Consider the following 139,957-nt stretch of genomic DNA (forward strand, 5'->3'; position numbering starts at 1 on the left):
ATATATTCACTCTACTTTTGTATATGCTTGACATTGTCCATAACAAAAAGATTTCTAGAAACCCTGCATGATGTCTAGTGTAGGATGACCCCTGTACCAGGCTATATCCTGAAGCACTGTCTGAAATGACCAAAGGTCTAGCCCCTGTAAGTCCACCAGCAGGCGACTAGGTAAATAAATCGCAGTTCAGCCCACCAAAGAGTCCTCTGTAGACATAAAAAAGAAGGAGCGAGTTATCTCGGAACTGACACAGAAGCAGTACCGAGATGTCTTAATAAGTGAAAAGAGCAAGTACATTCATAGCAGATTATTCACAAGAGCCAAAAGGTGGAAACAACACAAATGTGTGTCAGCTGGTGAATGGATACACAAACTATGGTCCATCTATACAATGGAATATTATTCAGCCATAAAAAGGAAGGAAATTCCTATACATGCCACAGCGTGGATGAACCTCGAAATCATTATTAATAGTAAAAAAAGCTAGATTGAAAGGTTACATATTGTGTGCTTCCATTGATATGAAAAGTCCAGAATAGGCAGAGCCATAGAGACAGAAAGTAGATTATTGGTTGCCAGGGGCTGGGGTGAGGGGATAATGGGTACTTGATTTCATTTTGGGGTGATGAAAATATCTTGGAACTAGATAGAGGTGATGGTTGCACAACACTAATTGTGGACTTTGGTTAATTTGATGTTATGTAAATTTGTATCTTAATTTAAAAAACAATAGGAAAGATACATGCACCCCAATATTCATTGCAACACTATTTAAAATAGCCAAGACATAGAAGCAACCTAAATGTCCATCAACAGATGAATGGATAAAGAAGATGTGGTACATATATACAATGGAATACTACTCAGCCATGAAAAAGAGTGAAATAATGCCATTTGCAGCAACATGGATGGACCTAGAGATTATCATACTAAGTGAAGTAAGCCAAAGACAAATATCATGATATCGCTTATATGTGGAATCTAAAAAATGATACAAATGAACTTACAAAACAGAAATAGACTCACAGACATAGAAAACAGATTTATGATTACCAAAAGGGAAGGGGGGGAGGGATAAATTAGGAATGTGGGATTAAAATATACACACTACTATATATAAAATAGATAACCAACAAGGACCTACTGTATACCACAGGGAACTATACTTAATATCTTGTAATAACCTATAATGGAAGAGAATGTAAAAAAAAGAATATGTATATGTATATATATATATATGAATCACTTTAGTGTACACCTGAAATTGTAAATCAACGATATTTCAACAAAAATTTTTTTAAAAAGAATATATATATGTATAACTGAACCACTGTGCTATACACCTGAAACTAAAACTATCATGTAAATCAACTATACTTAAATTAAAAAAAAGAAATTCAAGGTAAGTTAAAAAAATAAAAAATAAATTTTATCCAGGTCCCTAAAATAAATAAATAAATAGATAGGGACTTCCTTGGCGGTCCAGTGGTTGAGACTTCACCTTCCAGTACAGGGGGTGCGGGTTTGATTCCTGGTCGGGGAGCTAAGATCCCACATGCCTCATGGCCAAAACACCAAAAAACATAAAACTGAAGCAATACTGTAACATATTCAATAAAGGCTTTTAAAATGGTCCACATCAAAAAAGATTTAAAAAAATTAAAATATATATACATACATATATAATTTAAAAAACAATAAAAATGATAATCATTAAGAGGCACATATTTGGTTGACAAGTAAAATAAATGTTTACACAAAGAAAAAAAGGAAGGATGGAACAATGCATATGGGGGTTAACATTTGTGTTCATTGTTAAAGAGAAAAGAATATATATGTTTCTGTATCAAAGAGACACAGGATTCTGCTGTCTCCCTCTGCCCAGGAGATTGAGGTTTGGGGCTTTGTGACCTGGATTCAGTTCTGCCTGTGATCTTTACTGGCTCTGGGGACAGGATGAGTGCCTTGGGGCTCTGTGCCTCCGTTTTCCCATCCGTGTAATGGGGATAGCAGAGTCTGCCTTGGGGGTCTATTGTGAGAATGGTTGGGGGGGAGCTGTCATTCCTGGAGAACCAGATGGGGAAGCCCTCGGCGTCCAGCTGCTGTCTCTGCCCCTCCCAGCCTGCTCCTGACCTTCCCGGGAACTCCAGGACCGGCCACCTCCCCAGCCTCATTCCCAGGCATCCGGCCAAAATCCCCGGCCAATGTGCTCCATCCTCCCTGAGCCCAGCTGCTTCCCGTGCTCAGACAAAGAGAACTCTGTCCCCAGACCACCAGGCCTGGGCAGGATCAGTGCACCCCACACAGCACACACTGCACTCCCATCCCCCCCCCCACCGTGTCTCTGTCCCCAGCCCTGGCCCTGTGCCCCTGGACACGCTCTGCCAGCCCTGGCTCTGCCCTTCCCTCAGGCCCACGTTAATGGGGCATTTCGGAATCTTCTGCTCCTGGACGCACACAGTTGAGTTCTGTCTGCAAGAGGCAACTCCAGGACAGCACAGAAAGTTGGAGTGGGGGGATGTGGGGAGAAACAATAGAGCTGGAATGACTTAGACGTCCCATACTGACCCTACAGGATGACAACAGTGTGGAGGTCCTCAGGGTAGCATGAATGGTGTGGCAATGTGACAGGGACAAGTGACGATGAACAAGAACAGGGGGTGATGGAGACAGTGTGACAGCAACAGGTGACAAGGAGGAGACAGCAGGACAGCAACAGGTGACATGGTAATAAGAAAATACCCTAGGGATTGGTGTAATGTTGGTAGGGCAGCCATATGACGGTGACAAGGGACAGTAAGGAGAGCGCTGCAGTGAGAGATGACAATATTAAGACACTGTCATGGTAATGGGTGACAGTAGGGAGATGGTGGGGCAGGAAGAGTGACTGATGACAAGATGGGGACAACACAACATATAGGACCTTTGCCATCTCCTTGGCCATCAGGTGACTCAGATGATCTTTCTCTGGATCTGGAAAGTGCCCCCTTCATGAGGCGGATCCCATGACAAAACAAGACACCATTCTCCCAGTTCCCTTGAAGCAAGATGGGGACATACGCCCCCCACAGTCCTCCAGCCAGGTAACTCTGCCCCAAACTTTGATGGACGCTGGCGTCAGAAGCCGGGCCCCCTGGACTCCGTTTTGCTGAGGGTGGCACTGGTTTCCAGTGTCCAGGATCATTAAGCACCATTTGAGCCCGGGGAGCAGAGAGGGGACGGATGGTGTCTTGGTGGGACCCGATCTGTGGGCGATTTGGTGGTGACTCTGCTGGCTGCAGAACCCCCAGGCTTGGGTCTCCAGCCTCCCAGGGATTCTGCACCTGACCAAGGGTTCTTTCTGCCGTGACCGATTTCTGCTGCTTGCAGTTTAAGAATCCTGACACCCTGGGTGACAGTACAACTGTTAATGGGTGACAATGTCACAGCAATAAGGTAAGGGTATAACAGTGACAGGAGACATCATGAATGTCCCAGGCAGTGGAGCAAACCAGAAAACAGCAAGGTGTCCCATGGATGGGTGACAGTGAGAGGGCGACAGCAGTGGGTGACACTGACAGGTGACCCTGTAATAGGAATTTGGTGGTCATGCAATATTGACAGGGAGACTGTGTGAATGCTCTACCCTTATGACAGTGTTGGGGTGCACGAGGATCCTGGAGGGGGAGTGAGAGCCTAAATGTCTCTTCATGACAGTGTGATGTAACAGAGTCATATCGGTAATGGACACCAGTGTAGCAGACTCAGGCAGTGGAAGGCAAGGTGGTGTGACAGTAGTGAGGAGGGTGCAGTGGCAAAAAACACTCAATCCCTGCTGTCATTAAGAACTTCCACGTGTCACTGAGACTTCCAACAGCTCCACACCGCCTCTGTCTCGCCACACTTGATGGATTCCTTCTACCCTGGCTTCCGGAGAGCGGGTAGGGAGAATTCTAGAAGGAATCACTGCCTGATCTACCAGCCTACCTCTGGGTTTAGCCATCGAAGTATTGGTCATGCCGTGTCCCTGGCGTGGGACTGTACCTCCCCACATTCCACACGTATGCTGAGCTGCTTCTGGGGCAGCCGGAACCTATCCCAGTGCCCGTGTAAGGCACACTTGGCGGCTGAAGAGCAGACCAGGGTGGACCTTGGCAAAGGAGCCTAAGAAGCGGTGACACAGGCGTCCCCGAAAGCTGGCTCATCCACGACAGCCCCCGGGCCTTCCCACGCTGGAATTCCACACCTCTGTCAACTTGATCCTCGGGTTCCTTTCCTAGCTCACTCTCCCCACACCTCACCTCCCCTCCTGACCGTCCTCACTGGCCCCGGAAACCCCTCTCCCTCAGCCAGGATGCCCTGAATCTTGTCCCCAAAGTTTCGCTCTGCCTCATGCCCCCCTAGCCCAGCCCTGGAGCCCTCACTGCTCCCCAGACCCAGTTCTAGACCCCACAGAGCAGCCTTCAGAGTGACTCCTCTTCCTGGAAGCCCACCATGGCTCCCCTCAGAGGTGGGGGGACACTACTGAGGGCTCCTGGCCTCTGCTTACCCCTCCAGCTTCCCTCTTGCCCTCCTTCCCTTTTCTCCCCTCCCCAAAAACTCCAGTTTTGCTCAATTTGCGCATGTTCCATACTCTCCTGTCTCTAGGCATTAGCCTGTCTTTCCCCCAACTTTTCATATTTGCTCTTTTCCACTGAGCCTTCAAGGCTCCCATTCCCAGGCAGAATGCTCCTTTCTGGGCTTCCCTGATGGTGTAGTGGTTAAGAATCGGCCTGCCAAGGCAGGGGAAACGGGTTTGAGCCCTGGTCCGGGAAGATCCCACACGCTGCAGAGCAACTAAGCCCGTGCGCCACAGCTACTGAGCCTGCGCTCTAGAGCCCGCGAGCCACAACTACTGAGCCCGCGTGCCACAGCTACTGAAGCCCGCGTGCCTAGAGCCCATGCTCCACAACAAGAGAAGTCACCACAATGAGAAGCCCATGCACCGCAACAAAGAGTAGCCTCTGCTTGCCGCAGCTAGAGAAAGCCCGCCCGCAGCAACGAAGACCCAACGCCGCCAAAAATAAATGAGTAAAAAAAAAAAAAAAATAGAACGCTCCTTTCTTTCCTCCCTCCTGGGGTCCTTCTCTCTGGCCCAGGAGTGTCATAGAGTCCAGGTCTGTCTCTTGGGACCCATATTGGGAGATTATAAAAGTTATCTCTCTCGTAGAGTTTTTTTGGTGATTAAATGAGATAATGTGTATGAAACTCTTCACACCAAGTCTGGAACATAAGCACCTGCTAAATATTACCTCAAATTGTTATTTGCTATTTATTTATTACATTCCAGAAGTACTTTGATGGAGGCATGATCAGCACAATCAGCTTTGGGAATTCAATAGGGTAAACTAACAATTTCAGTGTGGGGAATGGATTTTTGAACTGGGCTTTGCCAGATGCATAGGAGTTTGCTGAGTGGAATAACAGCCTCAGGTTCAACAAACAGCTTCTGACTAATCTGCAGATTCAGGCTCACTGGTCTGGTGGTGTCTGTTCTCAGAGGTGGGAAAGTAGTGGGGAAAGCTAGAAAGTTTTGTTTGGATATAAGCTCCAGCTAGGGAGCAGAAATTCTGAAATTCAGCCCCTGTGACAGGTGGAGAAACTGAGGCTCAGAAAGTCTAGAACTTCTGGATTCTTAAACTCTTCATTTTGAGAATCCGATGAAAAATGTGGACCTCCTCTCTAGAAAATGCATCTTTGGCCAACGTTTTGCCTACATTTTTAGGGGCTTCCGGATCTCAGTCTAGTTAAGAATCCAGGCCCCAGGCGCCAGGTAAGTTTCCCAAGTCACACTTGGAATTCTCCTTGCCCGAGCGAGGAGGCGGCGGCTCGGGAGGACGTAGGAGTGGGCCTCCAGGTGAGTCCCGGGACCATTCAAGCCTGGTTCTCTTCCAGGCCACCCCAAATCGCAGCCCCATCTGAGGGCACCGCCACTCAATTTCTATCCGAAAACGTGGTCCCCCCAGCCTCCCCACGCCGCGTCTCAGCCCACGCCTACGGCTCTATACCCCCCATCCCATTTCTTCAGCCCCTCGGAGTTTCTCCCGGAGCCCCAGGCCCTCCCCCAGCTCCAGCCCCTCCCTCCGCCCGGCATCGGAGCCCCCGGCCCCCGCCCCGGGAGCTTCAGAGGTGCAAACGCGCCCTCCCCCAACTCCTCCCGCCCCCGACTCCCCCCGTGTGGCAGCTCTGGGCTGGGAACTCGGCGGGGTCGGCCTCTCGGTTTCGCGTTCCCGCCCCGGGCCCCCGGCGCCGCGCCGAACCGGCCCTCCAACGCCGAGCCCCGCGCGTCCGCTCGCCGCGCCTGCCTCCACACGCGCCGGCTGGCAGGTAGGGGAAGCGCGGGACCATCGGCGGGCGGAGGAACCGGAGAGCAGCGGGTGAGGGGCAGGCAGGGGCGAGAGGAGGGGGCCGGGGCGACGGAGGGGGAGGGGATTCCTTTGTTTGCAGCCGGCAGCCCCGGACCCAGCCCCTTCCCCTCCCCGCGCTCCGCTCGGCGCCGGCGTGGGGCGCGGGGACCTGGCGCGGGCGGGAGGGGCTCGGCCCGGGTGCGGGTGCGGGCGCGGGCGGCGGGCACAGCCGGGCTCTGACCCGCAGGTGAGGGCGGAGCCGAGCGTGGTCGCGGCTCCCGGGCCTGCGTACCCGGCCCTGCCCGGTGGAGAACGCGGCTGGCGGACTCTGAGGACGCGTGCCCCCTCCTCGTCGGCGGTGCCCGGGATTCCTCGCTTCCCGCCCCCCGCCCTCCCCCGGTTACCCCGTGCAGTGCGCGCCGTCCCCCCGCTCATTCATTCCACAAACTCCCGGGCGCGGTTCTCAGAGGCAAAGTGGGGGGTGAGGGAGGAGTTGGATCAAGCCAGGCCGGAGATGGAGGCCCCGTGGGCCCTGAGTCTGCCTAGAGAAGGCGTCCTCGGAGTGCAAACCAGCCGGGACAGCCTGGGAGCAAGAAAGGGGTGCCCCTCACCAGCCGGGCCGATTCTTTCTCTCTTCCCCGTCAAAGGTGACAAAGGTCTTTTCTTTCTCCAAGGACCTTGGGACCACCAGGTCAGACTCTCATGTTACCCCAAGGCCCAGAGAGGGGCAACCACTGGCCCAAGGGCACACAGCAGACTCCCCGTCTGTTCTGCACCCAGGCCCAATTCTTCTCCCTGGTGCGGAAAGTGGGACTTGAAAGGGGCCCCCCATGAAGGCCACTTGGTCTGCCTTTTGTTCCCTGAGGGTTCATCTTCCATCCTCCTAACCTTTGCCTGGTTATCTCCTCTGCCAGGATTGGACGTGTCCCCATCGCCTCCCTCCCATCCTTCCAGGTCCTGGAGAGAGCCAGCCACCTCCTCTCCTGGAGGGTAAGGTACCCTTGATCTTCTTTCCCTCCCTCCCCTCTGCCTGGGCTTCAGCTCCCACTCAGCCCCTCGCTAAATGTGTGATGGCCTTTGTTTGCTCCTCTGTGAAGTGGGCACAAAAGCTGTCCCTTCCCTGCTGGGCAGAGGGGTGTTCTGTCCTTTGGGAAGTTCCAGCCTGTGCCCCCTGCTCCTGGAATCCCTTCCTCTCATCTGGATGCCTGCCCCAGCCTCTTCAACTGCGTGCTTCCTCTGGGGCCCCTGCAAGTCCTTCCACACTCCATCAAACACCCATTTCTGCCCTTGTTCCTCCCACTTAGAGCCCTTCAAGGGCTCTCCATTGCCCTTGACGTACAAGTAGAAGCTCCATTACACAGGTATGCACTCCTGAAACACCTTGGCTGCCTGCCACCCCCTCCCCTCCACTCAACGGTCCACGATCTTCTTGACTCTGCTCTCAGTGTGCTGTGTCTGCCCCGACACCCTTCTCTTGGATGACTCCATCTCTGAGACATCACACCTCCTCCGAGAAGCCTCCCCTGACTGTTCACCTGCTTGCGGGTCGGGGTTGGATGCCTCCCTGGGCTCCCACAAGCCCCCAGTTTCTCCATCCCGGCAGCCGTCCCACTGCTTCTGGTTCTCCTGGGTGCCCCGTGGCCAAGGGCTTCTTGCTGAGGTTGACTCTGCTTCCTCTCCGCAGCCTCCAAGGGACACGTCATGGTTCTGGAGGGTCTGTGCTTGACAAGGAGAAGGGCCGGCACCCACACCATGGCCCGGGACCCCTTGGCTCGGCTCCTGCTGGCCTGGACAGCCCTGTCGTGCGTGGCGGGTGTCCAAGGCCGTTGGGATGGGGCCGTGGAGCCTGCAGGTCTCGGACGTGTGCGCAGGCGTGGCAGCCCAGGCTTCTTGCAGGGGTGTGTGGTACCCGGGATGCTGAGAAGCCCCTGGGGTGTGGGCTGGGCTGGGCTGTCCTGCTAGGTGGGGGGGATGAGGCCCAGGGGATGTCCAGCTGGGCAGGGGCTCACCAGCCATGCCTGCTCTCCTGAAGGCCGAATGTGTGTGGCTCCCGATTTCATGCCTACTGCTGCCCCGGCTGGAGGACGCTGCCCGGTGGGAACCAGTGTGTTGTGCGTGAGTGTCGCTCCCTTCCGGAGGTGGGGGGCGCAGGCAGGGGACACTGGGGCAGTTCTCTTACTTACTGCCAGCAAGTCCAGCCTTGTTTAAAAGTGGACTTGGCCTGGGACGTCTGGCTAAGCCACAGGAATGCCCCTTGCTTCTGTCTGCAGGCTCCCAGGGCACCCGCCCGTGTTTCTTTGTCGTACAACTTCCCTTTGTCTGTCTGCTTGTTGGTCCGTCTGTCTGTCTCAGTCTCTGTCTCTTTCTGTCTTGGTCTCTCTCTGAGTCTCTGTCTCTCTGTGTCTGTCTTTTTCTCTGTGTGTGTGTGTCTCTCTCTCAAGCCTCTCTGTTTCCCCACTCCCACCCCATTCTAATGTGTCTAGAATCTGACTCTGCTCCCAGGAGATGCCCCCTCGCCTCCTCCCCAACAGTACAGCCAGTGCCCCAGCACCTCCAGCTTCTGTCCTTACTCCTCAGCGTTTCTGACCCAAAGAGCACCTCTGTCTCCCAATGGATCCAGCAGAGCCTCGGCCCCCGGGGCACCCATGGGGTGGGGATGGCGGAGGATTCGGGTCCTGGCGTTGACCGTAGCCTGCTACCCTCCAGCGGTCTGTAGGCACGCCTGCGGCGAGGGCTTCTGCTCCCGACCCAACCTGTGTGCCTGTGCCGATGGGAAGCTGGCCCCCAGCTGCGGGGTGAGCCGAGGTGAGCAGGAAGTGACCCCCCCAGGACTTCCCTGGAGGTCCAGTGGGTAAGACTCTGCGCTCCCAACACAGGGGACCTGGGTTCGATCCCTGGTCGGGGAAGATCCCGCATGCCGCGTGGCGAGGTCAAAAAAAAAAAGTAAAAAATGAAAAAAAATTATAAGCTTAAAATATAATAAAGAAAGAAAGTGACCCCCCCCCCCAGGGGTGGGAAGAGAAGGTGAGAGGCTTCCCGAAGCTTCTGGGAGCCCAGGCTGGTTTTGCTGAAGGACCAGAGCCAGGCTGGGCGCACCTGGTCCCGGCGCCTTTTACGTGCATCTCGGGGCCTTCCTGTGTGTCCCTCTTCCCCGCCCGCAGGGTCGGGGTGCAGTGTGAGCTGCATGAATGGGGGCAGCTGTCGAGGGGAGTCCTGCCTGTGCCAGAGGGGCTACACGGGCACCGTGTGTGGGCAACGTGAGTACCCACCACGCACACCTGGGCTTGGGACCCCAGAGGTCAGGTCTCTGCCGCCACCTGCCCACCGCCCACGGGTCACTCCTCTGGGACCAGAATTGGAGGGGACACACTCATTGTCACAATCTTATCTCTTGGTCTGGGCCAGATTGTGGGGATTTCTGGGTGAAGGACGGCTCGCCCGGGCCCCAGCTCCCTCTGCTGCGGGGGGACCTCAGGCCACACACATCCCCACTTCCTCCACAGCCGTCTGTGACCACGGCTGCCACAACGGGGGCCGCTGCATCGGGCCGAACCGCTGCGCCTGTGTGTACGGCTTCATGGGGCCTCAGTGTGAGAAAGGTACCAAGCTGAGCACGGGGCAGGGGTTTGGGGGGAGGAGGGCTTCCTGGCAGCCCCTGAGACGTGGCCAGGCCCTGGGAGGGTCCAGCTGACCTCCTTCCTGCTGTCCCTGCTGCTGTGAAGGGCAGAGAAACTGTGCTCCAGGGAAGGGAGTCACGGAGGGCTTCCTGTAGGAGGGATAAGTCGGAGTTCATGAGATGGACACGCCCCCTCATGTTGCATCCTCACTGTTGAAATGATCTCACGGGCTGAGGTGGGTGGAGGTCACCTGTTGGGAGGCTGTTACCAAGACAAACAGAGTGGAAACAACAATGTTTTGGGAGAAGTTGGATGTTGGGGGGTGGGGTGGGCAAGGGGAGGGATGGAAGCAGGGACAAATCCCAGGTCTGCTCTGAAAACTGGAGGGAAGGTGGTGCAGCCGGGGGTAGGGAGGGGGAAGACCCTGAGGCTCAGTGTTGGCCGAGGAGCCTGTGGGTCACCCAGGAGGCAGCTGGACACCCAGGCCTGGGGCTGCCCCATCCACGGGGCTGAAGCCCAGAGGATGGTTGAGGTTCTTGGGGAAGAAAAGGGAGGGCGATTTAAGGGTCCACCAGAGAAATGGAGGCCATGGGCGGCTGAGAATGAGAAAGTGAACAAGAGCAGGTGGCGTTGGGGATGCCCAAGCTGGTGAGCTTTTCAGCTGTAGGAGCCATCAGAGTGCCGTGTGTGTCCAACGAGCCCGGGAAGGCAAAAATGGGCAGAACCCTGGGACTCACCCCAGTGTGAAGGGTGCTGCTGGGGATGGAGGCCCATCTGTGGCCGAAGCCGAGTTGGACAGGGTATAGCCATGAATCAGAAGCTGGAGGGGCTGGGGGTTACCTGGGTTTGAGAGTGAGCATTTGGAAACTGGATTTGGCAAGAAAACAGAGTTGGAATTCAGGCTGACATTGGGAGCAGTCGGGATGGCTGAGGGAAAATGAAGGTTAGTGGAGAGGGTGGGAGAGGAGAGGCCTGGAGTGGGGCGTGGGGGCCCCAGAGAGAGGCAGGGTTGGGCGCCTAGGCAGGAGTGAGTGGGGTTCCAGGGTCCCGGATGACTGAGGTGAGATTCTGGGGGCCGTGTTTTGCTTTAGGAAGTCAGGACTGTCGCGGGTCTCCCCTCCTTCATACAGGCTTGGGGGCTGGCTTTGGCGTCTCCTTCTGGAAGGGGCTTCCCTTGGTCCAGTGCCAGCCCCTTGATTGGAGCCATCTGGAGGATGGAGCCAGGAAGTCACATCTGGGCCCGTGCACGGCGGTGGGCGGACCAATGAGACCACCTTCAGCTGGGTGGGGAGGGGGTGTCAGGGATGCAGAGTTGTGGGTTCAGAGCATTTGGGCGGATGCTGGGTCTGGGAGATTTGGCAGAGCCAGATGTGTGCTCAAGGATGAGAGAGGCTCTCCAGTGGGGCATCCATGGGTCCCTGCCCGGGCTTGAAGGGAGGGTGAGCCTGGGGGAGTGGTGGGGGTCTCCAGACATGCCCTGGGCTTTGTAGGCTTGGAGGTCCTGGCCTCTGTTGGAGGTTGGTTGGAGAATGCTTTGGAGAGAAAGGGTTTTGAAGGGTGAATAGGAGTTCATCAGGTAAGGAAGGGGAGCAGTATGAGTAAAGGCTTGTGGTCAGGAAAAAAACCTGGTGTGTTGGTATAGGGAGGCTGGGAAGGTGGCTACTGCCGTGGCCCAGGCGAGAGAGGTAGAGGCCTGAGTTGGGCTTGCTGGGATGGAAATGCAGAAGACTATGGGGTGGGGGCAGCCTGAGGCCAGCTGCCCACATCCATCTGCCCTGCAGACTACCGGACAGGGCCCTGCTTTGGTCGAGTGGGCCTGGAGGGGTGCCAGCACCAGCTGACAGGCCTCGTCTGCACCAAGGCGCTCTGCTGTGCCACTGTGGGCCGGGCCTGGGGCTTCCCATGTGAGCTCTGCTCCGCTCAGCCACACCCCTGCCGCCGGGGCTTCATCCCCAATATACACACGGGGGCCTGCCAAGGTGAGTGGGGGCCCCGTGTGTGAGGACCGAGGTCCTGGGAGCCAGGGCTGAGTGGGAGCCCTCAGCAGCCTTGGTTTCTCCCTGTGACGTGCCTCTCATTCCCTTGCAGATGTGGATGAGTGCCAGGCTATCCCAGGCCTGTGCCAGGGGGGCAGCTGTGTCAACTCTGTGGGTTCCTTTGAGTGCCGCTGCCCAGCTGGACACCAGCTCAGTGAGAAGAGCGCCAAGTGTGAAGGTGGGCGACGGGGAGAGGTTCAAGCTGGGACCTCCTCTCCGCTCTGGGCGGCTCAGGCTCCCCTGCAAGGAGGAGGAGGTGGAGGTGGGGTAAGGCTGGTGGGGGGGCTGGACCCTAACCGGACATCTATCTACATAGACGTGGACGAGTGTCTCAGCGTGCCAGGCCTCTGCTCCGGGGGCGACTGCACCAACACGGTCGGGAGCTACGTGTGCACCTGTCCCCGTGGTTATGCCAGCAGCCTGGACGGTACCCGTTGCCTGGGTGAGCCAGGGCCCAGGGGGGCTGGAGGGGCAGAGGGCAGGTAGGAGACAGACCCTCTGCTCATCTACCTCTGCAACCCTCTGGCCCTCGGGCTCCTCTAGCTCTTCGATTTCTATGTCCTTCTGTCTTTTTTGGACCCCGGTTTCCATCCCCTCGTTAATTCTGGTTCCCTACCCATTGGCCTTTGTGCTCTCTGGACCCCAGTCTGAGAGGCCCTCTAGCCCCCATCTCTATGCCCTTTAGCTCTCTGGTCCCCTGTCTCGGTGTCTTGGCTTCACGGGCCTCCTGTGCCCCTCTGCCCCTCGGACTCTATGCCCTTCTGGCTCACTGGTTGCCTTTCTTCCCTTTCTGGCTCCCGCCTTTATGCCCCTCTGCCCCTCTAGCCCCCATCTCGATGCCCCTCTAGCCCCCACCTCTATGCCCCTCTGCCCCTCTAGCCCCCATCTCGATGCCCCTCTAGCCCCCACCTCTATGCCCCTCTGCCCCTCTAGCCCCCATCTCGATGCCCCTCTAGCCCCCACCTCCATGCCCCCCTCTGCCCCTCTAGCCCCCATCTCGATGCCCATCTGGTTATCTGGCCTCCGTCTTTACGCTCTTCTGCCCATTAGCCTCTCTGGCCCTGTCTCTGTATCCGTCTTTCCGCTCCCGAAGACTTTTTAAAAGTACCCCATCTTCCCCCACACTGTGTTTGAGGTAAACTGAGGCCCAGAGAGGGGAGGTTTGCTTAAGCCAAATCCGCAAGTCCGGAAGAGAGAGCTACCCACACCCCAACTCCCCAGACCACCCCGCTCCCTACCCCCAGCCAGGGTGGGGTCGTCTGGGCTGTGCCTCCCCCTGGGCTCACCCTCCTGGCTGATGGGGGGGATCCTTGGGCTCTCACTCCCTGTCCTGCTGTCTTGATGAGCTGGTCATTAGACTTCAGAGGTTGCCAGTGGCCAACAGGGCCGGCCAGGAACACTTGTGGTGGGGCATGGGCAGCGTCTTGGTTTGGGGAGGTGGGGTGGGATTGGCACGTCTCCAGCACCACTCGGACCTCTCAGGCTGGGTCTCTACCAGCCAGGACAGGGAATATTGTGTCTGGAGTTCTGCCAGTGTGCCATGGCCAGCGCCAGACCTATTTATTCCTCTACCTCTGGGGGCCATCTTGGCTGGCATGGAGGCTACCTCTGGGCACGTCCCCTGGACTGTGGGGCATTTCCCAACTACTAAATAGCAGAGCCTAGATTTGAACCAAGGTCAGGTGTCCTCTGAACATGGGCTTGGAATTCAGTCCTGGGTTCCAACTGCTACTTAAGCTGCTTGCATACTCTGTGACCTTGGGCGAGTGACTTAACTTCTCTGGGCCTCAGCTGCCTCATCTGTGAAATGGAGATAATGGCAGTACTAAACCACATGGGGAGGATTAAATAACAATTTATGAAGAGATTTGCCCAGGGCTGGATGTAGAGGACACTTAATACACATTCACAAAGACAGGGGAGCAGGGAAGTTGGGGTTGTGACTGCTTAGCAGGTCCTGATCACAGTAGGCGCTTAATAAGCAAAGGCAGCATCATTTTCGTCAAAATTCTTACATTTTGTCTCGTCTTCCCTACTTGAGAAGCAGCTGCTTGGTCAGGTCCCCTGGGGTTCAGGGATTTGGGTTTCCATCCCGCCTCGCTCTCCAGCAGCTGTGTGACCTTGAACAAGTCTGTTGACCTCTTCTCTCCTGGGCAGGCCCAGTCCTGTTCGTGGGCCAGGGGTGGTGCTGGGAGTGCAGAGCCTCGACTCCCACACATGCACCTGGGGACCCCCCCCCCCCCCACCAGGTGCATGGGGTATGGCTGGGGAGGTGGAAACGCTTGCTGTTTTCTCCGCCTCGGGCAGCTCAGGGACAGCTGCAAGGGCCCTCCCGGCTGGTGGGAGGGGTTTTTCCGCTGTGGGCCACTGGCCAACATTTGTGGGTTTTCAAACCTAAAAATATGCTCTTCTGGAGTCGGAGCTTGAGAAATATGATCACCGTGTAACGCTATCAGGCTCGAGGGCACAGTGGAAGCGTCTGTGGTTCTCGTACCTGGGGAGTCTCCGCCTCAGTCTCCCCAAGAGTTGCAGCCATCAGTCCACCAGTCTGCTCCCCCAGCCCCTCCTCAAATTCACAGCCTCTTAGGTTTCCCCAGAATGCCCAGGGCTGGTAGGCGGGGACACACAGATACAGATCCCAGCATCTCTGCTTGGGCACCCAGCATGACTTCTCACCGGGGCAACCCCCTGAACCAGGGGTCTTCCTCAGTGTGCTCGAATACCCACAGTGACAGGGAGCTTCCTAACAATGCCAGCTTTAGATGTTGGGACACTTTTGCTCAGCATGAGCCCAAGTCTCCCTCCCTGGGGTAATTTGGAAATCTTGGTAATAAGATCCTCAGTGAGGATCGGCCACGTGCCAGATACGGTGCACTCTGCAACACTCTACCGAGGTGAGGTGGGTGCTCTGAGCATCTCCTATCCATGGATGGAGAAACTGAGGCGCAGAGAGGCAAGGAGGTCTGTCCTGGAGATGGTGCTGGTAGAGCTGGGATTTGAAGTCTGTAACGGATCCTCCCAACCCCCCACCCCCCTGCAGACCACCGTGCTGGCACTTGCTTCTCGGCGCTGATCGTGGGCCGCTGTGCCGGAGACCTCGCTGGCCACTATACCCATAGGCAGTGCTGCTGTGATACGGGCAGGTGCTGGGCAGTTGGCCCGGCCCCTGAGCTGTGTCCTCCGCGGGGCTCTGGTGAGTGGCCTGGGGCCACCTCCCACCTTCCTCTGCCCCCAGGGCTTGGCCTGCGGGTTGGGATCCCGGGGCACAACCGAAGGCTTGGCTTCCATCCCCGCTTCCTTGCAGATGAGTTCCAGCGACTGTGTGCCCTGGGCCTCCCGCTGCTGCCCTCCTACCCAGGCCCCTTCCCCGGCCTCCCTGGCTTCGGATCCAGTGGCAGTGTGGGTCCTGGCCTGGGGCCGGCCCAGCACAGGCCCCACGGCTCCAGTGGGCGTGGGGTTCCCAGCCTGGGCCTTGGTGACGCCAACATTGGTGAGGACTTGGGATCCAAGGCTCCTCCCTTGGGGGAAGGGGGTCCAGGCCTCAGAGACATAGAGTCAGGGCTTTGGAGTGTGGGTCCTGGCCTGGGCAGTAGGGATGAAAGTACTGACAGTGGTCTGGGGCTGGGGGTGGATTGGGGATCCAGGCCTCCAGCTCAGGGTTTGGGTTTTGGGTGAGGGTCTAGGGCTGGGGTGGGGGGCTGGGGGTCTCAGCCAGGGTGGAGGTGTGAATCTAGGGCAGGACTCTGGGCTGAAGTGGGAGAGCCTGGCCATAGGGGTAGGGTTCCAGCTTCTTGAGTGGGTGTCTGAACCCGGAGGTGAGGTCCAGACCCAGGGGGCCAGCCCATGCTCGGGTGCCCCACGTCGGCCCTACTCACAGGCACAGCCACGCTGAACCAGACCATTGACATCTGCCGACACTTCACCAACCTGTGTCTCAATGGCCGCTGCCTGCCCACGTCTTCCAGCTACCGCTGCGAGTGTAACATGGGCTACACCCAGGACGTTCGGGGGGAGTGCATTGGTGAGCAGCGGCTGGGGCAGGGGTGGGCTGGGGGCAGGGGGAGCGCCCTGGCGGGCTGGGGCTCAGGGTCCTCTGCCTGCAGACGTGGACGAATGTGCCAGCAGCCCCTGCCACCACGGAGACTGCGTCAACACCCCCGGCTCCTACCACTGCCGGTGCTGGGAGGGCTTTCAGGCGACGCTCACCAAGCAGGAGTGCGTGGGTATGGCCGTCCATCGGAGAGTGGGGGGTGACTGGGAGCGTGGCTGATGGAACCTGCATCTGAATTAGAGCCTGGGGGCTAGGAGGATGCCTGCTGACTGCCCGCCTGCCTCCCCACCAGACATGGACGAGTGCATCGCCAGCAGTGGCCTCTGCCACCACGGCCGCTGCGTCAACACAGCAGGCAGCTTCCAGTGTGTCTGCAATGCAGGCTTTGAGCTCGGCCCCGATGGCAAGAACTGTGTGGGTGAGTTGAGGGTGAGCGGGTGGGGAAGCGGCTTCTGGGCCCCAGTAGCTGCCTTTTGCATCTTGCCACTCCTGTTCCATCCCCCACCTCCCTCCTCACGGTGGGTGCTCTCCTCCCCTTTCTGAGCCGAACCAGCCCATCTGAGATCCTCCTTGTGGTCTGTCCACCCCCTACTCACTCCTTCATTCTCTCCTTCCTGAATTCATTCCCTGAATCCCAGGAAGGGGCCTTTGGGGTAAGACCATGCCATCAGCTGCCTGCCCCTGCCCCTGACTCATGGCCCCTCACCTGTCCTCGAGAGAGTCTGGCCTCTGAGAGAGGTGGGTCAGGACCGTGGAGAGCGCCCCGATCTCAGGCTCCCTGCAGGGTATGGGGGTGCCACCCAAGCTCCCCACAGCTTGTAGGGGCCACCAGGGACTCCCTTTATTCTTTTCTGTCATGCTCTCTGAGGAGACCTGCCTCGCAGTCTTCCCTCATCAGGAAGGATTTTCTTCCTTTCATTCTTTTTTTTTTTTTTTTTTTGCAGAACATTTACTTTCTATTGATTTTTAGATACATTTAGAAAGTTGATTATTAAATTAGCTATTTTCTTAGCATTAACTTTAGGTATAGTAATTTATGTCTGTGCATAAATCATTATTATTTTTATTTGCATTGTTTTTTATTAGTTAGATATCACCTACTGAAAGTAATTTTGATTAATTCATTGTTTTATAATTTTACCATCATGTCTTTTTTTTTTTTTTTTTTTTTAATTTTTGGCCACATTGGGTCTTCGTTGCTGCACACGGGCTTCTCATTGGGGTGGCTTCTCTTGTTGCGGAGCACAGGCTCTAGGCGCACAGGTTTCAGTAGCTGTGGCATGTGGGCTCAGTAGTTGTGGCTTGTGGGCTCTAGAGCGCAGGCTCAGTAGTTGTGGTGCATGGGCTTAGTTGCTCTGAGGCACGTGGGAACTTCCCGGACCAGGGCTTGAACCCGTGTCGCCTGCATTGATAGGCGGATTCTTAACCACTGCACCACCAGGGAAGCCCTACCGTCAAGTCTTTAATATTTCCTTCAGATCTCTGCATAGTCTGTAACCAGTAAGAGTTGAAATCCTTAATCAGTGTTTTTCTTGGTACATATAAATTTTATTTTTTTAATTTATTTTTTGTAGTTGAAGTGTAGTTGATTTACAATGTTGTGTTAGTTTCAGGTGTACAGCAAAGTGATTCAGTTATACATATACATGTATCTATTCTTTTTTGGATTCTTTTCCTTTATGGGTTATTACAAAGTACTGAGTATAGTTCTCTGTGCATTCTTTCATTTTTTAAAAACCTTTTTAGCATCTTTATTGATACATCATTCCATACCATAAAAGTGGCCATTTAAAGTGTACACTTCAATGGCTTGTAGTACAAGCATCACCACAATCTAAGTTTAGAACCTCTTTATCACTTCCTGTCCATTAGTAGTCATTCCAAAATCCTCTCTCTTCCCCCCCAGCCCTCGGCACTAGGCTAATTGACTTTCGGTCTCCATGGATTTGCCTGTTCGGGGCATTTCGTATAAATAGAATCACATACTCGTGGCCTTTTGTGACTGGCTTCTTTCACTGAGTATCATGTTTTCAAGGTCCATCCGTGTTGTAGCAGGTGTCAGAACGTCATTCCTCTTTATTGTCAAATGACATTCCATTATATGAGTAGACCACATTTTGTTTATACCGTCATCAGTTAATGGCTATTTGGGTTGTTCCCACTTTTTGCTGTTGTGGCTAATGCTGCTATGAATGTTCACGTACAAGTTTTGGTGTGGACCTTATATTCATTTATTCTTTTCTTTCCTTCCCTCCCTCCCTCCCTTCTTTCCTTCCTTCCTTTTGGTACAATCCTTTATTGTTCAAAACTGATACTTTGGTAAGCAAATCATTTCTGCACCCACCGCCTTCCTTTAAGTTAGACTGTTTTCTTCTCAGCTGACGGTTTTTGCCCTTTTCTTTTTAAATTCAAGTGAGATTCACACAAGATAAATTTAATCATTTAAAAGTGAAAAATTCTGTGGCGTTTATTTAGTAGTTCCCAATGTTGTGCACCCACATTTACTCAATTTTTTTTCTGCAAGAAAGTAAATGTAGCATTTTTAAGTGAACAATTTGGTGGCACTTAGGATATTTCCAAGGTCGTGCAACGACCATCTCATTTATGCAATTCTTTTTTGCATTTTTAAAAATCGTGGCACAATATACATAGTGTACAATTTACCATTTAACCCTTTTTTTTTCTTTTCCATTATAGTTTATTACAAGATATTGAATATATAGTTCCCTGGGCTATACAGTAGGACCTCGTTGTTTATCTATTTTATGTACAGTAGTGTATATCAGCTCCATTCCTACCCTTTTTTAAGGGAACAGTTTGGTGGCATTTAGTACATTACATAAAGTCATGCAAACACTACCTCATTTTTTCCATTTTTTTTTGCATTTTTTATTGTGGTGAAATATACACAACGTATTTACCATTTTAACCATTTTTAAAGGAACAGTTGGTGGCATTTAGTGCAATGTTGTGTAACCACCACACCTCACTTATTCGACTTTGAACAACTATTTATGGAGCATCTACGGTGTGCCAGGATGGAAGATGCAGACTCGAGCTAGTGGCCCCAGTCTTGCCCCAGGGGAGTTCACACTCCATCAGTTCACTATATCCAAGTCGACATAGTCCCCGACAGTCACATTTTGTCCTGTCAGGGTCGAACTGCCCTGGGAAGGGTCCCTGGAAAAGTGAGAGGGCGGGGCTGGTCTACCTGGCAGGGCTGGCCCAAAGAGGGGTGACTGCTGGGACCCTGCTGGGAACCAGCCTCTCCCGGTGTCCCCAGACCACAACGAGTGTGCCACCACCACCATGTGTGCCAACGGAGTGTGCCTGAACGAGGACGGCAGCTTCACGTGCCTCTGCAAACCGGGCTTCCTGCTGGCGCCCGGTGGCCGCCACTGCGTGGGTGAGGCATGAGGCTGGACCACAGGGGAGTGATGGGGATGGGGAGGAAGAGGTGAGGGGAGGCGGCAAGGGCGGGTGGCGGGGGACTGGGACCTGTCGCAGTCGCCCACGGCCCCCCGCAGACATCGACGAGTGCCAGACACCGGGCATCTGTATGAACGGCCATTGTACCAACACCGAGGGCTCCTTCCGCTGCCACTGCCTGGGGGGGCTCGCGGTGGGCGCGGATGGCCGCGTGTGCGTGGACACCCACGTGCGTAGCACGTGCTACGGGACGCTCGACAAGGGCTCCTGTGCCCGCCCTTTCCCTGGTGCCGTCACCAAATCCGAGTGCTGCTGTGCGAGCCCCGACCACGGGTTTGGGGAGCCCTGCCAGCTGTGTCCTGCCAAGAACTCCGGTGAGGGTCGGCTGCCCCACCTCCACCCGCTTTCCTTTAGTTCTTGCTTCTAGTTTATCACCCAGGGGGCAGGAGGGGACAGTGGTGGGGGGCTTGGCTCCTATGGGGTGGGGGGGGGATTTCTCTCCCCAAGAAGACACGGAAGGAAGTTGCTCTTCCCATTGGGGGGGCATCTTAGTCCCAGACCCTCGCTCAGCTCCAAGGGGCCACGTCTTGGGCGTGGTTTGGGTTCGGCAATGGCCAGTGACCCCTCTCGCTCTGCTCCCGCCACCCCAGACGAGTTCCAGGCCCTGTGCAGCAGCGGTCTTGGTATCACCACGGATGGCAGAGGTGAGTGGGGCAGCGCTGGGACAGAGGGGTGGGGTCGTGGTTGGGCACTGTCAGGTCGCTGGGGCTGCAGTAACAAAGTACCACAGGCTGGGAGACTTCAACAACAGACGTTTATTCTCCCACAGCTCTGGAGAGGCTAAAAGTCCGAGATCAGGGTGTGAGCAGGGATGGCTCTTTCCGAGGCTGTGAGGGAGAGTCTGTCCCATGCCTCTCCCGCAGCTTCTGGCACTTCACTGTTAAATCTTCAGCTGGTAGAAGCATCACCCTGATCTCTGCCTTCATCTTTTTTTTTTTTTTTAAGTTTACAATGTTGTGTTAGTTTCAGGTGTACGGCAAAGTGATTCAGTTATACATACATATCTCTTCTTTTTCAGATTCTTTTCCCTTATAGGTTATTAAAAATATTGAGTTCCCTGTGCTATACCGTAGATCCTTGTTGGTTAACTGTTTTATATAGAGTATTGTGTATATGTTATTCCCAAACTCCTAATTCATCCCCAGGCCCTCTGCCTTCATCTTGTTTTTTCACGCCGTGCAGCTTGCAGGATCTTAGTTCCCCGACCAGGGATTGAACCTGTGCCCTCGGCAGTGAACATGCAGAGGCCTAACCACTGGACCACCAGGGAATTCCCCCTCTGCCTTCCTCTTGACATGGGGTTCTCCTTGTGCGTCTGTGCCCAAATTTCCCCCTTTTATAAGGATACAGTCATATTGGAATGGACTGCGGGTCCACCCTAATGACCTCGCTTTAACTGGATCACCTCTGTAAAGTCCTTGTCTCCAAATAGAGTCACATGCTGAGATCCTGGGGGCTAGGACTCCAACCTATGACACCATCCCTTCCTGAAACAGCCTTTCTGCCTGAGCAAGAAATAAACGGACTTAGAAGAGTCAGATTTCCCATCCACTGCTAGGCCATCAGGGCAGGACAGATGTCCACCCCTCCCCCACCGCCCTGTCAGTTAAAGGGACAGATTCTGCAGCCAGATGCGTGGGTTCGAATCCTGGCCCTACTATTTATTGATTGAATAGCCTCAGGCAAGTTACCTACCATCTCTGTGCCTCCTTGTCTGTACAGTGGAGATAACGGTAAGATCCATTTCAGGGATGTTGTGAGGATCAAATGAGTTAATATGCTTGGCACAAAATAGTAAACATCCTATAATGGTAGTGATTATGATTGCACTTTTTTAAAAAAATTATGTTGCTGCCATATAAACATCTGTTCCATGAGTTCCAAACTGGGGACAGTTTTGCCCCCCCTCCCGAGGGGCCATTTGGCAATGTCTGGACAAATATTGGGGAGGGTGCTACTGGCATCTCCTGGGTAAGGCTGGGAATGCTGCTCAACATCCTACAATGCACAGGACGCCCCCCGTCACAGCAAAGGATGATCTGGCCCCAAATATCCACAGTGCTGAGAAACCCTGGTTTCAAGGGGAAGGAGGCAGGGTCTAGGCTGGAGCTCTGGCCCCAAATATCCACAGTGCTGAGAAACCCTGGTTTCAAGGGGAAGGAGGCAGGGTCTAGGCTGCAGCTCTGGCCCCAAATATCCACAGTGCTGAGAAACCCTGGTTTCAAGGGGAAGGAGGCAGGGTCTAGGCTGGAGCTCTGGCCCCAAATATCCACAGTGCTGAGAAACCCTGGTTTCAAGGGGAAGGAGGCAGGGTCTAGGCTGCAGCTCTGGCCCCAAATATCCACAGTGCTGAGAAACCCTGGTTTCAAGGGGAAGGAGGCAGGGTCTAGGCTGGAGCTCTGGCCCCAAATATCCACAGTGCTGAGAAGCCCTGGTTTCAAGGGGAAGGAGGCAGGGTCTAGGCTGCAGCTCTGGCCCCAAATATCCACAGTGCTGAGAAACCCTGGTTTCAAGGGGAAGGAGGCAGGGTCTAGGCTGCAGCTCTGGCCCCAAATATCCACAGTGCTGAGAAACCCTGGTTTCAAGGGGAAGGAGGCAGGGTCTAGGCTGCAGCTCTGGCCCCAAATATCCACAGTGCTGAGAAACCCTGGTTTCAAGGGGAAGGAGGCAGGGTCTAGGCTGCAGCTCTGGCCCCAAATATCCACAGTGCTGAGAAACCCTGGTTTCAAGGGGAAGGAGGCAGGGTCTAGGCTGCAGCTCTGGCCCCAAATATCCACAGTGCTGAGAAACCCTGGTTTCAAGGGGAAGGAGGCAGGGTCTAGGCTGCAGCTCTGGCCCCAAATATCCACAGTGCTGAGAAGCCGTGGTTTCAAGGGGAAGGAGGCAGGGTCTAGGCTGGAGCTCTGGCCCCAAATATCCACAGTGCTGAGAAACCCTGGTTTCAAGGGGAAGGAGGCAGGGTCTAGGCTGGAGCTCTGGCCCCAAATATCCACAGTGCTGAGAAGCCCTGGTTTCAAGGGGAAGGAGGCAGGGTCTAGGCTGCAGCTCTGGCCCCAAATATCCACAGTGCTGAGAAGCCCTGGTTTCAAGGGGAAGGAGGCAGGGTCTAGGCTGGAGCTCTGGCCCCAAATATCCACAGTGCTGAGAAGCCCTGGTTTCAAGGTGAAGGAGGCAGGGTCTAGGCTGGAGCTCTGGCCCCAAATATCCACAGTGCTGAGAAGCCCTGGTTTCAAGGGGAAGGAGGCAGGGTCTAGGCTGCAGCTCTGGCCCCAAATATCCACAGTGCTGAGAAACCCTGGTTTCAAGGGGAAGGAGGCAGGGTCTAGGCTGCAGCTCTGGCCCCAAATATCCACAGTGCTGAGAAACCCTGGTTTCAAGGTGAAGGAGGCAGGGTCTAGGCTGCAGCTCTGGCCCCAAATATCCACAGTGCTGAGAAACCCTGGTTTCAAGGGGAAGGAGGCAGGGTCTAGGCTGGAGCTCTGGCCCCAAATATCCACAGTGCTGAGAAACCCTGGTTTCAAGGGGAAGGAAGCAGGGTCTAGGCTGCAGCTCTGGCCCCAAATATCCACAGTGCTGAGAAACCCTGGTTTCAAGGGGAAGGAGGCAGGGTCTAGGCTGCAGCTCTGGCCCCAATTATCCACAGTGCTGAGAAACCCTGGTTTCAAGGGGAAGGAGGCAGGGTCTAGGCTGCAGCTCTGGCCGCAAATATCCACAGTGCTGAGAAACCCTGGTTTCAAGGGGAAGGAGGCAGGGTCTAGGCTGCAGCTCTGGCCCCAAATATCCACAGTGCTGAGAAGCCCTGGTTTCAAGGGGAAGGAGGCAGGGTCTAGGCTGCAGCTCTGGCCCCAAATATCCACAGTGCTGAGAAGCCCTGGTTTCAAGGGGAAGGAGGCAGGGTCTAGGCTGGAGCTCTGGCCCCAAATATCCACAGTGCTGAGAAACCCTGGTTTCAAGGGGAAGGAGGCAGGGTCTAGGCTGGAGCTCTGGCCCCAAATATCCACAGTGCTGAGAAGCCCTGGTTTCAAGGGGAAGGAGGCAGGGTCTAGGCTGCAGCTCTGGCCCCAAATATCCACAGTGCTGAGAAACCCTGGTTTCAAGGGGAAGGAGGCAGGGTCTAGGCTGCAGCTCTGGCCCCAAATATCCACAGTGCTGAGAAACCCTGGTTTCAAGGGGAAGGAGGCAGGGTCTAGGCTGCAGCTCTGGCCCCAAATATCCACAGTGCTGAGAAACCCTGGTTTCAAGGGGAAGGAGGCAGGGTCTAGGCTGCAGCTCTGGCCCCAAATATCCACAGTGCTGAGAAACCCTGGTTTCAAGGGGAAGGAGGCAGGGTCTAGGCTGCAGCTCTGGCCCCAAATATCCACAGTGCTGAGAAACCCTGGTTTCAAGGGGAAGGAGGCAGGGTCTAGGCTGCAGCTCTGGCCCCAAATATCCACAGTGCTGAGAAACCCTGGTTTCAAGGGGAAGGAGGCAGGGTCTAGGCTGCAGCTCTGGCCCCAAATATCCACAGTGCTGAGAAACCCTGGTTTCAAGGGGAAGGAGGCAGGGTCTAGGCTGCAGCTCTGGCCCCAATTATCCACAGTGCTGAGAAACCCTGGTTTCAAGGGGAAGGAGGCAGGGTCTAGGCTGCAGCTCTGGCCCCAAATATCCACAGTGCTGAGAAGCCCTGGTTTCAAGGGGAAGGAGGCAGGGTCTAGGCTGGAGCTCTGGCCCCAAATATCCACAGTGCTGAGAAACCCTGGTTTCAAGGGGAAGGAGGCAGGGTCTAGGCTGGAGCTCTGGCCCCAAATATCCACAGTGCTGAGAAGCCCTGGTTTCAAGGGGAAGGAGGCAGGGTCTAGGCTGGAGCTCTGGCCCCAAATATCCACAGTGCTGAGAAACCCTGGTTTCAAGGGGAAGGAGGTAGGGTCTAGGCTGGAGCTCTGGCCCCAAATATCCACAGTGCTGAGAAACCCTGGTTTCAAGGGGAAGGAGGCAGGGTCTAGGCTGCAGCTCTGGCCCCAAATATCCACAGTGCTGAGAAACCCTGGTTTCAAGGGGAAGGAGGCAGGGTCTAGGCTGCAGCTCTGGCCCCAATTATCCACAGTGCTGAGAAACCCTGGTTTCAAGGGGAAGGAGGCAGGGTCTAGGCTGCAGCTCTGGCCGCAAATATCCACAGTGCTGAGAAACCCTGGTTTCAAGGGGAAGGAGGCAGGGTCTAGGCTGGAGCTCTGGCCCCAAATATCCACAGTGCTGAGAAGCCCTGGTTTCAAGGGGAAGGAGGCAGGGTCTAGGCTGCAGCTCTGGCCCCAAATATCCACAGTGCTGAGAAGCCCTGGTTTCAAGGGGAAGGAGGCAGGGTCTAGGCTGCAGCTCTGGCCCCAAATATCCACAGTGCTGAGAAGCCCTGGTTTGAAGGGGAAGGAGGCAGGGTCTAGGCTGGAGCTCTGGCCCCAAATATCCACAGTGCTGAGAAGCCCTGGTTTCAAGGGGAAGGAGGCAGGGTCTAGGCTGGAGCTCTGGCCCCAAATATCCACAGTGCTGAGAAACCCTGGTTTCAAGGGGAAGGAGGCAGGGTCTAGGCTGCAGCTCTGGCCCCAAATATCCACAGTGCTGAGAAGCCCTGGTTTCAAGGGGAAGGAGGCAGGGTCTAGGCTGGAGCTCTGGCCGCAAATATCCACAGTGCTGAGAAACCCTGGTTTCAAGGGGAAGGAGGCAGGGTCTAGGCTGGAGCTCTGGCCCCAAATATCCACAGTGCTGAGAAACCCTGGTTTCAAGGGGAAGGAGGCAGGGTCTAGGCTGCAGCTCTGGCCCCAAATATCCACAGTGCTGAGAAACCCTGGTTTCAAGGGGAAGGAGGCAGGGTCTAGGCTGCAGCTCTGGCCCCAATTATCCACAGTGCTGAGAAACCCTGGTTTCAAGGGGAAGGAGGCAGGGTCTAGGCTGCAGCTCTGGCCGCAAATATCCACAGTGCTGAGAAACCCTGGTTTCAAGGGGAAGGAGGCAGGGTCTAGGCTGGAGCTCTGGCCCCAAATATCCACAGTGCTGAGAAACCCTGGTTTCAAGGGGAAGGAGGCAGGGTCTAGGCTGCAGCTCTGGCCCCAAATATCCACAGTGCTGAGAAACCCTGGTTTCAAGGGGAAGGAGGCAGGGTCTAGGCTGGAGCTCTGGCCCCAAATATCCACAGTGCTGAGAAGCCCTGGTTTCAAGGTGAAGGAGGCAGGGTCTAGGCTGCAGCTCTGGCCCCAAATATCCACAGTGCTGAGAAACCCTGGTTTCAAGGGGAAGGAGGCAGGGTCTAGGCTGCAGCTCTGGCCCCAAATATCCACAGTGCTGAGAAACCCTGGTTTCAAGGGGAAGGAGGCAGGGTCTAGGCTGCAGCTCTGGCCCCAAATATCCACAGTGCTGAGAAACCCTGGTTTCAAGGGGAAGGAGGCAGGGTCTAGGCTGCAGCTCTGGCCCCAAATATCCACAGTGCTGAGAAACCCTGGTTTCAAGGGGAAGGAGGCAGGGTCTAGGCTGCAGCTCTGGCCCCAAATATCCACAGTGCTGAGAAGCCGTGGTTTCAAGGGGAAGGAGGCAGGGTCTAGGCTGGAGCTCTGGCCCCAAATATCCACAGTGCTGAGAAACCCTGGTTTCAAGGGGAAGGAGGCAGGGTCTAGGCTGGAGCTCTGGCCCCAAATATCCACAGTGCTGAGAAGCCCTGGTTTCAAGGGGAAGGAGGCAGGGTCTAGGCTGCAGCTCTGGCCCCAAATATCCACAGTGCTGAGAAGCCCTGGTTTCAAGGGGAAGGAGGCAGGGTCTAGGCTGGAGCTCTGGCCCCAAATATCCACAGTGCTGAGAAGCCGTGGTTTCAAGGGGAAGGAGGCAGGGTCTAGGCTGGAGCTCTGGCCCCAAATATCCACAGTGCTGAGAAGCCCTGGTTTCAAGGTGAAGGAGGCAGGGTCTAGGCTGGAGCTCTGGCCCCAAATATCCACAGTGCTGAGAAGCCCTGGTTTCAAGGGGAAGGAGGCAGGGTCTAGGCTGCAGCTCTGGCCCCAAATATCCACAGTGCTGAGAAACCCTGGTTTCAAGGGGAAGGAGGCAGGGTCTAGGCTGCAGCTCTGGCCCCAAATATCCACAGTGCTGAGAAACCCTGGTTTCAAGGGGAAGGAGGCAGGGTCTAGGCTGCAGCTCTGGCCCCAAATATCCACAGTGCTGAGAAACCCTGGTTTCAAGGGGAAGGAGGCAGGGTCTAGGCTGGAGCTCTGGCCCCAAATATCCACAGTGCTGAGAAACCCTGGTTTCAAGGGGAAGGAAGCAGGGTCTAGGCTGCAGCTCTGGCCCCAAATATCCACAGTGCTGAGAAACCCTGGTTTCAAGGGGAAGGAGGCAGGGTCTAGGCTGCAGCTCTGGCCCCAATTATCCACAGTGCTGAGAAACCCTGGTTTCAAGGGGAAGGAGGCAGGGTCTAGGCTGCAGCTCTGGCCGCAAATATCCACAGTGCTGAGAAACCCTGGTTTCAAGGGGAAGGAGGCAGGGTCTAGGCTGCAGCTCTGGCCCCAAATATCCACAGTGCTGAGAAGCCCTGGTTTCAAGGGGAAGGAGGCAGGGTCTAGGCTGCAGCTCTGGCCCCAAATATCCACAGTGCTGAGAAGCCCTGGTTTCAAGGGGAAGGAGGCAGGGTCTAGGCTGGAGCTCTGGCCCCAAATATCCACAGTGCTGAGAAACCCTGGTTTCAAGGGGAAGGAGGCAGGGTCTAGGCTGGAGCTCTGGCCCCAAATATCCACAGTGCTGAGAAGCCCTGGTTTCAAGGGGAAGGAGGCAGGGTCTAGGCTGCAGCTCTGGCCGCAAATATCCACAGTGCTGAGAAACCCTGGTTTCAAGGGGAAGGAGGCAGGGTCTAGGCTGCAGCTCTGGCCCCAAATATCCACAGTGCTGAGAAACCCTGGTTTCAAGGGGAAGGAGGCAGGGTCTAGGCTGCAGCTCTGGCCGCAAATATCCACAGTGCTGAGAAACCCTGGTTTCAAGGGGAAGGAGGCAGGGTCTAGGCTGCAGCTCTGGCCCCAAATATCCACAGTGCTGAGAAGCCCTGGTTTCAAGGGGAAGGAGGCAGGGTCTAGGCTGCAGCTCTGGCCCCAAATATCCACAGTGCTGAGAAGCCCTGGTTTCAAGGGGAAGGAGGCAGGGTCTAGGCTGGAGCTCTGGCCCCAAATATCCACAGTGCTGAGAAACCCTGGTTTCAAGGGGAAGGAGGCAGGGTCTAGGCTGGAGCTCTGGCCCCAAATATCCACAGTGCTGAGAAGCCCTGGTTTCAAGGGGAAGGAGGCAGGGTCTAGGCTGCAGCTCTGGCCGCAAATATCCACAGTGCTGAGAAACCCTGGTTTCAAGGGGAAGGAGGCAGGGTCTAGGCTGCAGCTCTGGCCCCAAATATCCACAGTGCTGAGAAACCCTGGTTTCAAGGGGAAGGAGGCAGGGTCTAGGCTGCAGCTCTGGCCCCAAATATCCACAGTGCTGAGAAACCCTGGTTTCAAGGGGAAGGAGGCAGGGTCTAGGCTGCAGCTCTGGCCCCAAATATCCACAGTGCTGAGAAACCCTGGTTTCAAGGGGAAGGAGGCAGGGTCTAGGCTGCAGCTCTGGCCCCAAATATCCACAGTGCTGAGAAACCCTGGTTTCAAGGGGAAGGAGGCAGGGTCTAGGCTGCAGCTCTGGCCCCAAATATCCACAGTGCTGAGAAGCCGTGGTTTCAAGGGGAAGGAGGCAGGGTCTAGGCTGGAGCTCTGGCCCCAAATATCCACAGTGCTGAGAAACCCTGGTTTCAAGGGGAAGGAGGCAGGGTCTAGGCTGCAGCTCTGGCCCCAAATATCCACAGTGCTGAGAAGCCCTGGTTTGAAGGGGAAGGAGGCAGGGTCTAGGCTGGAGCTCTGGCCCCAAATATCCACAGTGCTGAGAAGCCGTGGTTTCAAGGGGAAGGAGGCAGGGTCTAGGCTGCAGCTCTGGCCCCAAATATCCACAGTGCTGAGAAGCCGTGGTTTCAAGGGGAAGGAGGCAGGGTCTAGGCTGGAGCTCTGGCCCCAAATATCCACAGTGCTGAGAAGCCCTGGTTTCAAGGTGAAGGAGGCAGGGTCTAGGCTGGAGCTCTGGCCCCAAATATCCACAGTGCTGAGAAGCCCTGGTTTCAAGGTGAAGGAGGCAGGGTCTAGGCTGCAGCTCTGGCCCCAAATATCCACAGTGCTGAGAAACCCTGGTTTCAAGGTGAAGGAGGCAGGGTCTAGGCTGCAGCTCTGGCCCCAAATATCCACAGTGCTGAGAAGCCCTGGTTTCAAGGGGAAGGAGGCAGGGTCTAGGCTGGAGCTCTGGCCCCAAATATCCACAGTGCTGAGAAACCCTGGTTTCAAGGGGAAGGAGGCAGGGTCTAGGCTGGAGCTCTGGCCCCAAATATCCACAGTGCTGAGAAGCCCTGGTTTCAAGGGGAAGGAGGCAGGGTCTAGGCTGGAGCTCTGGCCCCAAATATCCACAGTGCTGAGAAACCCTGGTTTCAAGGGGAAGGAGGCAGGGTCTAGGCTGGAGCTCTGGCCCCAAATATCCACAGTGCTGAGAAACCCTGGTTTCAAGGGGAAGGAGGCAGGGTCTAGGCTGCAGCTCTGGCCCCAAATATCCACAGTGCTGAGAAACCCTGGTTTCAAGGGGAAGGAGGCAGGGTCTAGGCTGCAGCTCTGGCCCCAATTATCCACAGTGCTGAGAAACCCTGGTTTCAAGGGGAAGGAGGCAGGGTCTAGGCTGCAGCTCTGGCCGCAAATATCCACAGTGCTGAGAAACCCTGGTTTCAAGGGGAAGGAGGCAGGGTCTAGGCTGGAGCTCTGGCCCCAAATATCCACAGTGCTGAGAAACCCTGGTTTCAAGGGGAAGGAGGCAGGGTCTAGGCTGCAGCTCTGGCCCCAAATATCCACAGTGCTGAGAAACCCTGGTTTCAAGGGGAAGGAGGCAGGGTCTAGGCTGGAGCTCTGGCCCCAAATATCCACAGTGCTGAGAAGCCCTGGTTTCAAGGTGAAGGAGGCAGGGTCTAGGCTGCAGCTCTGGCCCCAAATATCCACAGTGCTGAGAAACCCTGGTTTCAAGGGGAAGGAGGCAGGGTCTAGGCTGCAGCTCTGGCCCCAAATATCCACAGTGCTGAGAAACCCTGGTTTCAAGGGGAAGGAGGCAGGGTCTAGGCTGCAGCTCTGGCCCCAAATATCCACAGTGCTGAGAAACCCTGGTTTCAAGGGGAAGGAGGCAGGGTCTAGGCTGCAGCTCTGGCCCCAAATATCCACAGTGCTGAGAAACCCTGGTTTCAAGGGGAAGGAGGCAGGGTCTAGGCTGCAGCTCTGGCCCCAAATATCCACAGTGCTGAGAAGCCGTGGTTTCAAGGGGAAGGAGGCAGGGTCTAGGCTGGAGCTCTGGCCCCAAATATCCACAGTGCTGAGAAACCCTGGTTTCAAGGGGAAGGAGGCAGGGTCTAGGCTGGAGCTCTGGCCCCAAATATCCACAGTGCTGAGAAGCCCTGGTTTCAAGGGGAAGGAGGCAGGGTCTAGGCTGCAGCTCTGGCCCCAAATATCCACAGTGCTGAGAAGCCCTGGTTTCAAGGGGAAGGAGGCAGGGTCTAGGCTGCAGCTCTGGCCCCAAATATCCACAGTGCTGAGAAGCCGTGGTTTCAAGGGGAAGGAGGCAGGGTCTAGGCTGGAGCTCTGGCCCCAAATATCCACAGTGCTGAGAAGCCCTGGTTTCAAGGTGAAGGAGGCAGGGTCTAGGCTGGAGCTCTGGCCCCAAATATCCACAGTGCTGAGAAGCCCTGGTTTCAAGGGGAAGGAGGCAGGGTCTAGGCTGCAGCTCTGGCCCCAAATATCCACAGTGCTGAGAAACCCTGGTTTCAAGGGGAAGGAGGCAGGGTCTAGGCTGCAGCTCTGGCCCCAAATATCCACAGTGCTGAGAAACCCTGGTTTCAAGGGGAAGGAGGCAGGGTCTAGGCTGCAGCTCTGGCCCCAAATATCCACAGTGCTGAGAAACCCTGGTTTCAAGGGGAAGGAGGCAGGGTCTAGGCTGGAGCTCTGGCCCCAAATATCCACAGTGCTGAGAAACCCTGGTTTCAAGGGGAAGGAAGCAGGGTCTAGGCTGCAGCTCTGGCCCCAAATATCCACAGTGCTGAGAAACCCTGGTTTCAAGGGGAAGGAGGCAGGGTCTAGGCTGCAGCTCTGGCCCCAATTATCCACAGTGCTGAGAAACCCTGGTTTCAAGGGGAAGGAGGCAGGGTCTAGGCTGCAGCTCTGGCCGCAAATATCCACAGTGCTGAGAAACCCTGGTTTCAAGGGGAAGGAGGCAGGGTCTAGGCTGCAGCTCTGGCCCCAAATATCCACAGTGCTGAGAAGCCCTGGTTTCAAGGGGAAGGAGGCAGGGTCTAGGCTGCAGCTCTGGCCCCAAATATCCACAGTGCTGAGAAGCCCTGGTTTCAAGGGGAAGGAGGCAGGGTCTAGGCTGGAGCTCTGGCCCCAAATATCCACAGTGCTGAGAAACCCTGGTTTCAAGGGGAAGGAGGCAGGGTCTAGGCTGGAGCTCTGGCCCCAAATATCCACAGTGCTGAGAAGCCCTGGTTTCAAGGGGAAGGAGGCAGGGTCTAGGCTGCAGCTCTGGCCGCAAATATCCACAGTGCTGAGAAACCCTGGTTTCAAGGGGAAGGAGGCAGGGTCTAGGCTGCAGCTCTGGCCCCAAATATCCACAGTGCTGAGAAACCCTGGTTTCAAGGGGAAGGAGGCAGGGTCTAGGCTGCAGCTCTGGCCCCAAATATCCACAGTGCTGAGAAACCCTGGTTTCAAGGGGAAGGAGGCAGGGTCTAGGCTGCAGCTCTGGCCCCAAATATCCACAGTGCTGAGAAACCCTGGTTTCAAGGGGAAGGAGGCAGGGTCTAGGCTGCAGCTCTGGCCCCAAATATCCACAGTGCTGAGAAACCCTGGTTTCAAGGGGAAGGAGGCAGGGTCTAGGCTGCAGCTCTGGCCCCAAATATCCACAGTGCTGAGAAGCCGTGGTTTCAAGGGGAAGGAGGCAGGGTCTAGGCTGGAGCTCTGGCCACAAATATCCACAGTGCTGAGAAACCCTGGTTTCAAGGGGAAGGAGGCAGGGTCTAGGCTGGAGCTCTGGCCCCAAATATCCACAGTGCTGAGAAGCCCTGGTTTCAAGGGGAAGGAGGCAGGGTCTAGGCTGCAGCTCTGGCCCCAAATATCCACAGTGCTGAGAAGCCCTGGTTTCAAGGGGAAGGAGGCAGGGTCTAGGCTGCAGCTCTGGCCCCAAATATCCACAGTGCTGAGAAGCCCTGGTTTGAAGGGGAAGGAGGCAGGGTCTAGGCTGGAGCTCTGGCCCCAAATATCCACAGTGCTGAGAAGCCGTGGTTTCAAGGGGAAGGAGGCAGGGTCTAGGCTGCAGCTCTGGCCCCAAATATCCACAGTGCTGAGAAGCCGTGGTTTCAAGGGGAAGGAGGCAGGGTCTAGGCTGGAGCTCTGGCCCCAAATATCCACAGTGCTGAGAAGCCCTGGTTTCAAGGGGAAGGAGGCAGGGTCTAGGCTGGAGCTCTGGCCCCAAATATCCACAGTGCTGAGAAGCCCTGGTTTCAAGGGGAAGGAGGCAGGGTCTAGGCTGGAGCTCTGGCCCCAAATATCCACAGTGCTGAGAAGCCCTGGTTTCAAGGTGAAGGAGGCAGGGTCTAGGCTGCAGCTCTGGCCCCAAATATCCACAGTGCTGAGAAACCCTGGTTTCAAGGGGAAGGAGGCAGGGTCTAGGCTGCAGCTCTGGCCCCAAATATCCACAGTGCTGAGAAGCCCTGGTTTCAAGGGGAAGGAGGCAGGGTCTAGGCTGGAGCTCTGGCCCCAAATATCCACAGTGCTGAGAAACCCTGGTTTCAAGGGGAAGGAGGCAGGGTCTAGGCTGGAGCTCTGGCCCCAAATATCCACAGTGCTGAGAAGCCCTGGTTTCAAGGGGAAGGAGGCAGGGTCTAGGCTGGAGCTCTGGCCCCAAATATCCACAGTGCTGAGAAACCCTGGTTTCAAGGGGAAGGAGGCAGGGTCTAGGCTGGAGCTCTGGCCCCAAATATCCACAGTGCTGAGAAACCCTGGTTTCAAGGGGAAGGAGGCAGGGTCTAGGCTGCAGCTCTGGCCCCAAATATCCACAGTGCTGAGAAACCCTGGTTTCAAGGGGAAGGAGGCAGGGTCTAGGCTGCAGCTCTGGCCCCAATTATCCACAGTGCTGAGAAACCCTGGTTTCAAGGGGAAGGAGGCAGGGTCTAGGCTGCAGCTCTGGCCCCAAATATCCACAGTGCTGAGAAGCCCTGGTTTCAAGGGGAAGGAGGCAGGGTCTAGGCTGGAGCTCTGGCCCCAAATATCCACAGTGCTGAGAAACCCTGGTTTCAAGGGGAAGGAGGCAGGGTCTAGGCTGGAGCTCTGGCCCCAAATATCCACAGTGCTGAGAAGCCCTGGTTTCAAGGGGAAGGAGGCAGGGTGTAGGCTGGAGCTCTGGCCCCAAATATCCACAGTGCTGAGAAACCCTGGTTTCAAGGGGAAGGAGGTAGGGTCTAGGCTGGAGCTCTGGCCCCAAATATCCACAGTGCTGAGAAACCCTGGTTTCAAGGGGAAGGAGGCAGGGTCTAGGCTGCAGCTCTGGCCCCAAATATCCACAGTGCTGAGAAACCCTGGTTTCAAGGGGAAGGAGGCAGGGTCTAGGCTGCAGCTCTGGCCCCAATTATCCACAGTGCTGAGAAACCCTGGTTTCAAGGGGAAGGAGGCAGGGTCTAGGCTGCAGCTCTGGCCGCAAATATCCACAGTGCTGAGAAACCCTGGTTTCAAGGGGAAGGAGGCAGGGTCTAGGCTGGAGCTCTGGCCCCAAATATCCACAGTGCTGAGAAACCCTGGTTTCAAGGGGAAGGAGGCAGGGTCTAGGCTGCAGCTCTGGCCCCAAATATCCACAGTGCTGAGAAACCCTGGTTTCAAGGGGAAGGAGGCAGGGTCTAGGCTGGAGCTCTGGCCCCAAATATCCACAGTGCTGAGAAGGCCTGGTTTCAAGGGGAAGGAGGCAGGGTCTAGGCTGCAGCTCTGGCCCCAAATATCCACAGTGCTGAGAAGCCCTGGTTTCAAGGGGAAGGAGGCAGGGTCTAGGCTGCAGCTCTGGCCCCAAATATCCACAGTGCTGAGAAGCCCTGGTTTCAAGGGGAAGGAGGCAGGGTCTAGGCTGCAGCTCTGGCCCCAAATATCCACAGTGCTGAGAAACCCTGGTTTCAAGGGGAAGGAGGCAGGGTCTAGGCTGCAGCTCTGGCCCCAAATATCCACAGTGCTGAGAAACCCTGGTTTCAAGGGGAAGGAGGCAGGGTCTAGGCTGGAGCTCTGGCCCCAAATATCCACAGTGCTGAGAAGCCCTGGTTTCAAGGGGAAGGAGGCAGGGTCTAGGCTGCAGCTCTGGCCCCAAATATCCACAGTGCTGAGAAACCCTGGTTTCAAGGGGAAGGAGGCAGGGTCTAGGCTGCAGCTCTGGCCCCAAATATCCACAGTGCTGAGAAGCCCTGGTTTCAAGGGGAAGGAGGCAGGGTCTAGGCTGCAGCTCTGGCCCCAAATATCCACAGTGCTGAGAAACCCTGGTTTCAAGGGGAAGGAGGCAGGGTCTAGGCTGCAGCTCTGGCCCCAAATATCCACAGTGCTGAGAAACCCTGGTTTCAAGGGGAAGGAGGCAGGGTCTAGGCTGCAGCTCTGGCCCCAAATATCCACAGTGCTGAGAAGCCCTGGTTTCAAGGGGAAGGAGGCAGGGTCTAGGCTGGAGCTCTGGCCCCAAATATCCACAGTGCTGAGAAACCCTGGTTTCAAGGGGAAGGAGGCAGGGTCTAGGCTGGAGCTCTGGCCCCAAATATCCACAGTGCTGAGAAACCCTGGTTTCAAGGGGAAGGAGGCAGGGTCTAGGCTGGAGCTCTGGCCCCAAATATCCACAGTGCTGAGAAACCCTGGTTTCAAGTGGAAGGAAGCAGGGTCTAGGCTGCAGCTCTGGCCCCAAATATCCACAGTGCTGAGAAACCCTGGTTTCAAGGGGAAGGAGGCAGGGTCTAGGCTGCAGCTCTGGCCCCAATTATCCACAGTGCTGAGAAACCCTGGTTTCAAGGGGAAGGAGGCAGGGTCTAGGCTGCAGCTCTGGCCGCAAATATCCACAGTGCTGAGAAACCCTGGTTTCAAGGGGAAGGAGGCAGGGTCTAGGCTGCAGCTCTGGCCCCAAATATCCACAGTGCTGAGAAGCCCTGGTTTCAAGGGGAAGGAGGCAGGGTCTAGGCTGCAGCTCTGGCCCCAAATATCCACAGTGCTGAGAAGCCCTGGTTTCAAGGGGAAGGAGGCAGGGTCTAGGCTGGAGCTCTGGCCCCAAATATCCACAGTGCTGAGAAACCCTGGTTTCAAGGGGAAGGAGGCAGGGTCTAGGCTGGAGCTCTGGCCCCAAATATCCACAGTGCTGAGAAGCCCTGGTTTCAAGGGGAAGGAGGCAGGGTCTAGGCTGCAGCTCTGGCCGCAAATATCCACAGTGCTGAGAAACCCTGGTTTCAAGGGGAAGGAGGCAGGGTCTAGGCTGCAGCTCTGGCCCCAAATATCCACAGTGCTGAGAAACCCTGGTTTCAAGGGGAAGGAGGCAGGGTCTAGGCTGCAGCTCTGGCCCCAAATATCCACAGTGCTGAGAAACCCTGGTTTCAAGGGGAAGGAGGCAGGGTCTAGGCTGCAGCTCTGGCCCCAAATATCCACAGTGCTGAGAAACCCTGGTTTCAAGGGGAAGGAGGCAGGGTCTAGGCTGCAGCTCTGGCCCCAAATATCCACAGTGCTGAGAAACCCTGGTTTCAAGGGGAAGGAGGCAGGGTCTAGGCTGCAGCTCTGGCCCCAAATATCCACAGTGCTGAGAAGCCGTGGTTTCAAGGGGAAGGAGGCAGGGTCTAGGCTGGAGCTCTGGCCCCAAATATCCACAGTGCTGAGAAACCCTGGTTTCAAGGGGAAGGAGGCAGGGTCTAGGCTGGAGCTCTGGCCCCAAATATCCACAGTGCTGAGAAGCCCTGGTTTCAAGGGGAAGGAGGCAGGGTCTAGGCTGCAGCTCTGGCCCCAAATATCCACAGTGCTGAGAAGCCCTGGTTTCAAGGGGAAGGAGGCAGGGTCTAGGCTGCAGCTCTGGCCCCAAATATCCACAGTGCTGAGAAGCCCTGGTTTGAAGGGGAAGGAGGCAGGGTCTAGGCTGGAGCTCTGGCCCCAAATATCCACAGTGCTGAGAAGCCGTGGTTTCAAGGGGAAGGAGGCAGGGTCTAGGCTGCAGCTCTGGCCCCAAATATCCACAGTGCTGAGAAGCCGTGGTTTCAAGGGGAAGGAGGCAGGGTCTAGGCTGGAGCTCTGGCCCCAAATATCCACAGTGCTGAGAAGCCCTGGTTTCAAGGTGAAGGAGGCAGGGTCTAGGCTGGAGCTCTGGCCCCAAATATCCACAGTGCTGAGAAGCCCTGGTTTCAAGGTGAAGGAGGCAGGGTCTAGGCTGCAGCTCTGGCCCCAAATATCCACAGTGCTGAGAAACCCTGGTTTCAAGGGGAAGGAGGCAGGGTCTAGGCTGCAGCTCTGGCCCCAAATATCCACAGTGCTGAGAAGCCCTGGTTTCAAGGGGAAGGAGGCAGGGTCTAGGCTGGAGCTCTGGCCCCAAATATCCACAGTGCTGAGAAACCCTGGTTTCAAGGGGAAGGAGGCAGGGTCTAGGCTGGAGCTCTGGCCCCAAATATCCACAGTGCTGAGAAGCCCTGGTTTCAAGGGGAAGGAGGCAGGGTCTAGGCTGGAGCTCTGGCCCCAAATATCCACAGTGCTGAGAAACCCTGGTTTCAAGGGGAAGGAGGCAGGGTCTAGGCTGGAGCTCTGGCCCCAAATATCCACAGTGCTGAGAAACCCTGGTTTCAAGGGGAAGGAGGCAGGGTCTAGGCTGCAGCTCTGGCCCCAAATATCCACAGTGCTGAGAAACCCTGGTTTCAAGGGGAAGGAGGCAGGGTCTAGGCTGCAGCTCTGGCCCCAATTATCCACAGTGCTGAGAAACCCTGGTTTCAAGGGGAAGGAGGCAGGGTCTAGGCTGCAGCTCTGGCCCCAAATATCCACAGTGCTGAGAAGCCCTGGTTTCAAGGGGAAGGAGGCAGGGTCTAGGCTGGAGCTCTGGCCCCAAATATCCACAGTGCTGAGAAACCCTGGTTTCAAGGGGAAGGAGGCAGGGTCTAGGCTGGAGCTCTGGCCCCAAATATCCACAGTGCTGAGAAGCCCTGGTTTCAAGGGGAAGGAGGCAGGGTCTAGGCTGGAGCTCTGGCCCCAAATATCCACAGTGCTGAGAAACCCTGGTTTCAAGGGGAAGGAGGTAGGGTCTAGGCTGGAGCTCTGGCCCCAAATATCCACAGTGCTGAGAAACCCTGGTTTCAAGGGGAAGGAGGCAGGGTCTAGGCTGCAGCTCTGGCCCCAAATATCCACAGTGCTGAGAAACCCTGGTTTCAAGGGGAAGGAGGCAGGGTCTAGGCTGCAGCTCTGGCCCCAATTATCCACAGTGCTGAGAAACCCTGGTTTCAAGGGGAAGGAGGCAGGGTCTAGGCTGCAGCTCTGGCCGCAAATATCCACAGTGCTGAGAAACCCTGGTTTCAAGGGGAAGGAGGCAGGGTCTAGGCTGGAGCTCTGGCCCCAAATATCCACAGTGCTGAGAAACCCTGGTTTCAAGGGGAAGGAGGCAGGGTCTAGGCTGCAGCTCTGGCCCCAAATATCCACAGTGCTGAGAAACCCTGGTTTCAAGGGGAAGGAGGCAGGGTCTAGGCTGGAGCTCTGGCCCCAAATATCCACAGTGCTGAGAAGCCCTGGTTTCAAGGGGAAGGAGGCAGGGTCTAGGCTGCAGCTCTGGCCCCAAATATCCACAGTGCTGAGAAACCCTGGTTTCAAGGGGAAGGAGGCAGGGTCTAGGCTGCAGCTCTGGCCCCAAATATCCACAGTGCTGAGAAGCCCTGGTTTCAAGGGGAAGGAGGCAGGGTCTAGGCTGCAGCTCTGGCCCCAAATATCCACAGTGCTGAGAAACCCTGGTTTCAAGGTGAAGGAGGCAGGGTCTAGGCTGCAGCTCTGGCCCCAAATATCCACAGTGCTGAGAAGCCCTGGTTTCAAGGGGAAGGAGGCAGGGTCTAGGCTGCAGCTCTGGCCCCAAATATCCACAGTGCTGAGAAGCCCTGGTTTCAAGGGGAAGGAGGCAGGGTCTAGGCTGCAGCTCTGGCCCCAAATATCCACAGTGCTGAGAAACCCTGGTTTCAAGGGGAAGGAGGCAGGGTCTAGGCTGCAGCTCTGGCCCCAAATATCCACAGTGCTGAGAAACCCTGGTTTCAAGGGGAAGGAGGCAGGGTCTAGGCTGGAGCTCTGGCCCCAAATATCCACAGTGCTGAGAAGCCCTGTTTTCAAGGGGAAGGAGGCAGGGTCTAGGCTGCAGCTCTGGCCCCAAATATCCACAGTGCTGAGAAACCCTGGTTTCAAGGGGAAGGAGGCAGGGTCTAGGCTGCAGCTCTGGCCCCAAATATCCACAGTGCTGAGAAACCCTGGTTTCAAGGGGAAGGAGGCAGGGTCTAGGCTGCAGCTCTGGCCCCAAATATCCACAGTGCTGAGAAACCCTGGTTTCAAGGGGAAGGAGGCAGGGTCTAGGCTGCAGCTCTGGCCCCAAATATCCACAGTGCTGAGAAACCCTGGTTTCAAGGGGAAGGAGGCAGGGTCTAGGCTGCAGCTCTGGCCCCAAATATCCACAGTGCTGAGAAGCCCTGGTTTCAAGGGGAAGGAGGCAGGGTCTAGGCTGGAGCTCTGGCCCCAAATATCCACAGTGCTGAGAAACCCTGGTTTCAAGGGGAAGGAGGCAGGGTCTAGGCTGGAGCTCTGGCCCCAAATATCCACAGTGCTGAGAAGCCCTGGTTTCAAGGGGAAGGAGGCAGGGTCTAGGCTGGAGCTCTGGCCCCAAATATCCACAGTGCTGAGAAACCCTGGTTTCAAGGGGAAGGAGGCAGGGTCTAGGCTGGAGCTCTGGCCCCAAATATCCACAGTGCTGAGAAACCCTGGTTTCAAGGGGAAGGAGGCAGGGTCTAGGCTGCAGCTCTGGCCCCAAATATCCACAGTGCTGAGAAACCCTGGTTTCAAGGGGAAGGAGGCAGGGTCTAGGCTGCAGCTCTGGCCCCAATTATCCACAGTGCTGAGAAACCCTGGTTTCAAGGGGAAGGAGGCAGGGTCTAGGCTGCAGCTCTGGCCCCAAATATCCACAGTGCTGAGAAGCCCTGGTTTCAAGGGGAAGGAGGCAGGGTCTAGGCTGGAGCTCTGGCCCCAAATATCCACAGTGCTGAGAAACCCTGGTTTCAAGGGGAAGGAGGCAGGGTCTAGGCTGGAGCTCTGGCCCCAAATATCCACAGTGCTGAGAAGCCCTGGTTTCAAGGGGAAGGAGGCAGGGTCTAGGCTGGAGCTCTGGCCCCAAATATCCACAGTGCTGAGAAACCCTGGTTTCAAGGGGAAGGAGGCAGGGTCTAGGCTGGAGCTCTGGCCCCAAATATCCACAGTGCTGAGAAACCCTGGTTTCAAGGGGAAGGAGGCAGGGTCTAGGCTGCAGCTCTGGCCCCAAATATCCACAGTGCTGAGAAACCCTGGTTTCAAGGGGAAGGAGGCAGGGTCTAGGCTGCAGCTCTGGCCCCAATTATCCACAGTGCTGAGAAACCCTGGTTTCAAGGGGAAGGAGGCAGGGTCTAGGCTGCAGCTCTGGCCGCAAATATCCACAGTGCTGAGAAACCCTGGTTTCAAGGGGAAGGAGGCAGGGTCTAGGCTGGAGCTCTGGCCCCAAATATCCACAGTGCTGAGAAACCCTGGTTTCAAGGGGAAGGAGGCAGGGTCTAGGCTGCAGCTCTGGCCCCAAATATCCACAGTGCTGAGAAACCCTGGTTTCAAGGGGAAGGAGGCAGGGTCTAGGCTGGAGCTCTGGCCCCAAATATCCACAGTGCTGAGAAGCCCTGGTTTCAAGGGGAAGGAGGCAGGGTCTAGGCTGCAGCTCTGGCCCCAAATATCCACAGTGCTGAGAAACCCTGGTTTCAAGGGGAAGGAGGCAGGGTCTAGGCTGCAGCTCTGGCCCCAAATATCCACAGTGCTGAGAAGCCCTGGTTTCAAGGGGAAGGAGGCAGGGTCTAGGCTGCAGCTCTGGCCCCAAATATCCACAGTGCTGAGAAACCCTGGTTTCAAGGTGAAGGAGGCAGGGTCTAGGCTGCAGCTCTGGCCCCAAATATCCACAGTGCTGAGAAGCCCTGGTTTCAAGGGGAAGGAGGCAGGGTCTAGGCTGCAGCTCTGGCCCCAAATATCCACAGTGCTGAGAAGCCATGGTTTCAAGGGGAAGGAGGCAGGGTCTAGGCTGCAGCTCTGGCCCCAAATATCCACAGTGCTGAGAAACCCTGGTTTCAAGGGGAAGGAGGCAGGGTCTAGGCTGCAGCTCTGGCCCCAAATATCCACAGTGCTGAGAAACCCTGGTTTCAAGGGGAAGGAGGCAGGGTCTAGGCTGGAGCTCTGGCCCCAAATATCCACAGTGCTGAGAAGCCCTGGTTTCAAGGGGAAGGAGGCAGGGTCTAGGCTGCAGCTCTGGCCCCAAATATCCACAGTGCTGAGAAACCCTGGTTTCAAGGGGAAGGAGGCAGGGTCTAGGCTGCAGCTCTGGCCCCAAATATCCACAGTGCTGAGAAGCCCTGGTTTCAAGGGGAAGGAGGCAGGGTCTAGGCTGCAGCTCTGGCCCCAAATATCCACAGTGCTGAGAAACCCTGGTTTCAAGGGGAAGGAGGCAGGGTCTAGGCTGGAGCTCTGGCCCCAAATATCCACAGTGCTGAGAAGCCCTGGTTTCAAGGGGAAGGAGGCAGGGTCTAGGCTGCAGCTCTGGCCCCAAATATCCACAGTGCTGAGAAGCCCTGGTTTCAAGGGGAAGGAGGCAGGGTCTAGGCTGCAGCTCTGGCCCCAAATATCCACAGTGCTGAGAAACCCTGGTTTCAAGGGGAAGGAGGCAGGGTCTAGGCTGCAGCTCTGGCCCCAAATATCCACAGTGCTGAGAAACCCTGGTTTCAAGGGGAAGGAGGCAGGGTCTAGGCTGGAGCTCTGGCCCCAAATATCCACAGTGCTGAGAAGCCCTGGTTTCAAGGGGAAGGAGGCAGGGTCTAGGCTGCAGCTCTGGCCCCAAATATCCACAGTGCTGAGAAACCCTGGTTTCAAGGGGAAGGAGGCAGGGTCTAGGCTGCAGCTCTGGCCCCCGGGGGACATGGCTTCTGGAGCCTCCAGGGAGCCAGGGCAGCTGCTGACGCCCTCCTCCTGGTGCAGACATCAACGAGTGTGCCCTCGACCCTGATGTCTGTGCCAACGGTATGTGTGAGAACCTGCGGGGCAGCTACCGCTGCATCTGCAACCTGGGCTACGAGGCAGGCGCGGCCGGCAAGGAGTGCATGGGTGAGTGTGCCCGGCAAGTGGAAGGGCAGGTGGGTGGGCCGCCCCCACTGCACACCCCTCACCCCGCTCTCCCCCCCTCACCCTGCAGATGTGGATGAGTGTGCACTCAACAGCCTCCTGTGTGACAACGGGCGGTGCCGGAACAGCCCTGGCAGCTACAGCTGCTCCTGCCCCCACGGCTTCAGCTTCCGGCAAGACACGGAGACCTGCGAAGGTACAGGGTCCCGGGGCACACAGCCACGCACACATCCATGCAGATACTTATGCACGCTGTGGGTACACACATGCTCAAAGACACATGTATCCCTGCATTCACACACACAGACACGCTCAAAGGCATACATGTATTCACTCAGTCTCACAGTTACACACACTTGTAGGTACACACACAATACCCACATCCACACACTTATTCTCACACTTTACATACATGCTCACAGCCACAGTTACACCCTCAAAGGCACACCCTTATGCACTCAGACCCTCTGACATTCACACATGTGTGCATATGATCACTCAGTTACATACACCGGTACTCACACAAAACACACTCACATACCTATATTCACACTCACAGACATTCCCAGTCACACACCCTCACGTGCACACTCTCAAAGACATGTGTGTGCCCACATTCTTTCACTCACCCTTCCACACACTTAGGCTCACAGCCACACACACTTATGTATGCAGTCACACACACCCTCACATACCTGCACACTTGTGCACTCACATGCTCGTACACACACGCTTATACACAGGAATACGTGCCCATCCTCCCTCTCACACACGTGCACTCACTGACACATACACATGTTCAAGTGTGCATGCTCGCCATTGCCCACACACACTTTGTTGTGATGACCTTGCCCATCGCATAGATCCCTTGGCACTCACAGACACCTGCACGCGCGCGCGCGCACACACACACACACACACACACACACAGTCACGCACAAGCTTTCCGTCTGGCCCCACCCCTCCCCTGGTCCTTTGTCTTCTTTCCAGCTGACACCCCTCCCCCACCCTGGCCACACCCAGGCCTCCATCCCCTCTGGGTTTTCCTCCTGCCTCTCACCTGTCGTGTGCCATGACCGACCCTTTGAGGGCCACGGTTCCCACCGTGCCTATCCCTCTGCACTTTTACGTGTGTGCGCTCCCAGGACCCTGCACGTCAGTGTGCTTGTGCAGGTGCACAAGACGATTCAGTGCAAACTCACGTGCGTCTGAGCCTGCGCAGTCCGTTCCCTTGTATTCTGACCGCTTGCGCCCCCTGCCTCTGGACTTTGGCAGCCGTGGGGAGGAGGGGCCCCTGGTCAGGTGGGGTTCCCCCTCCCGCAGCTCAGGACTCGCTGGGGGGTGGGGCGGCTGGGGGCCGCTGTCCCTGCAGACATCGACGAGTGCCTGTCCAATCCGTGTGTGAACGGCGTGTGCCGCAACCTGGCCGGCTCCTACGCCTGCGAGTGCGCCCCCGGCAGCCGCCTGGGACCCTCCGGCACCGTGTGCTTAGGTGAGAGGCCCTACGGAGCAGCGGGGACCCCGACACCCCTGAGTAGGCTGGGTCTCTGCGGGTCGGCGTGCAGGTGTGGGCCCGCCAGGTGAGACAGCAAGCCCCTCCCCGCAGACAGCACCAAAGGCACCTGCTGGCTAAAGGTCCAGGATGGCCGCTGCGAGGCGAACCTGCACGGAGCCACCCTGCGGTCCGAGTGCTGCGCCACGCTCGGGGCTGCCTGGGGGAGCCCCTGCGAACGCTGTGACATGGGTAATGCCGTGGGGGGGGGGCTCCGGGGGCTCCCACGCCATCGGGACAACTGGGGTGGGACAGATCCCCTGTGTTTGAGTGGAGGGAGTGACTCCTCTCCCCAACCACAGACCCCGCCTGTGCCCGTGGCTTCGCCCGCGTGAAGGGGCTCAGCTGCGAAGGTAACCCCCATCCCCAACCTCTGCGGTTCGCCCTCCAAGCCACACGTGGGCGAGTGTCATGGGGGCTGCCTGGGGCCCCTCCCTGAAGCCATTTGAGATCGAGACATTCTCCCTCCTTGGTACCTGGGTCTTCCCCGCGATCCGCCAGCCCCTGAGGCTGGCACTGCCCCTTCCTCCTCCCCAAGGACCACGTGGTGTCCTGAGGCCCCAGGGGAACAGCTCCTGGGAGCCCCCAGCCCTTGCCTCTCCTCCTTGCCTGCCGCTGCCCAGATGTGAACGAGTGTGAGGTCTTCCCGGGGGTCTGTCCCAATGGGCGCTGCCTCAACACCGCTGGCTCCTTCCACTGCGAGTGTCTTGAGGGTCTGACGCTGGATGCCACGGGCCGGCTGTGCGTGGGTGAGTGCGGGCTGGGTCCCCATGCAGGGCCCCCTGCCCTTCATTGCCTCCACTCCCAGCGGCTGGAGACCCCCCCTAGGGACAAGCGGGATCTCGGGGGTCCTCCAGGACCCTCTGCTCACTGCCCACCTCTTGCCCACGTGTCTCCAAAGACATTTGTTTTGGTGGATGCATCTTCTTAACTGCCCTTCTAAGGAAGGTCACTGCAGATGGCAAAATCTCGTGGAATAATACTTGCAACCTTTGTTTATTCTTTCTTGTTACTGAGTAAGGTTTACACGGGGGGATTTGAGCAGGAGGCACCTCTAGCATGAGTGCTAAGTGATGCTGGTGAACCTTCCTCAGCATCCAGGGCTCAAACCCTCACCCTGAATGGCTTACCCTCAGTCTCAGAGGCTCTGAGATATTTTCCCCCTCGATGAGGGCTTCTTGCTTTGTCCCTATCAGCATCTTGAACAGGACATTTCTTGGCCAAAAGCATGTACCGGCCAGCAGGTAGCGCTCTGAGTTCTATCAGCTTTTCCTCCTGTAGTCCCATCAATCCATTGGTGGCCTCCTCGGGGTCACCTTGGAGCCTGGTCAACATAAGGCAGGTGGGCCCTGATGACCCTTCTCAACTTTGATTTCCTTCTAAACTGAGCTTCAGGTGTGCACCGGGTCTTCTTGCTGATTCCAAAAGGTGAGCAAGGAAAGAAAGTAACTGAGTAAAGAGAAAAAAGCCATTGCTGAATTCACGGCCAGGTGAAATGGCTCAGTCTGGTCAGCCCTGGACCAAGGCACTGGGTACACGGGAACTTAAGACAGATCCCTGTGTGTCGTGGCACTTCTGCTTATCTTTATTTTTTCCTAAAGATTCTGTAACGGGGTCTTGTCCTCAAATAGACCCACTTAAACGTATGTTCCTTTTGTAAAGAGTGAGAAGTTGTCTTAGACCAGGGATTAGCCAACTGTTTCTGCAAAGGGCCAGAGAGTAAATATTTTCAGCTTTTGGGGCCTCACAGTCTGTTGCAGCTACTCAGCTCTGCTGTGTAGTGTAAGAACAGCCACAGACAGTACAGAAACAAATGGATGTGTCTGTGTGTCAATAAAACTTTATTTACAAAAACAGGAGGCTGGCACCCAGGCCGTAGTTAACCAGCCTCATTCTTAGACCCTCATGTCTGGTTCTGAGGAAGGCTTATCCACTCCCAGATTATTCTAAGGGAGTTTTACAGGTTAAACACACACACTCTGGAGCCAGATGGCCTCGTTTGAACCCCACTCTACCTCTTACTAACTGTTTGGCCTCAGGTCAGCTACCTAAACCTTCTCTGCCTCAGTTTTCTTGCCTGTAAAATGGGCATGATGATAATATTTTCCTCTTGGTGTTATTTTGAGGATTCAATGGACTGATGAGCTTAGAACAGTGCCCACCACATAGCGAGCACCTAGCAGTGCAAGTTATTATTATAGTGTAACTTTTGGATTATACCATTATTCAAATGTAACTGTTGGATTATATCATTTTTAAAACGTAACTGTTGGGAATTCCCTGGTGGTCCAGTGGTTAGGACTCGGTGCTCTCACTGCTGGGGGCCCCAGGTTCGATCCCTGGTCAGGGAACTAAGATCCCACCAGCCACGCAGCGCTGCCAAAAAAAAAAAAAAACAAAAGGAAGTATTGGATGATATCGAATCTCAGCATGAGGAAGTCACTCTTCCCGTTGGGGAGGAAGTTTCACAAGAAGCTGCTGAAGGAGACTCTAATGCCTGTCCTGGCAGGCACAGTGTGGCAGGGGCAGGACTGGTGACGGCCCCTCCTTGCAGATGTGCGCCTGGAGCTTTGTTTCCTGCATTGGGATGAGGATGAATGTGGGGCTGCCCTGCCCGGCAAGTACCGGATGGACGTCTGCTGCTGCTCCTTGGGGGCCGCGTGGGGGGCCGCGTGCGAGGCGTGCCCTGAGCCTGAGTCCCCAGTGTTTGCCAGCCTGTGTCCCCGGGGGCTGGGCTTTGCCAGCCGGGACTTCCTATCAGGCCAGCCCTTCTATAAAGGTGTGTTTGGGCTCAGGGAGCCTGGTGGATGGGGAGAGGACACAGCGTGGGCAGAGGCCTGGAGATGGGAAGTGTGTTTGGGAGAGAGCAAACATCTGTGGCCAGAGGGGTGAACGCTCAGGAGGTGGGGACCCAGAGACATCGGGGCAGCGTGACGTTTTGTGCTCCCATGCTGCAGATGTGAACGAGTGCAAAGCCTTCCCCGGGCTGTGTGCGCACGGCACCTGCCGCAACACCGTGGGCAGCTTTCGTTGCTCCTGTGCTGGGGGCTTTGCCCTGGACGCCCAGGAAAGGAACTGCACAGGTACGTACCTGCATCTGCTTCCTGGGTGGTGGGGGGCGCCTACAGGGATGGGGGCCACGAACTAGAGACACCTAAAAGACAAGAACCGGCCTTTTCCTGCCTGTCTACCTGCCTGCTCTGTGACCGAGGACAGCTCAACACCCTCTCTGAGCCTTCAGGATCCCAGCTATAAAAGGAGGGGCTGGCAGAGGTGGCCTCCAGGGGTCTCCAGGCTGAAAGGAAATTCCCTACCCTCGTCTGGGGTGCAGTCACGGCACCTCTGTTAACCTGGCTCAGTTCAGCGGCTTGGGGCTCCCATGCACCCCTGGGTGTTGGCAGATGTGGAGGCCCAGCCCGTGCCCACTCTCTCCACAGACATTGACGAGTGCCGCATCTCCCCTGACCTCTGTGGCCAGGGTACCTGCGTCAACACCCCGGGCAGCTTCGAGTGTGAGTGTTTCCATGGCTACGAGAGTGGCTTCATGATGATGAAGAACTGCATGGGTAGGCAGCCACCCCGGGAAGGGTGGTGCTCGGGGGTCTGGGGGCCGAGCCAAGGGATGGGGGTGACGTTGCTGTGATGGATGTAGGTGGAGGGGGCCGGAGTGGGGAGAAGCCATGATCCAGCTGGGACACGGCAAGTGTGGGCGTCATCCCTGTAGGCTGCTGGACATTGGGTGTGCCATTCAGATGAGAAGCCTGGGAACCAAGATTCGGGCAGGTCTCCCAGGGGGTCGTAGCATGAGAAGAGGAGGGGGCCCGGGACAGAGGAGCCTCTTCCCCTTTCATTCACTTTTTCATTCAGTGAACATTTCATGTGCATCTACTTAGGGGAACCACAGAGAGCTCGGCAGCAGAGGGCCATTTTCTCGGAGCTCATGACCTAATGGGGAGACAGATGTTTAATAAAATAAATCCCCAGACAAATGCAAAATAAATAGCCACTGTCATAAGCACTTGAAAGGGCCATATGGTGCAGTGGGAGCATAGACCCCTAGGATGTATCCCATTCTGTGGGGCTGAGAGAGTGGGAGTAATTGGGGTGAAGAGGGACTGAAGAGTGGCTTGAAGAAAGAACAGTGTGTGCAAAGGCCCCGGGGTGGACGTGAAGGATAGAAGGAGCTGCTGTGTGGAGGGCCGGGTGGGAGGGGGAACAGCACCTGAGGGGTGGAAGGAGGCCCATGAGGCTGGAGTGGGAGGAGAGTGGGGGTGGGTGGTGAGGTCCCCCACTCCATGTTCTGATGCCTGGAGGGACTGGGCCTTGCCTTCCCTCTGTGTCCTCCGGAGGGGGGCGGTGCTTCTCAGGGCCTCCTTCAGCTCCAGGAGTGTCAGCCTGTGTCCCTGATAATTCTGAGAATTCCAGCTTCCCTCCCAGTCTGACTCCCATGGGTCACCCAAGTCCCAAAACTCCAGGCACTTTCAGCTTCAGCCAGGGTGACAGGGTTGGGGGAGAGGGGCACAGGGAGAAGCTTCCACAAGCCACATCACACCCTGCCAGGTCAGCGTCCTCACGCCTCCTCTCTCTCTCTCCACATGCCCAGACGTGGATGAGTGTGCCCGGGACCCACTGCTGTGCCGGGGAGGCACCTGTACCAACACGGATGGGAGCTATGAGTGCCAGTGCCCTGCTGGACATGCGCTGGTGTCCAAGGGCACTGCTTGTGAGGGTGAGTGTGGGTTGCATGAGGGAGATGATGGGAGTGTGTGTTTGTGCATCTCCCTGAGTACATACTTATGTATATGTGTGCACACGTGTGTCAGTCTCTATGCATGTGAGTGGTCGCATGCATGAGGTAGCATGGGTGCAGGTCATTGTGCGTCCGTGTGATATGACTGTGCGTGGGTGTGAGGCAGGGGGAGTGTGTATTTGTGTGTCTGAGCATGCAGGTGTGTATCTGGGAAGGTGTCTGTACAGGAGTGTGTGCATGGGTGTTTATGTGTGAGTCTGTGAGTGTGTAAGTGTCTACACAAGGATGCGTGTTCTTATGTGAGGGGATGTGGTGTTTGTGCATCTACATGAGCTTGTGAGAGAATGTGTGTCTAGGTGTGGATGTGTGTTTGCACACGGGTGGGTGTGTTTGTGGCTGGGGATGTGTGCATGTGGGTGTGGGTGTGTGTGTCTGTCGAGGGTGAGTGTGTTTGCATATGAGTAGGTGTGAGGTGTATTTGTGAGTCTTATGAGTGTGCATGTGGCTGTGAAGGTGTGTCTACTGAGGGTGATTGTGTTTGCATGTGAGTGGGTGTGAGGGTGTGTTTGTGTGTGAGCTGTGTGCACGTAGGTGCATGGATCAGGGTGTGGGTGTTATCTGTTGAGCGTGAGCGTGTATTCAAGAGTGTGTTTTGGGTGAGTCTTGTGGGTGTGCACGTGTGTGGGCACGTGGTCTTGTGGGTGTGCACGTGGGTGGACACGTGGATCTGGGTGTGGGTGCGTGTTTGTACAAGGGTGAGGTGTGGACTCACACCTGTGGTGGCGCGTGGATGCCAGGAGCGTGAATGCATCGGAGTGCACACGTGTCCCAGTGCCTCGGGGTCCTGCAGATGGCGGCTGAACACAGGCCGGGCCTTCCCTGGGGCCCCTCCCCTACCTGCTGTCCCCACCAGCCATGTGCTCCCCCTGCAGACGTTGATGAGTGCTCCCTGAGTGACGGCCTGTGTCCCCACGGCCAGTGCGTCAACGTCATCGGTGCCTTTCAGTGCTCCTGCCACGCCGGCTTCCAGAGCACACCTGACCGCCAGGGCTGCGTGGGTGAGACCGCGCCCGCCCCCAGCCCCAGCCGAGGCCCCCACTACCGCAGCAGTCTCTCCAAGTCCCTGCCTCTGCTGGCCCCTACCCCTAGTCAGACCCCTGCTTGACCCGCCCCCGGCCCCCCATCTCGCTCCCACCTCCCCCTGCCTCCCGTCCCACCACGCCCCCACCTCGCTCCCGCCACGCCCCACCTCGCCCAGCCTCCCGCCCTGCCACGCCCACCCACCTCACTCCCGCCACGCCCCCACCTCGCCCTGCCTCCCGCCACCCCACGCTCACCCACCTCGCTCCCACCACACCCCCACCTCGCCCAGCCTCCCGCCCTGCCACGCCCACCCACCTCACTCCCGCTACGCCCCCACCTCGCCCTGCCTCCCGCCACCCCACGCCCACCCACCTCACTCCCGCCACGCCCCCACCTCGCCCTGCCTCCCGCCACCCCACGCCCACCCACCTCACTCCCGCCACGCCCCCACCTCGCCCTGCCTCCCGCCACCCCACGCTCACCCACCTCGCTCCCACCACACCCCCACCTCGCCCTGCCTCCCACCCCGCCACGACCCCCACCTCACTCCCGCTACGCCCCCTACCTCGCTCTGCCTCCCGCAGACGTGGACGAATGCCGCTCTGGGAACGGTGGGTGCCACGTGCACTGCGTTAACACCGAGGGCAGCTACCGGTGTGGCTGCAGACACGGCTACTCGCTGATGCCCGATGGGAGGGCGTGTGCAGGTGGGTGGGCGCGGCCCCCTCCCTCCGCCTGGGATGGGGAACACACCTTTCCTGACCCAGACGCAGCCAGCCAGACCCGGGACAGGCCGCTGACCCTGCAGCAGGGTCCCTGGGGCTCCCCCTCCATCCCTGCCTGCCTGCAGCCCAGCCCCCCACCCTGCTCCCCCAGACGTGGACGAGTGTGAGGAGAACCCGGACATCTGTGACGGGGGCCAGTGCATCAACGTGCCGGGGGGCCACCGCTGCCTCTGCTACGACGGCTTTGTGGCCACGCTGGACATGAGGACGTGTGTAGGTGAGGAGCTGGGACTACATACAGGTGGAGGAGGCAGCTTCACAATTCACCCACCAGACCTTCCACAAGGAGGCCACGTGGGCAAGACAGACGCCAGTCCCGTCCCCATCACACGCGGGCAGGGGAGATGAGGCTTTGCACTTGGCGGTCTGCTCCTGGCCACCTGTGCCTAAAGCCCCTGCACCAAGACCCGTGGGATCTCATTCACAGCAGCAGAGGCCCTTGAACCTTGTTATTTTATGAACAGTTATTGAACACTTACCGTGTACCCAGTGCATACAGAGGCGCGTGCCCTGTTCTGAAAGCAATGTATAAGATCACTGCAGACCAAGGGGTTTTCTGCAGAGGAAGGTGAGCTAGATGGAAAGACACTGTATTCTCTGAGCTCTGCTTGGGGACCCAGGCTGTTTGGGCCGTGATCACCGTCCTGTCCTGGCTGCAGGTCATCACGGGGCCCAGGGAGCAGATGTCTACTGGGTGCCCCATCAGGGCAGAGCTGGGGCCAGCGTGAGGAAGTACCAGGAAGTAAAAAACATAACCCTCCCAGGGAGATGTGTCCAGCCCAGGGCAGCTTAAAGCATTCCTGATCACAGGTGTCTTAGGAAACACTGAAGAAAAGGGGGCTTAGGACCAAGTTAAATAGGAAATACTGCTTCCTCCATCTCTTCTTGCAGATCCACGTTGGCATAAAGGCTCTGAAAAGGCCTGCAGGAGAAAAAAATCCAGTTAGCTTTGTTTAACTCAGCGTTGTCTAAATGTATTGGTATAAAATCCTTTTGGGAATGCATGTCCGGTGCGTTCCACGGAATATGTGCTGTAGACTGTTAACTGAATATTCGCGGCTGCCCAGTGGTGGAATTGGGGGAGTTCCCCACCCCTGAAGATGGGCAAAGAGAACCCCGATGCAGGGGACCCATGTGGCAGGGCACTTAGCAATGCTGCTGCGTCCCCACCCTCACCTGCTTCCTCTCTTGTCATCCCACAGACGTGGACGAGTGTGACCTGAACCCCTACATCTGCCTCCATGGGGTCTGCGAGAACACAAGGGGTTCCTTTGTCTGCCACTGCCAGCTGGGTTACGTCGTCAGGAAGGGGGCCACGGGCTGCTCCGGTGAGCTGGCGGTCAGTGGAGCAGGCGAGGGGGACCCCGAGGGGCCAGCTCAGGGTTCATGGGGTCTGCCCCATCCCTTGGAGCAGAGCACAGCCAGACCTCATTCTTAACACACTTCCACTGGTGGGGCCTCATGTTAAAGCAAAAAAATAGGATCCGATCACGTGCCCCCGGGGCTCCCTTAACAGCTCTGCGGGGGGAGCTCTGGATCCCTTAGTATCCACATCAGTTCCCAAAGCATACAAGCCTGATGCTTTTAAGTGGTATAGGGATGAACATTTAAACACTTCCGTAGTTCCTGTTTTAGCTTCCTAGGGTTGCTGAAACCCCTGACCACAAACCTGGTGCCTCAGAACCACAGAAATCTACTCTCTCTAGAATTAACAGTTCTGGAGGCCAGAGTCTGAAATCATAGTGTCTGCAGGGTTGGTTCCTTCTTGGGAGCCCAGAGGGAGAATCTCCCATCCCTCTCTCTTCACTTCTGGTGGTGGCCGTTGGTCCTTGGCATCCTTGAACACACCATTCCAATCTCCACGTCCGACATCACAGTGTGTTCTCCTCTCTGTGTCCAAATTTCCCTCTTCTTATGAGGACACCAGTCATTGGTTTTGAACCCACTGTAATCCAGGATGACCTCATCTGATTCTGGTTACACCTACAAAGACCCTATTTCTAAAAAAGGGCACATTCAGAGGTTCTGGGAGTTAGGATTGGAACACACTTTTTTGGGAGAACATAATTCTACTTGCCATAATTACATAGTTATTTTAATGCATACTAGAAACAAACCTTGGAAAACAGCATCAAACCCATGATTTCTCAGAGATCGTTGTTATTTTTCTTTTAAAATATGTTCACGTGAGTAAAAATGGGAGGCAGTGTAAAGAAACTTTCAGTGAACAGCAGCTCATTTAGGTGGTGTATGAACATTGCCGAGATAAGGGTGATGCAAAATTGGCTGAGGATTAGACACAGTGGTTTAGAAGGAAATCCTGCTTTAGAGAGGGAGTGTGTGCATTAGGACAGTTACTCTTAGTGTCTACCCTAAGTCTCTCATGCTGCCATTTCAGACCATTGCTGGGGGCTGCTGGGAGTCATGCCCTGTTGGGTTTGGGGGTTTTCCTCTTGGGCTCTGGGTGAAGGTGGAAGCTCCCGCAGTGGTGTGGGGACATGTCTGGGCCAGCCCTGCCCTAGGGAGGATCCTTGCTCTTTCCCTTGCTCCTGCACTGAGTCTTGCCACTCTGTACCTGAAGCCCTATTTCTACTGGGCCCAGGTTTCCTGGGGGTGTTGCATCCTCCACCCCCTCTCCTGGTCCTGCCCCTCCTATGCCTGGTTCCCTCTCCTCTCAGATGTGGACGAATGTGAGCTTGGGGGACACAGCTGTGATGGTCACGCCTCCTGCCACAACATCCCTGGGAGTTTCAGCTGCAGGTGCCAGCCAGGCTGGGTGGGGGATGGCTTCGAATGCCACGGTGAGTGCCTGAGGGCAGGAGGTCCGGGCAGAGCTGTAGAGGTAGGTGGGGCAGTGGGGGGGAGGCAGGCGGCGGGGAGGGGTGGCTGGGCTCAGGCATGTCCGGGGGGCCGGTCAGGGCTGGGATTGGAGGGTCTGCCTCCCTGCAGCCCCTCAGTGCACACACCCGGGGGACTCCGGGTTCCATCTCCTGCAGACCTGGATGAATGCGCCTTCCAGGAGCATGGGTGCAGCCCGAAAGCTGACTGCCTCAACACCCCCGGCTCCTACCGCTGTGCCTGCCCCCCAGGATTTGCTGGGGACGGCTACTTCTGCGAAGGTGAGGTCGGGGGTTGGGATGGGAGGGCTGGAGGGGCCCGAGAGGGACAGCCATGGGGGCTGGATTCCGAGGTGGCCACAGTGGTCAGTTGGCTTCCCGACTTGCACTGATCCACCCACCCACCCCATGGGTGCCGGAGAGGACGTGCCTTCAGCATTTGGGGCCACAGGCCAGACCCTGAGTCCCTGGGGGCAGTCTTGTCCCCTGGACTCAGAATGCATGGAGCCTTCTGGATGTGGGGAGCAGGAACACTTGCTTACTTCCTGGCAGCCCTCCGCCCCAGATCCTGAGTGACCAGGTCCCCTGTCTGCTCCCTGGCCCTGACTTGGTCACCTGCCCTCCAAGTTCCCCGGGCTACTTGCCAGCTCCCTGGAACCCTGGGTGACTGAAGGATTTGAGTGACAGGGGCCACCTGCCCACCCTGAGTGGGTCCTGGCCAGCCGACCCCCAGCCCTCCGTCTCTGGCTCCCCTTAGACAGGGACGAGTGTGCGGAGAACGTGGACCTTTGCGAGAACGGGCAGTGTCTCAATGCCCCCGGGGGGTACCGCTGTGAATGCGAGATGGGCTTCAACCCCACAGAGGACCAGCACGCCTGCCAGGGTGAGGTCTGGGGCTGCCGGGGTGTGGGCGGGTCCCTGGAGCCGCTGGCACTGGGGGTGGCAGGAGCAGGACGCCAGGTGGGCTGGGCCGCGCTGAGCTGGGGTCCGCCCCCCCCAGATGTGGACGAGTGTGTTCTCGGGAACCTCTGTGTGTTCGGGAGCTGTGAGAACCTGCCAGGCATGTTCCGCTGCGTCTGCGATGAGGGCTACGAGCTGGACCGCGGAGGCGGCAACTGCACAGGTGTGGGGTCCATGGGGCTGGGGAGGGGCGGTGCGGCTCACTCCCTCACTGCCCACGGATCTCTTCTCACATGTCCTCTCATGGAGGGGGCCTTGTGTGACCGCCATCTCCAGCAGTGCTCCTGCCCCGTTAACCTTCATCATCCTCATTTATCATCCCCTGAATAAATGCAGTGGATCAACAAAGTCGAGCTCCCTCCACCACAGCCATCAAAATGGTCTCCCACCTGTGTGTCCCAAACAGGGTTCGGCAGACGTTTTCAATGAAGGGCCGGACAGTAAATATTTTCAGGTTTCGGCCATACAGTCTCTGCCCTGTTGCTCAGAAACAGACACAGGCGATAAGTGAATGAATGAGCGTGCCTGTGTGCCAATAAAACTTTATTCACACAAACAGATAGGGGGCCGGATTTGGCCCACAGGTTGTAGTCTGCCAGCCCCTGGCTCAAAACATGTCCTGAATGTTGCTTTTTGTAGGTTAGCTCGTGGAATCTGGGGCAGGGAGAGCTGTCAAGGGCAAACCTCCAGGCCAAGTAGAACAGAGCAGGGGAGGGTGTGGGGTCGCCTGGGACAGGGCAGACCCCAGAGGCTGCTGTCCCATCAGGCTTTCTTCCCGGGGGAGGATGTGACCTTGCCCCTAAGCCTGGCCCCCAACAGCCAGGGCTTGACTCCCTGGGAAGAAGGCAGGAGGGAAGTGGGTCAAGGGAGGGCTCCCTGCTGATGGTGCCCCCACCCCACAGATGTGAATGAGTGTGCAGACCCCGTGAACTGCATCAACGGCCTGTGTGTCAACACCCCCGGCAGCTACCTCTGCAACTGCCCCCAGGATTTTGAGCTGAACCCCAGCGGGGTGGGCTGCGTGGGTGAGCACACACTCCACTCCGGGTGGGGTTTTGGGGTCAGTGGGCTGGATGGGGCTATAGCCTGGGTCACCCAGATCCACCTGCTCCTGACAAACAGGCCCTTGGCCACAGTGATCATCCCGATTGTCTGTTGAGGTACAATCTTCTGCTCTAGACAGACAGACAGACATATGCATAGAGTCACACATGCACACAGAAATATGCACACACAGAATTCCACAGTCACACACAGAGACACCCATGCACACACAGACACACATAGAGTAACACACAGTTACACATACACAGAAGTGCAAACACACACACACACACACACACCCCATTTCTCCCCCACCACTTGCTAACCATCCCTTTCTGCCTGTTCAGACACCCGGGTCGGGAACTGTTTCCTGGACACACAGGACCGAGGGGACGGTGGCATTTCCTGCAGTGTGGAGATCGGGGTTGGCGTCACCCGAGCATCCTGCTGTTGCTCCCTGGGACGGGCCTGGGGCAACCCCTGTGAGCTGTGCCCGCTGGCCAATACCAGTGAGTCCCTGGGGGAGTGGGGGCGGGGGAAGGCAGAGACCTAGCCCTGGTCCAGGCTCCTGCAGGGCTTAGGGGGTCATCTCTGCTAAGGGAGGGACACTGGGAACCAGAGAAGGAGGAGGGCTCGCCCTGGGTCACACAGCATATTCTCAGCAGTTCATCGTCTAGGTCTCTCCCCAAAGTCTCCTTCTGCCATCTCTTCCTGCAAATTCTTTGTGTGTTTATATTCACTTGCTCACTCAGTCAATCAACAAACATTGAGCATTCCTCTGTGTCCTTTCCTAGGGGTGGGGACCTAGAGAAGGATGAACCACAACCGCTGCACACTGCCCCTTACCCATAAACCAACAGTCCCTGGACTGTTGAGAGTGGAACTATCCTAAGGGTCTGTTTGAGGCATAGTGATGGGTCAGGAGGAAGCCATGGAGAGGAAGGGGGTAAGGGAAGCCTTCCCAACATAGGGACTTGAATGGGGTTTTGAAGGATGAGTAGGAGTTTTCCAGGCAGAGTAGGGGAAAGGATGTGGGGTGCAGTGGGAAGGGCATGTGCAAAGTCGTCAGGTGTGAAGTAAGGAGGCAGCTGTCCACCTATTCAGGTGTGTGTGTGTGTACATCCAGGGTCTTCCTTTCATGGGGGAAACTTGTGGTCACACTAGGGTCTGGTTTTGGATCACAAAGAATCCCTCCCTACCCCCAGCTACTACCACAAGATCGATCTGCTCACATGTTGAATTGTGAGCTCATGTTTACACACACACACACACACACGCACACACTGGATACCCCAGGATTGGATCAATGTCTCTTGGCCCCAAGAAGCTGAGGAGGTAAGGGGATGTAGTTTCTGTGGTAAAGGGATGCAAGGCCCACTCTTGAGCCCTTTCTAGGGGACCTCCCCTCCCCTGCTTCCCCTGAGCTTTGCCCAAATGCCCCATCCCACAGCCCCTCACAAGCACCTCTTTCCCTTGCAGCTGAGTACAGAACCCTGTGCCCAGGGGGTGAGGGCTTCCGGCCCAATCCCATCACCGTCATTTTGGAAGGTGAGTTCCTGGTAGACCGTCCACTGATTGACCTTCCTCTCATTCCCCCCTCAGCAGGGAGCAGAGTTGGGCAGCTTTGGGGTTGAGGGCAGATCCTCTCAGCCATCTCCTCTTCCACCTATTGGTTTATTGATTCATCCTTCTATCCAACCCCCATCCACCCATCGATCCATTCCTCTCTCATCTACCCACCCATACATCCATTCCCTATTTATCCATTCTTCCTTCCTTCTTTCCTTCCATCCATTCTTCCTTCCTTCTTTCCTTCCATCCATTCATCCATCCGTCCATCCATATATATAAGTACATTCATCCATCTACTCACCTACCCACCCACCCATCCATCCACTCATTTATCTTTTCGTCCATTGACCCATTTGCTTATTCACCCATCTAGCACTTTTCATATCCACCCATCTACCCATCCACACATCCATCCTCCCATATCCATTCATCCATCCATCCATCCATCATTCTATCCATTCATCCTTTATTCCATCCATCCTTTATTCCATCCATCCATCATTCCATCCATCCACCCACCCATCCATCCATCATTCCATCCATCCATCCATCCATCCATCCATCCTTCTATCCATGGGGGTAATGAGATTGGAGAATTCCATCAAGATGGAACTTGGATGGATGGATGGATGAAAGGATGTTCTATCCAATGAAGGGAAAGAGGATGAATTCAGGGTGACATTGACCCAGGAGAGTCTGGGTCCAGCCTCCAAATATCCAACAGCTCTTGGGTATTCTTTTTTTTTTAATTAATTTATTTTATTTTTGGCTGCATTGGGTCTTCATTGCTGCACGTGGGCTTTCTCTAGTTGCGGCGAGCGGGGGCTACTCTTCACTGCGGTGTGCTTGCTTCTCATTGTGGTGGCTTCTCTTGTTGTGGAGCATGGGCTTGCAGCGCATGGGCTCAGTGGTTGTGGCTCGCGTGCTCTAGAGCGCAGGCTCAGTAGTTGTGGTGCGCGGGCTTAGTTGCTCCATGGCATGTGGGATCTTCCCGGCCCAGGGATCGAACCCATGTACCCTGCATTGGCAGATGGATTCTTAACCACTGCGCCACCAGGGAAGTCCCTGAGTATTCTTAAAGAAGCAGGACTGACTCTCCAGGACCCTGGAGAGCCCAGGGCAAGGCATGGGTGTCCCCCAAGTCCTCTGCTTGGATTTACCTTCCAATCACAGCTTCCTCACTTCCTGACAGACATTGACGAATGCCAGGAGCTGCCAGGGCTGTGCCAGGGGGGCAACTGTGTCAACACCTTCGGCAGCTTCCAGTGCGAGTGTCCACCTGGCTACCACCTCAATGAGGACACCCGCATCTGTGAGGGTGAGCTTGAACCCACCCCATCCTCCCTGCCTTCCTGCCCAGCCTCACCTCCTTTTCAGGTACTGGGGCCTCACATGCCCCTCGGAGTCTGCTCACCTGCTTTGCTGCCTGGGGCCCGTAGGAAGGGTTGGGAAGGCTTCCTCGGAATGTCCCAATCTACCCTCTGCTCCGCTGCCCCCTCCCCATCTCCCCATTGCCTGACCTCCAGCCTCCTTCCCACTCAGAAATGACCTGGCTTTATCTCAGCAGCCATGCCCTTCTTCCTTTGAGCAAAAGCTGAACAAGGCCCAGAGCTAAGAGGGGGAAGGGAAAGACACCAAAGGAACAGCCATACCTTTCCTTTTCACTTGTCTCCTTACTGTCCTCTTTTGCATCTTAGTAACAATCAACAGTTAACTGGTGTCTGTGATTGCATGTCACCATGGTGCTGAGCATCTGCATTTGTCATTTGTTCATTCACCAAAACAGCCTCATGAGAAAGATGTTCCTATTATGACCCCATTTTTCAGATGCAGAAACTAAGGCTCAAGGGGGTTAAGTCACTTGAGATACCAGCTAGTAAGTGATTGAAACTGGCTTTGAGCCCAGCCATTCTTTTTTTTTTTTTTTTTAATGTCTGAAACATTTATATTAACATATTTCCATACATATTTCCATACAAGTACAAATATAAGATTTTTAGAAATTTCATGTAATGTCTGAAACATTTATATTAACATATTTCCATACATATTTCCATACAAATACAAATATGATTTTTAGAAATTTCATGTAATGTCTGAAACATTTATATTAACATATTTCCATACATATTTCCATACAAATACAAATATAAGATTTTTAGAAATTTCATGTAATGTCTGAAACATTTATATTAACATGTTTCCATACAAATAACCCAATGAAAGTTTAGTATTAGTTGTTTTGTTTGTTTTTTTATACTGCAGGTTCTTATTAGGCATCAGTTTTATACACATCAGTGTATACATGTCAATCCCAATCGCCCAATTCAGCACACCACCATCCCCACCCCACCGCAGTTTTCCCCCCTTGGTGTCCATATGTCCATTCTCTACATCTGTGTCTCAACTTCTGCCCTGCAAACTGGCTCATCTGTACCATTTTTCTAGGTTCCGCATACATGCATTAATATACGATATTTGTTTTTCTCTTTCTGACTTACTTCACTCTGTATGACAGTCTCTAGATCCATCCACGTCTCAACAAATGACTCAATTTCGTTCCTTTTTATGGCTGAGTAATATTCCATTGTATATATGTACCACAACTTCTTTATCCATTCGTCTGTTGATGGGCATTTAGGTTGCTTCCATGACCTGGCTATTGTAAATAGTGCTGCAATGAACATTCGGGTGCATGTGTCTTTTTGAATTACGGTTTTCTCTGGGTATATGCCCAGTAGTGGGATTGCTGGGTCATATGGTAATTCTATTTTTAGTTTTTTAAGGAACCTCCATATTGTTCTCCATAGTGGTTGTATCAATTTACATTCCCACCAACAGTGCAAGAGGGTTCCCTTTTCACCACACCCTCTCCAGCATTTGTTGTTTGTAGATTTTCTGATGATGCCCATTCTAACAGGAGTGAGGTGATACCTCATTGTAGTTTTGATTTGCATTTCTCTAATAATTAGTGATGTTGAGCATCTTTTCATGTGCTTCGTGGCCATCTGTATGTCTTCTTTGGAGAAATGTCTATTTAGGTCTTCTGCCCATTTTTGGATTGGGGTGTTTGTTTCTTTGATATTGAGCTGAATGAGCTGTTTATATATTTTGGAGATTAATCCTTTGTCCGTTGATTCATTTGCAAATATTTTCTCCCATTCTGAGGGTTGTCTTTTCGTCTTGTTTATGGTTTCCTTTGCTGTGCAAAAGCTTTGAAGTTTCATTAGGTCCCACTTGTTTATTTTTGTTTTTATTTCCATTACTCTAGGAGGTGGATCAAAAAAGATCTTGCTGTGATTTATGTCAAAGAGTGTTCTTCCTATGTTTTCCTCTAAGAGTTTTATAGTGTCCAGTCTTATATTTAGGTCTCTAATCCATTTTGAGTTTATTTTTGTGTATGGTGTTAGGGAGTATTCTAATTTCATTCTTTTACATGTAGCTGTCCAGTTTTCCCAGCACCACTTATTGAAAAGACTGTCTTTTCTCCATTGTATATCCTTGCCTCCTTTGCCAGAGATTAGTTGACCATAGGTGCGTGGGTTTATCTCTGGGCTTTCTATCCTGTTCCATTGATCTATATTTCTATTTTTGTGCCAGTACCATATTGTCTTGATTACTGTAGCTTTGTAGTATAGTCTGAAGTCAGGGAGTCTGATTCCTCCAGCTCCATTTTTTTGCCTCAAGACTGTTTTGCCTATTCGGGGTCTTTTGTGTCTCCATACAAATTTTAAGATGATTTGTTCTAGCTCCGTAAAAAATGCCCTTGGTAATTTGATAGGGATTGCATTGAATCTGTAGATTGCTTTGGGTAGTATACTCATTTTCACAATGTTGATTCTTCCAATCCAAGAACATGGTATATCTCTCCATCTGTTGGTATCATCTTTAATTTCTTTCATCAGTGTCTTATAGTTTTCTGCATACAGGTCTTTTGTCTCCCTAGGTAGGTTTATTCCTAGGTATTTTATTCTTTTTGTTGCAATGGTAAATGGGAGTGTTTCCATAATTTCTCTTTCAGATTTTTCATCATTAGTGTATAGGAATGCAAGAGATTTCTGTGCATTAATTTTGTATCCTGCAACTTTACCATATTCATTAATTAGCTCTAGCAGTTTTCTGGTGGCAGTTTTAGGATTCTCTATGTATAGTATCATGTCATCCGCAAACAGTGACAGTTTTACTTCTTCTTTTCCAATTTGTATTCCTTTTATTTCTTTTTCTTCTCTGATTGCCGTGGCTAGGACTTCCAAAACTATGTTGAATAATAGTGGTGAGAGTGGACATCCTTGTCTCGTTCCTGATCTTAGAGGAAATGCTTTCAGTTTTTCACCATTGAGAATGATGTTTGCTGTGGGTTTGTCATATATGGCCTTTATTATGTTGAGGTAGGTTCCCTCTATGCCCACTTTCTGGAGAGTTTTTATCAGAAATGGGTGTTGAATTTTGTCAAAAGCTTTTTCTGCATCTATTGAGATGATCATATGGTTTTTATTCTTCAATTTGTTAATATGGTGTATCACATTGATTGATTTGCGTATATTGAAGAATCCTTGCATCCCTGGGATAAATCCCACTTGATCGTGGTGTATGATCCTTTTAATGTGTTGTTGGATTCTGTTTGCTAGTATTTTGTTGAGGATTTTTGCATCTATATTCATCAGTGATATTGGTCTGTAATTTTCTTTTTTTGTAGTGTCTTTGTCTGGTTTTGGTATCAGGGTGATGGTGGCCTCATAGAATGAGTTTGGGAGTGTTCCTTCCTCTGCAATTTTTTGGAAGAGTTTGAGAAGGATGGGTGTTAGCTCTTCTCTAAATGTTTGATAGAATTCACCTGTGAAGCCATCTGGTCCTGGACTTTTGTTTGTTGGAAGATTTTTAATCACAGTTTCAATTTCATTACTTGTGATTGGTCTGTTCATATTTTCTATTTCTTCCTGGTTCAGTCTTGGAAGGTTATACCTTTCTAAGAATTTGTCCATTTCTTCCAGGTTGTCCATTTTATTGGCATAAAGTTGCTTGTAGTAGTCTCTTAGGATGCTTTGTATTTCTGCAGTGTCTGTTGTAACTTCTCCTTTTTCATTTCTGATTTTATTGATTTGAGTCCTCTCCCTCTTTTTCTTGATGAGTCTGGCTAATGGCTTATCAATTTTGTTTATCTTCTCAAAGAACCAACTTTTAGTTTTATTGATCTTTGCTATTGTTTTCTTTGTTTCTATTTCATTTATTTCTGCTCTGATCTTTATGATTTCTTTCCTTCTGCTAACTTTGGGTTTTGTTTGTTCTTCTTTCTCTAGTTTCTTTAAGTGTAAGGTTAGATTGTTTACTTGAGCTTTTTCTTGTTTCTTTAGGTAGGCTTGTATAGCTATAAACTTCCCTCTTAGAACTGCTTTTGCTGCATCCCATAGGTTTTGGGTCGTCGTGTTTTCATTGTCATTTGTCTCTAGGTATTTTTTGATTTCCTCTTTGATTTCTTCAGTGATCTCTTGGTTATTTAGTAACGTATTGTTTAGCCTCCATGTGTTTGTCCTTTTTACGTTTTTTTCCCTGTAATTCATTTCTAATCTCATAGCGTTGTGGTCAGAAAAGATGCTTGATATGATTTCAATTTTCTTAAATTTACTGAGGCTTGATTTGTGACCCAAGATGTGATCTATCTTGGAGAATGTTCCGTGCGCACTTGAGAAGAATGTGTAATCGGCTGTTTTTGGATGGAATGTCCGATATATATCAATTAAATCTATCTGGTCTATTGTGTCATTTAAAGCTTCTGTTTCCTTATTTATTTTCATTTTGGATGATCTGTCCATTGGTGTAAGTGAGGTGTTAAAGTCCCCCACTATTATTGTGTTACTGTCGATTTCCTCTTTTATAGCTGTTAGCAGTTGCCTTATGTATTGAGGTGCTCCTATGTTGGGTGCATATATATTTATAATTGTTATATCTTCTTCTTGGATTGATCCCTGGATCATTATGTAGTGTCCTTCCTTGTCTCTTGTAACATTTTTTAATTTAAAGTCTATTTTATCTGATATGAGTATAGCTACTCCAGCTTTCTTTTGATTTCCATTTGCATGGAATATCTTTTTCCATCCCATCACTTTCAGTCTGTATGTGTCCCTAGGTCTAAAGTGGGTCTCTTGTAGACAGCATATATATGGGTCTTGTTTTTGTATCCATTCAGCCAGTCTATGTCTTTTGGTTGGGGCATTTAATCCATTCACGTTTAAGGTAATTATCGATATGTATGTTCCTATGACCATTTTCTTAATTGTTTTGGGTTTGTTTTTGTAGGTCCTTTTCTTCTCTTGTGTTTCCCACTTAGAGAAGTTCCTTTAGCATTTGTTGTAGAGCTGGTTTGGTGGTGCTGAATTCTCTTAGCTTTTGCTTGTCTGTAAAGCTTTTGATTTCTCCATCAAATCTAAATGAGATCCTTGCCGGGTAGAGTAATCTTGGTTGTAGGTTCTTCCCTTTCATCACTTTAAGTATATCATGCCACTCCCTTCTGGCTTGCAGAGTTTCTGCTGAGAAATCAGCTGTTAACCTTATGGGAGTTCCCTTGTATGTTATTTGTCGTTTTTCCCTTGCTGCTTTCAATAATTTTTCTTTGTCTTTAATTTTTGCCACTTTGATTACTATGTGTCTCGGCGTGTTTCTCCTTGGGTTTATCCTGTATGGGACTCTCTGCGCTTCCTGGACTTGGGTGGCTATTTCCTTTCCCATGTTAGGGAAGTTTTCGACTATAATCTCTTCAAATATTTTCTCTGGTCCTTTCTCTCTCTCTTCTCCTTCTGGGACCCCTATAATGCGAATGTTGTTGCGTTTAATGTTGTCCCAGAGGTCTCTTAGGCTGTCTTCATTTCTTTTCATTCTTTTTTCTTTAGTCTGTTCCGCAGCAGTGAATTCCATCATTCTGTCTTCCAGGTCACTTATCCGTTCTTCTGCCTCAGTTATTCTGCTATTGATTCCTTCTAGTGTAGTTTTCATTTCAGTTATTGTATTGGTCATCTCTGTTTGTTTGTTCTTTAATTCTTCTAGGTCTTTGTTAATCATTTCTTGCATCTTCTCAATCTTTGCCTCCATTCTTATTCCAAGGTCCTGGATCATCTTCACTATCATTATTCTGAATTCTTTTTCTGGAAGGTTGCCTATCTCCACTTCATTTAGTTGTTTTTCTGGGGTTTTATCTTGTTCCTTCATCTGGTACATAGCCCTCTGCCTTTTCATCTTCTCTATCTTTCTGTAACTGTCGAGCCCAGCCATTCTTATCCTTGAGTCTGAGCTCTTTTGATGCAATATATGAAATTCCTTCCTTCCTTCATTCATCCATCCATCCATCCATCCATCTGTCCACCAATCCATTCTTTTTCTTCTTTTCAACAATATTAACTGAGTACCTGCATGCAACCAGACACTGACATCAGCACACAAGGACAGTAGATCTTTCACTCTGATCAGCACTCTTTAGAAACTCAAGGAAATGGTGAAAGAAGGGAGAGATCTAAGATTGAAAGCCCAATTTCCTTTCTACATGGAGGTGGGAGCTGTCAAACCAGAGTCAGAACCCAAAATGCTTGAAAAATATCTCATCCCTCTCTGCCTCCCCTATTCCGTAGACTCTCAAGGGAAAAAGGGAAAAGTCCTGTCATCAGATATGGCCCTGTGCTGCATTTCTTGACTGTCCCAGGGCAGGGAGACTTCAACCTGAATGTTAACCTTGGCCGTGGAGCCTCGCAGGGCCAGTTTGTGCCCTTGAGGGCTGAAGGCTTGCAGCATTTCCCAGCTTTCAGACTCAAGGGCCCTGTACTCCAAAGGGTGCCATTCCCCCATCCCCCCCACCCCCACTTAGTTTAATGCTCTGCTGTCGCCATCTTGAAATTCTTCATATACTTTGCACTGGACAAATTCTGTAGCCAGTCCTTGTCAAACATTTTGTCTAACTCCTAGAATCACTAAGTCATATGGTAATTCTATGTTTGACTTTTTGAGGAACTGCCAAACTGTTTTCCACAGCAGCTGCACCATTTTTCATTTTCACCAGCAACATAAGAGGGTTCTAGTTTCTCCACATCGTTATCAACACTTGTTATTTTCCATTGTTTAAAATATTATCCTAGTGGATGTGAAATGGTATCTCATTGTGGTTTTGATTTGTATTTTCCTAATGACTAATGAGGTTGGAGAAATGTCTATTTAGGTCTTTTCCCCATTTTAAAATTGGATTGTTTGACTTTCTGTTGTTGAGTTGTGAGAGTTCTTTATGTATACTGGATATAAGACTCCCATCGGATATGTGATTTGCAAAGAGTTTCTCCGATTCTGTGAGTTGTCTTTTCACTTTCTCGATAGTGCCTGCTGATGCACAACAGGTTTAAATTTTGATGAAATCCAATTTATCTGGGTTTTTTTTCCTTTTGTGGTGTGTGCTTTTGGTGTCATATCTAAGAATCCATTGCTAAACACAAGGTCATTAAGATTTACCCCAATGTTTTCTTCCAAGAGTTTTATAGTTTTATATATTTATTTTTTTTTTGGTAGATCTTTTTTTTTTTAAATTAATTTATTTATTTTATTTATCTTTGGCTTCGTTGGGACTTCATTGCTGCAGGCGGGCTTTCTCTAGTTGCGGCGAGCAGGGGCTACTCTTCATTGCAGTGCGTGGGCTTCTCATTGTGGTGGCTTCTCATTGCGGAGCACGGGCTCTAGGCACACAGGCTTCGGTAGGTGTGCCACGCAGGCTCAGTAGTTGTGGCTCGCAGGCTCTAGAGCACAGGCTCAGTAGTTGTGGCGCACAGGCTTAGTTGCTCCACGGCATGTGGGATCTTCCCGGACCAGGGCTTGAACCCGTGTTCCCTGCATTGGCAGGCGGGTTCTTAACCACTGCGCCATCAGGGAAGCCCGAGTTTTATAGTTTTAGCTCTCATGTTTAAGTCTTCTATTTTGAGTTAATTTTTGTATATGATGTGAGGTAGGGATCCAACTTCATTCTTTTGCCTGTTGGTATCTAATTGTCCCAGCACCATTTGCTGAAGAGACTTTTCTTTCTGCACTGAGTGGTCTTGTTGAAAATCAATTGACTGTAGATGTCTTGGTTTGTTTCTGGTCTCTAAATTCTATTCCACTGATTTATAGTTCTATCCTTATGCCAGTACCACTCTGTTTTGATTACTATAGCATTGTAAGTAGGTTTTGAAATGGGGAAGTGTGACTCCTCCAACTTTTTTTTCTTTTCTCAAGATTGTTTTGGCTGTTTGGGGTCCCTTACAATTTCATATGAATGTTAGGATCAGCTTTTCCATTTCTGCCAAGAAAAGAGAAGTCACTGGGATTTTGATGGGAATTACATTGACTCTATACTTTAGGGAATATTGCCATTTTAACAATAATGAGTCTTTTAATCCATGTACACAGGATGTCTTTCCATTTATTTAGGTCTTCTCTAATTTTTTTCAGAAATGTTTTATAGTTTTCTGTGTACAAGTCTTTCACCTCTTGGGTTGAATTTATTCTTAAGTATTTAATCTTTTGGATTCTATTATAATTGGAATTATTTTCTTAATTTCCTTTTCAATTGCTTTTTGGTAGTTTGTAGAAATACAACTGAAATTTCTATGTCAGTGTGTTGATCTTGCATTCTGCAGTTGTGCCACTTCATTTATTAGCTCTAATAGTTTTCATTCTGTGGATTCTCTAGGATATTTTATATATCAGATCCCCTGGTTTTGTAAGTTTTTGACTGGATTCCTGAGTTCCTCAAAAGTTAATTTTGTCAGTTTTTGCTCAGCTCAATAGTTGTTTTTGTGGAGAAATAAAGCTCTGACATTCCCTATTCTGCCATTTTTGGAAATGTGACTCCTAGCTTGCCAATATTCCACCACCTGTTTTTGTATAGCCCACTAAGAATGCTTTTCACATTTTTAGGTTATTGGAAAAAATCAAAAGGAGAATAATACTTTGTGCCACATGAAAATGACATGAAATTCACATTTCAGTGGCCATAAGTCAAGTTTTATTGGGGCACAGCATGCTAGTTTGTTTACCCATTGTCTATGGCTGGCTGCCTTCACGCTACCATGGCAAAGTGAATAGCTCATCAGAGACCATTGTTTGGCTCGCAAAACTGAAAAAAACATTTACTGCCGGCCCTTTACAGAAAATGTGTGCTGCCTCTGGACTAAGGGATCGATCAGGTTGAGAATCAACTTTTTTCTTTCAAGAATATTTTATTCATAGGGCTCTTGCTTCCTATTGCATCACACTGGGAAGCACATGATTGCCCCACTCTTGGTGATAATATCATTAATTCATGAGCTCAGGTCATGTTTTCTCTTAATAGAAGTGGGATCATAGTAAACTTTTTTCCCCACCTAACACTGTGCCATATCTTTATACATCACTAAGATGTCTGTGCATTTTAACCTAATCTTGAAACTAAACTCAACCGCGTAGCGAAGTGGCTCTGGCAGACCTGGGGTGGGGAGTTATCCAGACAAGTCCTGGATGCAGACAATTCCTCCCTCCCCCTGCAGACATCGATGAATGCTCTTCACACTCGGGCATCTGTGGCCCTGGTACCTGCTACAACACTCTGGGGAACTACACTTGTGTCTGCCCAGCGGAATACCTGCAAGTCAATGGTGGCAATAACTGCATGGGTACGAAGTGTGATGATGGGGGAGTCCAGCAGTTGTGGAAAAAGCACTTGGGTGTGTGAGGGGCTTCTGGGAGTCTCCAAGCCTTGGAAGAGTGTGGAGAGGTATGTTTGTAGGAGGAGAGAGGGAGGGTGAGTGTATTTGAGATGCTGGTATGCAGCAGTGAACAAGGCTGCAGGGCTCAGGGACCCAGGGCTGCCATGTATGGTTGTCCAGGTTGTGCACTGCCCGAGAAAGGCTAAAATGTGGAGCGCACCCTCATGTGTGTTGGGGAGAAGTCAAGCCAGTAATTTCCAAATAGATTTGTGAATGAGTTCCTATCTCTCTGGCTCTCTTCCTCTGGTGTCTCTTGCCTGCATCCTTCACCCCAACCCAACTGCAGACATGAGGAAGAGTGTCTGCTTCCGGCACTATAACGGTACATGTCGGAATGAGCTGACCTTTAACGTGACCCGGAAGACGTGCTGCTGTTCTTACAACATTGGCCAGGCCTGGAATAGACCCTGCGAGGCCTGCCCAACCCCTGCCAGCCGTAAGTGCCCCTCCCTGGCCTTCATTCCAGCTTGGCCCTTTTTAATGCAGTGTTTAATGAGGCACACCGCACTTAGGACTCCCAGATGAGTCTGTGTTGTTTTGATGAGAGCTGAAGAGTTGAAGTTCCATCCCAATCAACGTATGGAAAAATCAATACTTTTAAGGAGGGCAAGGCATCCTTCTATTTCACAGACTTGAGGAATTCAGGATGGATCAGTGAGGATTTCATTTGTGCTAAAGAACCTTGAACACTCACAGATTATTTGGGGGGGTCAGTGAGTGAGTGCCTAGGGCCAGAGAGAAAAGCACAGCTGGTTAGAGGTACCAGGGCCCCATGAGCTGCGGGCGGAGCAAGCTTGCAGAAGCTCTGGGGAGGATTACAGAAATGTCGGTCAGGATGAAGAAGGGTATTCCAGGCAAGGAACAGCAGGAGCAAAGTCCTGAAAGAAGGACTGAGCAGAAGACCTTTTTGGCAGTTGGGATGAGACCTATTAGGATGATCTAGCAACCAGCCCAGGCATCAGAAAGAGCTGCAGGAATGGAGCGGTGAGTAGAGGGGATAACTAGGGGGTTACAAGTGTACTAGTGCTATGGACTGAATGTTTGAGTTCCCCCAAAATTCATATGTTGGAGCCCTAACCCCCAGTGTGATGGCATTTGGAGGTGGAGCCTTTGGGAGTTAATTAGGTCATGTGGATGGAGCCCTCTAAATGGGATTAGTGCCCTTATAAGAAGAGACACAAGAAAGGTTCTCTATTTGCCATGTGGAGACACAGCAAGAAGACAGACAGGAAGAGTTCTCAGCAGACACCAGATCTGCCGGCACCTTGATCTTGGACTTCCCAGCCTGCAGAACTGTGAGAAGTAAACCTTTGTTATTGGAGCCATCCAGTTCATGGTATTTCCTTATAGCAGCCTGAACTAAGACAATTAGTTTCCTAGGGTTGTGGCAACAAATACCACAAACTTGATGGCTTAAAAAAAAAAAACACCAGAAACGTATTTTCTCACAGTCTTGGAGGCTAGACGTCATAAATCAAGGTGTGGGCAGGGTCACGCTTCCTTCAGAGGCTCTAGGGATGAATTCTTACTTGCTTCGTCCGGTTTCTGGTGGCTCCAGGCATTCTTTGGTGTTGCTTGGCTTGTACCTGCATCTCCTCCATCTCTGCCTTCAAGTCATATGGCTTCTCCCTGTGTCTCCACATGTCTCTTCATTTCTTATAAGGACACCAGTCATTGCATTAGGGCTACTCTGATCCAGGATGACTTTAACTTGATTGTATCTGCAAAGACCCTATTTCCCAAAAAGGTCACATTCAGAGGGTCTGGGTGGACATGAACTTTGGGGGTGGAGGGTCATTGTTCAACCCAGTGCAGTGGTATGAGAAGGGGTCATTACTGGCTGTCTCTGAGTGCCGGGCCCTGTTCTGGGTTCTAGGAAATAAGAATAAGGTAGACCCAAGCTGTGCAGTCTGGGAGGAAACTGCAGACAGCCAAGTATGGTTATGAGATTGTCAAGACAGATCAAATGTCACTCACAAATTATGTGCTGGGAGTTAGGTACCTACCTGAATCTTATGCACCTGAATCTGAGGTGCAGGTTGCATATGATGAGACAGAAGTCCACACTAGGCATAGGGGCCACTGAGATTGGTCTGTTCTCATCACGATACAGGCAGAAGAGCGAGTGAGGAGCAGGTAGGGACCTGGGGAAAGGTGACACTACCCAAATGCCTGCCCATGTCTGTCAGGTGGGCCCAGGGACACCCACCCACCTGGGGATCGAGGTCGGGCAAGCAGCATCTTGGTGTCAGCAGTGGGCTACAGTCAGAGAGTGAATTGCCCTGGAAGAGCCAAAGGATGGCGTCATCAGCTGTCCAGGGCCAGAGTGGTGGGCTGCCCTGAGTCCTCAAGGTTGAAGTGGACTATGCTAGGGAACAGCAAAGGGAACAGCATATGCAAAGTTCTCGTAGTATGACAGAGCAGGACACATCCAGACATGGAATGAAATCATATAACAGGAGGGCAGGAGATGCTGTTGGAGGAAAGGTGGGGCTGAGGGTGAAGGTTCTTGAGGTCCAGACTGAAGAGTCTGCATTTTATGGTGAGGACAGTGGGGTGTGGCTGGTGGCACTCATGCAGGGAAGAGATGAGGGAGGTCATGTCTATGTGTTAGAAGATCACCCCGCACAGGTATATGGCACCCATAACCCTCCCAGTGCTGGTCAGAGTGGTGGGAGGGAGAGGGACTAGTTATCAGAGGCCAGGTGAGCACTGGGCTACAGGGATAGACAAGCTGATCAGAGGAGGAGGAGGTGTCCACCCGGGGAGGCTGCAGCCCCAGCGCCCTGCCTTCGCCATTCTCCTTTGCCCAGTGGATTACCAGATCCTGTGTGGAAACCAGGTTCCCGGGTTCGTCGTTGACATCCACACAGGGAAGCCCCTCGGTGAGTGACCACCACCCTCCTGCCTGTAGCCCCAGGTCACTCTGTGCCCAGAGCCCTGACCCCTCTCTTCCCCTCCCCCCACAGCTCTTTCCCTTCCACCCTCCCCCACCCCACACCCTCACTCTTCCAACTCCCCAGGCCTGGAATCATGCCCCTTTTTTAAAAAAAAGCAATGAGAGTATTTTTATTAAATTGTTATTCATTTTTTAAAATTCTGTAAAAATACACATAACATTTACCATTTTAACCATTTTTATGTGTCCAGTTCAGTGGCATTAAGTACATTCACACTGTTGTGCAAACATCCCCAACATCCATCTCCAGAACTTTTCATCTTCCCAGACTGAAACTCTGTCCCCATTAAATACTAACTCCGATCCCCCTCCCCCAGGTCCTGGGAACCGCCATTCTACTTTCTGTCTCTAAATCTGACCTCATAGAAACAGATTCATATAGTATTTGTCCTTTTGTGTCTGTCTTATTTCACTCAGCATAATGCCCCCAAGGTTCATCCGTGTTGCAGCGTGGAGCAGAACACTCCCTTTTTAAGTTAAATGAGGTTTTGTACAATTTGATACCCGAATGCCAAATTTCAGCTGTGCGGTGTTTAATTGATGAACCTATTTTCAGTTGTTTTCATTCTACGGTTGTATTCTCCTTATTTTCAACAATTGGAACAGAGCAGATAAGAGCAACTCCCCCTCCAGTCACCCCCTCAAATCTAAGTCTCCTTCATACTCTCCCAAGGTCATAAGTCAGTCTCCCATGGATGGATACAGGCTGATTCCAGGTTCTTTTATATAAACAACAGGTTTATTGATATAGAATTCATGCTTTACGCCTGGAGTATTTCTTTCTAGTTGTTTTTTCATCCATTTAAACACACATAGAGATCCACCTTTGAAAATGCATGGCATTGTTTTCTGGGGAGTTGGACATAAATTCTGTGCTTTCTTATGTCTTGTCTGCAACTTATTTTTTTCACCCAGCAAAGAGTCGTGAAGAACCAGCCAGGTTCCTACACTCAGCACTGCCTCCCTCTTTGCCCTGCTTTGTAGTATTCCATATATGGACACATCCCAGGTCATAAGTCAGTCCCCCATGGGTGGACACATAGGCAGATTCCAGGTTCTTTTATATAAACAACAGCTTTATTGAGATATACTTCACCCATCAAAAGTGGGTTTTTTTCAGTGGGTTTTCGTATATTCACAGAGCTGTGCCCCATCACTTCAATTTAAGTTCGAACAATTTCATCACACAAAAAGAAACCCTGTCCCCATGAACAGTCATTCCCCGTTCTGCCTTCCCCCAGCCCCTGGCAATCACTATTCCACTTTCGATCTCTGTGGATTTGCCTGTTCTGGACGTTTCATATAAATGGAATCGTACGGTATCTGTCCTTTGGGGACTGGCTTCTCTCACTGAGCATCATGTTTTCAAGGTTCGTCCACGTTGTAGTGCGTGTCAGTGCTTCACCCCTTTTTCAGGATGAATCGTATTCCCTTGTAGGGAGGGACCACATTTTGTCATCCACTCCTCTGGTGATGTTTCCAGTTTCTTGCTAAACGTCACCATGGGTCCTCCCCTGCAGCTTCCTGCTCACACACAGGGCTGCTTCATTCCCGGAGACCCCGCAAAGCAGGCTTGCTGGGTCACAGCAAATGTGCATTTTTGTTGAGAAAGAGGCTCTCTCCCCCTGCCTTCCCTCCCACATCCTGATTTCTTTCCGGTGTGAACAGATATAGTTTGGCCACTGCAGAATTTTTCAAGTGTGTGCTGGTTGGGGGACACATCTTCTCCTAGACTGCATGATCTCTTAGGTCAGGGTCCCCAGACGTTGCCGGGGGCTGGGCTGCTCCTGACGGCTGGCGCCCTCCCCAGACATCGACGAGTGTGGGGAGATCCCTGCCATCTGTGCCAATGGCGTCTGCATCAACCAGATCGGGAGCTTCCGCTGCGAGTGCCCCACGGGCTTCAGCTACAACAGGGTGCTGCTGGTCTGCGAAGGTGCCGCCCCCCTGCCTCCCCAGCCCCGGGTGGGATGCTGGTCCCCCCTCCCAGCCTGTGCTCTCTGGGCAAGTCTTTTAAACCCCGTGAACCTCAGTTTCCCCCTCTGCGTATGGGGCTAACGCCTTTCCGAGGGGCTCCATCCCACATCACCCCGCTCAATGTGGTTCTGGCTGCTTCTGGAGGGACCACCTGCTCTGAAGTGGGGGGGAGGGCTGGGTTTAGGGTTTGATTCTGCAGGGAAGAGTCTCTTTCAACCCCACCCCGCTGGCTGTACTTCCCAGACGTGGACGAGTGTGCCAGCGGGGAGAGCCCCTGCCAGCAGAATGCCAACTGCATCAACATCCCCGGCAGCTACCGCTGCAAGTGTGCCCGAGGGTACAAGCTGTCGCCAGGGGGGGCTTGCGTGGGTAAGTGGGGACCCCAGTCAGGAGGTGAGGGAGTGGGGTGTAGGACAAAGCCAGACTCTGCCTCCCGCTGTGACTTGGGTAGGGCACGGCTCTGTCCGGGCTTTGTTCCTTGGCTGTACTTTTTTTGGGGGGCGGGGTGGGGGGAGCTGTGCCACCCAGCTTGCAGGATCTTAGTTCCCTGACCAGGGATCGAACCCATGTCCCCCCTGCAGTGGAAGCATGGAGTTATAACCTCTGGACTGCCCGGGAATTCCCTCCTTGGCTGTACTTTGGGGTGGGGGTGCTGAGAGCATCTGTTAACAGGGGAGTCGTGAGGGTGAAATGGGAGGTGAAGCATTTCCCCTGGGACAGCAGCTAGAATGGGTAGGCGGTCGGGCTCGCCCACTGCCACGTGTGCTGGCTCGGGACACACTGTGGGGTGGGGACTCCGGGGGCACCACACTCCCTGCCCTCCCTCAGGACGGAATGAGTGTCGGGAGATCCCAAACGTCTGTAGCCATGGCGACTGCGTGGACACAGCTGATAGCTACATGTGCCTGTGTCACCGTGGCTTCCGGGCCTCAGCAGACCAGACCCTGTGCATGGGTGAGAGCCCCCTCTGCTCCTTCCTCTTAGGCCAGGCTGCCAAGGGCGAGGGGCCATGGGTCTACACCTCCCCTGGGGTGGGGATGGTGCTTCTGTCCATCCTGATTCACAGACTCACAGCTGTGAGCCCTGGCACCTGAGACCTTAGGTAAATGACTTATTCACCTCCCTGCACCTCAGTTTTCCCATCTGTAGAATGGAAGTAATAAATAGGGGTATTTCCCAGCCATCACTTCCCAGCCACCTGGGCAGGGTGAAGTGCAGGAGAGGGGGGCTGGGTCCAGCCAGGCCCTCACTGCCCAAGCTGCCCGATGCCCTGGGTGAGCTGGGCGGGGATCAGGGGCTTTGCTCTGGCAGACGTCAACGAGTGTGACCAGCAGCCATGCGGAAATGGGACCTGCAAGAATATCATCGGCTCCTACAGCTGCCTCTGCTTCCCTGGCTTTGTGGTGACACACAACGGACATTGCGTGGGTGAGCTGCCCGGGCTGGTGGGCAAGCCTCAGTGCACCCCCACTGAAAAGTGGGTTCTTGGCTTGAGGGCACCCCTCTGAAATTAAGGATCTCGCCCCAGGGATGCCTTCAGAAAAACAACCTCAGGGGATTGAAAACTAGTTAACCATAAAGTTCTCCAAACCCCTTCAATTGTCAAGTACCGAGGGTCCCTCACTAGAGCTTACACTCAGGTTGATAAGAAGGAGATGGACAGTACAGAGAGAAAGGTGAACAGTGAATACAAGACCTGGGTGGTGGGATGCTGGCAGTTGAGTGCAATGGTTGAAAGTGGATTCCAAGGTCAGGTGGTGTGAATTCAAATCCCAGCTTTGCCATCTGCCAGCTGTGTGACCCTAGGCAAGTCATTTACCTCTCTGTGCTTCAGTTTCCTTCTCTGTAAAAAGAAGGTTAATAGTCGTACCTACCTATCTTAATATCAGACCAAATTGACTTCTGAACAAGGAATATTACCAGAAATAAAGAGAGTCAATGTATATTGATTAAGGGGTCATTTCACTGAGAAGACATAACAATCATAAATGCATATGCAGCTAGCAATAGAACTTCAAAACACATGAAGTGAAAATTGATAGAACTGAAAAAGAAATAGACAAATCCATAATTACAGTTAGAGGATTTAACACTCCTCCCTCAGTAATAGAGGGATCAAGTAGAAGATCAGTAAGAATATAGAACACCTGAACAATCATGTGAACCACCTAGACCTGAGTGATATTTATAGAACATCCCAGAACATACATTCTTCTCAGGTGCACGTGGACATTCACCAGGAGAGACCATATTCTGGGCCATAAGATAAACAACAAAATTTTAAAAATTGAGGTTACACAAGGTAGGTCCTTGGAATGTAAGTGAAGTAAACTAGAAATCAGTCACAGAAGGATATCCAGAAAATCCCCAAATGTTTGGAAGTTAAACAATATACTCCTAAAGAATCCATAGAAAAAAGAACAAATCATAAAGAAAATTAGAAAACATTTTGAATTAAATGAAAACGAAAACACAACATAACAAAATTTGTGGGACGCAGCTAAGGTAGTATGTACAGGCAAATTCATAGCCTTAAATGCTCATATTAGAAAATATTGGTGTCTGCTTTATCGGATAGTTATAGGATAGTTTATAGGATAGTTGGAGGGTTAATATACAGCTGGTATATAAGTGCTCAATAAATTGAAGTCACTGCCATCAACTCAACTTTGTGAACAGAAGAGCAAGGGAGGCTCAGAGCCCTAGGCTATGTGGGTGACCCCGCTGGCCCATCTTCCATCTGCAGACATGGATGAATGCAGCACCATCGTGGGGCAGGTGTGCCGATTTGGCCAGTGCCTCAACACAGCAGGCTCCTTCCACTGCCTCTGCCAGGATGGCTTTGAGCTCACGAGTGATGGGAAGAACTGCATAGGTGAGTCTCACCATGGTGCTGGAAGCCATCTCAGCCAGCCCCTACTCCAAGTTTACCTGCAGTTGGTACTTCCGAGTGAGCATGGTTCCATTTCATAACCATGCACTTATTTTAAGATATAAAACCAGCACATCACACCCATGTTTTCACAGGGTTTGTGGTTTAGGGTGAGGCTGTCTTGAAGCTCTAAGTTTTATGAAGTATAGTATAATAGAGGTGTTGAATGGATGCCATGGAAACCATGAAAGGGGTGTGCAAGTGGCTTGAGATTAGGAACTTTGCTTCCCCTTCCCCTGGCTCCACCTATAACCCCCATCAAGACCGAGAATATTCTTCTCCAGATGTCCCTGTTTTCCTGAGTATCAGCCCTTCCTCTGGATCCAGAAAGGCTTGTCTGGGGGCCTTGGCCATCGTGCAGTGACCATAGGTGCCGGCCCTAGCCCCTGGCAAGCCCCTGCCACCAGCTGGTGCTGGGACCCCTCCTCCTCCTCTCCCCAGACGCCAACGAGTGTCTCAGCCTCGCGGGAACCTGCCTGCCAGGCACTTGCCAGAACCTTGAGGGCTCCTTCCGCTGCATCTGTCCCCCCGGCTTCCAGGTTCAGAGTGACCACTGTGTCGGTGAGTGTCTGGCCTCACCTCCCAGCTCTGGGGCCAGGGAGGTACCTCCGGGCCTCTGTTCTTCCCCCATCTGTAAAATGGGAATGCCAGCTGGGGTGGTGGTGAGTGAAGAGATGCAGTTAGCACAGCGCCCAATACAGCTCCATATACTGTTATTGTTATTAGGATGCTCTCTTGGCTCAGGGCTCTCTCTCTCTGGGGCCCCCAGGCTTCCTCATGAATCCTATAAGATGGGCATGGGTGTGGGTCTCACTGCACCAAACATGGAACTTCTCACCTGATGAGTGGTGGTCAAGGACCAGTCTGGCCTGAACACTTCTGGTCCATTCATCCACTTGGACTAGCCTTGTACAGCCTGGGCTAATGTGGGCCAATCTGGCCTGAGCAGATGGGCTAGCCTAGTACAATGCAAGCTAACTTCTACCACTGTAGGCTAATTTTATCTAGTCTTAGTTAGCTCTGTATAAATTTACTCTCTAAAGATGAACTTTTCCAGACCATGACCCCTAACCTGGAGACACCTTCTAGGAAAGACCCCCACACACACTGCCCACCTGGTGCTCCAGCTAATCCTGAGCCCTGGGGACCCCACCCTGCGTCAGTCCCTGGACCCTCCCTGGCTGGGCCCCCCACTCCATCTGCCCCTCCCAGCAGCTGAGACCACCCACCCCAGTGGAGGGCCTGCTGCACCCCACCCACCTCATGTCCCTGCCCCTCCAGACATCAACGAATGCTTGGAAGAGCCCAACCTATGCCTCTTTGGCACCTGTACCAACAGCCCCGGGAGCTTCCAGTGCCTCTGCCCACCTGGCTTTGTCCTGTCTGACAACGGGCACCGTTGCTTTGGTGAGTCTGGGGCCAGGGAGCACACAGGGTTAGGGAAGAGGTGGGAGGTGGGGGGGGGGAAGAGCTGGATCACCCAGAAAGGGGGCTGCAGTTTCTTGTATGGCTCTCCAGGAGCCTTGTCCAGTGTGGGCTAGCCTCACCCAGACTGAGCTGGCCTCTTCTCTCCCAGGTTAGGGCAACAAGGCAGAGGGCAGGGTAACTCAACAAGTATTTGTTTTTATGGGGGCCAGTGGTGAACCAAACCCCAACCTATCTGTAAGGACATCTCAGGCCGGTGGTGGTCCAGGGCTGACTGGGAGTCAGTAACGAGGATTTGGAGTCTGAAATCTTGGGTCCTCTGGCTCTGGAATGAGTCACTTTGCCCCTCCAGGAAAGGAATTCTGATCCAAGAGTAACGTGGCTAGGTTTGACTATTCTCCCAGCCTGGGATGACCCCCACAGATGTGAATGTGGGGTGTTGCTGGAAGGGATTCTCAGATTTTCAGCAAAAACCCCGGGGCTGACCCTCATTGGCCCGGTGTGGGTCACATGTCCGTCCCTGAACCAATCACCATGGAGTGATTCTGGAGCGTTCTGATTGGTTGCTGGTAGGGTCAGGACCACCCTATTCATGAGGACTGGGGTGGCTAGCCCTCCTAGCGTTTCTCTGGGGAATCACCCCACAGACACACGGCAGAGTTTCTGCTTCATCCATTTCGAGGCTGGAAAGTGCTCGGCACCCAAAGCTTTCAACACCACGAAGACCCGGTGCTGTTGCAGCCAGAGGCCCGGCGAGGGCTGGAATGACCCCTGCGAGCTGTGTCCTCAGGAGGGCAGTGGTGAGCACCCACCCCCGTCCAGTCTCCCCTGACCCTGCCTGCCTGCCCCCATCTGCTCTCCTTCAGCCTTCCCTACACACAGGGGCATCCTGGGGGCTGCACGTGGCCCCAGACCCTCACCTCCCTTCCCCTCTCGGTGTCCAGCCGCCTTTCAGGAGCTGTGCCCCTTTGGCCATGGGGCAGTCCCAGGCCCGGATGATTCTCGGGAAGGTGAGCCCCTCGCCCACATGCTAAGAGCCCCCCTGGGCCACCGCAGTCTCCTCCTTTCCCGCCCAGCCCTGTCTGGGCTCTACCCTGGTTTCCAAGTCTCAGGCTCCCTCCTTGACCCATGGGTAGCCCTGGGCTCCACCCCCCTGGAGGAAAGGAAGAGACCCTGAGTGTGGCCAGGGCATGACAGATGCCGTGCCTGCAACCTCCGCTACCTGCAGACGTGAACGAGTGTGCGGAGAACCCTGGCGTCTGTGCTAACGGCCTTTGTGTCAACACTGATGGCTCTTTCCGCTGCGAGTGCCCTTTTGGCTACAGCCTGGACTTCACAGGTGTCAGCTGCGTGGGTGAGTGACCAGCCCGCCCCAGCCTGCTTCCCAGGGGAGGAAGGAGCCGGGGAGGGCAGACACCACCCAAGGCAGCACCCTGCTGCTCAGCCACTGTCACTCTCCCCCACCCACTCGTCCTTCTTGCTGATGTTTATTCACTCATTCATTTATTCATTTACTTATTCATTCACGCATTCGCACACTTTTCATTCATTTACTTGCTCTTCACTCATTCATTCACTCACTCATTTACTTATTCATTTATTCATTGAACACATACTGCATGCCTGCCCTGCGTCCAACCTAAAGGTGCAGCAGATCTGGCCCTATCCAGTCTGTAGGCAGTCAGCAGGAGGCAGACAGGATCATGTCAAGGGTGGGAGCCCTCGGCAGGCTCTGACCACCCCCTTACCCCCACCCAGACACAGACGAGTGCTCCGTCGGACACCCCTGCGGGGAAGGCACCTGCACCAATATCATTGGAGGCTTCGAATGTGCCTGTGCTGATGGCTTTGAGCCTGGTCCCATGATGACCTGTGAGGGTACGACCCTGCCTGCCCAGACCTGGGCTGTGTGATGGGGGTGAGGGGGGCTGGCCTGAGAGAGGGACAGGGGGTCCCGCAGGCAGACCCCGACCAGCCGGCACCTCCACTGGCCTCCCCAGACATTGACGAGTGCTCCCTGAATCCCCTGCTCTGCGCCTTCCGCTGCCACAACACTGAGGGCTCCTACGTGTGCACCTGCCCGGCTGGCTATGCCCTGCGAGAGGATGGGGCCATGTGCCGAGGTAGGACCCGTCTGGGCAGGCGGGCTATGGATAGGGCCCTGGGGCTCCCCATGCCTCAGTCCCGAGAGAAAATGAAGAAATAAGACCTCTGCCTCCAAGGGTGGGAGTGAGCAATAAGTGATAAAGTGAGGGGAGAGCTGAGGCAAGTGAGGGTGCAATGGGTGCTCTTTTGTGAGTAGTGGTTCTGTTTTTATAGTTATGAAAGGGGGTGCTAGCATCTCCTTGGCTCCCCAATCTAACAGAACAGTGAGTGTGGCTTTGGGGGCCTCTCCAGTTGTGGCTGGACATGCTCTGAGTGGGCTAACACAGTGGGGACAGCGATTGTGCCCCCAACCCAGGGACATGTGGCAATGCCTGGAGACATTTTTTATTGTCACGGGTGGGTGGGTGGGTGGGTGCTACAGGCATCGAGTGGCCAGGGATGCTATTCAATATCCTACAGTGTGCAGAAGAGCCTCCCACCACAAAGAATTTTCTAGTCCCAAATGTCCACAGTGTCGAAGGTAGAAACCCTGGCCTGCGACTTGGTCCCTCAAGGGCTATTTCAGAGTCAGTGTTCCAGGGACCACAGTGAAGGCCAGACAGATTCACAGACCCTGATGTAGGCAGGGGATGCGAGTGTTTGGGGCAGTTGTGACCCCCCCCTCCCTTGGCTTCCCAGGAGGTCTGGGACGGTCAGGGGAGGAACGGGCACCTGGCAGTGCTTCAAGGACCTCACTCTGGCCCACCGAGGCCACCGAGGGGTGGGGTCCAGGTCCTCACATCCTGGAGCTGGTCCATGGTGTGTCTGGCCTTGAGCCCCATTGGTCTGGGGTTGCCCGCAGATGTGGACGAGTGTGCAGACAGCAAGCAGGACTGCCACGCCCGGGGCATGATGTGCGAGAACCTCATTGGCACCTTCACCTGCATCTGCCCCCCGGGCATGCGGCCCCAGCTGGGCTCTGGGGAGGGCTGCACAGGTACAGGAGGGCTTCAGGCATGCAGGGCCTCCCTGCCCCCGACGGACGGGAGAGTTCAAAGCCAGAGGGTGTGGGCGGGCAGGCATCGACCCTGGAGGTGGAGGCCAGCTCAAGGGACTCTGGCCTCCCCCCACCCCGGCCTGCCGCATCCCTCCCACCTCAGATGACGATGAATGCCGTGCCCAGCCCAGCCTCTGTGCCAATGGCCGCTGCATCAACACCGCAGGCAGCTTCCGCTGTGACTGTGACGAGGGATTCCAGCCCAGCCCTGGCTTCACTGAGTGCCACGGTGAGTGTGGCCAGGCCCAGGTACGGGGGACATAGCCACCCAGCATGTGGCACCGCCACCTGGGAGCTCCCCAAGGCGGGGACGGGGCCAGGGGCACCGAGGGGGTCACTGAGCCAATCCAGACACACGTGTCCACCGCACGCCCCCAGCTTCCCTTTGTCCCTTCAGTCAAACCCCCTGGAAGATTAGAGCATCTTCCCCCTGCCCTGTCCATCATCATACCCAGGAACCGGCCCTCCCCAGGTTCACCACTTCCTAGGGGCTAAACCTGGAGGGCGACCCAGTGGTACCGTGTGTCCTGGCGACTTGTCTGTCCCTGTCCCCACAGTCCTTGCCACTCTTCTCCCTTTTTACTCTCCCCCTACCCCGAGCGCAGTCTCCACCCCCGCAGCTTCAGACCAAGCATGTGTATCCAGCTGCCTCCTGGACACCCCCATCCCCCATGCACCCCAGATTCAGCTCAGCATCTTTGCTCCCCAAGCCTCGTCTCAGCGATGCCCTACCTCCCACCCGGACCCCCAAGCCAGCCTCCTGGGGTAACCCAATGGCCTCCTGCCCACTTCCCTGGACGTCACCCCTCGCTCTGTCCCTACTGTCTGTCCTGGACGCCACCACCTTTTGCCTCCACGCTGTCCCTTGTTCTCTCTGCGGCCAGAGGGATGCTGCCCTCTGACCTCAGGAAGCCATCCTCTGCAGCCCAGGGGTACCTCTCCGATTTGGGGTCTGCAGCTTCTGCCCCAGCCCGGCCCCAGCCCTGAGAGGGCATTTAACAGCACTAGGCAACCACAGCTTGCAAGATGTCACCCGACGCACTGGCACAGATACGTCGGAGATGCTGGGAGCCCACGTGTAGACTCTCAACACCGCTGGACGCCACGGGGAAGGGGCACCCAGACAGCTCGTTCCTCCCACCCACCATCCCCACCCGTTCTCTCCAGACACCCGGCAAGGGCCCTGCTTCTCCGAGGTGCTGCAGGCCACGTGCCAGGCTCAGTCCAGTGGCGGCGAGGCGGTCACCAGGGCCGAGTGCTGTTGCGGGGGTGGCCGCGGCTGGGGCCCCCACTGCGAGCTCTGTCCCCTGCCCGGCACTGCCACCCACAAGAAGCTGTGCCCCCATGGCTCGGGCTACACCGCCGACGGCCGAGGTGGGTGGGGATCTGTTCACGGTTGTGTGTCTGTGCCTCAGCCGGTGTTAGAGTACGTGAGCCAGTGTGTGCACCTCTGTGCTGGCAGGTGTGTGGACCAGCGTGAACCAGAGCCTGTTCGTCGCTCTGCGTGTGTGCATGAACTTGGGTGGGATGGGGGAGCAGGTGTGTGAGCCAGCATGTGTGTGTGTGTGTCCTTTGTTCTGTGTGTGGGCTCATTAGTGAGCGTGTGAGCTGGTGTGCATCCCCCTGTGTGTGCAAGCTGGTTAAAGAGCAGGTGAGCTGGTGTGCATTCTGTGTGTGAGCTTGTCCTTGCGTGTGTGCACGTGCATGTGTGCATGTGCTAGTGAGGGTGGGAGCCGAGTGAGGAGTACACGCCAGAAAGTGGGTGAGAAGGAGTGAGCTGGTTCAGTGATAAGGTCTGTGAGGGTGGGTACGTGTGTGAGCGAGTGTGAGTGTATTTCTGTGTGAGCGTGTCTCATTCAGAGGAGCCCATGAGCGTGTGTCCTTGTGATTCTGCAGAAGCGTCTGAGCGTGTGACTGGTGTGCAATGCTTGTGCGTGCATCTCTGCTTCCATGTATGTGGACGGGGTGCCCTGAGAAGGTGTCGCTGATGAGGCTATGGTGTGGGTGTGTCCCCACCACGGGGATCCTCAGCGTCCAGTGGAAGGAGTTTCATTCGCCTCAGGGTGGGGTTCACAGGGGCCAGGCCGCCAGCTCTGGGGTGCCGGGAGGGGGAGCAGAGGCTGGCCTTGCCTCCCGGGAGAGGGCTGGTGGGCCCGAGGGAGGCGGCATGCCCTGGTGACCCAGGGGGGACGGCCCCAGCCGAGCCCTGCTTGTCCTCAGACGTGGATGAGTGCCGTGTGCTCGCTCACCTGTGCCCCCACGGCGAGTGCATCAATAGCCTTGGCTCCTTCCGCTGCCACTGCTGGGCTGGGTACGCGCCTGACACCACTGCCACAGCCTGCGTGGGTGAGCCCCCTGCCCCACCCCCCGAGCCTCTCCATGCAGCGCCTGGCACACACCCCCGTGAAAAAACTGAGACCAGAAGCAAAGCATCCTTGTTTCTTCCCTCCACCCCCAGCCCATGTGGACCACTTTCCTCCTGTTATCTGCTGCATCCTAAGATTTTTCAGTCACATTGTGTAGCAGGTGTTCATCTAAGTCAGGGTCGGCAAATTCCTGCCCGAGGGCTGAGTCCAGCCCTCTGCTTATTTTTGTTAATAAAGTTTTATTGGCACATGGCCACGCCTATTTGTTTCCTTACCCTCTGTGGCTGTTTTCCTGCCACAGAGGCAGGGTTGAGTAGCTGGGATTGAGACTGTCTGGTCTGCAAAACCAAATATATTTACTCTCTGGCTTTATACAGAAGAAAAAAAAAAAAAAAAGCCAGTTCCTTGTGTAAGCCCACAGATTCTGGGTAGCTGGGGTCCGGGAAGGAGGCCTCAGCAGGGTGGGGGTAGGGACCCCTGAGCCCCCCAGGAATGTCTGACTGACCCTCCTGAGTGCTGCATCCCCTCTAGATGTGGACGAGTGCAGCCAGGCCCCCACGCCATGTCCCTTCCTCTGCAAAAACACCGAGGGCAGCTTCCTGTGCGCCTGCCCCCGAGGCTACCTGCTGGAGGAGAACGGCAGGATCTGCAGAGGTGACGTCCCTCTCTCCCCACCCACGCGCCATGGGGCTCTGTCCCTGTCCCCCCCAGGGGCATCTCACACGCTCCCACTGCATGGGGTCGGGTGCTGTCTCCAGGGTGTCTCCCTTGGGAACCCCGCAGTCCCAGCGGGCCCTGCCCTGAGCCCCCTGGGATCCTCTGTGCTGCAGACGTGGACGAGTGCTCCTCCAGGCAGCACAACTGCCAGTTCTTCTGCGTCAACACCATCGGTGCCTTCACCTGTCGCTGTCCCCCTGGCTTCACCCAGCACCACCAGGCCTGCTTCGGTGAGTCCCCTCGGCCCTCGCGGCTGGTGCTTGGCCCCAGCCTTCACCAAGTAAGTGGCAAATGCACCGTGTGTGCCACACATCGGGGACACAGGGTGATTAGAACAAAGCCCTTGCTCTGTTGCTGCTTACGTCCTGGTGGCAACTGGGACCTCGGTCTCCTTCCTTGCCCTAGGGACCTGGGAGGCCACCCTCAGGAGTCTCTCTGACCTTGGCCCAGGACACCTACCCTCGCCCTTGACCTGCCAAGTCTCTCCCAGAGGGCCTCCCCAGGGTGCCCCCAAAAGCCAAGGGGCTCACGCAATCCAACCGTCACTTCTTAGTGTCTTGTGACCTGGGAGAACCAGACCTCCCTCAAGGGCTGAACCTAGAAGTGGGTGGCTTCATTCAGGCTCCCACGAATCCACTCAGCCAACACCTACTGAACACCTGTGTACCAGGCAGTGCTCTAGACCAGAGCTCAGCAGACTCCAGCCCGCAGGTCAAGCCCGGCCCCCTGCTTGCTTTTGTCAATAAAGTTTTATTGGCACACAGCCATGCCCATTCATTTACGTATTGTCTGTGGCTGCTTTTCCTACAACAGCAGAGCCAAGTAGTTGCAACAGAGTAAAAAATATTTCCTACCTGGCCCTTTACGGAAGCAGTTTGCCTCGTCCTGTTCTAGACCCTGAGGGCACAGCAATTGAACACAAGGGTCAAGCTTGCTGCCTCATGAACCATCCCGTCTGTCAGGGAATGACTAGAAACAAACATAACAAATTACCACTGTAGCGTGTTAGAAGGTGATGTGGGACATGAAAGAAAGAAAAAGTAGAAAGCAGGGGAAGGCAATCAGGAGGGCTGCAATATAATTCTATTTTTTAAGTGAGATATAATTGACATGTAACATTATATTAGTTTTAGGTGTACAACATAATGACTCGATATTTATGTATATTGCGAAGTGATCACAATAAGGCTAGTTAACAGCCGTCATCACATAATCACAAAATTTTTTTCTTGTGATGAGAACTCAATATATACTCTCTTAGCAACTTTCAAACATACAGTACAGTATTATTTTTTTTTCTTAACAGATTTTTTAATTTAATTTTTATTTTATATTGGGGTATAGTTGATTTACCATGTTGTGTTAGTTTCAGGTGTACAGCAAAGTGAATCAGTAATACATACACACATATTTATTCTTTTTCAGATTCTTTTCCCATATAGGGTTATTACAGAATATTGAGTGGAGTTCCCTGTGCTATACAGTAGGTCTTCGTTGATTATCTATTTTTTTGTGTGTATATGTTAATCCCAAACTCCTAATTCATCCCTCTCCCTCACCTTTCCCCTTTGGTAACCATAAATTAGTTTTCTAAGTCTGTGAGTCTGTTTCTGTTTTGTAAATAAGTTCATTTGTATCATCTTTTTAGATTCCACATATAAGTGATATCATATAATATCTGTCATTCTCTGACTTACTTTGCTTAGTATGATAATCTCTGGGTCCATCCTTGTTGCTTCAAATGGCATTATCTCATTCAATGCAGTATTATTATTTTATTTTTATTTTATTTTTGGCTGCGTTGGGTCTTCATTGCTCTGTACAGGCTTTCCCTAGTTGCGGCGAGCGGGGGCTACTCTTTGTTGCAGTGTGCGGGCTTCTCACTGTGGTGGCTTCTCTTGTTGTGGAGCATGGGCTCTAGGCGCGCGGGCTTCAGTAGTTGTGGCATGCGGGCTCAGTAGTTGTGGCTCCTGGGCTCTAGAGCTCAGGCTCAGTAGTTGTGGCACACGGGCTTAGTTGCTCCGTGGCATGTGGGATCTTCCCAGACCAGGGCTCGAACCCGTGTCCCCTGCATTGGCAGGCGGATTTTTAACCACTGTGCCACCAGGGAAGCCCTCAATGCAATATTATTAACCACAGTCACCATGCTGTACATTACATCCCATGACTTATTTATTTTATAACTAGAAGTTTGTACCTTTGACCACCTTCACCCCTTTCAATCACCCCCCAAACCCTCCTCTGGCAACCACAAGTCTGTTCTCTGTATCTGTGAGCTTGGCTTTCTTGTCTTGTTTTTAGATTCCACATATAAGTGGGATCACACGGCATTTGTCTTTCTCTGTCTGACTGATTTCATCTTAGCAAAATACCCACAAGGTCCAACCATGTTATCACAAATGGCAGGATCGCCTTCTTTTTTATAGCTGAATAATATTCCATTGTATGTATATAACACATTTTCTTTTTTTTTTTTTTAATTAATTTATTGATTTATTTTTGGCAGTGTTGGGTCTTCGTTTCTGTGCGAGGGCTTTCTCTAGTTGCGGCAAGTGGGGGCCACTCTTCATCGCGGTGCGCGGGCCTCTCACTATCGCGGCCTCTCTTGTTGCGGAGCACGGGCTCCAGACACGCAGGCTCAGCAGCTGTGGCTCACGGGCCTAGTTGCTCCACGGCATGTGGGATCTTCCCAGACCAGGGCTCGAACCCGTGTCCCTTGCATTGGCAGGCAGATTCTCAACCACTGCGCCACCTGGGAAGCCCAACACATTTTCTTTATTCATCCATCTTTGGATACTTAGATTGTTCCCAGGTCTTGGCTGTTCTGAATAATGCTGCAGTGAACGTAGGGGTGCAGATATCTTTTCGAGTTAGTGTTTTCATTTTCTTTGGATAAATACGCCCAGAAGTGGAATTGCTAGGTGGGCTGCAGGAATAATGGCAAGCCTCACTGAAAGGGGAAAGATTTGAAGGAGGTGAAGGAGTGAGCCGTGTGCATATCTGTGGGAGGAGTGAGCATTCCTAGCAACGAAATGACTGGCATTTCTCCTTTTTCTGTACAGTCAAGTTATTTTCCCTCCTTCCTAAGGTGAGCACACTTACTATGGCATTTGTGTGTGTGCAGCTGTATGCGTGTGCACACAGAGGCTTAGAAGCCCCATGTCCCAATGCCTCTTGTACCCAAGAGAGATTCCAGGTTCCCACAGGGATGTGCCTGGTGTCAAGAATCTCCATACTCAGTAAAGAAGATGTGGTGTGTATATATACAGTGGAATACTACTCAGCCATAAAAAAGTATGAAATAATGCCATTTGCAGCAACATGGATGGGCCAAGAGATTATCATACTAAGTGAAGTTAGTCAGACAAAGACAAATACCATATGATATCACTTATATGTGGACTCTAAAATATAATACAAATGAACTTATTTACAAAACAGAAACGAACTCACAGACATAGAGAACAAACCTGCGGTTGCCAAGGGGGAGGGGAGGGATGGAGTGGGAGTTTGGGACTAGCAGATACAAACTATTATATATAGAATGGATAAACAACAAGGTCCTACTGTATAGCACAGTGAAGTATTGATATATTCAGTATCACTCAATAAACCATAATGGAAAAGAATATATTTATGCATAACTGAATCACTTTGCTGTACACCAGAAACTAATATAACATTGTAAATCAACTATCCTTCAATAAAATAAATTTTTAAAACTTAAAAAAAAATCTCTATAGTCAAGGAATCCTAAATTAGGGTTCCCCCTAAAAATGTATGGTTCATTCTCCATGACTCCAATCCCAATGCAATTTACCACCATGTGCCATGACCACCATAGCAATGTTGCCTGATAACCAGGCCTGTCTTAGCTCGGGCTGCCATGACAAAATATCATAGACTGGGTGGCTTAAAAAACAGACATTGCTCACAGTCTGGAGGCTCTAAGTCCAAGATTAACATGCTAACAGGGTCAGGTTCTGATGAGGGCCTCTTCCTGGCTTGCAGACGGCCACCTTCCTCCTGTGTCCTCACGTGGTAGGGAGAGAACAAGAGTAAAGCTCTTTGGTGTCTCTTCTTATAAGGGCACCAATCCCATCAGGAGGGCCCCACCCTCATGACCTCTTCTAACCCTAATCACCTCCCAAAGGTCTCGCCTCCTAATACCATCACTCTGGGGGTTAGGGTTTCAACATGGGAATTTGGCAGTGGTGGCATTGGGGTGGGGGGACACACACATTCAATCCATAACTCTGGCTGACATCCCACAATTGTCAGGTTTCCATGAGGACAGAGTGCAACAGTTACCCCAGGTCATTTTCCCACAGAGAAGGAAAAGGGGTTTTGTTAAATCTTTTACTCTTAGGGTGAGCACTGTCCCAGTGCTTCATGTGATTAGGTTAATTTAATTCTCACAAAACACAATGAGGTAGATATTATCATCTCCATGCTACAGCTGACGAAACTGAGGTACAGAGAGGGTAAGTCGGTTGCCCTACGTCACACAGCACTGAGGTGGTAGAGATGAGATTCAAAGTCCTATATGTGCTTGATCTCAAGTGTTTGTGACAGTTCTGTGAAGTGGGAATTGTTATGGATCTCCTTTCACAGAGAGGGAAACTGAGGCCCAGAGAAGTTAAGATTTGCCTGGGGGACTTCCCTGGCTGTCCAGTGGTTGAGACTCTGCGCTTCCAATGCAGGGGCTGTGTGTTCGATCCCTGGTCTGGGAACTAAGATCCTGCAAGCTGCATGGTGCAGCCAAAAAATATGTGTGTGTGTGTGTGTGTGTGTGTGTGTGTATATATATATATATATATATATATATATATATATATATATATAAAAGAGATTTGCCTGGAACAGTTGATCAGGTGGTAGGCCTGGTATCGTAGTGCCCGACATGAACCCCCTAACCAGCAGGTGGCCCTGCCCATTCTCTGTCCTCTGCAGACAATGACGAGTGCTTGGCCCAGCCTGGCCCATGTGGCACCCGTGGACACTGCCACAATGCCCCAGGCAGCTTCAGCTGTGAGTGCTATCAAGGCTTCACCCTGGACAGCTCAGGCCATGGCTGCAAAGGTAGAACCGGGCGTTGGGTGGTGTCTAGGCCCTGGGGGTGGTCCTGAGGGCCGCCAGGCAAGCCTTCTCTCCTCTCGGCGTCTCACAGATGTGGATGAATGTGACGGGCCTCATCGCTGCCAACACGGCTGCCAGAACGAGCTGGGGGGTTACCGCTGTGGCTGCCCCCAGGGCTTCACCCCACACTCCCAGTGGGGCCAGTGTGTGGGTGAGCGGAGGGGGCTGGGAGGAAGCCGACCCCCCAAGCAGAATCTGTCCAAAGCGGGCGACTGGGAACCACCCCCATGGCAGGATGTTGTGATAAGCACAACTACCTCAAGGTCCGATGGGCTGGTCTGGAAGGTAGTTAGTTCCCTGCTGCTGGGGAAGCTGGGGAGTCAAGGGTCTGCAGAGTCAGCCTGGCAAAGTGGTGGCCGTTTCTTAGGGAGTGATGGTCTGGAGGGCTCAGTGGAGAGAGATTCTGAGATGGTATCTGTGATCACTGGGAAAGGGGTGCTGGGATTGATTAGTGACGTCTGCCATGGATGTGGCAACGGAAATGGGTGCATGCATGCTGCATCTTTTGTCATAGCTGTTGCAGACGCCCTTGGTTTGGGGGACTAGCCTTCTGCCTTCCCTCCAACCTTCCCCACTGCACCCTTCTGTTTGCTGCTCCGGGGCCTCCCAATGACAGCCTCGTCCTCACCACCTCTCCTTGTTCCTCCTCTGCAGTCTGGCCTTCACTCTGTACCCATGTAGGGGACCACTCTCCTGCATCCTCTCCATCACCTCTCCTCAGATTTCGCCTTCCACCTCCTCTGCTCTGGGCACCACTGCCTGCCCCTCCTGGACTCTCCACCCACGGCCTCTGTGACTCGGCTTTCCCCTCCCTCCCACTGCCTCGGCACTGCCTTCTCTCCAGCTCCTCCTCCTGCCCCTCCTGGTGGGTCCTCAGCTAAGTTCTCCGTCTTTTCCTCTGTCCCACGGCATTCGTCCCTTGGGGACCCTGCAGACCATTGCCTCTGCTGCCAATCCCTCTTTCTCAGCCTACTCCACATAGTCACTCATTCATTCCTTCGGCGACAGTTTGCCCAGGACCCGTGGATATGGAAGTGAGCCGAGATCAGACTCCATCCCTGCCCTCCCATTGTCCAGTCTTTCGGGGGAGACAGGGATTAATTAGGCCAGTGGTTCTCAGCTGGGCACCGTTTTGAAGTGTCTTGGAGACATTTTTGATGGTCACAACTGGGCGCTGGGTGCTCCTGGCATCTAGTGGGTGGGCACCAGGGGCCCTGCTCAACACCCTGCAGGGTGCAGGACGGCCACCATCACAGAGACTGAAACGGCCCCTAATGAGAACGGTGCCGAGGTGGGGAAACCTTGTTCTAGACCATCCACCGTTGAACATTCCTGGGAAGTTCTGAGAAATGCTTCAAAGGAGAATTACAGGATGGGGGGGCGGGGATGGGGGGCGCGGATAAAGGAGTGTAGGGGACAGCAGACCTGGTCCAGAGGCTCACCGGGAGCTTGATGGAGGTATTGACATTGGCCTTGGGCTCTGAAGGAGGAACCAGAGTTGCCACGTGAGGACGGGAGGGATGCAGGTGGAGGGATCTGGAGATGCGAAGGCTGTCCCCTGCCCCTCCTCCCGTCCTCCCCCTCCCCCTCCACAGACAAGAACGAGTGTGTCCTGTCACCCGCGGCCTGTGGCAGCGCCTCCTGCCACAACATGCTGGGCGGCTTCCGCTGCGTCTGCCCCTCCGGCTTTGACTTCAACCAGGCCCTCGGGGGCTGCCAGGACGTGGATGAGTGTGCGGTGCGGGGCGGCCCCTGTAGCTACAGCTGTGCCAACACCCCCGGCGGCTTCCTGTGCGGCTGCCCCCGAGGCTACTTCCGGGCTGGGCAAGGGTGAGGGGCTTGAGCGGGGTGGACACAGACACCCGAACCCTGGGCGTGCACGCGTGCACGCACACACACACGGGCCTGTGCACACGTTCACGTACATACGTGTGCATGGAGAAATGGGTGCAGTGGACTTCCCCGGTGGTCCAGTGGTTAAGACTCTGCGCTTCCACTGCAGGGGGCGTGGGTTTGATCCTGGTCGGGGAGATCCTAAGATCCCACATGCTACACACGCCGCGTGGCCAAAACAAAACCAAAACCAAAACAAAACACAGAAATGGGTTCAGAGGCCCAGTGGCACCTGTACCTGTGGATGCACAAGCTCACACCCCACGTGGAGTAATTGTCCTGTATGTGCTTAGTGCAGGATGCACGCCTCCCTGTAATACACGTGAGTGTGTGTGAGGCTCACACCTGTGCCAACATGCCCGGGCACCCTCATTCATATATCCCAATGTGCACATGCGTGCAAGCGCATGTCAGCATCCACGGTGCACGCAGGCTCATACACGCATACGCCCCTGGGTACACTCAGGTACATCCTACACCCCTGCATGCATGCAGGTTCACACCTACACCCAGGAAAGCCAAGGGATGCACACACACACGTGTAGGCACATGCAAATCCGCACTGGCACCTTGGTACACTTGTAGTTGCCCCCACGGGCAGAGTGGCTCCAAATGGAGTGTAGGGGGTGGGAGGGTGGGAGGGGAGGTCCCATCAGCCTGCCCCTGAAGACTTGCCCACCCCTGTCCTGGCCCAGGCACTGTGTCTCTGGCCTGGGCTTCAGCCCTGGACCTCAGGATGCCCCAGATGAGGAGGAGCCGCTCTCACCCGAAGCCTGCTATGAATGCAAGATCAACGGCCAGCCCCCTCGTGACCGGCCACGGCGCAGCCCCCATGGGGACTATCAGGTGCCATGGGGAATGCACTGGGCATGGGGCACAGTGAGTGGCAGGGACAGCCAGGGAACCGGCCAGGGGTAAGAGGACCAGGCTCCATGTCACAGCTTGTCCCCTAAATCATGGTGCCTTTCTGGGTCTTCCTGTAGTTCCTCAGCCTGAGGATTCCCCTTGGGAGCTCTCTGGGGGACACAGGCCCCCAAGCACCCCACCTTGCTCCAGATGAGAAGTCAGGCACCTCCCACACAGGCCCTGGGTGTGATGCCTCCCGTGGATCCCTTCCATGGAGCTTCAATGCAGGAAAAATGCCTTGGGCCCCCCAACCCTGCCTGCACCCTGGAACTTGTCACCTGTCACCTCCTGGCTGGCACAGCCCTCCCTCAGAGCCCCTCTGGATTTAGCACCAATAGCGCTCAGAGCAGCTAGCTTAACCCCTTCCATCATCTCCTTTCTTCAGACCCTCTGCACCTCTTTCCTGCACCCACAATGCTCCTGGAGCTATGCTCAGGCCTCCTGAACGCTCCTTGTCTCTCCCCCACCCCACCCGCCGTGCTCTCAAGAACAGTAGAGCAGTCCTGTGATTTAGTCCCTCTGTCCCCTGGGGCCACTCCAGCTATGACCCTGACCCCACCAGGTTTTGCAGGGAGGGCAGTTTTGTCACAAATTCAGCTTGCTTGTCCTTCAGCTGAAAAGTCCTTGAGGCCACTGCTGGCTGGTCTTGCCACTATCCCCCAAAGAATCTGAAAGCTAAACATTTATTAAGCACCTGCTGGATACACATGCTGCTCCAAGCATTCTGCATTCATTCACAACCTCTCAATGTTTACAACAGCCCTGGGAGGTGTAGGTACCACTATTATCCTCATTTTACAGATGGGGAAACTGAGGCTCAGGAGGTTAGGTCACATGCCCAAGTTATAGAACTAAAAACTGGCAGAGCAGGATGGCAGTCATCCCGGGCCCCTCTGCACCCACCACCTTCTGAGGTCATTACTTTCTGTTATTTCAAAAAAAAAAATCACTGAGCACAGAAGCCATTACCCACATCTGGAACCAAACTCCTTCACTCCATAGATTTTACTGAACACCTACTGTGTGCTGGACTCATAGTGAACAACCAAAAAAATGGAGCAACAGTGAACAACACATAAAACACACACACACACACAAAAAGTCCCTGTCCCCATAAGACTGATATTCTAATAGAGAGACAGACAAGAAATATGTAAAACACATCTTATTTTGTAACGTGATAAATATGCTACATGATAAATGCTATGGGGAAAAAAATGAAGGCAGAAGTGGGACAGGAATGCTGGGTCTGAGGGGCTCTCAATAGTAGATTATCTAAATATGAATGTTCCTTTGCTTTCCTTTTCCTTCTAGTTGTTTCCCCTTTCTGGGAAAAAGAGTGTGTGTACATATTATTCCCATTGTTACTGTTATTTTTGTAAGCATCACAGGGATAGGGCCCAGTGTCTTTCAGGTTTGCCACTGTGTCACCAGCCCTTGGTACTCAGTAAGAGTGAGTGGAGAGGTTGTCAGGACTCCTGGCATGGACACAAGCAGATCTGGGCAGAGGCAGGCTGGGTCCTGTGGCTTTGCCTGCAATACCCACGGATTGCCAGCAGGTGTCAGTAAGAGCACATGTCTGAGCAGCAGTCCTGGTGAAGGTCTGGGAAACAAGAATAGTTTTCACTTTCATGCAACAGCAAAACACTCCATCAGCATGTAAATTAGGCAGAACAGACAGCTCTGCCCAGAGCAAAGAATAAGAAAGCACAGATAACCTCCTGTGGGATTGGATACATCACCCAGCCCCCAACAGCCTGCCTTTGAGGTTTGCTGGCTTATTCAGGGCCCTGTCCGGCTGCCAGAACCAGGAAGCATTCCGAGGAGCTCAGATAAAGAGGAGTTTGTCATCTGCACACAGGGGGGCTCTCAGAGAGCCCAGATGCAGGAAGTGCAGCCGGCCTCCAGGAACCGGATAGCTACTGAGCAGCTCCTCTGTATGGCCCAGCAGGGTCTTGTGTTTCTCTCGCTGTGTCTGGGGCTGGCTCGTGCTGCAAGGCCCTTGGTCATAATTCCAGCCACCCCAGACCACCTTTGAGTGACCTTGGGTGCTTTGGGGCCAGATGCCATCTGACTGCCTCCCAGTCTGGGTATCTGAGAGAAAATTCTCCATTTCCTCCACCAGGCTGGCAGGGATCTAACTAAGGCCCCTCAGTTGAAACAAGGGGTCTGGAGTCAGCCTGTGAAAAAGTTTGCTTGCCACCTGGGAACTAGCCTCCACCTCCATCCTCTACTATAGCCCAAGCTGACCATTGGCCTTGTGGGTGGGGAGGGCTAGACAGGAGTCAAGGGCAGGGAGTGGTCCGTGTTTTCCTCCATTTTAGAGATTGCCTAAAATTCTCCTCTTGGCCCCCTACCCACCGCATTCTGATTTCTCCCAGCCCCTGCCATCATCCACCTGGTCTTTCTCCCCAGGCGAGCCTGGCCAGCCTTGATTCGGAGGCTCCGCTGACCTTGGGCCTGAACCTCTCCGGCCTGGGCCGGGCCGAGCACATCCTGGAGCTGCGGCCGGCGCTGGAGGGTCTGGGGGGCCGCGTCCGCTACATCATTGCCCGTGGCAACGAGCAAGGTTTCTTCCGCATGCATCACCTCCGCGGCCTCAGCTCCCTGCAGCTGGGGCGTCGGAGACCGGGGCCTGGAACCTACCAGCTGGAGGTGGTGAGCGTGGCTGGGGCCTGGGGCACCCAGCCAGAGTGGGGGCCGGCAGGCCGGGCCTTGCGGCTAAAGGTGCAGCTGCAGCTCATGTAGTCCAGAGGCACCCATGCCTCCCACCTGGCCCCAGGCCCCTCCCGCAGCCCGCTTTCCAGACTCACCACCTCGGCACCGCCCCGCCCCTGCCTCCTTCCACAGGATGTCACTCTGTTTGCTATACCCCTTCCCCACCCCCCCGCCCCCAAGAGACCCTTGACAAGCCCTGGCGTCGATGGGCCCCAGGGTCCCTATGTGGTCCTCCTCTCCAGAGGCGGGAGATTCTAGAGCTGGGAGGGATCAATCCCTGGCGGCAGTGGCCGACCAGGTGGAACCCCAAAACTCAGGAAGAGCGAAATGCTATCCTATGACCTCAAGCTAGCCCAGCCTCTATCCGAGGGACCCCACCATTCGGTGTTTCCTAGAGACAGCTGGCAGCTGCTGTGGCCTGCCCCCTCCACTTCAACGGCCAGGGTCAAGGAGGGCCCTGGGTTTCACTGTATCTGGTCAGTCTCAGGCTTAAACTTCTGCACTGCATGGGCGCTCAGCCCTGGGGGTTGGCGGGACATGGGAACAGCTGGCTAGGGTGGGCCTAGGGCTCGTCCCTCCCAGCAGAAGGGCCCACGGGGCCCCAGCCAGAGTCGCTGACACGCAGCCATGTTCGTCCCCACGGGGAGCTGGGCTAGGGTTCTGAGGATGCTTTTCTATCAGAAGTAGAGACAACAATAAAGTTATTTTGGGTTAAGTCCGTCCCTTGGCAAGTTCTGGCAGTAAGTAGACGCTGCCCTTGGCAGGGCCGGGCAAGGCTCACGTGGCGGGGGAGCAGGAGGCCCCAGGAGGGCAGCAGCTTTGGAAAGGATGTACTTCTGCCTAGGGTTCCGAAGAGAACGTGTGTACGGGAGAGGTGGGTGAAGACCATCCTGCACCTGGGGGTGGGGGACACCATCCCAGGGTGCAGGTAGGTTCTGCCAACTTCAGACCTGGGAGTTTGGCATGAAGCCAGGCTGCAAGTGGCAACCGTTGGATCCCTTGTGGGTTCACCATTACTGATAATAATGGCTCATGATCCCTGACCCCATACTATGTACCAGGCACCATTCTAAGTACTGTACAATTACTGACGCATTCAGTCCTTGTGACTGAGTCCAAGCTCATACCACTCGCCACACGACAGGCCAGTAAATCGAGAGACGAGTTGTTGGGACAAGGAATAGCGACTTTATTCGGAAAGCCAGCAAACCGAGAAGGTGCTGGACTCGTGCCCCAAAGAACCATCTTGCCTGAGTTAGCATTCAGGCTTCTTTTATACAAAAAGGGGAGGGAGTAAAGTCAAACCAATTTCCTTGTTCTGATCAGCTTCTGGAGGGGATGTGTTCATTTCTTCCTTCCTGCAGACATTCACAGGTGGGCCTGGCCTGGATGTTTCCTGTGAGCTAAACAAAGGTATTTTAGCTTAGTGCTCATTACCTGGGAAGCAGGGTTCCTGGCCCAAGATGGGCCATTATGTATAATTTAAGCTTATAGGCAACATCCCTTTAGTGATTAACGTAATAGAATATAAAAAGTTCTTCCCTATTACATCATCACTATGACCCCATGGAATCAATACTGTTATTCTCATCCCCATTTTACAGATAGGAAAACTGAGGCTCAGAGAGGTTAAGTGACTTGGCCGAGGTGACACCAGATTACAGGTAGAAGAACCAGATTCAAAGGTGGGCAGCCATGCCAGCGTCCTGGCTCCAGGTTGGACTGGATCGATTGAATTTGATGGCTGAGCTCAGTGGATGGGATACTCACTGTGTTAACATGTAGCTTGTGCGTGTGCTGTATGTCACAAACGGCAGTGTATTTAGTCCCCACAAACTTGTATGAGGCAGGCAGTGTTATCATCTCTGCTTTACAGCGGGGAGACCGAGGCTCAGAAAGTTTATGGCATCTGCTCTGGGTACCCGCACAGTGTAGTGGGGCCTGGAAGTTCCTTTGAGTCTGCACCCTGGCCCCAGGCCCCAGTGCTCAGCACCCCAGGCTGAGAGCACAGATCCTGGGGTGGGAGGGGATCACGTGGGTTTCAACACAGGCTGGGGACTCGCACCCCACAATGAAAGGTGACAGAGACAGGAATGACGTCCCACCAATGGTTTATTTAAAAGTTACAGAGAAGCACATCCTGGGAGAGAACTGAAGCTTTGCAAAGACCCAGAGGGACACAGGCAGGTGTGTCCCTACAGGTAGGCAACTATAGTGATGGTTCTTTCCAAGAATCGTTGCCCAGGCAGGTATGACTCTGGTGCCTGGAGCAGGCACGGGGCTTGAAATAACAGAGCTCCCTTGTTCCAGCTATCTGAGGAGCAGGAGGTAGCAGGGTGACAGGGAGGGAACTGATGCAGCCTCAGGTGCGGGGATTGAGATTTGCCCTGAAGCACAGAGCGGCTGGGGCAGTCGAGGCTGCAGGGTGATAACTGTGGCATACAGAGGTCCAGCCCATCTCATGCTGGCTGATCCTAGAGAAGTGCGGGCTCATGGTCCTGCAGGAGGGACGGGAGGGGGGCTGGAGTGGAGTCGGGGGCCCTGAAGTTTTCGGTCCACACACTTGGCGTTTCATTTCAGCACTTGCCGGAGCCCCCTGGGCCAGAGCAGGGTAATGAACAGTCCTCTAGGACCCTCCCGTGTGAATCTGTGGGGCTGACCACAGAGCCAGCCCTCCGTGGTCCTGGAGGTGAGTCCTCTGACCCAGTCTGGACTGATCAGGAGCCCTCATTCCTCAGCAGTGATGAGGGGAGGAATGGTCACATGCTCAAGCGTCCTGACCTGGATTAGCTGTTGTCAGGAGGGAGGTTTTCCTCTTGCTGCTTCTGGTGGGACCACTAAACTTCGACAATGGTAGCGTGGAGGTTCCAGAGCTCAACTTCCTCACCCCAGAATGAGGGACTGTCAGAGAGAAGGCAAGAGAAATAGATAAGAGCTCCACCAATACCTTTGGAACACCTGGATCCAGCCCAGCCTGATGCCGCCCGTTGGGTGGTTATTTGAGCCAATGAGTTTCCCATTTGCCTGTATTTTCCATCTCTAGCAATTGCAGGTGTCTTGACTAAAAGAGCTGCACGTTCACTCAGCCTCCCACTCACAAGCCACTGACTCTTCTTGGGGTGCAGGCAGCTGTCAGATGCTGGCCTGCCATCCCCTCCTTTGGGGGTTGAGAAGCTCAGGGGCCCGCAGCAGGGAGGGTGGGCCCCTTAGATTTTGGGCTGGGGTCTCACCCACCTTGGAAGTTTCTCCGGGTGCCGTGGTGGGGCTTTAACTGGGTCTTCCTCCGAGCATCCAGGATCTTCATCCCAATCTGCACCCACCTGCTCCCTGGCTTCCCACACACCATCTTGTTTTTGTGGGGGAAGAAGAATCTGCAGGGATGGGGGTGTAAGCGGGGAGCAAAGTTGCGTGAGAGTCCCCACCCCCTCCCCCATGGTCCCACTCACATCACCGCAGGCAGGTTGCAGCTCCCGCTCACGTCCTGGCGATGGTAACTCTGGGCGTACCGGAGCATGGACCGTCTTGCTGGGCCGTGGTAGGCCAGGCAGCAGTCCTCAAAAGCACCTGCGACCACACGGCCGCCCACAGGCTCGCGTCTCTACGCGTGCGTGTGCGGCTGCGCATGCGCTCTTCAGGAACGCCCACAGCCTTGGGCACCCGCGAGCCCGCACGCACGCCACAACCGTCCCACGCCCTGTGGAGGCCCGGGGACAGCCCAGACGGTAAGGAGGCCGTTCGGCTCACCTTTGGTCCTTGATAAGGGGACAGGAAGCGGGAGTTGGAGAGGGCCCCGCAGGCCCCCGCTGGGTAGGGCCCAGGACCACGAAATAAATGGGGGACCAAGGCCATTTCCATTCCTGCTCTGGGTCGGAGAGCAAGGAGGGGCTGCAGCGCCCTGAGAAGGGGAGGGGGGCGTGGTTGGAGGAGGAGGAGGTGCTGGTGCCAGAAGGTTCTGGAAGAATGAGCAGGTGGAATGAGCAGAGGATGAATTAATGTGGAGACGGTGCTGGGCCTTCAGGGTCCTCTGGGATCCGTCCCTCTGCCCACCCGTGCCTCCAGGGGCCACATCTCAGTTCTGGGAGGGCCGTGGGGAGGGCTTGGAGGCTCCCTCCATCCCCCACCTTGACCCCGAGAGCAAGGGGCAGTGGAGTCAGATGGACCCTGTGTTGCAGTGCCAGGCAGGCAGGTCCCCAGGGCTGGGGGCCCCGCTGACCTCAGGATCAAAGGGCACAGGCTGGGCCTGGCGCCTGAAATGGGCCTCTAATAGCAGGACAATGGGAACGAAGCCCAGCCCCCTCCTGGGCAAAGGGTAAGGTCTGCTGGGGGCAGGGCTAGGGCCTCTCAGACCTAATGAGGGGCAGGTGGGTGGGGCCATGGGGCTTCCACCTGGCCAGGGGCCCTGCTTGGCCGGCTACTGGGGCTCAGCTGCCTCCTCGGGCCCACCGGGATGCAGAACACAGCAGCAGAGCTGGGGGACACTGGGGGCATCCAGAATAACCTTTGGTCACCAATATCCTCAAATGCCTACGCTAGGGAGAGGAGGAGAGGAATTCCCCATTGATAACAGTAATGGTTATCAATGTTGCTGCCAGGCACTGGGCCAAGAGTTTTGCAGGAATCAGCCCATCGGATCCTCATGTCCTGTCTCTGCAACAGGAGTTTGGAGCCCCACTTTGCCGATGAGGAAACTGGGGCTCATAAACGCTGAGTAGCAACTCTCAGCCGGACCGCACAGATAGCCGGAGTAGGGGAAGCTGAGATGGAGACCCATGTTTGTTGGTCTCCCAGGTTCTGATCTCAACCCCTACCCCTGGCTCTGCAGGTTCAGGTCACTGCAGTGTGTCCCTAGGGGTAAGTGGCCCCGCTCCGCACAGTCCCTGGGCTGGCTGGAGTCCAGAGGGAGGCCTTGGGTCATGGACTGTGGAGGAGCCACCCAGGGGCTCTGAAAGGAGGGGCTGAGGACCATGCACCCCTAAGGAGCTGCACAAATGCTGGGAGTTTTCGCATGCCTGCTGGGGGGAGCTGGCCACCCGAGAATGAATTCAATGGTGATGGGATGGGGGAGGCTTCTGGAGGAGGAGACAGGCACATGCTAGGGGAGGCACGAGAAGGATGGGGAGAGGGGCACTCCAAGGGGGAGGGTAGGTATTGTCTGAGACAGTACCTTGAGCGTGGACAGTGGGAGCCCAGGCACCCACGAAGCAGGCCACCAGGCAGACCAGGAGCCACGGATTCATAGTGCAGGCTGGTCCTCCTCCTCCGGCGCCTTGAGGGTTAACTAGGAAGGGGGGGTAGGTGGTTGATGAGGACCCAACATGGGCAGTGGCAGGCATGGGAGCACCCCCATCTCAAGCCAGGGCCCTCTGCAAGGGAGGCAGGTGGCATAGGATGGGGACAAGTGTGCTGGAGGGACCTGCTGCTGGTCGGGGGGGGGAGGACTCACCAAAGCCAGTGGGGTCCCTGGAGCCGGTACCTGCTGAAGTGGACCCAAGCTCTCCTGCCTGCCAGGCCAGCAGGCTTCACCCTTTATAGATGGAGCCCCGCCCTGCCGCTCCCTCCCCACCTCCTCTCCCACTCCACCCCCTGGCTTCTCCCTCCCGCCCTGCCCTCCTCTGTTCTCCCCATTTCTTTCTAGCTCCTCTCTCCAATGTCAGGATGCACCTGTTGGAAGTTGGGTGCGAGGGGGCAAAAGGACCCAAATCAAAGAGCTGGGCAGGAAACAATGACGCCTTCAACTAAGTACTCGGACGGGGGGGACGGACAGGGATTTGGCTCCTTCAGTGATGAGAGGTGGACGGGTGCAGGTGGACAGACGCAGCCTTGACCTCAACCAGCCCCCTTGAAGGCTCACGTGCCCCCTATCCCAGGCCCCTCAGCCAGCTTTCTCCCTGAAGGGTCCTTTCTCCTCCTCGTCCTGGCCCCTCTCTTGCTGCACCTCTAGGTGGATACTGGCTTCCCAGGGGCAGGACCCAGGCAGCCTAGAGCGGGGGGACAGCCTCCACCTTTGCTCCCCACTCCCAAGCCGCCTGTTGCCATGGGGCCCGGACTTCACCGCATTTTTCTCTCCTTCCACACAATGGGATGACTTATCGTGTCACAGAAAAGCCCTGTTTTTGAGAACAGGCAAACCCATAGAAATAGAAAGTAAAATCAGTTGTTGCCATGGGCTGGGAGGAGGGGAGAATGGGGGAGGGGGTGAGGGCGAAAGGGAAGGTATGGGTTTCTTTTTGCTCTGAAATTAGATGGTGGTGATGGTCAAGGGACTCTGAGAATATAGTAAACACCACGGAATGGTACACTTTCAATGGGTGATGTCGGTGAAGATAATATTAAGATTAGAAAGGAGTTTGGGGACTTCCCTGGTGGCGCAGTGGTTAAGAGTCCACCTGCCAATGCAGGGGACACGGGTTCAATCCCTGGTCTGGGAAGATCCCACATGCCGCGGAGCAACTGAGCCCATGCACCACAACTACTGCTCTCTAGAGTCCGCGAGCCACAACTACTGAGGCCTGCGCGCCCTAGAGCCCGTGCTCTGCAGCAAGAGAAGCCACCACAATGAGAAGCCCGTGCACCACAATGAAGAGTAGCCCCCGCTCGCCGCAACTAGAGAAAGCCCGCGCGGAGCAACGAAGACCCAACAAAAAACAAATTAATTAATTTTAAAAAAAAAGAAAAGAATAGAAAGGAGTTTTATTTGAGCCAAACTGAGGACTAGACCAGAAGCCCGCTTCCCAGATTACTCTGAGAAACTGCTCCGGAGAAGCAGGGTTTTCAGGGCAGTTTTATATCTTGTCAGAACAAAGAATATTAAACAAGTCGGGGAGACATTTCTTCAAGGTTTCAGAAAAACAGACCAGCATGTACACAGCAAGTCAGTATGACCTTGGCACCTGGAAGGGAGTCTTATCATCAAAGGAGGACCAGCCGTGGCATCCCAGGAAGAGGGGTTTTAATCTTTATTTTTAACATGGACATTCTTTACTTCTGGTCAATGTGCCCTTTTCTTTAATAATTAAAGCAGACTGCAGTGTATGTTTGATAGGCCACAAACAGGCTATTTTAGTTAGCATAAAATGCAAGTTAACTCATGTATAAGCCAGAATGGCTTCCCTATATCTCAATATGTAAAAATTTCTTTTATCAGTGCAATGTATGGAACATGAATTTTCCCTAATATTACATTGAGAATAATCTCAATAAAACTGTTACTAACGACCACAACAATAAAGCAATGCTCCGGTTTTGGAAGAAAAGCGGGAGCCCCAGGTAACCACGCAGGCAGGAAGCAAAGCAAAACCCATCTGGAAGTAGTTCCTTTTTCTCCTGGGTTAGCGCGGCCCACCCGGAACAGGGGTGTGGGGATCTGGGTGGCGGGGTGGGGAGCGTCGGGGAAGGGGAAGGGGGTTCTGCAGAGAGCTCGCAGCTGATTGCTTTTAACCTTTTATTGTCCGCATCCTTAGCTATGGACCACCCTGAGTATTTATGACACTCTGTACCTCTTTCTCATCTCTCGCGCTCCACCAGGAGGCCCTGTCAGGGGCTGGGGCACGCCACCCACTCCCTGGGGTCTGGCCGGGTGGGTGGGGCTTAGCAAGGGGGCAGGGCCTGATGAAAGGCACTGGGCGCCGGGGCGGGGCTTTCTCTGTGGGGCTTAGGCCAGGCCGGGGCTTACGGCCCCGCCCCGCCCCTCCAGAGCCGCGGAGACTCGGCGGCCAGGCTAGCGGTCCTGTGCCGGTGGCAGTGGCTGCTCCCGGGGTGGGTGAGGCTGGGCCAGGACGCGGCTCCGCGTGGCTGAGGGCGTGGGGACGCGGCGTGGCGGGCCGGGGCCAGCCTCCCAGCTGCGGCCCACTGTCCCTGCCTGCCCCGCCAGCGGTCAGCGGCCAAGACGTGGCGTTACGAAACCTTGGCTGAGGACCCCCGTGAGCGAGCCCACCTCCCTGCACCTCACAGTTTGTCCCACCGGCAGACTTAACGGGGAGGAAGGGGTGAGAGGAACCAGCACGCGCGCGGGGCAGACAGGGATTGTGCGCTCTTGGACCCGGCTCAGAACCCAGGTGTCCCGGCAGTGGACGGGATGCTTAGGGACTAAAGGCTCTGGGTTGAAACCCAGAGTTCGGAGGACCGCAGTTGCTTCACGGTCAGGGCTAAATTGGGAGAGGGGAAGCCTCCATTCCTACAGCTGCTGGAGGCATTAAGGGTAAACTGCTTCCAGCAAGGGGACTCTCTTCTCCGCACGTGTGAACCGGGCACAGAGGACAGACGCTTCCTCCCGGTCACCAGCTCAGAGCATGGGGCCGTTGTGCGTGGCCTCCAGCCTGCAGCTGAGCCAGACGCAGGGGCTGACCACACCCCAAGGACTGCAGGGCAGGCTGCAGTGCCCCCGGGGTGGGGGAGGGGTGGGCAAGGGCACAGCTCAGCTCGGGGCGCCTCTAGTGGGTGCACACAGATGGCTGTACTGCAGAGTGGGGCAGCCAGTGGGCTTGGTGAGGGGAAATTCCAACCACTGCCTTTGGAGTGAGCTCCTCTGGGGAGGACTGAATACCGGCTCCCTCTCATTTCTCTGCTGGAGGAACTTCCCAGGTGCTCAACCGTTGACCCACTTTTACAGAGAAGGAGACCGAGGGTCAGAGAGGCCAAGTCGGACTTCCCTGGCGGTCCAGTGGTTAAGACTCCACACTTCCAATGCAGGGGTTGCGGGTTCGATTCCTGGTCAGGGAACTAAGATCCCACATGCCGTGCGGCACATCCAAAATGAAAAAACATAGAGAGGCCAAGTCATTCCCCCTTCTAACTTTTTATTCTTGGCCAGGAAAATCCGACTTTTATTTCTTAAATATTGTGAAGGAAAGGGGGACAGCGCCCTAATGGGGGAAGGCCATTGAGCAGAGCTCATCAGAAAGGATGCTGAGGAAGCACCACCAGCTGAAGTAGGGGTCCTCCTGCAGTTGCTTTTGCATCAGACCCCCACCCCCCCACCCCAGTGCTGCCTACCACCCTCCTGAACCTACGGTGCCTTCAGGGCCCAGCTCGGGTGGCCTCTGAGAGAAGCAGCTGGGAACCCACCCCCCAACAACTCCACATAGTCGTGCATCTCATGGGGAGCATACCAGACCCTGGGTGCCCTGTCTGCCATGCCTGGACTCCTGTTGTACCCAGCTGCCTTTCACTCTGGTCCTGATGCAGAGTGGTTACCAGGCAACTGGAGGAAGGAGGGAAAACAGGTGGGGTTTTTTTTTAAGGATGCCTTGCAAGCCTCTGGCCTGACTTTCAGGGACTTGGTTTCTAGACTGGCCCTGTGGGACCCATTTCACTGTGTTCCCGATGTGGATGGCCCTGCTGCCTCCTGAAAGGCCGGCCTTGAGGGGCTTCCCTCCCCAGACTGACCAGCTGCCTCTGGGTTCCAGGGGACCTGGGTGGGGAACTTGGGCTACCAGCACTGGTCGTGGCCTTGGCCTCGGCCCTTGTGCTTCTCCTGCTCCTACTGGACACGTGGGGGCTGAGCCAGCTGGGGCTGGGGCAGGGGCGAGGGTGACATGGGGAGCGAAGGTGGTGAGCCCTGAGGAGAGGGTCCCATAGGGTTGTGAGTCCCTCTTTGAAGCTACTGAGCTCCACTCACAGCCTCCACACAGGTTTTCTGGGCACCTCTTAACATACCAGCCATGTGCTAAGTCCTGGGGTGACCGCAGTGAGCAAGGAGATGGGTCCCAGGCATGGAAGTTGACGGTGATGTCACTGATCCTCACCAGACACCTGTTTGGGGCCATTTGTTATCTCATTCTTTCAACAGACATGTAGCGCATGCCTGCTGTATGCCAGGCACTGGGCTGGGTACCAGGGTAAGCAGTGCAGAACAGACAGGTAGCAAATAGCGAAGCAAGGCGTGACAGGGAGACGCTGGGGATGGGTTGGGCTCCTCTAAAGAGAGTGACTTGAGGTGACAGCAAACCCTATGGGATTAATATTTATCCCCACTTGACAGGGAAAGAAACAATCAGCTGAGGTCCAGAGAGGTTAAGTTACCTGACCAAGTAAGCAGGGGGTCAGATTCCAAGTCCAGGTCTGACTCCATTCCACATATACTGCTTGGGTGCTGTATTAAGTGTGTCTTTTTTTTTTTTCCAATGATGTATTTTATTTAACCCTATCCAAGATAATATCATTTTAACATATAATCAAATCAAAATGATTTATGAGATATTTTCCCTTTTAAGTCTTCAAAACATGGCTTACTGTACATTTCCAGTACATTTCAAGTGCTAAATAGCCACATGTGGCTGGTGTCTATATTACTGGAGAATGCATTTCCAGCCACAGGTAACAGTCAATTCGAAATTTTACATTGTTTCTTTTTCCTTTTATTTATTTATTTTTCTGTGAAAATTTTTATCAATAGGGATAATTAACAATACCAAAACGATACAAATCACCTCAAAGTATAAATTGGTGAAACAATGGTAATACACACAATGTAACATTATATAGCTATCCAAAAGTTGTCAAAAACTAAGATGGAAAAATGCTCATTAAACATTAACACAGATCATTAACAAATAGGTACAACAGAATCTCATATTTAGTTCTTAAAGTCTAAATGCATAAAAATATGAAAATGTTTGCAGTAGTTATTACCACTAAGTGTTAAGATGAATGCTCCGAAATATTCTTGGTGTTTTCCTGTATTTTCCTAGTTTTTCCTTACAATAAACATGCGTTACTTTTGCAATCAGAAAAAAAGGGAGGGGGAGGTTTGGGAGTAAATTTGACAAATCATTTTTTGCTGTACTGAGTCCCTAGCAAAGTATTCTCCCCCAGGACTGCCACCCTCAAACCTTAGTAACTCAGCTACTAATTCAAATCACTATAGAAGTGGTGCTGTTATGAAGACTGATATTTTTGATGAGTTTTTTTCTACTTTAGCGTTAAATTCTTTAGCAGATGACACGTTAGACTTACCTCATTTTGATGAGTATCTGTTTGAGAATTGTTGAATGCTTGTTAACTCTTTTTAGTTTAATATTTATTATTACTCTTGGGAAAATTTACTATGTTTTTAGGTAGTGTTTACACACTGGCCTCGTCATGAACAAAATGTAAGCTACTGAAGGTTTTACCTTTGGTTATGCCCACAAAGCATGTGATCTGTTTCACAAATTTAAATGATGAAGAATTTGTTCTCCTTGTTGGCTTCATTTTGTGTTTGTAGGAGAATGAGGATTTCAAAATGTTAAAAATGAAAAGTAGTTTATAGTTTCTGGCAGTTTGTACAGTTGGGTACATTAAATTTCTACATTTAAAATTTTAGTTACGTTGGTTCAGGAAAAACACTAGTTGATACAAACCTAAGTTATTGTATATGATACATGAACACGTGACTGTTTTGCTAATGGTTCTGTGGTCTTCCATAAGAGCCTAAGCCTGTCTCTTCTACCAGTAGAGTGGTATAGAATGTAAGCTCCCCCTCATACAACTTGTCTCCTCTTTCTCTCTTTACAAAAGATGGCAGGAAACTTGTTACTAGAACTTTATATAATGTTAAGTGATCAAAAAAATGATCTGTAAGAGGAAAAAGTAACCTATTTTTGTGTTGATGTGCTTAGAGTTTACCTTATAAGTATCATCTTTCTCCCCCAAGACATTTATTTCTGTAACCAAAGTGGGACACCATCTAACAGTAATATTTTGGGAGAAATAGCCAGTGCATGTAAGGCTTGCATATGTTGGATTCTACTATAAATGAAACATTAATTCATTTAAACCTCGACGTTCCTATGAGCAAGGTACTCTTATCACTTTTAACAGATAAGGAAACAGCACAGAACGAGTAAGTTGTAGAGCTGGGATTGAGTAGAGTGGTTACTACAGTGCTTGAACTTAATATATGTTCTACCTCTAGCTTCATTTCCTTTTATTTTTTATTAAGACACTTTTGTTTAAAGCAGTTTAATTTTCCCAGCAAAATTGAGGGGAAGGTGCAGAGATTCACCATATACCCCCTGCTCCCACACATGCATTGCCTTCCGCATTATCGACATGCCGCATCTCATAGGTATGTTTGTTACCATTAATGAACTGACACATCATTATCATCCAAAGCCCATAGTCTGCATTTGGGTTCACTCCTGCTGTTGTATATTCTATGGGTTTGGACAAATGTATAATGACATGTACCCACCATTATTGTGCCATACAGAGTATTTCACTGCTTGAAAAATCCTCTGTGCTCCCAGCATGTGTTTTTTATTCTGATGTTTTGACAGCCGGGGCCTTGCTGATCGTGGAAGTACTACCCCTCCCAGGGCTAGCAGATTCCAAAAGATAGTAAATGACTTCCTAATAAGGGCACCTTTCATATGCAAACCAGACAATCCAGAGCCCATACCCTAACCCCCTCGTCTATCAGGCTCTCACACTCAGGGCCACTATCCTCCAGCCCTGATCACCCCAGGGCCAGGTGCCAGACAACTAGGGACAGTCTCTGTACCCCAGAGCCTGCTGGAATTATTCAAACTAGCCAGTCCTAAGCCTGCTTACCCTGCCTCACTCAATCCTTCCCACAGAAATCACAATAAAGCCTCTTGCCCACATTTCCCCCTCGCTCCCTCTGCCTCCTGACTGGCCCTGGTGCTTCCCTGTGTGGCCCTGCACGGCACAGTGTGTGCCCCCTCTTCCTGGGCTCTGTGAGTAACAAAGTGCCTTTTCAGTGGCAATCGTCTTCTGATCTGTTGGCCTCACCATACCTGAATAATTATAAAACCTACAGTTTAAAACAGGTGTCAAGGGGGACTTCCCTGGCGGTCCAGTGGTTAAGACTCTGCGCTTCCAATGCAGGGGGCATGGGTTCGATCCCTGATTGGGAACTAAGATCCCACATGCTGTGCGGCACAGCCAAAAACTAAAATAAATAAAAATAAATAAAACAGGTGTCAAGTGATATGCAGAGAGTTGGAGACAGAGGGCAGGTAACAGATGCATCACTCCCCACATGGGGCTCACAGCTGGTGGAGGAGATGTTCGTGGGATGCTGCAAGGCTACATGGTCAGCATTCTAGAGAAACATTCACAGGCAGGCTGTAGGGGTTCAGAGGGCACCCTATCAGGTCTCCAGAGGGAATAACTTGAATGGAGACCTGAAGACAAGCAGGTGTTAGAGGCCAGATGGTGCAGGACACCAGAGAGACCCGGCCAAGTCCAGGATGGCTGGGGACCGGAGGTGCGGGGGTTGGATAGTGGAAGATGAGGTGGGAGGGGACAGGCTATTCAGGGCCTCACGTGCTAAGCTAAGAAGGGCCACCTTCATCCAGAGGGCGCTGGGGTGCTGCTGAGGGATTTAGCCAGAGGGAGGGTTGTGGTCAGGCCTGTGTCACAGCTCTGCCAAGGTCATGTGGAAGATGCACTGGAGGGGCATGAGCTCAGGCACAAGAAGACTCAACAGTCGCCAGGCTGTCTTCCCAGGAGGGCTGTGGGGAAGCCTCTTTCCCAGTGCTTCTCATGCCCTACCTTAGCAAGAAGTAACTCAGGAAATATTTACCGAGGTCTACTATGTGCCAGGTTGGGTAGTTAGAGCGGTGACAAGACAGACTGGTGCCTACTGTCGTGGAGAATTTTCATTTTTGTTTTTCTAACAAAGGGGTTGCAATAGCATGTGAGGAATGCTAACATGATGCAAAACAGGGACCCAGAAGAGAGAAAAAAAAAACCAAATAAAGTCAAACAAAAGTGGGGACATAACTACTGAGCTTTAGAAATAAATAAAAAAGGATTATAAGAGAATACTATGAACAACTGTACACCAACAAATTAGATAGCCTCAGTGAAACTGGCAAACTGCTAAAAACAAACTACCAAAACGGACTCAAGAAGAAATAGAAAATCTGAAAAGACCTATAACAAGTAAGAAGATTGAGTCAGTAATCAAAAACCTCCCAACAAAGAAAAGTCCAGGACCAGATGGCTTCACTGGTTCATTCTACCAAACATTTAAAGAAGAATTAACACTAATCCTTCTCAAACTCTTCCCAGGAGAAAGAGGAGGGAACATTTCCTAACTCATTCATTCTCTGAGGTCAGCATTACCCTAACACGAAAGCCAGACAAAGTCATCACAAGAAAACTACAGACCAATAACCCTAATGAACATAGATGCAAAAATCCTCAACAAAATACTAGCAAACCAAATCCAGGAGAATATTAAAAGGATTATACACTTGACTAAGTAGATTTATCACAGGAACGCAAGGGTGGTTCAATAAATGAAAATCCATCAATTAATACACCACATTAATAAAATGAAGGAAAAATGATCCTCTCAATTGTTGTAGAAAAAGTATTTGACAAAATCTAACACCCTTTTATGATAAAAAAAAAAATTCAACAAACTAGGAATAGAAGGAGATTCAATGCAATCCCTGAGAATATCAATGACTACTTTGGTTTTTCACAAAAATGGAAAAGCAGATCCTAAAATTCATATGGAATTGCACGGGACCCTCAATAGCCAAGAAAATGGAAGCCTAGAACCACCAGTGCTACTGACCTGTGGGTCTGGATACTTTTGTGTTATGTTTTGTGTTGTGCTGTCAAGGGCCGCCCTGTGCACTATAGGATATTGAACAGCATCCCTGGCCACCACCCACTAGATGCCGCTAAGCATTGTTTCCTGGTTGTGACAACCCAAAATGCCCCTAGACAAAAGTCCCTGTCTCCCCTGCCCCCTGCTGAGAACAACTGCTCTAGTGAGAAATCGGGGGACCCAAGTGTCACTTCTGTCTCACGTGCCGTGTTGCTGAGTGCGTATGTGTGTTTTAAGTGCCACGCTGTTTGGCCGTGACCCCTCAGCTGTTAATAGTGAATACTGCAACCACAACTGTAAATCTGCCTGCTGCGTGTCAAGTCCTGTGCTGATGAATTCTATATCCACTGCCAGGTCCTGTACCGATGAATTTTATGTACAACCCATTTTGTGTCCGTCATCTCTGTGACAAGAGCATTTTCCCAAGGTTCTGTCCCTGGTTCTTTTTTGGGAGGGCTGAGGCTGCACAAACCCTGCTTTGGTATTTTAGCTGTTGATGAAAGAGTTTGAGATGCCTCGTAGACTATATGTCTGTTTGGCTGTGAACTTCTGCCAAGTCAAGACGTATGGCTATAAAAATGAGATGTTTTCTCTCAGGGAGGAGGGGAAAAGAATTGGTCCAGGACATGTTGGAGAATGTGGGAAGCCTTTCAAAGTCAACTACGTGAAGCAAGGATTAGGGCTTTTTGGTCTTTACGTGCATAACTTTTTTTTTTTTTTTTTTAATTTGGGCAGAAAAAGTGATCATTTTGTCTGTTTCTCCATCTCAGTGTTCTAAGCCTGAGAAGGTCTGGTCCACCCAAGCCCTGACTCCTGGTATTCTCTTACAGTCACGGAGGGCTGAAGTCCTAAAATCAAGGTGTCGGCAGGGCTGGTTCCTTCTGGAGGCTCTAGGGGAGAATGGGCTTCCTTGCCTTTTCCAGTTTCCAGCAGCCGCCTGCAAGCCTTGGCTCCTGGCCGCTTCCTCCATCTTCAAAGCCAGCAGTATAGCATCTTCAAATCTCTCTCTGACCTCTGCTTCTGTTATCACATCTCCTTCTCAGACCCAGACCCTCCTGCCTCCCTGTCATAAGGACCACCATGATTGACGCTGGGGCCGCTGGATAATCCAGGATCATCTCCCATCTCCAGGCGTGATTAACTTAATCACACCTGCAAAGTCCCTTTTGCTGTGTAAGGTCACATATTCCCAGGTTCTGGGGGTCAGGATGCAGACATCTTGCGGGAAGGGCATTATTTGGCCTATCACAGCACCCATGGGGTTCAACCTCCTAAGGGGGGTGGGGAACACTCCTGGGGGCAAGTGATGTGTAGACTCAGTTCTGGAAGATGGCAGGTAGGGAGGGGGATGGGGGCAGAGAGTTCCAGGTAGAGGGAACAGGGCACATAAAACGGGAGGCTCCCTGAACACCTGACCTGGATGTGACCTGAGGGCCCTTAACATCAGCACAGGAACCTGGTCGAGGGGACAGCTGCCCAAGTCTGGAGAGATATTTGGTTGTCACATTTGGGGTGGGGAGGTGGGGGGCCAGAGACACTGCTACACATCCTGCAATGCACGGGGTTCTGTCTCCACCAGGAAGAATCCTCTGGCCCTAACATCAGCGGGAAGCCCTACTGCGGCGACTTTCTGGCCCTGTCTCTCAGAACCCAGAGGGGCTTCTCCCCTTCTCTCCGCATGGAGGGTTTCTGCTCAGCAACCTGTGGCCCGTCTACCCCTACCCCACCTTTCTGGGGAAAAGCTGTTTCTACTTCCTCCTGACCCTTGGCCCGCCCCAGAACGGAAGGCTGTGTGTGGGCTGAAGGCTCCTACCTCTGGAATGTGAGGCCCTGGGAGGGAGACAGAGCTGAGGAGTAGTGCTTTCTCCCTGCCCCCGCTCCGCATCCCCACCCCAGGCCTGACCTACTCTGACCTCTGGGTCTCTGCAGCACCGGGAAGGGAAGGGAGTCAGACGGTGTGCTAAGGACACTGCATCCGTCATTGGACGGGGAACAATCTAGTTCACCCAAGGGACACTAGACAGCAGGTGACAGGGCTCGTGACAGGAGGAGGGGTGAGTTGGGGCGGGGGTTCCCCCCTCCAGCTCCTTGTTGCCGCCACCCTACAGGGCTCAGGTCGGTGACGTCCCTCAAATACGGGCCCCTTGAGTCTGACGGGTCTTCTTTGGGTCTGGGCGGGAGTGGGTGCCCATCTCACCCGCTGAGGAGGGGAGCCCTGATGGGGTGGGGGGGACAGAGTGGGGTGGGCTCTGCCGCGACATGGTGAAACCGGGCTGGTGTCTTACTGCCGTTGGCCCTTGAGAGCAAGTTGGCTTCTGGTTCATTAGGTCCGCAGACCTTTGACACCTACTGGGTGCCAGGCTCCGTGCTGGCCGCTGGGGGTGATAAGGCCAGCAGTTCCCTCAAAGAGCCCGCAGAGGCTGGGGAGGGCAGGGCTCTCACTCTGCTGACCGCTGAACCGAGAGCCAAACCCTGTGACGGCGCCCCATCTCCCAAGGTGGCATGGGAGCAGAGTGACTGCATTTCTGGGGGAAGGGACGAGGGGGTGGGAAGAAGGGGCGGGGTGGGAGGAAGGAGGGCTGCAGTGATCTGAGTAGAGAAAGCCCCGGCTAGAGAAAGCCCCTGCGCAACTGCGCAGTGGTCCTGGGAAAAGGGGGAGGCGAGCATGTATTCGGTGGGACTTCCCTGGGGTGAGCCCAGGAAAACCCCTGCTCCTGGAGGGGAGGGCTGGTCTGGGGTGACGGCCCACCTCTCCCACCACCACTGTCTCCTGCCCCTGCTGTGGCCAGCGTCTGGGCATTTCCATGTGGCCCCTGGCTGTGTCAGAGCCCCTGAGGTATGGCTCTCCGTCCACCCACTGGAGCCCCAGGGCTGCTCCATCCACCAGAGAATGCGGTACCCAAACCCCAGAATCCCCTTGACCTATGGAAGACTGGGCGGTGCCTGTGTGTGACGAGGGCCACCTGAGCTCCCCCGCCCACACCCAGTGGGCTGTGGCAGAATTACATGCTCCCCCAGTGTTATGAGCTGGATTGTGTCCCCCTCCCCCAAATTCATATGTTGAAGCTTTAGCCCCCAGGACGTCAGAATATGACTGTCTTTGCATTTAGGGTCTTTAAAGAGGTCTTGGAGTTAAAAATGAGGACAGGGTGGGCCCTAATCCAATATGACTGGTGTCCTTATAAAACGGGGAAATTAGGACACAGACAGACGCACAGAGGGAAGACCACGTGAGGACACAGGGAGAAGACGGCCGTCTGCAAGCCAAGGAGAAAGGCTTCAGAACGAAACCAACCTTGACCCTGGACTTCTCGCCTCCAGAACTGTGAGGAAATGTGTTTCTGTTGCTTAAGCCCCCAGCCTGTGCTTTCTTTTGGCAGCCCTAGTGACCTCACACACCCAGGATGCACCTGAGGAAGGCGGCAGCCCATTGGGTGCCTAGGGATGTGTGTGGGGGAACAAAGATGAAGATGGACCCTCTCTCCATGGCCTCGGTTTCCTCCTTCTCCCGTGTGAACCTGAAGCCATCACTTTAACTGCACCACTGAGGATGCCCACTTCCCTCCACCCTCGAGCATCTTAAGCCGCTGGACCCTGGCTGGATGGAGGAGTGGAAATAACACCCCACAGACGCTACCACGAACCCAAGACCCTCCACCCCAGCTGGGTTCTCCTTCCCCAGAGTGGTCCATGAAAACCATCCCCCTGGCCCCTCCCCTCTCCCCAGCTCCCACGCCCACCCCCGAGTTATCTGCGTCCTGCTCAGTCCTTCCCCCTGCCCACCCAACAGTACCCAACTCACAGGCTTATGGTGAGGATTAAACTGCGCCCCCACAGTGCTCAGCCCACGCCTGAGAGGCACTCTTACTCCACGTGGTCGCGGGGCTCCTGCCCATCATTTCTAGAGGATGCGCAATTCCCCAAGCCAGCTGCGTCGCTGGGCGTCTAGATCACTGCCAACCTTTTACTCATTGAAAGGAGTTCCGCGGTAGCCTAGTGGTTAGGAATCTGGGCTTTCACTGCCGTGGCCTGGGTTCAGTCCCTACTCATTAAAGGCTGTAAGAATAGCCCTTCCACTGGGGGCTCAGGACACTTTTCAGTGGTTTAACCAAAGGGTGAGACTATGAGACTATGACCCCCGTAAGATGCTGGGTAAGTATCTTCCAAAGGTTTTGGAATTTTCTGATTATCACGGCCACCACCCTGAGGAAAGCCAGTGTCCGGGGGTCCCGGCAGCCCTGGAATGATCTTCTTAACCAGCCCGCACCCGAGGGCCACTCTGAGGTTTGTTGACACTCTCTCCCCCCCGTGAAATGTCTGTTTCTGATCTTTGCTCCTTGGGTTCTTATCAATTTGCGTGAGCTTTTAATAGCTGATAACACACCTGGCTTTTCCTTTGGCGCAACTTGCTCGTAACTATGCACGATCAGAGGTTAGCACGCGTGGAGCACTCCGAGACATGCCACCGGCTGTGCTTTTGGACCTTTCGTCTGGGGAGCTGGGTGGTTTGAGGGTTTCCTGCTACATGGAATGTGGGAGTTGCCAGGGTGGGGCAGAGGCCCGTAATGGGAACACCCACACCTGGTTGCACTTGCTCCATCATATCAGGACAGGTGGGAGGCACCCTGGCAAATCCACGGGCCCCTGGCCTGCTTCCCATGGGAGGCTGGACGAGGAACAGGGCTGGAGAATGGGCACAGCCAGTTGAGCCAACGACTGAGAGGCATGCAGCCTCCATCTCATTTACAAAGAAAAGCTTTGGGAAAACAGCCTGGCAGTTCCTCAAAAAGTTAAAGTTATTTTGTCATCCAGCCACTCCACTCCTAGGTATCCACCCAAGAGAAATGAAAACATATGTTCATACAAACACTTGTCCAGAAACGTTCACAGCAGCATGATTCACTAAAGCCAAAAGGTGGAAACAGCCCAGCAAACGTCCGTTGATGGATGAATGGATCAACAAAATGTGGTCCATCCACACAGTGGAATACTACACAGTCCTAAAAATGAATGAGGTACTAAATCACACTACAGCACAGACGAACTTTGAAGACATGATGCTCAGGGAAAGAAGCCAGGCACAATAGGCCACATATTGTATGATTCCATTTACGTGAAGTGATCAGAACAGGAAAATCCATGGAGTCAGAAAGTAGATTAATGGTTGCCAGGGGCTAGGGGAAGGGCTGCTAATGGGCATGGGGTTCCTTCTTGGAGTGATGAAAATGTGCTGGAATGAGATAGTGTGAATATACTAGAAACCACTGAATTTCTGCTTAATTTTTTTTTTTTTTTTTTTAAGAAGCACTGCAAAAAGCCCAGCAGAGACATGTAAAACATTTAGAGACAGCAAGAAGGAGAACCTGTATGGCATGAAAAAGAACAGCTGGATTTTTTTTAAAAAACCCAGAAATCTTAAAAATGGAAAAAAAAAAAAAAGTGACACAGCGGTTACTACCTGGTCACTGGCAGAAATGAGGAGGGTGACGTAATGGTGGAAGTGAAAGTGATCATCGTCAATAACACAGTGACCCTCAGAATCAAAGCTGTTGGGCCTGTTCTAACCTTTGACCCAGTGGGAGATAAAATGCCACTGCTGTTCTTGCCGGAAGGTCACCCGAGTGGAAGGGGCATGGGTCAGATCCAGAAAGGTAATTCTGGAAACCAACACTTGCCACGCTCACTCAGGCCAGTGACCCATGTGATCTCATGCTGGGGCATTTGGGGACCTCGCTTCTCAGATGAGCTGGGGAGCCCTTCCTGCTCTCCCGGGCACTAAGCACAGAATTTCCTTTATGGGCCTGCGCCACAACGGTTGTCCTAGGCATCATCTTCTCTGCTTGGGGCCTGCTCTACGTGTGTCCCTGGTGCCCCCTGTTTTTTACCAATAAGCACACGGAGGCTCGGGGAGGTTATCAGCACAGCAGTTCCTGGACGAAAGCCCTGTGTTTCTGTGCCCGCTCCAGGGCCAGGCTCTTCGGATGAGAAATGTGTACAAGTAGGAAGCACGGGGGACCCACACCCGGAAGGAGCCAGCGCCCGTGGCTACCCACTCTTCCAACACTGAAGTAATCAGGCCCGTGAGCTCCAAAGGGTTGCCCACCCAAAAATAAACTCAACTGTCCAGGGAAAAGTCAATACAGCTTTCTGGTTTTCTAAATAACTCACCTATTCAGCACTTGCGATGGAATCAGGTTGAAGTCGGGCCCCAAAGAGCTCAAGTGCCGGAAGGTTCTTTGGGCTCGACCAGGCTGCCCGGATTCTGTCCTCAGGATGGGTGCTCTGCTTCAATGCCTTGGCTCTGTTTGGGGGCTGACCAGTGAACAGCACCCCTGACATTTAAACCTATTGTTTTTGGCCGTGCTGTGCAGCCTGCGGGATCTCAGCTCCCCCACCAGGGATTGAAACTGTGCCCCCTGCAGTAGAAGCGCTGAGTCCTAACCAGTGGACCGCCAGGAAGTTCCCTAAACCCATTTCTTATGTCCCCAAGATACCTCCCCACACACATTTGGAGCCCTGTAAGTGGTCCAGATGTCATGGCTTCCCCATTGCTGTGCCTGATGACTCGGGCCACCACCTTCTCCACACGTGACTGTCACTAAGTCCCAGAGATCCCACCTCTAAGACATCTGGAATCCTCCTCCTCTCCATATCCCGCCCCATGCCTGCTTTGACAGCTCTCCCGAGGGGTTTTCTTGACAGCCTTCCTCTTTTGAAGAGTGTACACCCCGCTTGCCTCTGGGTCCCTTCCTTCTAACAAATAAGCAAAGAATCATGTTAAGTGTCTCATTTAAAATTCTCTTTGGCTGAAAGACAAATTCTTTTAGGTGCCCACTGCCTATGGCAGGAATATCAGGGTCCTGTGGCTGCTACAGTAAATGACCACAACCTTGGTGGCTTAAAACAAGACACATTTATTATCTTACAGTCCTGGAGGTCAGAAGTCCAAAGTTAAGTCTTACCAGGCTAAAATCAAGGTACTGGCGGGTCTGCGGTCCTTCTGGAGGTGCTAGGAGAGAATCTGTTTCCCTGCCTTTCCTGGCCTCTAGAGGCTGTCTGCATTCCTTGGCTCATGGCCACTTCCTCCATCTTCAAAGACGTCAATGGCATCACTGCTTATAGTACTGTTGCATCTCCTTCTCTGCCCCTCCTGCCTCCCTCTGATAAGGACCCTTGTGATGACACTGGTCTCATACAGATAATCCAGGGTCACCTGCCCATCTCCAGATCCTTAATCCCATCTGCAAAGTCCCTCTTGCCAGGTCAGGGAACATCTTCACAGGTCCAGGAGACCAGGACATGGACCGCTTGTGGGGCGGTTATTCTGCCCACCACAGCAAGACCAACCTACTTTTTCTGAAAAGGGCCCCAGGGTAAATATTTTAGGCTTTGTGGGCCATCTGATCTCTGTTGCCAAGATTGGCTACACAATTTATAGAGCCTGGTGCAAGATAGAGACATGGGGCTCCTCATTCATAGATTAAGAATTTCAGAACAGTGACAGTAGAAGTGCAGGGCCCTGTGTCACTGCATCGTTTATGTGGCCAGAAAGCGGGCCCTGCCTGAGCAAGTCCACCTCTGCTCCTGTGGCCTGAAAGCAGCCACCAGCAACACATGGACGACAGGTGCAGCCGTGTTACCATCAAACTTGATGGATGCTGAAACTGCACTTCATGTAATTTTCCCATGTCACAAAATGCTATTCTTCTTTTGGTTTTTTCCAGCCATTTAAAAATGTAGGGACTTCCCGGGTGGCACAGTGGTTAAGAATCTGCCTGCCAATGCAGGGGACACGGGTTTGATACCTGGTCAGGGAAGATCCCATATGCCGCAGAGCAACTAAGCCCCTGCACCACAACTACTGAGCCTGTGGTCTAGAGCCTGCGAGCCACAACTACTGAGCCCTCATGCCACAACTACTGAAGCCCGCACGCCTAGAGTCCGTGCTCTGCAACAAGAGAAGCCACCGCAATGAGAAACACGCCCACCACAACAAAGAGTAGCCCCTGCTCTCCGCATCTAGAGAAAGCCTGGGTGCGGCAACAAAGACCCAACGCAGCCAAAAATAAATAAATAAAATAAACACATTTATTAAAAAAATAATAATTAAAAAAAATGTAAAAATCGTTTGTAGCTCACAGGCTGTACAAAAAAAAAGGCGTGGGTGGAATCGGGCTGTAGTCTGCCGGCTCCTGGTCTGATGGATAAAATCCCACCTTCCATGCCTGACTCTCTAGGGCCCTTTGCAGCTGGAGACAGACACCTCTCCAGTCCCATCTCACCGTCGTCCTTCCTCATAACCTGCACTTGGCGTGTCCCACCGCTCCCTGCTCCCGAACCACGCTCGGGAACAAAAGCTGTGCCTCTGCTCTGGCTGGTCCCTCTATCTGGAAGCCCCACTTCCCACATCCTCTGGCTGGTAGACCCTTGCTCCTGCTGTCCTCTGGCCCAGACGCTGCCCTCATGAGAGGTGGTGCTCTGTGCCTGGCCCTCGTCACACTAACTGGGTTTATGTGTCTACATGTCCTCTTCTCCCTTGCAGCAGTGATGTGCTCAAGAGCAGGAACCCAAGCTGAGTCATCGTTCTGTCTCCTGATCTCACGGACCCTCAGAGCATGTGCTTAGAGAGAAAACAAGGATAACCTGGGGACTTCCTTGGAAGTCCGGTGGTTAGGACTCGGCACTCAGTGCTTTTACTGCCAAGGGCTGGAATTCGTTCCCTGGTTGGGGAACTAGGATCCCACAAGTTGCGCAGCGCGGCAAAAGAAAAAAAAAAAAAAAAAAAAGATTGATTAAACTAATAAATGGGGGGAAGAAGAGCTAAGTCTTTCATGCAGAAGAATTCCACATAACTTAAGTAGATATCCACCCTTGAGGAGGGGAACAGACATCTCCACTCTCCGTGTGGGCTGCACGTAGTGACTACCTTCCAAAGGAAAGGGGGGAAAAGTGACTTTATAGTGGAGAAACCTGACAAATACTAACTCTGCCAGGTGATGAAAGCCAATATCAACATGCATAAATAAAGTTGATAGTATGTATCCTTGATATGATGTAAGAAGGATGGCACTTTACCTCTTTGGTCTTCCTCCCCCAAACCCATCATCCCAGTATTACCATGAGAAAAATACCAGACAAATGCCAATATAGGGACATCCTACCAAATATTTGACCAGCCCTTCTCAGAACCATCAAGACCATCAAAAACAAGGAAAGTTGGAGAACCTGCCAAAGCCAAGAGGAGCTTAAAGAGACAGGACAACTAAGAGAACAGATTTTGGGACTTCCCTGGTGGTCCAGCAGTTAAGACTCCGCACTCCCAATGCAGGCGGTCCGGGTTCAATCCCTGGTCAGGGAACTAGATCCCGCATGCTGCAAGCTGCAACGAAGATCCCACGTGCCGCAACTCAGACCCAGTGCAGCCAGAAAAATAAATATTTTTTTTTAAAAAAAAAGGGATTTTTTTTTTTTTTGGCCGCACCATGCGGTATGTGGGGTTTTAGTTCCCCGACCAGGGATCAAACCCATGCCCCCTGCAGTGGAAGCCCGGATTCTTAACCACTGGACCTCCAGGGAAGTCCCAAGAATAGATCTTAAAAAGTTCTCATCACAAGGGAAAAAAAAATTGTAACTATGTGTGGTGATGGAGGTTAATCATTAACCAAACTTATTGTGATCATTTTGCAATATATACATGTATCAAATCATTATGTTGTATACATAAAACTAATGCAATGTTGTATGTCAATTATATCTCTTTTTAGAGAGAGACGACAACTAAATGTAATGTGGTATCCTAGATGAGATTCTGGAAGAGAAAAAGGACATTAGGTAAAAACAAAGGAAATCTAAACAAACATGAACTGTGGTTGACAATAATGTATCGCTATTGGTTCATTAAGTGTAACAAATGTATCATACTAATGAAAGATGTTACAAATAGGGGAAACTGGGTATGGGGAAAATGGCAACCCTGTATCTTCTATGCAATATTTCTGCAAATCTGAAATTCTTCTAAGAAATAAAGTCTTATTAATGATAGCAAGGATAAAGCACAGATGAATGAATGAAAGACTACATTATTCATCATGGTGACAGTGACTATAGCTGCCCCCTCACAGAGCTATTGTAAGGACTCCACAGGTCCCACATAAAGCATTTAGCACACAGCACAAGCTCAACTCAGAGCACTGGACTCGTCGGCATTCTACTAAATCTATGCCATCCACCCTGGGAGCCACGAGCTCTAGGTGACCAAATTTAAATTAAGTAAAAGTTAAGTACATTAAAAACTCACTTCTTCAGTGCCACCAGCCACATGTCAAGGGCCCAAAAGCCACATGGAGCTAGTGGCTATTAAATTAGGCAGTGCTGATAAAACAAAACAAAACAAAAAACAAAAAAACAAACAAAAAAACATGCCCATCATCACAGAGAGTTCTATTGGACAAACACTGCACAAAACAATAAATGGCATAATTACTGGTTCAGTGTTCTTGACTCCTTGGGGTCCTTCTGCAAATCCTATCTTCTCAACCTTCCTGACAGCCCTCTTTCAAAGTGCAACCTCCATGCCCCCCACCCTTGCCCTATGTCCAATTTACTTTTCAGTCTTACCACTTTTCACCACTTGGTGTGGAATCCACTTGATTTCTTTCCTGCCTCCCCATCTAGCTCTGCATGGTCCGATGCGGTAGCCGCTATCAGTTGTGGCTGCTGAGCCCTTGAAACGCAGCCAGTCTAACTTCAGATGGGCTGTGAGTGTAAAAGACATACCAGATTTCAAAGGCATGAAAAGAAAAGAGAATGTAAAAAGATCTCATACCTTTTTATATTGGTTACACGCTGAAATAACATTTTGGACATAAATTGGGTTAAATAAAACACATGATTAAAATTAACATCACCTGTTTCTCTCTCTTTTTTTTTTTTTCCTTTAGTATGGCTACGAGAAATTTTAAATTATGCACGTGGGTAACATTTGTGGTTCGCTTACATTTGTCATGACAGTGCCAGTCTAGAATGTCAGCCAAATAGAGGCAGGTATTTTTGTCCACTGTCCATACAGTGACTAGCACATAGTAGGCGCTCAATTAAATTTTAATGAATGGATGTTAGGCAGAGCCTCTGGAAACCCGCTAGCTCTAATAATCAACACTGATGGAATACTGATCACGTCCCAGGCCCCACCTCCTCACTACACCTGATAAGGAAACTGAGGCCTGGCGAGGTGACGTCAGCCCATGCCCAACGACACGTAGTGCAGAAACGTCGGGGCCGGGATTCGAACCCGGGTCCTGTCCCCACAGCCCTGGCGCGCTTACCATTCCTACCTCGCAGGGTGGTGACGGCGGCCGCGGCGGCGGCGAGACAGACAGGCGCGAGACCCACAGCATGCCCTCGACAAGGGGCATGGCTCTTCGGCCACCGCCTTCCATCGGCCTCCGTGGGCCAGGCCCCAGCCTGCCCCCTCCGCGGCCATCGATGGCCACCCGCGTCTCTGCCTGCAGCCGAGCCCTTCGCAGGCGGCGCCAGACGGAAGTCCCGCCCCCGCCGCGCGCCCCGGGTCGCCGCGACAGCAACGCGGGCCAATGAGGAGCGCGCCGTGGCGGACGCCGGCCAATGGGCGCGCGCGCCGGGGGGGGCGTGTCCGGGCCGTGGGCCGGAGCGGGTCGTGCGCGCTGAGGAGGAGCTGCCGCTGCCGTCGCCGTCGCCGCCGCTGCCGCCACCGCTACCGAGGCCGAGCGGAGCCGTTAGCGCCGCGTCGCCGCCGCCCGCCCGCCCCGGAGCAGACCCGGGCCCGCCCGCCCGCTTCCAGGTGAGGCGGGGGCCTTTGGCGGCGCCCGACGGAGTAGGCCGCGGCAGGCCTGAGCTCGCCTGGCCGGGCCGCGGGCGCTCGCGGGCCTGCACCGGTCGAGGCCCAGGCCGCGCCGGGCCGGGAGGGGACGCGCGCGGGCCTGGGCGAGCGGGCTGGGGCCGGCCGGTGTGGGCGCCGGCGACAGGCCCCGGGCTGGATTCCTCGGCCGCCGTGAGGGCCGGGATAGGGGGGCACGGCGTGGGCACGCGCCTGGCGGCCGGGTTCTGAGGCCGGGCCCGAGTAGCCTTGCAGGCCGGGTATCCGGGGGCGGGAGAGCGAAGCCAGAGGCGAGGGAGTGGGGTGGGCGTCTTCCGCGCGCAGAGGTCACGGCCCACGGGCTCGCTCCCCCGGGAAATCCTACACATTCTTTTGTGGTCGTTGTCAGAGGACCGCGGCCGATCTGAGGTCCTCCTAGAAGTGTGCAAACCCTTCAGTATGTATGAGAGTCCTAGAAAAAAAATATATTTTTTGAACGCCATCTCTAACAAACAATTTTTGGGGCGTGGGACGTTTGGATTTGCAAAGTGTGTGTGTGTGTGTGTGTGTGTGTGTGTGTTGAAAACACAAACTGCACGCAATTGAACAATGGGGGATGGATGCTCTTCCTTTTCCGGCGTCCTTTGCTGCTAGGCTTATTAAAATGGGTTCTAATACCTACCGTGTGTAGGGCAGGTGGGGAAGGACTTGTGCAGGTGCTGTCCCTGGAGAAATAGAGCACACACTCCCCCTTACTGCAAGTATTCATGGGGGATCCGGATAGCCAATGCTCCAGAAGTGGGACGATGGGGAGGAGGATTCACTAGAGAAGGGTTTCTCCGCCTTGGCACTACTGACATTTTGGGTCTGATCATTCTTGGTTTGGGGTGGGGGGAGCTGTCCTGTGTATTGTAGGATGTTGGGTATCATCCCTGGCCTCTACCCGCTAGACGCCAGCAGCGTCCTCATCCCCCAGTTGTGAAGATCAAAAATATCTGCAGACATTGCCCAAAGTATCACACACATACACACTCACACGTGTGAGAACCACCACTGGACTAAATGATCTTCCACTAAAAGGTCCCCTAGCCCCATCTCTGATGCCTTGGAATCCAGTGCTCCCGAGACGTTGAACAAACTCAATTGTGGGAGCCTTAGTTTTCTTATCTGTAAAATGGGATGGATGAGAATATTGCCGTGCAGATTTAAGGGTGTGGGAAGCCCCTTGCATTGTGCGTGACCTGTGCTTGGTAGACACTGAATTTATAATGTTATAAGTAGTCGACAGTAATATTTAGTGGGGATTTACTGTGTGCTTTCTACTCACAGATGTTTATCTCCAGCCCTTGAGGTAGGTGCTGTGTGTTGTAATTTCCATTTTAGGGACAAAGAAACTGAGGTTTCGATGGGTCACTTAACGAGACCACTCTCACACAGGAAAGTGGCTGATGGCAGGATTTGAACTCAGGCCCTCTGACTCAGAGTCCTTACTCTTAACTACTGGGCTTTACTGTTCTTATAATCCCAGGGCCTGGGGGACCCCGAGAGACATTCCATTCAATTGTCATTGAGCACTTTCAGTGTGCAAACCTCTGTGCTGGGATCTGTTATAAAATTATGCGACTTCAAGGCCCATGAAGAAGCCAAGATATAAGAACATCTCAAAATGTGGAAATAAATCACGTTTATGTGGAAGCACTTGGTTTTGAGGAGGCGGAGTTTCAGGTTGGATGTGTTCAATCTGAGGTCATGGGGCAGCAAGTGGAAAATGAGAGGAGAATTATGAAAATACCATCTTCCTAATGCCTTGCTTTTGCCTCTCTCACTCCCACCTCCCATCTCTATCATCTTTCCACACTCCAGCAAGAGCTGTCTTTTTTAAATGCAGATCTGATTATGTTACTCCCAATTAAGAGTCTTTGGGTGGAAAAAAATTAATTTTTTAACCTTTTTAGGTGGCTTAAAAGCTAAAGTTTGGGATCCCAGGTCTTGCACTTTCTAACGCTCCCCTCCTTTCTGAGTTCACCTGCACATAGGCCGTAAACTCTGACACCCTCTGCCTGTTGCCCCCACTGCCTGGAATGCCGTTTTCCTCCACCTAGAGATCTCTTTCTCATGCTGTGTGGCCCAGGTCAGAGCTCACTCACCATTTGAAGCCTCCCCTGACTGCCACTCTTTCTCTACCCACGCTGGAGTCAACTGTTACCTCGCCTGTGTCCCCATCTCATTCAATGGAATCAAATTAAATGCTGAATGGTGAAAGAAGTGCAGTTACCTCCTTTCACCCCTAGGTGGCAGTAGTGAAGCAGCGAGGCCGACCTGAGATTTTGGGTCAGGGGAAGACCAGAGGAAACCAGCCTAGGGAAGGGAAGTTAGGCTTGCTTCCCGCCTTTAACCAACTCTCTCCGCTCAGCTACTGTGTCCCAGGTCCTGTGCTAGGCTCTGGGGAGGCGCTGGTGATTGCGATGTGTGCATAGATCGTTTTAGCCCACTCTGTTGAGTGTGGTGATTGTTATGCGCTGGCTGATGGAAGCACAGAAACTGTTAACCTAGTCTTGGTGGGCAAAGGAGATCACAGAATGCTTCCCAGAGGAGGTGAAGCGTGAGGGGAGGAGTTAGCCAGGCCAAGACTGCGGGGAAGGGCTTGGCAGGAGACAGGGACAGCACCCGCAAAGGCACGGAGGCGGGAACATCTAGGTTGGTTCAGGGAACCACATGGGGTCTGGTGTCTCAGAGGTAAGAAAGGTGAAGTCAGGGGCGGCAAGAGGACTCGCACAGCTGGTGTGCAGACGGCTTGGCTGTTGGCCTGTAGGCCAGGCCAAGGGTGTCTGTTGGGCAGTTTCAGTCCACAAAGTGAAGGGGTCAGTTTTGCACGCTGGAGGGGGCTATTGCTGAAGGCCAGCAAACCATTGAGGAGGTGATTACTTTCCCATAAAGCAGAAAAGTCGCTAACATGGCCCAGGGCTGTAGTGGTCGGGAGAGAGAGGGGGTGGGTTTGAGACACGGTTAGGGGGTAAAGGACACAGGGCTCAGTGGGTGTTTAGCTGTGGGACGTGAGCTAGAGAAAACATGGGTGGATGATTCTGGGTCCCTGCCTGAGTGCCTGGCAGACGGACACGGTCACTAAGAGAAACAGAGAAGGCAGGAGAAGGAGCAGTTTAGAATGTAGACGTGGACAAAACAGCACATCACTCGAGGAGGGTGCGCGTACGTGGATATACAGACAGGAAGTGGGAAGGTGGCAGAAGGTGCTGTCCGTGTCCATATGTGTTGACGGGACTCGCTTATATGATCGCTGTCCATCCTCACTTGACCCGGGGCCTTGCGTGTACTGGCCAAGTCAGTGAGCACAGTTCTATAGACTGAGCACACGTAACCTTACCGCTTGCTTGTTGTTGTGGGGAACGGGGAGAAGTGGAAGAAATTGCCTCCTCAAGGAATTTACACCCTGAATTGGGGAGAAAAGACATAGATGTGTGAGATTAAAGTAATGAAAGGAGGAAGCCACGGGTGGTGACAGCATCGAGACTACTGAAAGAAATGATTGTCCGTTGCTTGGGTTTTGTTCTTGATGAAAGAGCCGGTGTCCAAACTGGTCGCTGTGACCAGAGAGGTGTAGGCAACAGTTTCCAGGTGCGGCCAGCAGCCCGAGTGAGTAAGAAACGAGGCGAGTGCAAACAGGTCCGGAAGCCTGAGGGGACCAGTTTGGGCAGGCAAAGGGTCAAGAAGGTGGACTTGGAGATAAATCTAGAAAAGTATGCCACGGTCAGGTGGTAGAGGGTTTCTGGGCACAGTCAAGAGGTGAGCTCAGAAGATCGCTTTTCTGAGTGAGAGGTAAGGATGGACAGACCAGTCAAAGGCTTTTGCGGTACTGAGATGGTCTCGTACTGGCCTGAATTTGAGGGTCGGGACTGTGACTGCTTCTTTATCTTATACGCACACTGCCTTGCTCGTGCTGGCACGTGGTCGCACTCCGTGTGTGCTGGGCGAAGGAAGAGTTAGAAAGGAGCTCAGAAGTGACTGGATCCAGCTGCCCGTCAGACAGACATTCATGCCAGAGGAAAGATTTACAGGAGAGGGAACAGTCCAGAGCAATCCAGTCACCACGAACAGAAATGGGGAGACAGAAGGAACAGGAGTGATCTGGAGGGAGAAGACCAAATGACTCGCGGTTTGAAATAATCGTGTGGTGGGGAGACCAGTTAGGAGTCAGTCTAGGCAAGAGGTGACAGGGACCTGAACAAGGATGATGGCACTGAGATGGGGGGAGAGTGAGACATCTCAGATGTAAAACTGGCAGAACTTGGTGCCTAGGTTTGGGGATGGACAGAGGTGGCCTGGGGGACAAGTGTGTGCGTGTGCCACCAAATGAAGTAATTCGGGGGAGGAGGAGGTTTGAAGAGGGGGGCGAGGACCGGCGGAGAGGAGATGAGGGTGTTTGCAGCTGAGGGTGGGGAGGGCAGGGAGACACGCGCTCACCTTCATTTTGTTGATAAAGTAAGAGTAGGGGGACAAGACTTGAATAAGGTTCATATCTTTGGTGAACAGATAAGGAGGCCCGCTGATTCGTCCAAGGTTATGTGTGCGACTGATGAGTGATTGAGCAGGACTACCAACGAGATCTTCCACGTTCCGTGGGGCGCTGCGCTCGTGGGCCCAGGCTGGTAGAACCGCATGTGGCTTCCGTGGAACCCAGGCCCATTAGAAATGGCCTCAAAGGTGTGGATCGGTTCCAGGGTCCCAAGGGGAAAGGGTCAAAGTGTTCCTTAGTAAACCTGAGGTGAGTGGTGAGGTGGGCGCTCACCAAGTGTCGGGAAGCGTGCTGAGAGCTGCAGAGCAGTGGGTAACACCCCAGTTTGCAGGCAAGGAAACGGAAGCTCAGGGAAAGGAAGTGACGTCCCCACAATGGTTCGGCTGATTAGCAGTAGGGTTAGTGTTGGAACTCAGGTCTGTCAAAGCCCGTGGGTTTTTCCCGCTGTGCCATGTTGCTTTGCAGTTCCCTGTGAGAGCCCTGGAGGACCCTTGACCAGACAGAAAGAAGCCAGGACTCCTAACAGGGCTCTGGGTCTGATCAGGTCCCCTTGGGACCCATGGGGCACTTTGACTGGGCCAGACACTGGGCTGCACCTGATGGGCACCTGCTCTGCCCCTCCCCTGGGCTTCTCAGGCTGGCAGGCGTGGAGTTGCTGTGACTTAGATGAGCTGCCCCCACTGGGCAGCTTTCCCCTCTGTGGGCAGTGGGAAGGGACAGGTAAGGAAACGTGGACCAAGTCGACCTGAATGAGCCCTCACCTTGCATAGCAGTTATAATTGGGTCAGGTGGTACCTTCAGTTTTTTTCTGGCACCACAGCGTTTCTTGGGTGACCTTGCATTCCTAAGACTTTCACCTTGAAGAACTCAGGACTATACATCTGGAAAGGACTGCAGAAATAATTGAGTCCAAGCCCTGTTGTATGATGTGTGAAGTGTCAGGGTTGAGCCTGAGGTTATATTTGACTGTTCTAGTTTTGTTCGGGCCCAAGTAGTTGAGAAAGCCTGCTCTGTGACTATAAAATGAGACAGATTCTCATGGGTGCCTGATGGAATCCGGTCTTGCTCCTTTACATATGTACCATCTACACATGTTTTTGTGTCATTTATATTTATATATATACACACACACGTACACGCACATATATGTTGTATCTGTTCCTTACATACATAGTAGGTATACTACTGATGTGAACAACATCTCTGAAGTCACACAGACAACCAGGATTCTTTAAAATAGTGCAGTAGGGCTGAAAACCCTCAGAGATCATCCTAACAGGACTTCTGCATGGTATATCTGTTACCAGAAACATTTCCAAATCAGCAGGAATTGCTTTGCTAAACTAAGTTTCCCTTTTGCTCCCTGCAATTGACTTTGATTCTGTGGGTTGGGATGGGATGGGATGATTCTAAAAAAGTAATATACTAAGTGTATTAATAGACTGTCAGTACAATTTCCAGCCACCCTTCTTTAATGTAAAAGAATGCACCAAATACACATGATTCCCAGGTGAGTCTGAGACCCTGTGTCCGTCCCCCTCTCCTGTGTGTGCCTGCATGGTGCACCTACATTTTGCCAGGTACCTTGGGTTTACCTGGGGACCCTTGGCGACAGTGATGAAGCCTTGGGCCTCGAGGCTTTCGCCAATGCTGTGGGTGAAAAGCAACTAATTACGAGTTGGAGTGATTCATGCAGTAATAAAGGTTCACGCCAGTGGTATGCGAGCACTGAGAACTAGAGCAACCAAGCGTCCTGGGAGACTCTTTAAAGACAAGTGAGGAGGTGGTGGAGACGGAGGGCAGTCCCTGCCAAGGGAGCAGCCGTAACAAAGGCACAGGAAGATGAAGGTCTGCGGCGTGCTGGGGGAGCTCAAGTGAGGGGAGAAGGGGTCAAGCAGGGGCCATCGCTAAGGGCCTGGTGTTTCATCCTTGAAAGACTGCTCTGTAGCCACAGCTCAAGGCCTGGCCCTGCCACTGATTAATAGTGTGATGACTGCCCCGAGCAGAGTCATGTAACCTCTGGGCCTCAGCAGGTGGTGACCCCACTGACAGGGCGAGCCGGGGGAGGGGCTAGCTTGATGGGGCTGAGGGCGGTGACCTGGAGGAGTCCACAGGACTGCCCCGCGGAGAGACACGCTGAGCGAGAGGTGGCCAGAGGTGGCCGTGACTGGGAGTCATTGATTGTCAGGCAGGTGCCAAGGCCAGGTTGTAGTTGGTACTTGTGGGAACAGAGCTGGTTTGGCCCTGGATCGGATATGCAGATTTGGAAAGGGGCCTGGATGGCAGGGTGGCACTGAAGCACCGAGAAACTGTGCTCTTGGTGTTTGGGTTCTTCATTGTTGCCAGTTGACCAAGAATGGGGCCCGCCGGGGGCTGCTCAGCCTCGACTGGGCCCGTCAGTCATGAGGAGTCAGCATGCCGAGGAGCAGGGCGGTCGTGCAGAAGCTTCACTTTTTAAATCTTCTAAAATTTATTTTTTAATTCAGTTTTTGGTGTAGAGTTGAGTTTTGATAAATGAGTAGAGTCATGTGACCACCACCATGATCATGATAGTGGAAAATTTTATTACCTGGGAAACAAAAGTATTTCCTCATGCTCCCCCTGTGTAGTCAACCCTTCCCCTGCTCCCTGCGCCCGGCAACCACTGATCTATCCCTGTGGTTTTGCCTTTTCCAGAATGGAATCATGCAGTAGCCTTGAGTCTGGTTTCTTTCATTGAGCAAAATGTATTTGAGATTCATACAAATTGCGTGAATATAGTACCTTTGTATTGCTGAGTAGTATTCCATTGTATGGTGTGCTATAGTTTATCCACTGAAGGTTTGAGGGACATTTGAGTTGTTCCAGTTTTTGGTGATTATGAAGAAAGCTGCTCTGCATGTAAATCAAAGAAGTTAAGACACTGCCTCACACCATACACAAAAATAAGTAAAGACTTAAATATTAGACATGGCACCATAAAACTCCTAGAAGAGAACATAGGCAAAACATTCTCTGACATAAACTGTACCAGTGTTTTCTTAGGTCAGTCTCCCAAGGCAATAGAAATAAAAGCAAAAACAAACAAGTGGGACCTAGTCAAACTTATAAGCTTTTGCACAGCAAAGGAAACCATAAACAAAATGAAAAAGACAACCTACAGATTGGGAGAGAATGTTTGCAAATAATGCTACCGACGAGGGCTTACTTTCCAAAATATACAAACAGCTCATACAACTCAATAACAAAAAAACAACTCAATCAAAAAATGGGCAGAAGACCTAAGTAGACATTTCTCCAAAGAAGACATACAGATGGGCAATAGGCATATGAAAAGGTGCTCAACATTGCTAATTATTAGAGAAATGCAAATCAAAACTACAATGAGGTACCACCTCACACTACTCAGAATGGCCATCATCAAAAACTCTACACATGGGACTTCCCTGGTGGTGCCGTGGTTAAGGATCCACCTGCCAATGCAGGGAGCACGGGTTTGAGCCCTGATCCAGGAAGATCCCACATGCCGCGGAGCAACTAAGCCCATGCGCCACAACTGCTAAGCCTGCGTGCCTAGAGCCCGTGCTGCTCCGCAACAAGAGAAGCCACCTCAGTGAGAAGCCCGCGCACTGCAACGAAGAGTAGCCCCCGCTTGCCACAACTAGAGAAAGCCCGCGCGCAGCAACAAAGACCCAACTCAGCCATAAATTAATTAATTAATTAATTAATTTAAAAAATATATATATTTTAAAAACTCTACGCATAATAAATGCTGGAGAGGGTGTGGTGAAAAAAGAACCCTCCTACACTGTTGGTGGGAGTGTAAATGGGTACAGCCATTTTGGAGAACAGTATGGAGGTTCCTCAGAAAACCTAAAAACAGAGTTACCATATGATCCAGCAATCCCACTCCTGGGCATATATCCAGACAAAACTCTAATTCAAAAAGATACATGCACCGCTATGTTCATAGCAGCACTATTTACAATAGACAAGCCATGGAAACAACCTAAACATCCATTGACAGATGAATGGATAAAGAAGATGTGTACATATACACAATGGAATATTACTCAGTCATAAAAAAGAATGAAATAATGCCTTTGCAGCTACATGGATGGACCTAGAGATGATCATACTAAATGAAGTAAGTCAGAAAGAGCAAGACAAATATCATATGATATCACTTATATGTGGAATCTGAAATATGGCACGGGGACTTCCCTGGTGGCACAGTGATTAAGAATCCTCCTGCCAATGCAGAGGACACGGGTTTGAGCCCTGGTCCAGAAAGATCCCACATGTGGCTGAGCAACTAAGCCTGTGCGCCACAACTACTGAGCCTGCACTGTAGAGCCCACGAGCCACAACTACGAAGCCCACGTGCCACAACTACTGAAGCCTAGAGCCCGTGCTCTGCAACAAGAGAAGCCACCTCAATGAGCAGACCGCACGCCGCGATGAAGAGTAGCCGCTGCTCGCTGCAACTGGAGAAAGCCTGCGCACAGCAATGAAGACCCAGTGCAGCCAAAAATAAATAAATAAATTTTTAAAAATGATAAAAGATGGCACAAATGAACCTATCTACAAAACAGAAACAGACGTACAGACATAGAGAACAGACTTGTGGTTGCCAAGCGAGAGGGGAGGGATGGAGGGGGAGTTTGGAACTAGCAGATGCAAACTATTATATAGAGAATGGATAAACAAGGTCCTACTGTATAGCACAGGGAACTATATTCAATATCCCGTAATAAACCATAATGGAAAAGACTATGAAAAAGAATAAATAAATAATAAAAACCGAGTGTTAAAAAATGCATAAGGCTGCTATAAACGGTATTGCATAGGTTTTTGTGTTTATTTATTTATTTATTTATTTATTTATTTTTTGGCAGTGTTGGGTCTTCGTTTCTGTGCAAGGGCTTTCTCTAGTTGCGGCAAGTGGGGGCCACTCTTAATCGCGATGCGCGGGCCTCTCACTATCGCGGCCACTCTTGTTGCGGAGCACAGGCTCCAGACGCGCCGGCTCAGTAGCTGTGGCTCACGGGCTTAGTTGCTCCGTGGCATGTGGGATCTTCCGGACCAGGGCTCGAACCCATGTCCCCTGCATTGGCAGGCAGATTCTCAACCACTGCGCCACCAGGGAAGCCCTGCATAGGTTTTTATATGAACAAAACTCTTTTATTTCTCGTACGTGAGGGCTAGGAAAAGGTTGCTGGGTCATATGGTAAGAGTATGTTTAGGCATAAGAAAGTGCCAGTCTGCTTCCCACAGTGGCTGTAATGTTTTTACATTTCTACCAGCAGTACATGAAAGTTCTAGTTTCTCCACATCCTCACCAGAACTTGATATTGTCTGTTTTGTCATCTTTGTTTGCTTGCTTGCTTGTTTTGTTTGGTTTCAGGCCTCCTAAATGAGTAGTGGTATTTCGATGTGGTTCGTTTGTTTGTTTGTTGGCAGCACCGCACGGCTTGCAGAATCTTAGTTTGATGACCAGAGATTGAACCCGTCCCTCGGCAATGAAAGTGTGGAGTCCTAACCACTGGAGCGCCAGGGAATTCCCTTGATGTGGTTTTAATTTGCGTTTTCCTAATAACTGGTAATGTTGAGCAACTTTTCATGTGTTTATTTGCCATCCATATATCTTCTTTGGCTCAGTATCTGTTCACATCTTTTGCCATTTTAAAATTGGGTTGTTTGTTTTCTTATTGTTAAGTTTCAAAGGTTTTTTAAAAAAATATGTTTTGGATACAAGTCCTTTTTCAGATATGTGATTTGAATATTTTCTTCCAGTCTGTGGATTATAATTTTCCTAGCAGTGTCATTTGCAAGAGCAAAAGTTTTAAATTTTGATGATATCCAGTTTATCAATTTCTTTTAAATGAATTTGGCTTCTGGTATGGTATCTAAGAACTCTTTGCCTCACCTGGTGTCGCAAAGATTTTCTCCAAGAAATTTTTCTATTTTTTACATTTTAGAACAAAGGTCGGCACACTTTTTCTGTAAAGAGCCAGATGGTAAATATTTTCAGCTTTGTGAACCATATGGTCTCTGTCACAACTACTCAGCTCTGTCACTGGAGTGCAAAAGCTGCCATAGACAATTCATAAACAAATGAGAGTAGCTGTGTGCCAATAAAACTTTATTTATGAAAATAGGAGGTGGACTGAACAAATTTGGCCTGCAGGCCATGGTTTGCCAACCACTGTTTTAGGAAGCTAACTTTTTACCAGGCATAGAGGACACCCCACTCTGGATAATGAGAATGGGGTAATTACTGCCCAGTTTATCTTCCATGAAAGCAGGGTGAGGGAAAAGGCAGAAGAGTGGATGCCTAACTCAGAACAAGAGTGAAGAGAGAGGGGGATAAAGGAAAAAAAGAGGAAGGAGGAAGAAAAATGTGTGTGTCACATTTTGAGCAAATTTCAGCGTGCATTAGAATTCTTCAGAGTTAACCCTTGTACTTTGGTTCAGGCTTCAACAAATGTTTTTGTTTGTTTGTTTGTTTGTTTTTGAGCTAATGATCTATCTTAAAGCCTCATGGCCACAGAAGGTTTAATAGATTTGTGGAGTTTTTCCTGATTAAACCCGTTAATTCCTTGCTTTCTACTGAAAATTGTTATTTATTTAACCATCTCCCATTAATGACATACTTAGATTGTGTCCAGCACTTTACCAGCCATGGGGTCGGTGTTTTCCTCGCACATATTTTCCTGCATATGTATGATTATTTCTGTAGAGCAGTTTCCTACAGCTCTGAGTCAGAGGGTAGCATTCACATTAAACATTTTGATAGCACCTGCCATGTTATCCTTCCAAAAGGTTGTACCATGTCACACTCATATCGATGGTGTATAAGGGTGTTTTTTCCCCCTTACCCTTACTTACACTGGGTTCTATCCATCCTGGATTGTATTCCATCTGACTGACACAAAGTAGCATCTCTTTTTATTTTGCATTTTCCTCATTGTTTGTGAACTTGAGCTTCTTTTCATGGCTTATTAGCTCTATGAATTGCCAGCATCTATTAGTTGCAGCTCATGTATTTTGTCCACTTCTCTGCTAGTGATATGTGGGTTTTTTCTTTTTAATTTGCAGATGCCCCAAATCAACTTTTCTCAACCTCAGCAGTACTGACACTTTGGATTAGATAATTCTTGGTTGGCGCTGTCCTGTCCTGTGCCTTATGGAGTATTTAACAGCATCTCTGGCCTCTACCCACTAGATGCCAGCGGCACAGCACCACCCCCAGTCCTGATAGCCAGCAGTGTCTCCAGACACTGCCCCTGTCCCAGGGGCTGGGGGGCGGGGAGGTGGGCAGAATCACCCAGTGTGAGAAGCGCAGCTCTAAATAAGATGATAGGGAGCAGGCATTTTCTCCCAGTCTGCTGCTTGTCTCTGTGTGATGCATTTGCCGTCCAGAAGTTTTTAACCTTATGAAGTCTAAGTTTTCAATCTTTTCTTTTATGGCTCTTGATGCTGAAATATTTTATAAAGAGCAGGAAGCATAGAACATTTTCAAATAAATAAAAGAAATACTGGGAGACTAGACTAATTTTGCATGTTGTGTATGGTCTGAAGCAAGTGAGAGGGTGGAAAGGTAGAGAAGACCTGAATGTCTCCACCAGGAAACAGGGAACCAGACCTGATTCCTCTCTGCTTCTTGATTCGGGGCAGGTGGGAAATCCTGTGCAGGAGATGTGTTCAGGTTTCTATATAACCGCTGGCAAGGCTAATTTTAGAGGAGGCTAAATGCTCTTGACACTGGGCACTGGGTTGTTGTTTTTTTGGTTTTTTGTTGTGTTTGTGTTTGTGTTTTTTTTTTTTTTTTGGTTGCTCTGGGTCTTCGTTGCTGCGCGTGGGCTTTCTCTAGTTGCTGCGAGCGGGGGCTGCTCTTCCTTGTGGTGCGCGGGCTTCTCATTGCGGTGGCTTCTCTTGTTGCGGAGCATGGGCTCTAGGCGTGCGGGCTTCAGTAGTTGTGGCTCGCGGGCTCTAGAGCGCAGGCTCAGTAGTTGTGGTGCACTGGGCTTCATTGTTCCGCGGCACGTGGGATCTTCCTGGACCAGGGCTTGAACCTGTGTCACCTGCATTGACAGGTGGATTCTTAACCACTGCACCACCCGGGAAGCCCTGGGCACTGGGTTTTGAAGCATAAAATTAGAACTGGGCAGTAGGAATCTGGAGAAAGGAGTGGGCTGCTCCCCTGTAACCTACCCCAACTGATGGGCAGCGGGGCCTTTTTCTCAGTGATGACATTTCAGCCCCACGGGGTGCCTGTTTCTTTAGAGGCAGAGACACAGGACATTTTGGACGAGGCAGGCGCAAAGCAGTGCCTGTGAGCAAAACCTAGAGTGAGTGGCGCTTCCAGAAGAGTGGTCTTGAGCCGACTCTAGTCCAAAGCCATCACTGTGCTCTGGTATTTGTCACTGAAAGTAAAGATTTGTGCAGGCGGCTAAAGGTATTCCAGAGCCTGCCAGCTTTGGAGACCAAGCTCCTCTAACAGGAAGAGAAATCGTAACCTCTTTCTTGGCTCAGTTGCTCTGTCTTGGGAATAAAGGGGCGCAGAGGACCATCGCCTGCCTGCTGGAGTACAGACAGGGTGTCTGGGTTGGGTGCTCAGGTGCACCTCGCAGGCTCCTCCATGTACAGCTGCATCAGTAGTGCACATGGAGATGAGAGAAAGCAATCAGAGATCTTTGGAACGTTCTCAAGACAACCCACTTTTCCCAGGGGCTTGAATTGTGGTGCTGGGATTGTTTGTAGGTTTGTTTCTTTAAAGCCCTCTTGGTAAGTGGAAATGGTTGGACTTGGGCTTGTTTTGTTTTTGTTTCGGTAGACATTATTTTTAGAGCAGTTTTAGGTTTACAGAAAGATTGCAAAGAAAGTCCAGAGTGAGTTTCCATAAACCCCTCCTCCAACACAAAGTTTCCCCTATTATTAAATCTTGCCTTCCTGTGGTATTTTGTTGTAATTGATGAGCCATTGTTATTACATACTAGCTAAAGCCCAGGGTTTGCCTTAGAGTTCACTCTTCATGTTATATGTTCTGTGGGGTTGGACAAATGTATAATGACATATATCCATCATTACACCCTCATGCAGAATAGTGTCACTGCCCTGTAAAACCCCCTGTGCTCTGCCTATTCACCCTCCCTCCCCGCAACTCCTGGCAACTACTGATCTTTTTGCTGTCTCTCTAGTTTTGCCTTTTCCACAATGCTGTATAACTGAGACCCTCTAGTATGTAGCCTTTCAAGCTCTTCTTTCACTCAGCAGTGTGCATGTAAGGTTCCCCCATGCCTTTGTGGCTTCCTGGCTCCTTTCTTTTTGGCACTGAATAACACTCCATTGTGTGCATGTACCAGACAACTGGCGTGTGTTTCTCCATTCACCTACTGAAGGGCATCTTGGCTGCTTCCAGTTTGGGGGCAGTTATGAATAAAGCTGCTATAAACATCCACATGCAGGTTTTTGTGTGGACATAAGTTGAACTTCTAGGGTTGAAAAGAAAAATGTCTAAATGCAACACAGTCACGAGCGTTGCCTTAATATCCTGCATTATGAACATTTGGAATTTACTTCTCTTTTTTTTTCTCCCTGCAGATTTAAAAAAAAATACAATGTCTAATGGTTATGAAGACCACATGGCTGAAGACTGCAGGGATGATATTGGGAGAACAAATTTGATTGTCAACTACCTCCCTCAGAACATGACCCAGGATGAGTTACGAAGTTTGTTCAGCAGTATCGGTGAAGTTGAATCTGCAAAACTTATTCGGGATAAAGTAGCAGGTAAAGAAACAAGAGCCGTTTTTGTAAAGGGGGTACGTGTGGCCATCCTGCTAAGCACTGTCTTCTTTGCCTGTGACCCTGCAGTGCTCCTCAGCCAGGAAGAGCCACAGCCTTGAAATGATAGCTGTGAAGTTTCATTTTTATCTCAACTCTGTTTTGCCCCCACCCAGGTGTAAGATTGGACGTAGGTTCCCCAAAGAGAAAAATCCATCATAAGATGGAGAGTATATACAAAACACGACGGTGGGAGGGGAGGGAAAATGAGGAGACAGGAGAACAGGGACACTCTGAGAGCTGGAAGGGGCATGGTGCCACGTGTAGAAGGGACTCTGGCCAGCGCCCTGCCCAGGGCAGGCCCAGGCAGGTCCACCCTGTCTTCCCAGGCTCACATACAAGGTCAGGCCCGCAGCAGAACACTGAGCCCCCTGTGGGCTGTCCTTCGTTAGGTTTGGGCCACCCTGACTGTCTGCTGTCGTGCTCTCAACTTAACATCTGAAACGGAGCTTGCACTCTCAGGGGGGCTGGAGCAGGGCAGCGGGTCATGGGCGGGCTGTGGGGTGGGCAGGCTGGCTCAGAGCCCCACCCTCCCACCCTGTCTCAGTGTCCCCATCCATGAAGTGGGGATGGTGGCTCCTACATGCTGATGCTGCCAGCTGCCTAAGGGTTTGCACGAGGCCCGGTGCCTGGTGAGGCCCTCCCTACAGAGAGGCTTCTGTTCTGAGAGCGTGGTTTCAGGGGCTCTGGAGAAAAACACGGGGAGACCAGGTGCTCCGAGGCACCTCTTCCTTTCTTTTCACCCCAGGGAGGAACGATTTAGGGAGCCCTCCTCCTCCTCTCTCTCTTCCCCTCTTCCCTCCCCCTCCTCTTCTTCCTCCTCTCTGCATAGCTCCGCTGAGGAATGGCCAGTCCTCTCAGGAGGGCTCTGGCTGCCGCGCTGGCTTGTGGGACCAGGATTCCCTACACTGAAAAATAATTTCAAAGTCAAAAGCTGTATTTATTATAGAAATGTAATATTTTATTGTATTTCAATTTACATTGAAGTAGAGTAATATTATTGAACCCCATGTACCCATCATCCTGCTTCATCGACTTTCAGCCTTTGCCAGTTACGTGAAGATGCCTGTACCCGAGATGACTCCTGTAGAGGCTGGCTGACTACTGTACAGGGAGTTGGTTCATCAGAACGGGACTTTGAACTCAAAAGTCCTGTAAGAACCCTTCCAGTTCTGAGAGTCTGCAATGTAATAAATGTCTTCGAAATAGGATCTTTAGATAATACACAAAATTGAAGTGTTGGAATGTTCTAGAAGCCACACTCTCTCTCCAGTTCCAGGAGACCATCCTGAATAAGAGAGTCCTTGTTCAGAGGGGTTTGAAATTCTCCTGCACTACTACTAAGTCTTCCCTTTCTCCTTTTATGTTCTGGTGGAAGGGAATTTTCAGCCCTGTTGATATTCCTGACTTCTTTGTCTCTTGGCTTGTTGTGGTTTTCAAAGGAATGTGAGCTATGTTAATAGGAACACCTAGATTTGGCCAGATCAGTCAGGAGAGAACTGGTTTTGAGAACCAGCGAAAGCAGCAAAAGCGTAATTTGGAAATTATTTCAGTACAGAAATAGTCCTTTTCTGCTCTCTGGGCAAAGTTGAGTGTAATGCACCGGGAGTTGTGGAGTGGGTGGGCCTGGGTTGGCATTTCAGCTCTGCATCTTGCTAGCAGTTCTTTAAACTGAATGAACGTGACTTTATGGAAAACTTACCGCATTCACTTTTCTCCTCCTGCCACCGGTGTGTGAAAACTAATTGGAGGCTGGTCCCGGGCCGTGGGCTCACATCTCACTCCCTTTTGTCCTTTATTACACCGCTCTGGTGAAACCCCGGACTCGGTTATGTTCGTCTGACAGCTTTCTCCTGGCCTGGCTCAGGGGCCCACCCCAGAGAGAGTCTCGCATCCCAGCAGACAGGCACCCCGTCTGATCAAGCCCCCAACCGAGTTCACAACACGGGCATCCCCGTGCCAGAGCAGCCACTTCAGTGCATTTTCTCCCCTGAGGCCCCCTTTCCTCTCACATGATGACCGCTTCCTACTTCACAGTGAAAATAACAGCTGTCTCACCTCTGTGCTGGATCCCTTCCCTTCTCGGCATCCCAGGAACCTCAAGTTATGCAAGTACCCACTTTCCTGGTGGGACCACCCGCCAGCATTCAAACACGCTCCAGCCTCTGCGCTCTTGAAGAGATGCCCGGACTCCATCTAGCTCCCTCTAGCTCACGGTTTCTCCGCTAGAGCACTGTTGGCGCTTGGAACTAGATGACTCTTGTGGGAGGGCCGTCCTGTACGTTGCAGGCTGAGCAGCATCCGTGGCCTCCACCCAGTGGATATGCCAGGGGCACCTTCGGAGTTGTGAAAACCAAGAAATGTTCCCAGATGTTGCCATGTCCCTGGGGAGCAGAATCGCCCCCGAGTGAGGAGCTGCTGTAGCCGATGTCCTCCCTCTCCTCCCGGTCACAGAGCCGCCTCCTCTGTCTCTCCCCTCAGGTCCATGAACCTGGCTTTCTCCTACCTCTGAGGCCCCCCTCTGTCTCTCGTGCAGCTCCTTCCCAGCTGCTGACCTAGGCAGTCCTTGGCTTATTCCCATGCCTCCTCTTCTTCCTAAGCCAACCCTCGGGTCAGCGGATGCACACCCACAGCTTAGCTGGACATTCAGTTTGGCCACCTCTCTTTCAACCAGAAAGTTCTCCCGATCTCTAGGCGCTTCAGCCTCTCAGTGTTTCCCAAACTGTCCTTGACTCTCCCACAAGCCGACTGCTTATTTCCCAGGGTCCCCATCTTAGCAGATGGCACCACTGTCCACTCAGTGGCTCCAGTCAGAAGTCTAAGCATGACCTTTGACGTGTGTCCCTGACACTCGTCCTTCTGGATGCTTCCATCCTTTTTCCTCCATCTTCCCTGCCACCATCTTAGACCAGGCCACATCGTCTTCTGCCTGCCCTGTTGCTTTAGGCTCTTAACTGGCCAGCCATGCTCCCTCCAGCCCATTCTCCCAACTGCGGCAGAGGAATCTCTTTTTAACATACCAGATGTACCCTGTCACTCACCTGCTTTAAAAGCCTTCACTTCCTGGGCCCCGTTTGCTTTAGGATGTCTTCCTGGCCTGATCTACTTGGCGTTAGATGCTCTTCTCTGGGTCCCCGTAGCAATCAGGCAGACCTGCAACGTGGGTCTCCACACTGCACTGAGGTTGGAACTTTCTGGTCCAGTAGGTCCTTATGGTTCTCAGAGGCAAGGACCCTATTGTATTCCCAGATGTAGCCAGAGTCAGTGTTTGTTGAGTGAATGAATGAGTGGATCTAGGGATTGGGGGAGAATGCAGATCAGCATGGACATTCATTCATTCAGCAAATATTTATTGAGTGCCGACCATGGGCCAAGCACCAGTGATAGGAGGAAGCGGGGACACGGTGGTGGCTGGGATGCTGAGAATGTTTGATGTGCTGGCCTCGAGATTCAAGAGTGTTTCTGGCCAGCCACGCCCCACTGTGGGAGACATGCATTTGTTGGTGCCTGTTCCATCCACAGTCACTACCTGGCCTTACTGTGTAGCCCTGCCCTGCTCTCTGTCCTGGTGTCTAGCCCCTCCTCACATGACATATGACCCACGTGGGACCATGAGCCAGCCTCTACCTTGCTGCATTACGTCATGCTGGCCACTTGGTCCCCAGACTCCAGCCTACATGCTCAGCTTCTGTCTCATTGCCTTGCACCTCTGGTCAGGATAAAGCCCATACCCTGGCCTGTAGCTCCCAAGTCTCCCTGAGACCCTGTCCCCCTCTTCCCCAGCCACTGCACCCCCCACCCCCGTTCACCCTCCTCTTGGGCTAGACTGAGCTGCTTGTCATTTCCCAGACACACCCTGCTCTCACACTCTTGTGATTTCTCCAGTACTCTTCCCTCTGCAGGGATGCCCTTCCACACCTACCCAGCTGACCACTTTTTTTCTTAATGCGAATCACCTCTGTTCCTTTTAGAAAAAAATTTAACATGAGACAAGCAGGAAGAAAAGTTTAAATTACCCATAATCCCACGACTGTCAGCTTTTCGGTTCATGTCCATCCAGACTTTTTTCTTTACATATTTATGGTCGTGAGCAGTCATGTGCTTTTACAAAAATGGGCTCACACCTCCCAAGCTGCGTGGGAAACTTTTCTTCCTGTATCTGTGAACATTTTTCCCTGTCACTGAACATAGCTGTCTCATGGTCACGGGGGTTGCGTGGTATTCTGTTGCATGCAAGTTCTGAGTTTACAACAGGTTGTAACTGTTTTTCCATAGTTACAAGCCCGGTTGAGATAAATATCCTGGCACAAATCTTTGCTCACTGGTTATTTCTGTAGGAAGTCTTTCTAGAAATGAACCGGCAGAGGGGAGAGAGTGTAGTTTCTAAAAGCTCTTGACCCTTATTGCCAACTGGCCCTCCAGGGGTCTGTGGTTCACCCTCTGCTCGGCCCTGCCATCCCCTAGGCCAGGCAGGGTTTCTCACCTCTTAAGTGAAAAATGACAGCTGATCATGGTGGCAGTTTGCATATCTAGTAAAGTTCATCTGTTCTGGCTGCTTGTACTCTTCTTTTATAAAAGGGCTCTTCCTGTCCTTTGCCCATCTTCTTTCCTTTGGGGACATTTGCTACTTCTTATTTATTGCCTAATTAATTCACTCATCTCCCCCAAGACCCAGTCTGTCTCCATCAGTGATGTCTTCCCTTGAGCCCCGTGGACCTTTAGAGAAAGGACTCACGTTGCAGAGGAGGGCCTCGTCCACGGGGTGCTCACCTTCCTCAGCTGTGCACCCCAGGTCAGTGTGAGGAACACTAAGGGCTTAAAACATTACGCCTGGCTGCTCTGGTCCATGAAAGCAAGGCGAAATGCCATGGAATCGTCTCAGTCTTAACCCTTGTCTAAAGAGAGAGAAAGATGTTTGGCAATGCAAGAGCACTGGCCCAGGGGTCACCCAGCCGGACATGCAGAGTGCCCCTTGTGGAGACAGCCTTGCTTTCTCCAGGGCAGCGGCTCCCGGGTGCCGGCCCTTGACCAGCCGCAGCACCTGGGGGCTGGGAGAAATGCCTCTCAGGCCCCAGTCAGACCCACTGAGTCGGCCAGTCTGGGGTGTTTGAACCTTTCTGGAGGGAGGGCAGCGCCGGTGCCGGGCATAGTCAGAACCAGAGCTGAGAAGCAGTGCCCTTCCTACGGTGCAGGGAAGTGAGAGCTGGGGGGCGCTGGCCTCATACATCCCTAGACCAGGCCCAGGGTTTGTTCATCCTCCGTCCCCGTCCTTCTTTCCCTCATCTCCTGCCCCTCCCCCCTCTACCATATCTCCCATCCCGGGCTCTGGTTGCCCCCACCCCTGACGCTGGCAGGCCTCGCCCTCCTCAAGCCCCAGCAGCCTGTACAGGATCCACGCACTGACCGGGCTTGTGCCTGAGCACCATGCCCCTGCTCCCCCACCAGACCGCAGACCCCCCGCATTCAGGGCTGGTCTTCCATCGCCCCTAAAGCGGGAGGGGGCAGCAGCTGACCTGCCTTCAAGGCACTGACTGCAGCGGGCCTGCTGCCTCTAGGGGGCAGGATCGTCTATAAGGGGTCCTGGGTCCTGGGCTGAGGAGGGACCTGGGGAGCTGCATCGTCACCCTGCGTGGCTTGTGGCCCCTGTTAGAGAAACAGTAACTTGGGAAGTGAGGGCCTTCCCCCAGGCACCTGCTCTGAGCACAGCCCGTTAAGTGGGGGCTCTTCTGCATAACCACGGGGAGCCCCGCTCCTGTTGTGCACTTCCAGCGACAGTTCTCAACCTGGGCTCTGAATTGGAATCATTGGGGAGCTTTACAAACTACCGAAGCTGTCCCCACTCCTGCCTCGCCCACCCCCATTCTGATGTCATTGGTCGGGACGTGGCCTGGGCAGTGATAGTTTTTAGCAGCCGCCCTGGTGACTCTAACAAGCAGCTAGAGTTGAGAGCAGTTGGTTTGTAGTGAAGGAGAGGGTGGAGGTGGGCACTCAGCGCTGTGTGTTAACGCTTTAGTCACCAGCCTCATCCAGTGGACGAAACCAGGGGCTCCCCTTCATTCCTCACCCGCCTTCCCTCTTGGCGCACACAGGTGCCCACCACAGAGAGTAGAACACACTGGAGGACAAGAGCCGGTCCCAGCCTGGGAGTGCTGGCGCTTTAAGGACCTCAGCCCCCTGGAGCTCCCTGCTGCATCAGCGCATCTGCAGGTCCTCTTGGAGGCTCTTCCATCTGCCACCCCTGCCCAGGTGCGTGGCCCCCGTCTCACACCTGGTCTGGCTCACGGGCTCCTGTGGTCTCTGCACTGGCCTCAACCCCATTGAGGCCACGGACCACCCAGCAGCCGTCTCGGGACCAGTCCCCTGGCTCGTTTCATTCAGCCGCGCTGGCCACTTTTCATTTCCTGGAACACACCAGAGTCGTCTGAGCCTCAGAGGCTTGGTGCTTGCTCTTCTGCTGGAATGCTCGCCTCCGGCCACCCCAGGGTCTTGCTTCTAATATCCCCTCCTCAAAGGATGCTCCCGACTGCCTGTCTTCCCTGGACCGTCCTGTGAGTGCCTCTCATACCACCACGGAGATTCTCCCTGTAGCACCTGTGTATGGCTTTGTTTGTTGGTTTCTTGCTTTGTTATCTGACTCACCCAGTGGGATGT

General features: G+C 52.8%; 3 protein-coding genes across 6 annotated transcripts in view; 2 read left to right on the forward strand and 1 right to left on the reverse strand.

Moving 5' to 3' along the window:
• The first annotated feature begins 3,722 nt into the window (after window positions 1-3,722).
• Window positions 3,723-92,575, forward strand: FBN3 (fibrillin 3). Its single transcript, XM_059919175.1, has 65 exons — window positions 3,723-3,757; window positions 6,047-6,345; window positions 8,050-8,263; window positions 8,398-8,480; window positions 9,072-9,170; window positions 9,527-9,622; window positions 9,869-9,964; window positions 11,764-11,961; window positions 12,071-12,196; window positions 15,059-15,211; window positions 15,323-15,508; window positions 15,896-16,039; window positions 16,122-16,241; window positions 16,362-16,487; window positions 19,353-19,475; window positions 19,597-19,872; window positions 20,149-20,202; window positions 40,897-41,022; window positions 41,111-41,236; window positions 42,413-42,532; window positions 42,647-42,784; window positions 42,895-42,945; window positions 43,216-43,341; window positions 45,147-45,371; window positions 45,550-45,675; window positions 46,030-46,158; window positions 47,196-47,321; window positions 48,275-48,400; window positions 49,010-49,132; window positions 49,302-49,427; window positions 50,413-50,538; window positions 51,889-52,011; window positions 52,207-52,329; window positions 52,805-52,930; window positions 53,048-53,170; window positions 53,910-54,032; window positions 54,399-54,560; window positions 55,531-55,599; window positions 56,816-56,941; window positions 66,153-66,278; window positions 66,658-66,807; window positions 69,185-69,256; window positions 71,141-71,266; window positions 71,551-71,676; window positions 72,136-72,261; window positions 72,619-72,735; window positions 74,054-74,182; window positions 74,681-74,800; window positions 75,521-75,646; window positions 76,312-76,464; window positions 76,609-76,674; window positions 76,893-77,018; window positions 77,423-77,542; window positions 77,665-77,787; window positions 78,612-78,746; window positions 78,910-79,035; window positions 79,974-80,180; window positions 81,027-81,152; window positions 81,704-81,826; window positions 82,003-82,119; window positions 86,843-86,971; window positions 87,060-87,179; window positions 88,624-88,858; window positions 89,617-89,767; window positions 92,243-92,575. The coding sequence occupies exons 1-65, from the start codon at window positions 3,723-3,725 to the stop codon at window positions 92,573-92,575; spliced, it is 8,805 nt and encodes a 2,934-aa protein (XP_059775158.1).
• A 1,208-nt stretch (window positions 92,576-93,783) lies between these two features.
• Window positions 93,784-118,634, reverse strand: CCL25 (C-C motif chemokine ligand 25). Of its 4 annotated transcripts, none has more exons than XM_059918560.1 (7): window positions 118,448-118,634; window positions 117,732-117,869; window positions 97,710-97,823; window positions 95,992-96,109; window positions 95,780-95,916; window positions 95,327-95,446; window positions 93,784-93,948 (listed from the first exon to the last, which is right to left on the reverse strand). In XM_059918560.1, the coding sequence occupies exons 3-7, from the start codon at window positions 97,780-97,782 to the stop codon at window positions 93,914-93,916; spliced, it is 483 nt and encodes a 160-aa protein (XP_059774543.1). In that variant the 5' UTR covers window positions 97,783-97,823; window positions 117,732-117,869; window positions 118,448-118,634; the 3' UTR covers window positions 93,784-93,913. The 4 variants fall into 4 exon arrangements, with proteins under 4 accessions (XP_059774543.1, XP_059774544.1, XP_059774546.1 ...); XM_059918561.1 differs by having other exon boundaries at window positions 118,439-118,634; XM_059918563.1 differs by lacking the exons at window positions 117,732-117,869; window positions 118,448-118,634 and adding an exon at window positions 113,283-113,366.
• A 144-nt stretch (window positions 118,635-118,778) lies between these two features.
• ELAVL1 (ELAV like RNA binding protein 1) overlaps window positions 118,779-139,957 on the forward strand; it is a 37,342-nt gene continuing 16,163 nt past the window's right edge. Inside the window, exons 1-2 of the mRNA XM_059918564.1 lie at window positions 118,779-118,932; window positions 133,064-133,252. Of these exons, the coding sequence (XP_059774547.1) occupies window positions 133,081-133,252 (172 nt within the window). The 5' untranslated portion in view covers window positions 118,779-118,932; window positions 133,064-133,080. The remainder of the gene's footprint in view (window positions 118,933-133,063; window positions 133,253-139,957) is intronic.

Source organism: Balaenoptera ricei, chromosome 3 (genome assembly GCF_028023285.1).
Source record: "Balaenoptera ricei isolate mBalRic1 chromosome 3, mBalRic1.hap2, whole genome shotgun sequence".
Lineage (NCBI taxonomy): Eukaryota > Metazoa > Chordata > Mammalia > Artiodactyla > Balaenopteridae > Balaenoptera > Balaenoptera ricei.

What these genes read in the sequence shown, in the direction of transcription:
- CCL25 (XM_059918560.1), bottom strand. Translation starts at nt 97,782, where the DNA reads ATGAATCCGTGGCTCCTGGTCTGCCTGGTGGCCTGCTTCGTGGGTGCC. An exon ending in TCCCACTGTCCACGCTCAAG is followed by an intron (nt 96,110 to 97,709) that starts GTACTGTCTCAG and finishes GTGTGGTCGCAG; the next exon opens with GTGCTTTTGAGGACTGCTGC. An exon ending in CCTGACAACAGCTAATCCAG is followed by an intron (nt 93,949 to 95,326) that starts GTCAGGACGCTT and finishes ACCTTTGTTTAG; the next exon opens with CTCACAGGAAACATCCAGGC.
- FBN3 (XM_059919175.1), top strand. Translation starts at nt 3,723, where the DNA reads ATGGACACCAGTGTAGCAGACTCAGGCAGTGGAAG. An exon ending in TGGGAACCAGTGTGTTGTGC is followed by an intron (nt 8,481 to 9,071) that starts GTGAGTGTCGCT and finishes GCTACCCTCCAG; the next exon opens with CGGTCTGTAGGCACGCCTGC. An exon ending in CTGCGAACGCTGTGACATGG is followed by an intron (nt 42,785 to 42,894) that starts GTAATGCCGTGG and finishes CCCCAACCACAG; the next exon opens with ACCCCGCCTGTGCCCGTGGC.